The following is a 144,179-nucleotide window of genomic DNA, read 5'->3' on the forward strand; positions in this document are numbered from 1 at the left end:
AACTTCTGGAATAAACAAGAGGAGAAAAATTAATGTGATTTTGAGTTTGGCAATGGATTTTTAGATATAACACCAAAAGACATAATCAGTGAAAGAATAAAAATGTCAGTTTTATTAAAATTTAAAACTTCTCCACAAAAGACACTATCAAGAGAATGAAAAGACAAGCCACAGAATAGGAGAATATATTTGCAAAACAGATATTTGATAGAGGACTTATATTCAAAATCTACAAAGAACTCTAAGAAACTCTTAAAACTCAACAGTAAGAAAACAACACAATTCAAAACTGGGCAAAAGAACTGGAAAAAGACCAGGCTGTCAAAGATACAGAGATAGCAAACAAGCATGTGAGGAGATGCTCAGTGTCGCGTGTCATCAGGGAAATTTGATTGAGAACAGCATGCTGATACCATTATACACTCATTAGAATGGTTAAAATCAAAGAAACTCACATTATCAAATTCCTATGAGGATACAAACCAACAGGAACTCTCATTTTTGGTGGGAATGAAAAATGGTATAGCAGCTTTAGAAGACAACTTGGCAAACTCTTACAAAACTAAACATAATCTTACTATACAATCCAGTAATCTCATCCATATTTGATTTGAAAACTTATATCTACACAAAAACATGTATGAATGTTTAAGCAGCTTTATATATAATTGCCAAAATTGAAAGGAACCAAGAAGTCCTTCTATAGGTGAATGCATAAGCTAGTAGATCCATATAATGGAATATTATTCAGTGGTTAAAAAAAAGTGCAATCAAGTCACAAAGACAAGGAGGAAACTGAAATGCACGTTGGTAAGTGAAAAAAGCCAGTGTGAGAGGCTACATATGATATGATCCAATTATATGACTTGTAAAATGAAAACCTGCCATCTATGAAAACACAAATCCTGATTGCTAGGAAGGGAAGTCAGAGGGGATCAAGCACTGGGCTTGGGGCGATGGTGAAACCATCCTGTGTGATGCTGTAATGGTGGATGCATGACATTATGCATCTCTGAAAACTCATCAAACTTCACTGCATCAAGAGTGAGCCTTAATATATGCACAATTTAAAAAATAGGAGGCTGGGAATCCCAGAAAGATATGCAGAATATGACAGAGGAATGCAACTGTATCATAAATATATCAAATTACCTCACTGAATAGGGTCAGGAGAAAGGGGCTGACCTAAATAACTTTGGAATTGAGCAAAGTTTCTAAAAATTAAAGAACAGCAACTGCACGTAAGCACTGTACTGTAGCTGGCAAAGTTGTCTCCCATGGGAATACAGCTTCACGATTCTTAGCCCTCCCCTTACTTCTCTGTAAATTCTCAGTCTAACTGTAAGAACCTGGCTTCTCTCACCCACCATCGTTTATGTAGCTGTTCAGTGATATGACACCTTTATACAACTATTTGAATGGCTGAAATATAAGCAACTCACATGACCAATGCTTATGAGGATACATAGCAAAGGGAGCTCTCATTCATTTTTGGTGGGAACAAAAAAGATACAGCCACTTTAGAGTTTGGCAAACTCATACAAAGCTAAACATGAATAGGTATATAAATGAAGGTGGCTTGGAAAAGCCAGGTTATTTTTTGGTTAGAATTTACAGATAAGAGAAGGAGGCTAGAATGATGCCTTCGTTAGCATATTTGAATTGGAGACATCAGTATAAACTCACGTTTAGCTTAATATAGATACAGATGGCCACCTATGGGAATATTTATAGATGTATGTATATACATGGGTTAGGATACACACATCTATTTCTTTGCTCTATCAGCTGAGAAGATCTAAAACAAATGGCACCCTCGTATCAATGAACACACCTAGATCTTGCATTGACTACCTCCTCCAATAAAACAAACCAAGTCTTCCTGTAGAGAGGGCTGATACTAACACCAAGGCCAAGTGTATACGGGATGAGCCTGGAGCATCCAGTAGTCACAGAAAGCAGGGCATGTACCCTCCTCCCCACAGAAAACCTCACATCATGAGGGTGTGTGAAAGGGGCACAAAGCCAACTGAAAGCGCTCCCAATGGCCAAAGCTGGAACGATTTGAGCCACAAAATAAGTCGTGTTGGATTATAATCCAAACTATAAAAGAAATATCCATGGCCTGGTGCAGTGGCTCACGCCTGTAATCCCACCACTTTGGAAGGCCAAGATGGGTGGATTACAAGGTCAGGAGATCAACACCATCTTGGCCAACATGGTGAAACCCCGTTTCTACTAAAATACAAAAATAAGCTGGGCGTGGCGGCGCGTGCCTGTAATCCCAGCTACTCAGGGGGCTGAGGCAGGAGAATCGCTTGAACCCAAGAGACAGAAGTTGCAGTGAGCCCAGATAGCACCACTGCACTCCAGCCTGGCAACAGAGCAAGACCCTGTCTCAAAAAGAAAAAAAAAAAAAATCCACGAGTCTACACTGATTTAAAGAAATGATTGACTAAATGAATAAATCAGGGAGTCAAATCAAATCCCCTGCCGAATCATTTCTAATAACTTATGCCACTGTTTTGCCTTTAAGGAAGCTACTCCGGCCTTGAGGGATTGGAGCATAACTCCTAATCCCTAAGTGTGAGCTACACATACAGACTCCCTTCCAAGGGGTAGATTCTGGAAAGTGCAGAGCGAGGCAGCGGAGGAGCCACTTTACAGGGAAGAAAACACGACCTCAGCCAGGTGATTCAAGTCAAAGTCAGAACCAACAGTCACAAATCATGCTGACAGTGCTTGCCCACGATATGATGCAATGAAAATGGCGCCTTAGCTTTGTGATTTTCCTCTACAAAAGACACAAACCTAGTCTAATCATGAGGGAAAAAAAAGTCAGAAAATTTCCAACAGAGGGCAACCTACAAAAGAGGACTTCTCAAAATTGTTGGGGTCATCAAAAACACAGGAAGTCTGAGAAACTATGACAGCCAAGGGGAGCCTGAGGAGTCACAGCCACTAAATGTAACATGGTGTCCCATAGGATTCCAGAACCTAAAACTGATGTTGGGTAGAAACTAAGGAAGTCTGGGCCAGGCCCGGTGGCTCACTCCTGTAATCCCAGCACTGTGGGAGGCCAAGGCTGGTGGATCACCTGAGGTCAGGAGTTCGAGACCAGCCTGGCCAACATGGTGAAACCCCGTCTCTGCTAAAAATACAAAAAATTAGCCAGGTGTAGTGGTGCATGCCTGTAATCCTCAGGAGGCTGAGGCAGGAGAATCTCTTGAACCTGGGAGGTGGAGGTTGCAGTGAGCCAAGATCATGCCACTGCACTCCAGCCTGGGGAACTGAGTGCGACTAAGTTAAAAACAAAAAAAAACCTAAGGAAGTCTGAATAAGCTATGGGCTTCGGTTCATAAGATATTTATAATATTAGTTCATTAATTATGCAAAGGTACCATGCTAATATAAGCTGTTAATGATAGTGGGAACTGGCTTGGGTGTATGGGAACTATCTGTACCATCTTCCTAATTTTTTTATGAACCTAAAACTGTTCTAAAAACTAAAGTCAGAGTCGATGTTTCTATCAGTATCCCCACTCTCCAGCCATGTCTTTGCGTTCCTCTTCCTCGCAGTGCATGTGAGGATTTGCTCCTTGGCCTGGAACACTGTTTCTCTTGCTGTGGATCAACATAAGCCTAATCCATTTAATCATGGCGATCTCATCATCAGGTCCCACCTAAACTGCTCCTCTTCACAGAATAGTTTTGCTGCCTTCAATCTACTCCATTGCACTCTCTCTACTCCCTCGAGTTTTTCTTCACAGGACAAGCCATATTGTATTGTTTGAGTGTTATTAATTAGTTAAAGTCTATCACCTCCAGAGACTATAAGCTCCATGAAAGCAAGGACTACATTTGCTCCCAATTTCAATACTGAGAGTAACATTGAATATTCGATCATTTTAATGAATGAATACACGACAGAAAAAATGAATCCTGACCTCTCAAAGATTATGTACTTATTTTTACTTCCTTCTTGGCAGCATGTAAGATTACATATATTCTAAATTATTGATAGTGAACTTCTATCTAACCCACGTGGTATTCTAAAAGACATTTTAACTATTCAGATACGGCTGAATATTTGTATCAGGGTAATACAGGCATAAATATCCAGTGGTTAAACCTCCATGAATGTACAATATTTTAGTCCATATTTTACATAGTCATTAAATGCCTTATTGAAGCAGAGTAAAGTCTGAAAACTAAAGCCAAATCCTTTGACACTAAAAATAAAAAAAAGAGGGTGTCCAAGCAACAAAACGGTCAGTGATTTGCTACTTAACAAATGAAAAACAAAGAAACAAAATCCAAATCAATGTAAACAATATATACCTCTCTGTTGACAATGACAACAGGTGCTATCAACACAGAAGATGATATAAATGTAAGTACTTTAGTCAACATTACAGCCAGATAATAACAAGAACATTTCACTCTGCATTTATAGGACCCGGTAGCAGTCGGCTGTTAAAGAAAAGTAACAATAATCAAACTGGGCTAAGTATTTTCTATGTGAAGGTATCATGAAATTTATGAAGTCTGTGTAAGAAAGATAAAGGCATTCACTTTTGAAAGAATAAGACAGTTTAAACCTCAACATTCTCTATGCTTAAAATTGAGCTAATTTGAATAAACAGTCCATGACATGGAACTGTCACTTTACAAGTTCCTGCTTTAGTCTTTAACTCTCAAACTAGCATTCTTTAAACTGTCTAACACTGTGAACTAGTTTTAATGCCTCCAGCTTTGTCTCCTATTATTATGAGCACATTATATGGAGTGAAAAAAGAGGAATATTGTTGGACTTAATAGTAAATATAATATGGAAAATAATGCAATGAGCACTTAAACAAGGTTATAACCATGGTTAAACAAAAGAAAGATTGTATGTATCAGCTGCTGAAAGACATTCTAAGTTATTTGTGTGCAATATACTGTTGTTTGACAGAACTGACACCTAAATGTGAATGATGGTTTGCTTTCGCTAATATTAGGGCATGAATCTAGGTTTAATCCAGTCCAGTCAAATCTGGACTATGCCTCACTTTTTCTTCATAGATTTGACAATGGGTCTTCATTTTAAAATCACTTACAACCACGAAGAGAAAAAAAAAATCTCTTCACTGGTCCGTTTGGCAAATGACAGTTTGCTTGAGATTTCCTTCTGAGATCAAAGAAGAGGAAATAATGTCACGCTGCAGGAATTTCTAATGATTAATGTTATTACCATGAACACCAAAGGAAGTGATAATAATTTGCCAAGTGTGCTGCCCGGTTTTCCGGTATTAACTCATCACTATTTGCTTCCTCAGAGTAAGGATTTCTCACAAATAAGGAAAAGGGATGAGGAGATATGTATTGCTTTTGTTTTCCGAGAATGCCACGCACCCACACTGAGCACACCCTAGCGAGATTTTAGCCTATGCATGTGCGTCTTTCCTGCCTTTGCCTGTTTCTGCCTCTTGACCAGCGTCTATCAACTATGGAGCTCGACTCCCTGCCATTAAGGAGACAGACTTCCTGGGGTGCTCTGCTCCCACCTGCTCCCTTTTGGACTAAACAATGTGTGTGCTCTTCTGTTACAGAGTCAGTTCCTTCCACAAAATTACCATCTTGCTGTCATTGGTATGGCTGCCAGCAAACCATGCCAAGGTCTTCTGGTGTGCCTACAGCTAAATACTTGAGAAAGAGGGGAACTTTGAAGCTCTTGATGCCACACTCAGCATGGAACAATTTTGGCAAAGCAACCATTTGAAATTTGCTTACTCTTCAATTTAGGGACGGCTCTGATGATTTATGAGTTCAGTGAGTTGAATTCAAAGATAGAAAAGAGCATGTTTCTCCTGGACAATTATGGAGAAAGGGAGCATTAGCTGTTCCTTATTCTTCTTGTTAGTTAAGTCCTATTTGAACTGTTCTTGCCTCATGTGATGGGAATGTCTAAAAATGCCAAAGGAGCCATCCATTTATTTCCAGAATTAGCGAAAACCACAAACTTCGCTGCTGAAGAGCGGGCTCCCACAGGAACTCATATAATTCTGCAGCGTGCCATTGACTTTAAATGGCCCCAAATACTTTCTTAAAACTCTCTGATGTGATCTATCTTTGTGGTAACCTTCCACACAAAGTGCTGGAACAGTGAGAAATAGAAATATACATGCTTCATAATGACTTGCTAGTTTAAAATGAGTGCTTTGCACATGGCATTGGGCATATCCAGGCCCTCTCTTGCTTGGGCATAAAGCCAGTCTGAAAAGTGAATGTATAAATCATTCGGCTAGATATGTCAGCTTTCAGATGTATACGCTTCAGCTTAGAGGCCTAAAATATATCACACTGTTTTCAGAGTTTTGTAGCTTATTATCGGAGCAATAGAGAAAAGATTTTGATTGTAGAATCAGTGTGTCTAAGTGCATAGTATGGGGCAAATGTGGGTATCTAATGAGTTAATTCAAAATCATAAGCAGAGGCGCTATTCTTGCTTCTTAGTAATAAAGTGTTCCTATTGGAGTCATCAATGATAATACAACTTTAGTCTAAAGCAAGGATGGAATCAAGGAATTTTATTTATAGTACTGTAACCTCTTAATTTGATGGGCAAAGACTGACAAATTCAGGAATGAAAAGAATGTGCTTTTCTTTCCCTTTCCTCTCCTCCCCTCCCCTCTCCTCTCCTCCCCTCCCCTCTCCTCTCCTCCCCTCCCCTCTCCTCTCCTCCCCTCCCCTCTCCTCTCCTCCCCTCCCCTCTCCTCTCCTCCCCTCCCCTTTCCTCTCCTCCCCTCCCCTCTCCCCCCCACCCTCCCCTCCCTTCTCCTCTCCTCCCCTCCCCTCTCCTCTCCTCCCCTCTCCTCTCCTCCCCTCCCCTCTCCTCTCCTCCCCTCTCCTCCCCTCCTCTCCTCTGCCCTCCCCTACCCTTCTCTCCCTTCCTTCTCTTCTTCCTCCCTTCCTTCCTTTATCCCTCTCTCCTTCCCACCCTCTTCTCTTCCTCCCTTCCTTCCTTCTGTATAAAGTAAGATAGAGATAATAAACTCAGTAGATTCAGTATACTGATAGCACATAACACTGACAAATCAGCTACCAGAGGCAAGTTCTGCAGTAGGATCTACAAGTGAAACTTCTAGAATTGTATTATTAAACCATAAAACATGCATCCCTCCCACCCTAAAGCTATTTTTTCTTACCACTTAGATGTAAATCATCTGAAAAAAAGTTACAGATTTTGAGTAACAATATTAGTATGTGAATATGTGTTGCTGCTTCTCTAAGAACCTCCTAGTATACCTAGTACACCTGTTGGTAAGCCCCTGTCAACAGACAGAGCTGGTCATCCCCACCCACTTCACAGGAGTTCCTGCCGTTTTTCACAGTATTTCTTCAGAAGAAGTTACGTTCAACAATTCTGCTGCTTATGGTTTTCTTTTTCTGTAAATTTACTAGGCAAGTCATCTCTGTCTGACTTGCAAATTCAATGCTTGACTCTCAGATTACTACTGCTCTCATATAGATGTGGATCCTCCTTTGCAATGTTTTTTTTTTTTTTTGAGGCTGGAATTCAAATGTATTATTGAACCTCTAGAATAAATTAATATTTCTTTTCAGGGTTACTATCGATGAGACTATATCTAACATGTCTGCCTGAGTAGTTTGTTTTCTATAATTATGGATTACTAAAGGGTAGAATCAAAATATTTCTGAGGTTCTCATACAGTAAAATGTCTAGAATTCAAAACTTTTTTGTTAAGTGAAAAGCCAGACTGTCTTATTCAAAAGGTGCACATTCGCTTTAATAAATGTTGACAAAGATTCTGTCTTGGAAATTTAGCCAGGCTTCTCTGAGCCCATTCTTACCCTGGCCTTGGCCTCGGTCTACACAGACATGTTTGTAGTGGTCTCCAAACACTAAGTTCGTTTCTCACAGTTGAAAGCTGCATCCCCAGGGACGACCCCGGCTCGGCTTCGGTGCCTGCCTGAGGACACTGCAGGCTGCCCAAGGAGTCTACTGTTTGCTCCAGCCAACCCCTGGAGAGAGGGCTCCCATCTCCTAGCCTCTGTGGGAGGGTAAGGGCCTCATCTTGACAAGCTCCAGTTAACAAAACAATGTGGGTTTCACACGGACCAATCCCCGATTTCCTGCTTTTTGTAATTTTCCACTTCTCTGACCAGACTGATCCCCCGTCACCCATGCTCTCTTCTCTCACTCTTGCTTTAAAATGCCCAGTCTCCTCTGCACAAATAAAACTTGAGTTCAGTTCACGCTGGACCTTTTTCCTACTACGATGGTACGTTATGGATTAAAACCTGTCCTTCCCGCTTTACCTAATGGCAGGCTTTGTTTCTCTTTGGACCATGTGCATGGTGTATCTTTCTTCTCTGCTCTCAGTGTGTCAGAAGTAAAATTAAGGGATTGAACCAATGGCTAGAACATCTCCAAAATTCTTACTCACTCTCGGTATGGTCTGCTATTTTTGCATTAAAAAAAAATAACTTTTATTTTAGACACAGGGAATACATGTGCAGATTTGTTACATGAGTATATTACACCCAGGTGGTGAGCATAGTACCCAATAGGCGGTTTTTCAGCCCTTGCCTGCTCTCTCCCTACCCCCTCTAGTAGTCTGCAGTGTCTCCATTTTTCCCACATTTATGTCCATATGTGGTTAATGTTTAGTTCCCACTGGTGAGAACATGATGTATTTGGTTTTCTGTTTCTGCATTAATTCAATTAGGATTATGGATTCCAGCTGCATCCATGTTGCTGTGAAGGACATAATTTTACTCTTTTTATGGCTGCATAGTGTTCCATAGTGTATATGTACCACATTTGCTTTAACCAGTCCACCACTGATGGTCACCTTAGGTTGATTTCATGTCTTTGCTATTGTGAACAGTGCTGCAATGAACATACACGTGCACATATCTTTTTGGTACAATAATCTATTTTCCTTTGGATATACACACAGTAATGGGTTTGCTGGGTCAGATGCTAATTCTGTTTTAAGTTTTTTGAGAAATCTTCAAACTGCTTTCCACAATGGCTGAGCTAATTTACATTCCCACCAACAGTGTATAAGCGTCCCCTTTTCTCCGTAGCCTGACCAGCATCTGTTGTTTTTTTACCTTCTAATAATAGCCATTCCACTGATATGATATGGTATCTCACTGAGGTTTTGATTTGCATTTCTCTGATGATAATGATGTTGAGCATTTTTTCATGTTTGTTGCCCACGTGTATATCTTCTTTCGAGAAATGTCTGCTCATGTCCTTGGCCCATTTTTAATGGGGTTGTTCACCCTTTGCTTGTTGATTTGTTTGAGTTTCTTATAATTCTGGATATTAGACCTTTGTTGGATGCAGAGTTTGCAAATATTTTGTAATTCCCAGGCTAATCATATTATACAACCCCAGGTCTGTTAGCCTGAGCTGCAGTTTGAGATAAATACCAGTAGGTGGCAGTGCAGGTCACATGGTGGCTTATTCTGCACAAAGCTGCTTTCCCATGGGGTATGCCCTTGAGAAGAGAGGACTCAGGCACCAGTCTGGACAAGCACCCTTTTGTTAACGCAAAGGAAATAAATCAATCAAATCAACACCAGTAAAGAAAAGTATACTTAGAAATACCAAACAACAATATTAAAAGAAAAACATCCTTAAGAGTACTGTTTTCTTTTCTCCTCATACTATTTTTGAGTTTACATTGCTGCTGCATTTTATGAACTCTTTTTGCATTGCAGCCCCAGGTTCAAGGCTTGGTGGAGTCCTGTAGTAGCCACCCAAGATTTCACTGGTCTTCAGAAACTTGGAAATAATCTCTCACAATTCGTCTTAAAACCACTGAATGTATGGTTCCTATGGAGGAGAGGCTGGCTAAAGGCAAAGTAAATGTAGATTTCGTGTCTCATCACAGAGGTTCAGCAATCACTCGCCCTGTCCTCAGTAGTTCTCCAATAGTCCCCTCCCAGGTCCCCACTCACTGCCTCTGGGATGCATCCCCCACTCCCTCCCCACTCCCCTGGGGTCTGAACAATAAACGGAAAGCAACTTGGCCTCTTCCCTTTCAAGGTGGATACCGCCACTCTAGTTCAGTGAAAAATCTTTCCCTAAAATGGTCAGATTGATAAAAGGTAGGCAACGGTTCAGGAATATTCGTGCTTCCATTAATGAGATTTATGAACTTACTCCAACATTCTGAAACAATGGGGGTTGATGATACAGTTCCCTAAGGTTCTTTTTATAAATTTAGCTCCAAGATCTTTATTTATCTGTAACTTCTGTGCTTCTCCTGAGCCTGTGGTAACACATACCTCTTAAGCAAGGGCTGCTCAATTAAGAACACCCTAGGAGGCTTGCACCTGAAGGTTTGGCTTTATGCCAGATGCCATATCTGCACTAAAGAGCTTGTCTTACTAAAGGGGCTCACTCCCATTCTTTTCCATTTTAACAAAGTTTAACTTAAGCATAAAATATTTGAAATAATTCTATAGTGACTGTCCCATAGAGAGAGAGGAAATGTATTCACATTAGGAGCGCTATGGAAATTTCATAAAGTGAATAGTTCTAAAATGAAAAGACAGAAATCACTAGCATAGGTTATATGTTCCAGTTTATGAATGAAGTCTCAAAGAAATTAAGTTCTTCAAAAAAGTTCCTGTTATAATGACACATGCTGAACTCGTTGTGTGTGTGTGTGTGTGTGTGTGTGTGTGTGTGTGTGTGTGTGTTTGTGGGGCCTCTAATACCCTCATGTTTTCAGCTTATATTTTATAGTATCCCCATTTTTCAGTTGAAGAATCATAAGGAGATGTTTTAAATAGTTTGCCCAAGAACATCAAGTGAGTAATTTGACCAAGCCAGAAAAATTGCAACAAAAGCTGGGTCTCTGCATTGCATCAGCCAGAACCGTGCTTTCTCAGAACTCTAATTCAGTATTATAATATTTCTGCTCTAACAGCTTGCAGTGGGGAAAAAATTAAAATCTGATATTATACACACACTTTGGAATCCTTTAAAGTAAATGAAATATTTATGATTCAACCTGGGTTCAAATGAAGGAAGTGTAGGCATATCAGTTACAGTAAACCAATTGATGACTCAAGATGGCCAATGATGATAAAGTTGAGAGTCAGCTGGATTTTCACTGGGGCTGGCAGCAAGACAGGCCTGATGTTGAAAAAAGCAGACACAACAGGTGGAAGAACGGGAGAGTGGCTCTTGCTTTTGGTCTGAACACTCCCATTGGCTGCAGCACTGAGTTCTATAGAAGCATCTGCTCACCTTTCCTCTTGGCTGGAAAGACTTACATCAAATGATTACAGGTTTAATGAGGGAGAAGTGTCAAGATTAGAAAGACTAAGCAGTAGGTTTCATCTGGTAAACAAGACGGGAAGGAGGCTGGGCACACTGGCTCACGCTTATAATCCCAGCACTTTGGGAGGCCAGGGTAGGTGGGACACCTGAGGCCAGGAGTTCAAGACTAGCCTGGGCAACACAGAAAGACCCTCATCTTGACCAAAAAAAAAAAAAAAACACAGCTGGACATGGTGGCATGCACCTCTATTCCCAGCTACTTGAGAGGCTGAGGCAGGAGGATCACTTGATCCCAGGAGTTTGAGGCTACAGTGAGCCATGAGTGCACTACTGCACTCCAGCCTGGGTGGCAGACTGAGACACTGTATAGAAAAAAAAAAGAAAAAAAGAAAAAAGAAAAGAAAAAGAAAGATATTTACTCTTGCAAAGAATATGGGAATAAAGGCTATTTTTAAAGATACGTGTGTATTCTTACTTTATCTTAAACAAAGCTCTCTTTTTACAGACCTATTCAAAAACACTGTATTATCTACATTTAAGGTTTCTGAATTGTTCTTGAAAAAGGTAAGCTTAGGCTGGTAATTGTGGCTCATGACTGTAATCCTAGCACTTTGGGAGGCCCAGGTGAGAGGACTGCTTGAGGCCAGGAGTTCAAGACCAGCCTGGACAACATAGTGAGATCCCACCTCTACAAAAAAATTTTAAAAATGAGCCGGGCATGGTGGCACATACCTGTAGTCCCAGCTACAGAAGAGGTTGAGGCGAGAGGATAACTTGAGTCCAAGAGCTCGTAGCTGCAGTGAGCTATGATCATGCCATTGCCCTCCAGCCTGAGTGACAGAGCAAGACTCTATCTCTAATGCAAATCAAAGCCACAATGAGATACCATCTCACACCAGTTAGAATGGCGATCATTAAAAAGTCAGGAAACAACCGATGCTGGAGAGGATGTGGAAAAATAGGAATGCTTTTACACGGTTGGTGGGAGTGTAAATTAGTTCAACCATTGTGGAAGACAGTGTGGTGATTCCTCAAGGATCTAAAACCAGAAATACCATTTGACACAGCCATCCCATTACTGGGTATATACCCAAAGGATTATAAATCATTCTACTGGCCGGGGGCGGTGGTTCACGCCTGTAATCCCAGCACTTTGGGAGGCTCAGGTGGGCGGATCACGAGGTCAGAAGATCAAGACCAGCCTGGTTAACATGGTGAAACCCCGTCTCTACTAAAAATACAAAAAGTTAGCCAGGTGTGGTGGCTGGCACCTGTAGTCCCAGCTACTCTGGAGGCTGAGGCAGGAGAATGGCATGAACACAGGAGGCAGAGCTCGCAGTGAGCTGAGATCGTGCCACTGCACTCCATCCAGCCTGGGTGACAGAGCAAGACTCTGTCTCAAAAATAAATAAATAAATAAATCATTCTACTATAAAGACACATGAACACATACGTTTACTGCAGCACTATTCACAATAGCAAAGACTTGGAACCAACCCAAATGCCCGTCAATGATAGACTGGATAAAGAAAATGTGGCACGTATACACCATGGAATACTATGCAGCTATAAAAAAGGATGAGTTCATGTCCTTTGCAGGGACATGGATGAAGCTGGAAACCAACATTCTCAGCAAACTAACACAGGAACAGAAAATCAAACACCGCATGTTCACACTCATAAGTGGGAGCTGAACAATGAGAACACGTGGACACAGGGAGGGGAACATCATACACTGGGGCCTATTGGGGGTTGGGGGGTTAGGGGAGGGAGAGCATTAGGAGAAATACCTAATGTAGATGACGGGTTGATGGGTGTATCAAACCACCATGGCACGTGTATGTATCTATGTAACAAACCTGCACCTTCCACATGTATCCCAGAACTTAAAGTATAATAATAATTTTAAAAAGACTCTATCTGTAAAGAAAAAAAAGAAAGAAAAAGAAAAAGGTAACCTTGTCTGAAAATCTTATTTATTTGTATGAGATTTTCATACTATACTCAAATATTCATCCAAACATTTGATTTAAAAAAACCCTCTTTCTCAGTTTTCAGTTACGTTTAAACAAGTTAGGCAAAGTTACCAAATCATGATACAATGAAGATCGTATTACATTTTAAAATTGCTAAAATATAAAAAAGAACACTATATATCTTATTTTTGTTACAAACTCATAATAGATCAAACTCTATAATATTTAGATTTGTGACTTCTTTGCATTTAAGTTTGCAAAATTCCATAAAAATACATCCCACAATTTTGTTTCTAGTCTTATTTCACTAAAACAAATTTAAACGATTTTTATGTAGATTAGCAAAATAAATGCGATTTTTATTTCAGCTGGAAGTTGGGATTATTTTTTGTGAGCTGGAAGAAGTGATAATTTACTAATCACTATACTAAGGGGTCACTTTTGCAAAGAAAATACTTCTTTTACACCCCATTTTAAAAATATTATTGTTTTGTTGTATATGTAAGTTTTCTTTGGTTATTATATGTCTACTCACCTTAACAGTTTTTGCTTTACTTATGAATAAGAATGATAAAGATCACCGTATGCGTAACAGCTGAACTGTTGCTCATTTTCCTATTGAATATAACACGAAGGAAGAGTTTCTAAAGCATTGGAGGAAGTAGGAAGGAGTTGTTCTAACAAAGTGATCATATTCACAACGAGGAACTGTTAAAACTACTGCCAAAGTTCCTAATTGACATGAAAATCTGATTGAGTCCTGGGGGTAGTAATTTTCCATGTGAGCTCTCTTCAAGAAGTCCCTAAGGAAAGAATATTGCAAAATCAGAAGTTGAAGAGAAACATACAGAAATATTCAGGTTGTGTCTTCCGTGCAGAACATATCAAATAGCTAAGAGTCTGCTTAATAAAAGAGAATCAGAACAGGTAGATTGGAAGAAAATCTAACAAAAGTCGATTTGACTTTTTGTTTGTTTGTTTGTTTGTTTGTTTTGAGACGGAGTCTTGCTCTGTTGCCCAGGCTGGAGTGCAGTGGCACAATCTCAGCTCACTGCAATCTCCGCCTCCCGGGTTCACGCCATTCTCCTGCCTCAGCCTCACGAGTAGCTGGGACTACAGGCACCTGCCACCACACCCAGCTAATATTTTATATTTTTAGTAGAGTCGGGGTTTCACCGTGTTAGCAGGATGGTCTCGATCTCCTGACTTCCGCCTGCCTCGGCCTCCCAAAGTGAAGCCCCTTGGCACTGCGCCCGACCATTTGACTTTTTAAAGTGTTTTAATTTAACAACAATGTGTAGCTGGCTATATATTGGTAAGGGAAATTAGTGAAGTCAAATTTGTAGTTGAGGAGATCTTTTCTTCTGCATTTCCACACCACATTGCTGTGTAAACATGAGTGCAGGTGACCGCTGGTAATTCTGTATTGGAAACTTGGTGTCTTCATTCTCCATCCTCCACGTGGCTCCGAAGCCCTGCTCTGCCTCAGGTCCCTGTGTGTCCAGGCCCTCTATGGTCACATTCTCTCACCTACACTTGGGCCAATGACATGAACAGAATTTTGACAGTTTCACAAAGCACTTTCACCTTGTGGGTGGGTTCAGTTTATTTCCTTACAGGAGGATATTAATATTGCAGGTTCTAAGGCGAGAGGACCTTTGTGATAAGTTAAGAAATAAGGAATGAAGAGAGGCAGGGGAAAAGACTTCTGTGTGAAAATAGAAGAGGCCCATTTTAAGCACATAATTTTCCTTATTTCAAAGGGAATACGCAGGCAGGTTACTGTAGCAGAGTCACAAACAAGCCAATGTGACTTAAAAGTATGAGTCATGGGGAAATGGAGTGACACGAGATCAGCTCCAGGGATCACGCCTTCACTTTGCCTGCCTTGGGGACTCAGAGATCTGCTTGCGGGTTTCCTGACTCCTACGTGAGGTGTCAGTGAAAGCAGCAGTGATGTTAACTTTGAGGAAATTTAGTTATTGTGACAGGATAGATAAATGAACCGTATCGGGGTTTCTTCATTTTCGTAACTGTGGTGCTAATGAGGTATTCAGTATCTGTGGTTGACTGATTTATTCCCCACCAGAAAAGATGCTTGGGCTGCAGATTTCACATTTAGAAAAAAACATGATCCTTTGGAAAAGTTGCCACCAATTACTCAGTCTCCAGTTTCAGTCCATCCACGGAATGATCTGTCTATACCTCTGTAATGTACTGCGGCCCCAGTCAGCCACTTGGCAGCTTTGCAATCCCATGACCTTTTTAAATCCTGAAAATAAATAAAATTGTAACATTCTTGCCTTGTTAGCTCTTAAATTTTCAAATTTCTATATGCCAAGTTGTTCTGCTTAATAAATCACCAAGGAGGTATTGTCATGATGGATTCGTATTTTATTTTTATTTTCAGTATTGTATGCAGTTTACTTAAAAAAGATTTGTGAAAAAAAGAGATAGCACTTTTAGCTATTGCTAAATGAGATCAGGAAATTGTCTTCCAAATATGCAAGCACAAAGCTGAAAAAAAATGAACAAAATCATCCATTTCCATACTGTAGAAATTGAGCAAAGGCTTAACACAAATTTGAGAGGCACGGATGCTTAAAAACTGTTGAACTTCTGGGAAAAACGTGGGAACTATGTCACTCTGGCCTGGGCTGCCCACCTTGTCCAGGGTGGGACGAACTGTAGAGGGTTTTCTGCTGCTGGAAGGGCCTCTGTGGCTTTGGGGAGGCGGCAGCGCCAGGTCCCGCGGGGCGGCAGGAGGGACTGGGAGGCCCACAGCTGTCCCGTGGGAAAGCTCTGTAGGGACGGGCAGGAGTGAACATGTTGTGTTTTGTGGTCTACAAACAGGCTCTATTTCCTCTCTGCCTCTTCCTCCTGCTTTTTCTTCCACTTCTTTTTTAACATTTGTTTTTAAATGTAAAGTAGTTTTTAGCTCACAGGTCATACAAAAGCTGGCAAACGGCTGGCTTCGAACCGTGGCTGGCTTCGAACCATCCTGGCTTCGAACCGTGGCTGCCATGTGCCTTCCGCTGCTCTACTCGCCTGAGGTTGACCCTGGTAAGCGGTTGCCGCCTGCAGACACAGCGCATGCGAGGGAGGGTGCAGGCCGAGACTCCGCCCCGAAGGGCGCAGGCGTGCCCGAGAGATGAGAGCGTTGAGGAAACGGAAATCCAGGGCACACGTGAAAACGCCCCGGACTGTGGCTGCGCCGCCTACCCACACACAGACGGGCGGCAGAGGAAGAAAGCCTTGTCACACTGAAGGAGAGACAGCGGATGTTCTGAACAGTCCTGTCATGAAACGTTAGACAACGTGGACCAAACAGGCACATTCCTAAGAATCACACATTACTGAAACTCAGTCAAGAAGAAATAGAAAATCTGAATACATCCATGGCAAGCACAGAAACTGAACTAGGGAATTCGAAATCTTCCCACAAAGAAAAGCCTAGGCCCAACTGGCCTCTATGGTAAGTTCTATCAAATAGTCACAGAAGAAATCATGGCAGTTCATCACTTACTGTTGATGTTTAGAAGATAGTGGACTAAGGAACAATCCCAAATCATTTTACAAGGCTAGTAGTACCCTGATAGCAAAGCCAAAGACATCACAAGAGGAAAAAATCACAGACCAGTATCTCTCATTAACATGGTTGCAAAATTCCTTAACAAAGTGTTAAAAAAGTGAATCCAGCAAAATATAAAAATGATTATATACTATGACCCGATGGGGTTTATCCAAGAATGCTGGGTTCATTTGATATCCAAAAACCAATTTAATGTAATATACCAATCACATTCAATTTATAAAGGACTAAAATACTCCGTGATTATCTCAACAGATGTAGGAAAATAATTGGACGGCATGTAAGACCTATTTATGATTTAAAAAAAAAATCTTAAAAAACTGGAAATAGAACAAACCCTTTTTAAATTGACAAAAAGAATTTAGGAAAACACTACAGGTAACATCATATCTAATGGCAAAAGATGAAAATCCCCCCTTAAGAACAGTAGAAAGATGTCTACTTTTATTATTTGTATTCACAATTATACTGGATTTTCTAGCTATTCCAAGAAAACAACCAACCAATCAACTAATTAAATGTATCCAAAGTGTAAATAAAGGAGTAAAACTGTCTTTATTTAAAAAGAAAATGATTCTATATGGAAAGAATCCCAAAAAATCCATTTAAAAAAATCTAGAACTCATCAATGAGTTTAGGAAGGCCTTGGGATACAAGATCAATATATAAAAATCAATTGCATTTTTATATACTAGAAATACAAAAACACAAAAATTAAATGAAAATTTCATTCACACATATGAAAATGTAAACTTTTTGGAAATTAACAAAAGCAGATGACATCTATTGAAAACTCCAAAATGTTGCTGAGAGAAATTAAATATGTACATAAATAGACATTTCATATTGATGGATTAGAAGACTCAAGATGGAAATTCTCTCCAAATTAGTTTAGAAATTCAACACAATTCAAAAGCCCAGCAGGCTTTTTTTTGCAAAAATTCATAAGCTGATGCTAAAACTTATCTGCATATTCCGACAACCTGTTAAAAACAAAATACTGTTAAAAACAAAGAACTACTTGATTTCAAAAATTATATTAAAGCCACAGTAATCAAGACAACGTGGTGCTGGCACAAGCTTAGATGCAGGTACATCAGTGGAAAATAATTGAGTCCAGAAACAAATTCCTGCCTTTATGGAAAATTTACTTTTCACAAATGTTCTAAAACAACTCAATGAGGAAACTATAGGGCTTTCAATAAAAGCCTGCACACACACACACACACACACACACACACACACAACGTCTACCCCTAACCCACCAAACCTGTGACTATGTTACCTTAAACATGGCAAAGGAGTTTGCAGTATAGATCTAGAGATGGGGGGGATCATCCTGGATTATCTGGGGGCAGAGGGTCCAGTCTAGTGACTTGAGTCCTCAAGAGAGGAAGGGAAAGGCAGAAGGGTGGGTTAAAAAGACTCACTATGAGAAGTACTTCATCCTTCATTTCTAGCTTTGAAGATGGAAGTGGGGACCATGAGCCAAGCAATGTGACAGGCTCTAAGAAGCTGGGAATGTCTGTCAGCTGACAGTCAATAAGAATTTGAGGACCTTCTTCTTGCACCCACAGTAAATTCATTTCTGCCAACAAACTGAATGAGATTGTCCCCTAGAGCCTCCAGAAAGGAACACAGCTTACTGTCATGTTTATTTTAGTTTGGTGAAACCCAACCCACACTTTCCATCTATGGACCTATAATTAAAATAGTTTAGGGGCATTCTTAGTCCACAAATTTAGTCCAAATTTAATAACAAATTTGTGTTACTTTAAGCCCCTGAGTTTATGATTAATTCATTAAGATAGCAATAGAAATCTAATACACAATGGGATGAAAAAGAAATTAAAGAATGATAAAAGCATTTATGTGAACCATGTTCAGGAAGATTATTTAAAACTAGGAAAAAAGGCAAAAAAAGATGAGTACTATGTCCTTTCAATGTCATATTGGAACACTGTTTATCAATTTCAAACAAGGATTATTTAATTTCCTATAATAATGCATTTTTACATTTTGCTAATTTGATTTGATTGACAGCTCAAGTTTTATGAAGTAACATGTTAACTTGACAGGTTTCATTTCAGTAGAAAAGATATTTCCAAAAGTTATGGTTTCATTGCCCTGTAGGGTATTAGCCAGTTTTGTACTAACCTAGCAACCCTATGACAAAAGTCTATTTTTAAAATACCTATAAAGACTGTGTACTTCACAGACTCTTGGAAATGCTTTATATTCTACCTAGTTTGCTCACTCTTGAGGTAACAAGTCTTTGGTGTATATTAATTTTATGAATCATACTTTTAACTTTTTTAAAGCATTATAGCTGGACAACCATAATGTATTACTTTTAGGAATTCTGGATAATTTTGAGACATGCCAAATTAGACCCATCAGTAAAAAACAAGATTTAATAAATAGAAAAATAATGAATGACCATATGAATAAATAGATACAGAATAAACAAATGGTACATAAAGGTTGACAAGAAAAAGCCTTGATGATTCTGGAATGTTACATAATAATATAGGAATCAACTTAGGCTGTCATTTTCAATATCTTCATTGCTATCGATTTATGAGGGATTTTGTTAGCATTAATGTGATATACAATGGAAATTTGAGGGAAAAAATGACATTGTTTTAGGTGAAAATGGAAAATTTAACAGGAATATAAGGAAAAAAAATACTCCTGGGAAACAGTATTTCCCATACTTAAAGCAAGAAGACATTCTGGTGACCAATAGGCTCACATGCTAGTTTTGAGAGAATTTGTGTGGAAATTGATCAGTAAATTTTTTCTAAATGTCCTAGAGACTTTAGGTGATACTTTGGATGATGATGGGATTTTTAAATTATAATATTTCTGTAGCTACTTCTCTTTTTAAAGAAAAAGATAGCAATTTTTTTCTATCTCCTGGGTAGAATTTTGTAGTTTAACACATCTCTATAGCCAAGAGTTCATTTTTTTCCCTCAGATCAGATCCTTATGCCTGTATCTCTAGCTCTGATAGAACTTATGTTTCATTTTAATTATATATTATTACATTGTCCCTCAAATGATGGACAATGCATTTTCCTGTTAAATTTTAAAATTGCCTTAATTATGTAGTTGAGGGCCAAGGTACTTTACATACATCACAATTATACCAGAGAGAACCATGATGCAATAGAGTGCAATTGTGAGAGCTAGAGTATTGCCTCATTCTGCTACTAAATTTGAAATAGTCTGGGGGCACTCAGTCCAAAAATTTGGCTCCCGTTTCCCACTGTTCCTAACTCAGTTTCTTGTCTCATTTTGTATTCTCTGACCAAAGTTATTCAGGCTAAATCAGTATTAGGAAACAAAGATTAGCAAGTGAATTGTACTTTTAATTATTCAATATGCTTATCTGTAAAATAAAGCTGAACAATGGCCGACTTCAATTCGTGGTTTTAAAATAAGTGGCTAAGGAAAAGCCAAACTGCTATGTGGATTTTTTTTTCCTCTACCCAAGTTTGTATCAATCCCAGGCACTATCGTAGCTACCAATCTGGCACACGTGACACACTTTGGGGCTGAGATCAGCATTTTACATAAATTTTCAACCCAGCCATCCAACTTGAAAGACAGAAACTTCCATCTCCAGAGTGGTTTTATCACCCATGAGGAAAGCTGGCCCCAGAGAAGTTAGGCCCCTTGGGTCTATGGTCACACAAGCTGACATTCAGACCCAGTTCTGCCTGAACCCGCCGGCTCTGTCCTTCCCATTAAAATGAGGGAATCGGGAAACCTGAGTTCTGGAGCTGCTTTGTGACTTATAGTCAATCATGTTACCTCTCTAGATCTTTGTTTCTCCAACAATAAGAGAATATGACAAGGCTAAGTCAGGTTGAACATCTCTTCCAAACTTAAACGCAGATATGACGCATAGTGCTGTGTTTACTATATAACCATGTTGTGCTTATCCTTTGAGGAAAAATAATAGAAATTCTAGGGCCAAACTTTTCAACTTTTTGGCCTGGGTGACTTGTTTTCCTCCTTAAAAAATCCATATCACAGAGCCACCTGCTTCCACAGTTACCATATTAAAATCATCCTAGGATTTTACCACTGATCTTCATACATGTGTATTTGGACTGAGTCACATTTTGTTGTAAAAATAAATGGTGTCAGATAAAACATTGTGTTTAAAATAAGTGGTATTAATAATCTCTTTAAAATGCATGCCCATGAAACATAAGTAAGTTGTTTGAAAGAAATATAATCTGCTTTCAATATATTTTCTCATTTAAGTTGAGCGTTCATGTGTTCAATTCACCCTAAATACAAAATAATTCTTACTTTCCTAAGAATTTTTCATGAAAGCATGTTAGGTAACTGGTAATGCCAAAATGAAACTAAGGCACTAAGTAATAGATTGTGATAAAAAAGAAAGAATTCATGCTGAGGGAAAAAAAAGAAAAAGATGAGATTGGACTTAAAATAAGTTACATGGACCCATTTGGAGCTGAGTCTAACAAAATATGATTTATGTGCAAAGCATTTTTTGTTACATAATTTATGAAGCAAAAACGTGGAACATAGTCAGCATATGGTGAGTTGATTTGGAAGAGGGGATTTAAGCATAATCATTCAGCCTGGGGTTTATGCCATGTTTGAATATCTGTCATCCCTCTGCTGGCTCCCATCCCCACATGTGACCTCCTGCATGGTGAGACTTATATCACATCCCACACACTTTCTGGACTGTTTTGATTATTCACTGTTAACCTTAAAAAGTATGGCTTCCTGTTAGGCACTTTTATTTCATGCAACATAAGTTGTATGCAGTGTGCTTCAAATAAGTAAACAACCGGCAGGTCAGAATAGCTTTTATTTATTTGTTTTGTAAATCCCAGCTTTCTCTGGGTCCTCATAAAGAGGAGTAATAGAGAAATAGTTTCTGGCCACTCTGCTTTATTATTTCAGACATGCATGGCCTCCTATATAATTTGCTTATTGATTTCAATAATAAAGACCAGGAAATTACATCCTCTCTTGTCTGTGGAGCTATGAATCACAGATTGCTTAACCACTGTCAAATTAAACAACTTGCCTGTGACTGAGAAAGGATTCATGTAAAGACTAAAATGATCATCAGCCTCCCACTAATCCAGTGTGTCCCCCATGTTAAATGAAGTCAGCATCACTCTGGGCAGCTGTGCTGCCTCCTTTGAGGAAATCAGCCTCCTTCTCAATCATTTGTACTGCCACACAGTTTGAATCCCGGATTCTGGAAGATTATGCCAGATACCTTTCTCTCCTGGGAGATAACTGCTCAAAAACAAAGACACAATTAAAATAAAAATTAGACATTAGCACAGTGGCTCATGCCTATAATCCCAGTGCTTTGGGAGACGGAGTCAGGAGAATCGCTTGAGGCCAAGAGTGTGAGACAAGCCTGGGCAACATAGAGGATCCCAATCTGTACAAAATAAAAAAATTAAAAGAATAAGCCAGGCGTGGAGGCTCATGTTTGTAGTCCCAGCTACCTGGGAGGCTGAAGCAGGAGGATCACTTGAGTCCAAAAGCTTGAGGCAGTGAGCTATGTTCATGCCACTGCACTCTAGTTTGGGCCACAGAGTGAGATTCTGTTTCTACAATAAAAATAAAAATAAAAATAAAATAATAATAATAATAATAACATCAAACAAAACATTGAAAGAACTCTGGTTTCTGATTATCTAAAAGCCCCCAACTGATACCGGAAATACTGTTTTCTAATGCTAACATTTGAATACCCAAGGTCTCTCATAGATTTATTGCATCAAATCTCTGGGTTAAATTTAGAATGAGGTTGATCTTCAGGAGCAGATTCTCATTCTAAATCACACAGTTGTATCTAGAGGCTGAGTGTTTAAAGGGACAAGACCAACAGTGGGCTCTGGGTGCCCAGCCGAGCAACCTCTAGAAGTGTTTTGCTTTTTCAGAAAGCAATGAAGGGGCTTAAAATCATTTGTGAAAATGATTTAAATGATTTAAGGGTTGAAAGCAAAAAACAAACAAACAAACAAAAAAACCTCATCTGGGCCCAGTATTCTCATTATAGGTAGAATAATGATAGAAATTGCAATGCACAATTTTACTGCAAATTTTGCTTGAAAGCAGATAAATCATCTTGGAAAAGTAGATTTGACTCCCTGCACTTTAGTTTCCTTATCTAAGCCTGAGGGTTTGATGATGTCTTCGATGTTTTTAGGAGTTCTAACTGTATATATTTTAATGCCAAAATAATCTTTGTGGCCAATCTTAATTCTACAATTTGAAAACAGTTTTAAGTTAAAGATTTTAATGTGCTTGGATAACCTGCAAATTTACATTTAAACCTGTTTATGTAATTATTCACTCACATTTAAATGTGGTAACTTCTGCCCATGTGATCTTAAATTAAAACATTCATTGAAGCTAGATGAATACTTAGCATGTTAATAACATCTGATGAGACCCAGATGAAATCTGGTATGAAGTACTTCTTGGTCAAGAAGTTCTCTCTCTTTGTTAATGTAAATTTTATAAGTTTCCATTACCCAATGAACAAGGTATATAAATTGGATGAGTTCTTCTTTTTTGAATTATTGTCAGGTTATACAAAGAGGAAAGGTGGAACATTAAAAAGAATGAAAATTCAAAGGACTTGAATCATTGGTCTGTTAGTAAATTTGCAATTTTATAAACCACAATGATTTATAAACTATTCAAAACATTAATATTTACAAGCAAAATTATGCAAAGCATACACAACTTTTGCTGTCTTGATTAGACTGCATCTTTTGTCTCCAGGTAAAAATAACTTTTAAAGTTATTTTCAAAAAATATTTATTTTTTGATGCTTAATTTTTAGTTGCCTAGTGATATGATTGCTATTCATATCTAAAAGGAAAACGAACCTCAGGTGGTATGTCACAGTGAGATGTCATTAAGTTATTATTAAAAATGGCTTATATGCAATTTAAAGCCAGCTTCCATGAATGACTCTTGTGGTGAACAAGAAACCAATATAGATTATTTGTAGAAATAAATATTCCTTGATTCCTAGACTCCTATAAAACCACCTGAATAATATTGTGCACTGACTGTGGAAAGATTTTGATAAAATGTATGTTTTTCATGTCAGAATGAATGAATTATGTGCATGATATAAAGCAATAGCTCCCAAATTTCCCACAAAGGACATCTTTTGTTATCACTGTTTTTTTTTCATCAGTATCAGTGGTTTAAAAGATATTTTTCTATTACCACGAGATAGCCAGCAGTACCATTATTGGCTTTCTACAAGGCATTTTTAGGTTGTGAGGTGCTTCTGAGGCTAAAGATATATTATATTTGGCTTTTTGAAATAGTGAAATATAAATCTCTAATAGTCTGAGAAGTTGAAATTGGGAATTACCAGTGTAAAGAAAATAACTTATAAACAAGGCCCTTGATTCAAGTCTTTTCCATGACTTTGGTTAACTTTATCTATTAAAAAAAAAAACTAGGCAATTTTTAAGTTTCCCTTTTAATGCTAACATTTCATATTGTGTTTTCAGCATCCCACTTGATGAAAATTCCTGTTATAATAAATTAGCCCCTTGAGGTTCCTGGAAAAGCATGAAGACTTGATATCACCTCCTTCCTCCCACTCTCCATGTACACAAACACTCCAATTGATACTTTCTATTATTATTTAAACTATTTTCTTTGTGACTCTGCGTTCTATCTTCTGTCTTGACTTTATTCACCCAAGATGACCAAAAAGACAAAGATTTGAGCTATGAGGTAGGTGTATGATACATAGGGGAAAAACACATACATATATAGGTTATATGTATATATGTATATCTCCATATATATGTTATATACCCATAAAATATGTACCAAATTGCTCCTTCAAGCTATATATTAGACCATAAACACAATTAAAATATAAAACAAAATGAAAATATAATAAATGTTTTTAATATCAATGACTGGTATAAAGGCATTCATAAATAGCATTTTAAAGAAAAATACATTTAAAATAATTAAAATATAAAATAAAAAAGTATTTTGAAACATTATCTTTAATGTTTATAGCCTAAAATATATTTTTTAAATAAATAAATTACCTACATTAAAAGGTCTAAGTTTTTTTTAACAAAATAAACACAGGTCTAAAGAAAAAAGGAAAACATAAATGTATAAAAGAGAATGTAGCAAAATAGGAAATAACAAAGAGGATCAGTAAATATAAAAGTTATTTACCTTCCCCCCCAAAAAATGAATAAAATATACAAGTCTTTAAGCCAACTTTTACAGGGAGGTGCTGTGGTTTGAGTATATGTGTCCTCCCAAAATTCATCTGTTAAAACTTAATCCCCAATGTGATAATATCAAGAGCTGTGGCCTTTGGGAGGTAATTACGTCATGAGGGCTCCATGTTTATGAATGGAATAACACTTTTAATAAGTATCCTTACTTATTAAAGAAACCTAAGAGGAACTCTTTGCCCTTCTACCATGTACAGATACAGCAAGAAGGTGCCATCTATGAAGGAGAAGACAAGCCCTCACCAGACACCAAATCTGCTGATGCTTTGATCTTGGACTTCCCAGCCTCCAGAACTGTGAGCAAGAAATTTCTATTTCTATTTCACCCAGTCCAAGGTATTTTGTAATAGTAGCCTGAGCAAACTAAGACAGGAAGAAAAAAAGTATATATAGCTGTATCAGAAATTAAAAGGGGACATAACTACAGTAGAATATATACTTATATATATATATATTGACAATATATCAAAAATTTAAGTTAATGCATTTGAAGAAGATAAAATTAATACCTTTCTGAAAATATAATTTTAAAGTATTTCTTAAATTACAAAATTTAAATACAATTATAGAAATTGAATCAGTAATTTAAATTGCCACACCCCAAGTTACCACAGATGTAATTTTGCAGATGCATTTTAGAAAACTTTAAGATATAAACTTTTCATTTTCCCTTTTTTATTTCAAAGAATAGAAAAGTGTTCCTCTTCCATTCGTGGCTAAGCAAATTCTTATTGAACCAACCCTTCCACAGATAGCAACTCTAAACAAAATGTTGAAAAAGCAACTACCTGCAGGCTCTGGAGAGTGAAAATAATGTGGTAGATGCTGGAGGGAAGTTATGAATAAGATAACAATAGGGTGTGACTCTCCACTTGTTAACTGCTTTTAGAATGAGAGCAGTCTGCAGGTGTTGCCACACAAAGCAGCTAAAATTCATATGGACACCCATGGACTTACTGACTTGAAAGGCCAGGGGCAAAGACTCGGGCAACTGCAGCTGTTGGTAAGTGAAGGAGCATATTACAAAGAAGAAAGGACAATCACAGGGAAACAATTTTGCATAAAAAGCAGTCTGAATCTCTAGACTTCAAAAGGCCAACTAAGGTTTTACCCACACAGGGGAGATAGAATCAGAAGTTCAAGTTCAGCTACTGCTTAACATTTTTTCAATAAGAAGAATGAAAATCCTTCAGAGTAACATAATTTAGAATTTAGAGTCTCTACAATGTATCACAATGTTCAACAATCTTATATTACTTGGTATACAACAGAACAGAAAATAATAAACGTTCTCAAGAAGAAAGAATGTCAGAGACTAACCCTGAGACCATCCAGTTAAAGATTTTGAGGTAGCCATTATAACTGTGCGCAAGGATAGCAAGGAATAGATTGTTAAAACAAATATAAGATGGAAAATCTCAGCAGAGAAGTTAAAACGATTACAAATGAAAATTAGAAAACTAAAATATATCTGAAATAAAAATTTTGCTGGATGAGTTTATCAGCAAAATAGAGAAGACAGAAGAATTAGTGAACTTGATGACTCCTCAATATAAAATATCCAACCTGAATAAGAAGGAAGACGGTTCAGAAAAATAAATAATAGAACCTCAGAGAACTGTGGGACAATATCAAAATGTCAAGTGTGTGTGTGTGTGTGTGTGTGTGTGTGTGTGTCTCAGAGGAGAAAAAAGAGACAATAAAGCAGAAAAAAATTTTGAAGAAATAATGTCTGAAATTATACAATTTTGATGGAAGACATAATTTACAGATTCAAGAAACTCAGTGAACCCTAACAGGATAAAGTTATACATATGTACATACTCATGCACACACACAGAGGCCTTAATACATCATAGACAGACTACTAAAAACCAAAGATTAAAGAGAACATCTAGAAAAAAGACAGAGGAAAATGATAAATTCCATGTAAGTGAATAATGATTTGAATAACCTCAGGCTTCTCATCAGAAATAGTAAGAGCCAGAAAAAAATAAATAAAACAACTTTTTAAAAATACTAGAAGAAAAAAATATCAACCAAGAATTCTATATTCAATGAAAATATCCTTTAAGAATGTAGATAAAATGAAGACATTTTCAGAAAAATGAAATAAACTAATCTCTGCTATAAGAAATGCTAGAGGGAGTTCTTCAGGCTAAGATAAAACTATAAAGAAACATGAATCTACTGGAAGAAATAAGATGTATTGCATTTACATGTGTTACAATCCCTGTAATATTTTAAAATTAGTATTATAGGGATTATAGCACATGCAAATACAGTACATATAACAACTAGAGAATCAAAACCAAGGGTGTGGTAAAGTGATCATGCACTTGCAGGATTTGTATACTGTATACAAAGTGGTTTAATATTAACTGTGTAAACTGCGAGGAGGTAAAGTTTCATTGTAATTATAGGAACAACCACTAAGAAAGAAAATAGCTACAAAAATAAAAAAATTAAGTAAAAGAAAATAAAATTCCTAAAAAATTTATATATTCCAAAAGAATGCCAAAAAGGAGAAAGAGAAGTACAAAAACAAAGAGACAAATGGAACTCATAATAGGAAAATGATAGACATAAATCCAACTGTATCAAGAATTACATTAGATCATCAATCACCCCAATTATAAGGCAGAAATTTTTGTAAGAAATAAAAAAGCAAGATTCAATTATATGCTATCTACAAGAGAAACATATTAAAAATAAAGAAATAGAAAGGTTTTGGTTGACAGAAAATATACCTACCATGCAAATAGTACACATAAGAAGGTTGGAGTGTTTATGGTAAAATCATATAGATTTCAAGATAACGAATATTAACAGATAAAAATGATGAAAGTTTTGTCAGGAAGACAAAACAATCATTAAAGTATATTTATCAAAGGATAGAAGAGAATGAAAAACTACTCATATCCTTAAAAAGATTATAAACTATACTGAACCTAGTCAATTTTAAGATAAGAAATAAGATGACAATCTCACATAGTATATACACAAAAATTTTCAATAAGCTATCAGCAAATTAAAATTGTCATTATAATAAAAATTATAGCAAGAAGTGTTCATCTCAGAAATATAAAGATAATACATCACAAAACATAATACAACACATTTACATATTCTTTTTTTTTTTTTTTTTTTTTTTGGGACAGAGTCTCACTCTGTCGCCCAGGTTGGAGTGTAGTGGCGTGATCTCGGCTTACTGCAAGTTTCACCTCCGAGGTTCACGCCATTCTCCAGCCTCAGCCTCCTGAGTAGCTGGGACTACAGGCACCTGCCACCACGCCCCACTAATTTTTTGTATTTTTAGTAGAGACGAGGTTTCACCATGTTAGCCAGCAAGGTCTCAATCTAAACAAAATAGTATGTTTATAAAGGCAAAATTAATTTTAAAAAGTTAATACTGACTCATCAAGAAAAATAACAACAAAAGAGGCCATTTTCAAAGCAGGAAGACAAAGGATTTTTTTCCCCCTGAGTGAGAGTTTCTAGTAAAAACTTTAACATACATCAGACTTAATGGTGACAGGTTAGAAAAAGTATTTCCATTAAACATATGAATAAGAACCAAGATATCTGCAATGTTCCCTTACGTTAAACATTACACTGGAGGTATGTGTAAAGCTAAAGATTTTATGAGGAGATATTCCAAAGACAGATTTGTGATTCTTTGGATGTGACACTGTTGAAGGTGAATCTAAAAGCTTTTATGGAGCAATGTCAAATTTGTGAGCCACACGGAGATGGAGGTGAGATTATAATACACTTTTATATGTACTATCATAGATGTAAAACTCTCTATCTTAATATTAACTTTGAAAATGTTAAATTGAGAATCCTGTTAACTTACATTTTATGAATTGGCATATTGTATTACTGCAAGATATATTTGATTTTCAGCATAATGCCAAAACAAAAGATTTTTAAAAAACTATAAAAATGCATGTATTTTTCTAAATTTATTTTGTCTTAAAGCACATTTCAAATGTCATTTCTTATTGAGCAAAATTGTCAAATTTCTATGGAAAATTTTAAGATAAAAAGAAATAGGCAAAGAATTGGAAAGAGACAAAATTGACAATATTTATATCCAATTTAATATTCTAAGTATATAATCCAAGAAACCATAAAGATAAGTTACTAAAACTTGTAAGAAGATTGATATAGTTGCCAGATTACTATATAATTGAATAATTATATAGAAAATAAGTAGCATTCTAAGTGCCTTTAATAATTTAAGAAGGACTTCTGCTTATAGCCACAACAAAATAGCCAGAACTGGATTAACCGTCCCAGCTAAAATCACTAAAAAATAATCAAAATATATGTTTTTAAACACAGTTTCAGACTTTGGACAACATGTAGCCCAGGACAGTGATCCCTGAGAAAAGGAAGACAAATGAGGTGACACTGTGATAGACCCAGATCAACGCCTGGAAAAAGTTTCAAAGCTACAGTGTGAGGAGTGGGGACAAAACAGTCTAGTGGCTTTGCTGAGTCGAGGAGGCAAGTACTGGAGTCCAGGCAAAGTATTGGTGAAGGGGGAACCCTGGAGAAAAAGAACTCTGGAGATCTGTAAGAGGCTCTCCTTGAAACTTCTACTGAGCACAGTTCTGCACATGCATGTATAGAATTTACTCAAGATGAAGAAAGAACCAACCAAAAAAAGCATAGTATAATGCTGAGAACTCATAAAATCGAGCAGGAAATCTTGCCTATTGAAAGAGCATTGAGACAGAGTCCTCAGAAGGAATTTTCTCAGTAGTGGGAACAAATTAGCTATAAACCCAAGTTTGCTCTGATATTGCTATAACAAAGCTTAAAAGCAACTCTCAAAAGGCTCAAACTGAGTACAAAACATCTAATTGTAACCCAGGGTACTTCCCAACTGTATTCAAGGAAATAAAATATTTTGTGTATATTTTGTATTACAGGAATATATTGTATTCCTTTATATAGCATATTGTATTTCTTTATATATGAAATGATATATCATCCTAATTTAGAGCATGAAGTTACAGATGTATATTATAAACTCTAGAAAAACCACTAACACTATTTTAGAAAGCTATAAATGATAAGCAAATGGAGATAAAATAGAATGATAAAATATAATCAATCCAGAATATGGGAAGAAAAAGAAAAAGGGAGCAAAAAAAAAACTGAAAAAAATGAAACAAATTGCAAGATGACAGATTTAAACCTAATCATATTATAACCACATTATATATAAATAGGCTAAATACTCCAATTACAAAACAAAGACTGTTGAATAAAAAAGTAAGACCCAACTACATACTTTCAGCAAGAAACCCACTTCAGATATAAAGACATAAATTCAGTAAAACTCGTAAGTCAATGTCATAAATACATATATATAATATGCTCACACTAATTAAAAGAAAGTTGGAATGACTGCATTAATATCAGAAAATGTAGATTTCAGAGCAAAGAATAGTACTAGGGATAAAGAGGTTGAATTCACAATATTATAGGGGTAAAATATTTGAGAGAACATAAGATTAGTCTATGTGTATATCTGATAGCCCAGCTTCAATATATATGAAAGAAAAATTAGTGGAACTGAGTGGCTAGATATACATATCTACAATTGTATTTGCAAAGTTCAACAACTTAATCATTAATAGATCAAGTAGAGAAAGTAAGGATTTACAAGAATTGAAAACATCACCAACCATCTTGACATTTATCGAGCAACTGCACCCAACAAGAGCAGGAGGTATATTCTTTTCAATTTCCCATGGAACATTGAATAAGATAGATCATAAAACAGGTCTCAGTAAATGCAAAAACATTAAAACCACACAAAAGAATGGTCCATGTCCACAAATGAATTAAATTAGAAATCAATAGCAGAATATTTTAAATATTCATCCATATTTTCAAACCAAACAATATACTTCTAAATAACTCATGGGTCAAAAAAGAAATGACTAGGCAAGTCAGAAAGTATTTTGAACTGAGTGGTAATGAAGCACTACGCATCAAAAGCTGAGGAACAGAGATATGTAATGTTTAGAGAAAAAATCATAAAATTAAATGCTCATATTAGAATAAAAAGTTTGTCAAATCAATCATTTTGAAGCCTGCATCTTAAGAAATGTTCAGTCTTCAAGATGGTGGAAGAGAACCTTTCAGCAGTTGTCATCAATGTGAACAACTATCCACACTTGAAGACACCTTTGCAAGAATGAAGGAATCCAGGTGAGAGACTATGACACCTGAGTGTAGTATGGAACTAAGAAATGCACTGAAGAGAGTGGAAGGACAGTTTCACATGACCCATGTCACCCTTTCCCAAGCCCAGGCAGCACAGCACAGAGATGCCCTCTGGGTGGGAAAGTAGAGTGAAGTCACCACCTGACTTTGTGTGGAGCCCAGCACCAGGTACACCCCAGAGAAACCCAGTGCTGGGCTGATTCCAGCAGCCCCAGGATCCAGATTAGCCTCTGTAGATATAGGCTGCAGGCTTGCCTGGCATCAAGCTGGCCCCTGCTGCCCTAGACTCTCAGCTGGTTGCAATGGCCACATGTTCCCAGCTGACCCAGTCCCCAAGCCCATGTCAGTGCCAGAGACCTAGCCACTGCGGACCTAGCCTTCAGGCCAGCACCCACAGATGCAGTCTCTTGGCCAGCCTCCATGTACCCAGGCTCTATGCTAGCCCCATAGTCTCATGTACTAGGCCAGCACTCATGGACACAGGCTTGAGACTGGCCCCTGCAGACCCAGGTTCCCAGGCCTGTCCCAGCACCAAGACAGCCCAAGCTCCACGTCAGTCCCCACATCCACAGGCTTCAGTGGACCCAAGGTCCAGGCTTGCTCCAGTAGATTCAGAGTGCAGGCTCACCTCAAAGTCAGCAGAAGGAAGGAAATAATAAATATCAGAGCAGAAATAAATGAAATAGTTTAAAAATCAGTGTAAATATCAATGAAACTAAGAGATGGTTTTTTGAAAAGATAACTAAAATTGGCAAGTCCTTAGCTAAAGAAAGAGAAAAGACTCAAACAACTAAAACAAGAAATGAAAGAGGAAGTATTACAACTGACACCACAGAAATACAAAGGATTATAAGAGAATACATTAGCCATTAGCCATATAACAGCCTGAGCCATTATACATTGCCAACAAATTGGATAACACAAAAGAAATGGATAAATTCCTAGAATCATACAACCCACCAAGGATGATTCATGAAGAAATAGAGAATCTAAATAGAGCAATAATGAGTAAAGAGATTGAATCAGTGATCAAAATATCTCTCACCAACAACAAAAAGCTCAGGTCCTGATTACTTCACTGGTAAATTCTAGCAAACATTTAAGGAAGAATTAATATCAATTCTTCTCAAACTCTCCCAAAAACTTGAGGGGAAAGAAATGCTATCAAATTCAATTTACAAAATCAGCCAGACAGGGACACTGCAGGAAAAGAAAATTACAGACCAATATCCCTAATGAACATAGATGCAAAAATCCTTAACAAATACTAGAAATCCAAATTCAGCAGCACATTACAAAGACCATTCATTTAGGTGAGATTTACCCTTGGATGCAAAGATGGATCACCATATATGATCAATAAATGTGATATACTGCATTAACCATATGAAAGATAAAAATCATATGGTCATCTTAATATATGCAGAAAAATCTTTTGAAAAACATCAGCATCTTTTCATCATAAAAACTCTTAACAAATTAGGTATACAAAGATTATACTTTAACATTATAGAGATCATGTATGACAAGCCCACAGCTAACATACTCAACAGTGAAAAAGGTGAAAAACTAAAAATTTTTCCCCCAAGATAGGGAACAGAACAAGGGTACATACTCTCACTACATCTATTCAGTATAGTACAGGAAGTCCTAGCCAGAGTAATTAGGCAAGAAAAAGAAATAAAAGGCATCTAAATTGAAAAGCAGGAATTATAACTGTCTGTTTCTGCAGATGACATTTTTTATATAGAGAAAATCCCTGAAGACTCCCCCCAAAAACTGTTAGAACTAATAAAGAAATTCAGTAAAGTTGCAGGATATAAAATGGACATAAAAAATCAGTAGTAATTTTTATACTAATAACAAACTATCTGAAAAAGAAATTTTAAAAAAGATCTCATTTACAATAGCATCAAAAAGAATAAAATACTTAGGCATACATTTAACCAAGGAGGTGAAAGATCTGTATGCTGAAAACTATAAAACTTTGATTCAAGAGGCTGAAGAAAACACAGATAAATGGGAAGATATCCCATGTTTATGGATTAGAATTGATAGTGTTAAAATGTCCATACCAACTAAAGCAATCTACATATTCAATGCAACCCCTATCAAAATTCCAGTGGCATTTTCCTCAGAAATAGAAAAAAAATTCTAAAATTTGTGTGAAACCACAAAAAAAAGTCAAAGCAACATTGACCAAGAAGAACAAAGCTGGAGGCATCACAATACCTGATTTCAAAAGATACTACAAAGCTATAGTAACTCAAACATCATGGTACTGGATAAAAACAGACATGTAGAACAATGAAACAAAATATAGAGTCCAGAAATAAATCCATGCATTTTGGTCAATTAATCTTCAACAAAGATGCCAAAAGCATGCAATAGGAAAAGGACAGTCTCTTTGATGAATGGTGATGGGAAACCGGATATCATACGCAGAAGAATAAAATTGGACTCATCTTACACCATATACAAAGTCAACTCACAATAGATTAAACCTTAAACTTAAGACCTGAATCTTTAAATTTATTAGAAGAAACAATAGGAAAAAAGCTTCTTGACATAGAACTGGCCAAAGATTTTTTTTATATGACCTCAAAACACAGGCAATAAAAGCAAACCTAAACAAACGGGATTACATCATACTGAAGAGCTTCTGCACAGCTAGGGCAACAGTCAACAGAGTGAAGAGACAGCCTATAGAACAGGAGACAATATTTGCAAACATACATCTGATAAAGGATTAATATCCAAAACATACAAGGAACTCAAATAACTCAATAGCAAGAAAACAAATCACTGGATTAAAAAAAAATGAGCAAAATATTTGAACTGACATTTCTCAAAAAAAGACAAAGGGCCAATAACAATGTGAAAAAAAATGTTTATTATCACTAATCATCAGGCAAATGCAAATTAAAATCACAATGAGATAATAACAGCTTATATTTGTATTCTGTATATATAGGCCAAACATTGTTTCAAAAGCTTTATGTAAATTAAGCCATGTAATCCCTACAACATTCCAGTGAGGTAAGTGATATTACTACCATTTTATAGAGAAGTTAAATAATTTGCTGAAATTCAAACAGCAAATCAGTTGACAGTCAGGATTTTATTCTAGGAAGATTGGTAGTCATTTCACAAAAGAGAAAACAGAAATGGCCAGTAAACTTAAATATATACTGTCTCAAAAATAACACGAGAAATACAAAAAGTGCTGTTACACCATGTGCTAGCAATGATACTAAGAAATGAAAATGCTTACACATGGCTGGTGTGAAAATACATTAAGATGACAAGAAACATAGCAAAATGCAATAAATTTGAACATGATATATTTTCATCCAAGCAATTTTACTCCAAGAAGACAAGAATAAAAACATATTGTAGCATTTTTAACTTGTAACAAAATACTGGAAATAATCTAAGCACCCTGGACTGGACAAGTAAATGGACAAAAAAAAAAAAAAAAAAAAAAAAAAAAACAACTCATGGCATATTCATAAAATGGAGTAATGTGCTAATAGAGATAATATATGAACTTGCAGTACCTGTACCATTTCAGATATGCTCAACAATATACTCAAGTTAAAAACACATAGGGTTGCAGAATGATGCTAATTTTGTAAAACTAGGAAATCTCAAAGCTTATTCTACTGATTGATTCTGAAACAGGAAGTAAAAGTATAAGAAACATTCGTGAGAATAACAGACATCAAACCAAGGAATGTGTCTCCCTCTGAACACGGCAGATGGGAATCTCTATTAGAGAAAAGTCACAGTACACTTCTTCTTCATGCACTAATGGGTTGGGATTTGAGGTTTTAAGATAATAGGACTTGATTCTACTTGAAGGATGAAAATTTTCTTCCAGTAACATGACTTTACCCTATTTCTTGTGAAGTGATCTTTCTTGATCTGCTTTGTATTTTAAACCAGGCTCACACCCCTTTATTAACTGAAGCTGACTTAACCCGAACTATCTGAAGCTGACTCAACCCAAACTTTCTGAGATCACACGAAAATGTTTTCCTTCTGATCTCAACTTTTCTCCTTATCGTGGGGCATGGAAAGGAGGAGATCGCAGCAGGGAAGTTTTTGTTCTTGTTCACATGCTAACAATGGTAAGCTTCTTAAAAGTGAATCACAGTAGCATCACAGAGTTAGGACAGGTGATGTAACTAGGAGCTACGAAAATTGAGTGCCATAAAAGAATCATCTTTAAATACTGAATGCTGCTGTATGCTTGAATTATACAGCATTTCCTGTTTCAAAGCAGTTTCACATAATCTCATTTAACACTGTTAAAGTCATAGTAGTTGAACCGAGTATATCACACCCCTGTTATGGCTTTTTCTTGATTATAGGACAAAATGAAAAGAACTTTTATGATCTGGCTCCAATTATACTTTCAAGGTTCAAGTCTTCCCATCCGGTAAGATTTTTCTTCTTTACAAAATGCCCCAACTAAGGCACTCATGTACTAGGCACAGGAGACTACCTGTTTGAAATATCCCTTGCTTCTGCTGGAAATGCTGTTCCCACACTGAACTCATGTGCCAACTCTCAGCTCAAAAGCACATGTTTGTCTCTACCAGTGGACTAAGGACCAGCTCCTAGGATGGGAGCAGTTTCTTACTCATGTTTATAAAGTGCTATGCAGAAAATAGCAGGGCTATGGGAAAGAAAGAGACCAGGTTAGAAAAGTCATTTGAATCGGATCTGCATGAACAAAGGCACTTTAGATAAGACCTGATAGCAAAGGGCTGTAAGAGGAGAAAAGGGCAAATCAAAGGTACCGACAGAACATATTAAGCATGGCCTAGGCTGAGCAAAGCCAAATTTAAACATAATTTTGTGTGTTGAAGCACATTATTTTCCAATATGTTAATGTGTGGCCATTCTCACATACATAATAAAGCTAATGGATTATTTATTCAATTGTATGTTTTGTTATAGGAGCCTCTGTCATTAAAAAGAAAATTTATTTTCGTATCTGGGAAAAGTTGCCAAGGCAAAAAACACACACCTGGCCATGCATCTTTAGTTTGTTATTGTTTTTAGGTTTATTTGAAACTTACAAAGGGAAAAAAATCAATGACTTCTCAGAAAAAGGAAAAAAATAGATGTAGGTGGAAGAGAAAGAATACATAGGATTATAATAGGTTTGGCGAGGATCTCATGTTGCTGAAGAAAAGGAGTCTTGGGATTCTTTGTAGTGGGTCTTCAGAACAGACAAAGAAATGGTTACGGAACACACTGCTGAATGGAGCAGTGAGTGAGGATACCAGAAGGAGAAGAAAACTAGAAATTTGAATAGAAAGTTGAACAAAATGAACTTTGGATACCAATAATCTTCAGTGAATGGGTAAAGAAGAAAAAACCTTTCTCTAGTTCTGTTTCAAAGGCAGTAATGGATAGAATAGCAAAAGTTAAGCATGAATGAAATCCATATTTATCTATTTTTTGAAAGGTAATGCATGTCTTATTTTCACTGCATTATTTCCAGAGCGTAATAATTTCAGCCTAAGTTAACTTTCAATGGTCAGTCTTTGCTGTCCAGCACTGCATTGCTCAGGAGATTCATTAATCAATCAATCGATCAATCAATCAGTTCCTTCTGTTTCTTTCCCACCTGGAGCTCTGCTGTCAGAGTTGCACATGTGAGTGAGATGTAGCTCACTTAGGAATCCATGCCTGCAGCTACCCTGGGAGCTGACTGCCAGTCTCTGCTCAGAGGCCCTTGTTCCCACAGGCATTTGCTCTCTGCTGTGTAATTTATAGTTTAAGTCAAATGATTCCAAACACAGTCTCTAACATTTGGGTAAAATCTGTCTAGTACTTTCTTGTGACACAGAAACATAGAGGGAAAATATTGCTATATTTATGCAAATATAGAATCTTTACTCTGAGGCTTTTCTTAAATTCACAGTCACCCATATGCCAAGTGGATTTACTGTTCATTACTCAGTGTCTCTACTGTTTGTAACTCAGATCACGTTTTCCTTCACAAAGCCTGCTTACTGAATATTTGTGTGATGATTTGAACTCAATTAGCTACTTATTGCTAGGTTATATTTTCCCCTTTGCAGCAAGCATGTCAAAGATTATACATTTTTTTAACAGATTGCTTTTAATTGTATTAGTTGAAGAGCAGTCTTTATATGTAAAATAGTGAATTATAGTTAAGGGACCAAGGGCCATTGTGTCTTAAGTTTTAATTGTTCAATAGATCACCTAATAGTTTTTTAAATTTTTATAGGGATGTCTGATCTTATCCACAAACTTTAACAAATGGGCATAAAAATATTCCTCCCTTAATTTTTCTGACCTGCACTTTTTCTGTTTTGTTTTTGTATTTTTTATTTTGTTGGTTACTCCATGTCATTGGTTACTTCATGTCAGGATTATTTGCAGCAATCTTCTGTCCTTAATATATTGATGTTTTGGGGGCTTCTAACCTAAGCTCTATTCTTTTTCCATTCTTTAAATTCTCCGAGTAATCATACATTCAGTTGGCTTTGATTACTATGTATATTAATAATTCCGGCCAGGCGTGTTGGCTCACACCTGTAATCCCAGCACTTTGGGAGGCTGAGGTGGGTGGATCACGAGGTCAGGAGTTCGAGACCAGCCTGGCCAAAATGGTGAAACCCTGTCTCTACTAAAAAATACAAAAATTAGCTGGGCACGATGGCAGGCACCTGTAATCCCAGCTACTAAGGAGGCAGAGGCAGGAGAATCACTTCAACCCGGGAGGCGGAGGATGCAGTGAACCGAGATCACACCACTGCACTCCAGCCTGGGCGACAGAGCAAGACTCCATCTCAAAAAAACAATAATAATAATAATAATAATTCCAACACCCCATCTCTATGTCCACCCATTTCTTTTCTAAACTTCAGGCTCAACTGCTTGTTCAAGCTCTCCATTGTTTACCTCACAGGAATCTCAAGGCAACTTGTTCAACTTGAGTGTCTCTGGACTTCCCCTCTCTACTGGCTTCTCTGCAAATGTTTTTCTTGGTGGGTGCATCTGCTTTCCCAGCTGCTCAAACCAGATTTCTAGGGCTCTCCCTTTGCTGTTTCCCATCCGACACTCCCCATCCTGGAAATCACATAGCTTTGTCAATTTCATCACTAGAAACACCAGCCCCTGCCCTTCTCTCCTACTGGCATCACTGTACAGCATGCTACTCTCATCTCTTGTAGCCTCATTGCAGTTTACCTCCCTGTTTCTAACTGGGCCCTGCTCCAATCCACTTTCCACACTGTATCCAAGGGATCTTTGTAAAATTCTAATCTGATTGTGCCATTCCCTTGTTAATACCAATCAATAAATTCCCAAAGTTCTTAAGTAAATCTAGGTAAGTTGTTTATAAATTCCTTCATGTTATCATCTCCATTTACTTTTTTATCCTCGTTTCTACCCAACCAAAACACCTTTAAGTGCAACAGTCCCACAGTTCTAAATTACATTCATTTTTTATGGTATGCTATTTCTCACTTTCAGCATTTCTATTTGCTGTTGATTCTGCCCAGAATGCTGTGGACAGTCCCCTCTCCTTGCCTCTCATGCTCATTTTTAACCAACTTCTACTCATCTTTATTTTTCATATATCGTCTCAGATATCACTTCTTCTGAGACGCAATCTTTAGGGCCTCAAAGCTGATCTAGGTGTCCCTCTTATGTACTTTAATTTCTTGATCATATCAAATATAGTACTGAAATATTATTTTTCAGTGATGCTTAACACTGGTTCTATTTTTCTTTTTCTTTTTTAATACTTGGAAAACTTTCACTAACTAACTTACTATCATTGAGTTTCTTGACTGGGGTCCCATACTTTTTTTAAAGGTGGATATTAGATTTGGAATAACCTCATGGGTGATTCCAATACATCTTTGGGGCAACATCTCTGACTATACATTGAGAAACACTACTTATTGCAATTCTTGTTTATTTATTTATATTCTACATTAGCCTGTAAGCTAGCTCTATCAGGGTTGTGCCTCTATTTAAAAATCTTACTGCTGTATCCCCCGTACTTATCAGGCACTTTGCAAGTAACAGGAATTCAACAGATGATGGAATCATTGAATGAACAGCTTTTGTCAATGAATGAAATGTTCAGGAGCACTTTCTTTCTTTCTTTCTTTCTTTCTTTGATGGAGTCTTGCTCTGTTGCTAGGCTGGAGTGCAGTGGCACAATCTCGGCTCACTGCAATTTCCACCTCCCAGGTTCAAACTATTCTCCTGCCTCAGCCTCCTGAGTAGTTGGGACTACAGGTGCACGCCACCACACCCAGCTAATTTTTGTATTTTTAGTAGATATGGGGTTTCACCATGTTGGCCAGGATGGTCTTGATCTCTTGACCTCATGATCCGCCTGCTTTGGCCCCCCAAAGTGCTGGGATTACAGACGTGAGCCACAGCGCTCGGCTGAGAAGGAGCACTTTCAAGGGAAGGAAAATAACCCTAGAAATGTCAGATTTGTGTCTACATAATTAATTTCTACTGTTATACCAGGAATGTGACCAAAATTTATTAGATCTGTGCTTAAGAACAGTAAAGAACTTAAAAATTATCAAAAGCCTTAAAACGTGCATACAGCATTTCTAATTCTGGGAATTTATACTGGCAAAACATAAAAATTAGCATTAGTATTTAATTACCTTGAGTTTTTATAATGGTAAAAATTGTGAATGACCTAAATGATCAATAATAGAGGATTGATTTATGAACTTATGGTATATTTATACAATAAACTATAATTTAGACATTAAATCATATTTTTAAATGTTATATGTATTTTTTTAAAAACAAATTTTAAGTATATTGAAGGTTTATTACATAGGTAAACTCACGACACAGGGGTTTGGTATACAGATAATTTAATCGCCCAGGTACTAAGCCTAGTACCCAATAGTTACTTTTCTTAATCCCCTCCCTCCTCCCTCTCTTCACCCTCAAGTAGGCCCCAGTGTATGTTGTTCCCCTCTTCTTGTCTATGTATTCTCATCATCTAGTGCCCACTTGTAAGTGAGAACATGTGGCATTTGGTTTTCTGTTTCTGTGTTAGTTTGCTAGGGATAGTGGCCTCCAGCTCCATCCATGTTTCAGCAAAGGACATGATTGTGCTCCCTTTTGTGATTGCATAGTATTCCATCGTGTATATGTACCACTTTTTTAATTCAATCTGCCATTGATTCCACATCTTTGCTATTGTGAATAGTGCTGCAATGAACAAACACATCCATGTATCTTTATGGTAGGATAATTTATATTCCTTTGGGTATATACCCAATAATGATATTGCTGGGTCAAATGGTTGTTCTCTTTTTAGCTCTTTGAGGAAGTGCCACACTGCTTTCCGCAATGGTTGAACTAATTTACATTCCCACCAATGGTATAAAAGTGTTCCTTTTTCTCCAGAACCTCAACAGCATCTGTTATTTTTTGACTTTTAGCAATAGCCATTCTGACTGGTGTGAGATGGTATCACATTGTTGTTTGAATTTGTACTTCTCTAATGATCAGTGATACTGAGCTTTTTTTCATATGCTTTTTGGCTGCATGTATGTCTTCTTTTGAAAAGTGTCTGTTCATGTCCTTTGCTCACTTTTGATGGGATTGTTTTCTTTCTTGTAAATTTGTTTAGGTGTCTTATAGATTATGAATATTAGGCCTTTAACAGGTGCATACTTTGCAAATATTTTCTCCCATCCTGCAGGCTGTTTACTCTATTGATAGTTTTTCTGTGCAGAAGATCTTAAGTTTAATTAGATCCCATTTGTCAATTTTTTCTTTTGCTGTAATTGCTTTTGGTGTCTTCATCATGAAACTTTTGCCATCTCCTACAACCAGAATGGTTTTGCCTAGGTTGTCTTTCAGAGTTTTGACAGTTTTGGGTTTTACATTTAAGTCTTCAATCATCTTAAGTTGACTTTTGTATATGGTATAAGGAAGGGGTCCAATTTCAATCTTCTGCATATTGCTAGCCAGTTATCACAGCACCATTTATTAAATAGGGAATCCTCTCCCCATTGCTTGTTTTTTTCAGCTTTGTCAAAGATCAGATAGTTGTAGGTGTGTGGCCTTATTTCTGGGTTCTCTATTCTGTTCCATTGGTTTATGTGTCTGTTTTTGTACTAGTACCATACTATTTGGGTTACTGTAGCTCTGTAGTCTAGTTTAAAGTGGGGTAACATGATTCCTACAGCTTTGTTCTTTTTGCTTAGGATTGCCTTGGCTATTCAAGCTGTATTTTGGTCCCATATTAATTTTAAAATAAATTTTTCTAGTTCTGTGAAGTTTCTAGTTCATTGGTAGTTTGACAGGAATAGCATTTAATCTGTAAATTGCTTTGGATACTGTGACCATGTTAATATTTATTCTGCTCATGAGCATAGCGTGTTTTTCCATTTATTTGTGTCATCTCTGATTTCTTTTGAGTGGTGTTTTGTAATTCTTCTTGTAGAGATCTTTCACTTCCCAGGTTAGCTGCATTCCTAGGTATTTTATTATTTTTGTGGCAATTGTAAATGGAACTGCATTCCTGATTTGGCTCTCAGCTTGGCTGTTGTGTACAGAAATGCTAGTGAGTTTTGTACATTGATTTTTTATGCTAAAACTTTACTGAAGTTGCTTATAAGCTGAAGGAGCATTTGGGCTGAGACTATGGGGATTTCTAGATATAGAATCATGTCATCTGCAGACAGGGATAGTTTTGCTTCCTCTCTTCCTATGCGGATGACCTTTATTTCCTTCCCTTGCCTGATTGCTCCGGCCAGGACTTCCAATACTATGTTGAATAGGAGTGGTAAGAGAGGATATCTTTGTCTTGTGCTGGTTTTTAAGGGTAATGCCTCCAGCTTCTACCCATTCAGTGTGATGTTGGCTGTGGCTCTTATTATTTTGAGGTATGTTCCTTTAATGCCTAGTTTATTGAGTTTTTAATATGAATGGATGTCAAATTTTATCAAAAGACTTTGCTGTGCTTACTGAAATAATCAGGTGGGTTTTGTCTTTAGTTCTGTTTATGTGATGAATCACATTTATTGATTTGCGTATGTTGAACAAATCTTGCATACCAGGGATAACACCTACTTGATTGTGATGAATTAGCTTTTTGATGTGCTGTTGGATTTGGTTTGCAAGTATTTTGTTGAGACTTTCTACATCAACATTCATCGAGAATATTGGACTAAAGTTTTCTTTTTTTGATTTGTCTCTGCCAGGCTTTGCTATCAGGATGCTAGCCTCATAGAATAAGTTGGGGAGGAGTCTTTCCTCAGTTTTTTGTAATAGTTTTAGCAGGAATAGTACCAGTTCTTGTTTGTACATCTGGTAGAATTCAGCTGTGAATCCATCTGGTCCTGGGCTTTTTTTGGTTGGTAGGCTATTTATTATTGTAAAATCATATTTTAGAAGTGTATCTACTGATATGCATTTAATAATATATAATAGACAAAAAAGATTACCAAAAACTACACACATAATTTCAGTTGTTAAATTTATATTTTATACATTTAATATATTATATAAGAAACAGTGTTCACTGATATGTACAATCATATTCATAATTTTTATCACCCTAGCATAAGATAATTTTGTATATTCTCTCTGTTTTTTGGTTTTAGTAATTATTATCTTTTTACTCTGAAAGTGTGTTTCACAAATTACAAAATGTTCCTAAATATTAAAGTATGTGGAAACTAAAGAGAAGTATTTGCTCAAATTTTTACTGAAATCTTCTTCATCCATCACTTCCCACTAACCCAGTGTTTTTCTCAGGAGGCCCACACAATTGCCTATTATCAAGAAAAGATACTTTCAAAAAAACTGAAGGGAGCAGTTATATGCTGTGTCACAGCAATTTCAATATAAGTTGTGGATATTTCCCGAAGGACAGTGTCTTGTTAATGGAAATGCACTCTTGCTTAATCAGATGATGACCTGGGATATGGTGTTAACTAGATTTAAAAAAAGGCCATCTGTGCCTGAGGCTCTTCTGGTAGGAAAAACTTGGAGCTTAAATTGTTTTCATTACTAGAATTTGCATGACAGTGGTTTTTAGTAACATACAAAGAAAAACATGGTACTTAAAAATACTATTAAAATACTTTTCTTACTTTAAAAGAAAAAAGTACTTTTTTTTTTTTTTTTTTGAGACGGAGTCTCTCTTTATAGCCCAGGCTGGAGTGCAGTGGCGCGATCTCAGCTCACTGCAAGCTCTGCCTCCCGGGTTCATGCCATTCTCCTGCCTCAGCCTCCCGAGTAGCTGGGACTACAGGCACCCGCCACTGCCCCCGGCTAATTTTTTGTATTTTTAGTAGAGACAGTGTTTCACCGTGGTCTCGATCTCCTGACCTCGTGATCCGCCCACCTCAGCCTCCCAAAGTGTTGGGATTACAGGCGTGAGCCACTGCACCCGGCCAAAAAGTACTATTAGATAGTGTTACTAAATATTAAAAGGAACATTGTAAGAATTCTTACACATCTTATAGTGTGAGGAAAATATCCTCTTATTCTTAATTGCGTTATTTTAGACTTACTGCCTTTACATTTTAAACCTTTCCTGACACTTTTTTTATTATAAATACATTAGTGTTATGTACTTTACCAAAATTATTGCTTTAGGGTAAAAACACTATTGAATAGTTTAGACTAAGGAATTTTGAAGGCTCATTAGTTTTGTTCATATAAATTGCCTATGAAATTAGGGATTCCTGAAAGGAGAGTGGTATCTTTTGAGTCAATTGTGTTGTCAAGAAAAATAATAATAATAACTCCACAAGCCCATGCTTTGGATCCTAGCTCTGCAGCCATTCTGTGACCTCACAGGCATTGGACCCTACAGTCACTGCTATGGAAGTCACATCTGCATCGCAGACCTTCGAGCAATGGTTGCTCCACACAAACCCACATTCTGGACCCCGGTTCCATACCAGCTCTACATGTGCCAGTGCCTACAACACAAGAGCCACTACTGCTTTAGAAGCACCCATGCCCTGGACCGTACAGAAACTATAGGTATCCACATGCCTTTGTTTCAGACCCTGGCTTTCCAGCTGTTCCATAAGCATCTGTTCATTGCACATTGAGACCAACACTGGAGGCGGGGTGCCTGCATCTCAAGCACCAGTGCCACTGCCACCATGAACATAACCATGAACCAAACCCAACACCAAGAGGGATCCCCTTGGCCATGACTTCCCACATGGGAGAACAAGAAATCAGGAGGGCTCCTAGCACCTTCACCAACTCTTAACCCAACAGCCCTCACCACCACTGTGGACATCTGCAGCCTTGGCCACTGAGGACCCTTGCAATCTTCAACTGATAGAAATGCACAGAGACTCTGCTTTTGTATCTTCACTGGAGCTGGAATTGCTGCATCCCACCCATCAGTACCCTCATACCACCTACAGGTGAAGGACTTTCCTCACAGAAAGTAGCCTGTAAATTCTGGAATAGGTGACTGCCCCAGCAAATATGCAGACACCAATGCAAGACAAGAAAAGCAGAAAACATCAAGAAAACATGACACTACCAAAGGAAAACCATAATTTCCAGTAGCCAGTCTTCCATAATGGAGATCTACAAATTGTCACAGAAAGATTTCAAAATAAATGCCTTAAGAAAGTTCAAGCTACAAGCAGACTCAATGATATCAAGAAAACAATACATGAACAAAACGGGGTAAATAAAGAGATATAAATAATTTTCAAAAACAATAAAACAAATTCTGAAGCTGATGAATACAATGAATGAAATGAAAAAAAATACAACAGTGACAAAGCAGACTTGATCAAGCAGAAAAAAAATTTGCAAGCTCAAAGACAGGTAATTTGAAATTACCCAGTTAAAGGAAGAAAAAGAAAAAAAGAGTGAAAATGAGTGCAGAAAGCCTATAGGATTTATGAGATACCATCGAGCAGCCCAATTTACACATTATGATAATCTAAGGAGAAGAGAGAGAAAAAGAAATAATATTTAAAGAAATAGTGGCTGAAAATTCCTGAAATCTGAGGAAATATATATACAATCAGGATACATTAAGCTCAAAATTTCCCAAGCAAATTTAACTCAAAGAGGTCTCCACTGAGGCACATTATAATAAAATTTTTAAATATCAAAGAAAGAGAGATTTTGAAAGCATCAAGAGAAAAGAGACTCTTCACATAAAGGGGAAATTTCATTAGGCCACAGATGATTTCTTAGCAGAAACTTTTCAGGCCAGAAGAATAGGCTGATAAATCCTAAGTGCTACAATAAGAAGAGAAAAACTACCAAACAAGAATACTTTACTGAGCCAATCTGTCCTTAAGAAATGAAGAAGAGATAAAGACTTTCCCAGACCAAAAAACAAACAAACAAACAAAAAACAAATGAGGGAGTTTGTTACCACAAGACCTGCCTTACAAGAAAGTTCTCCATGCTGAAATGAAAAGACTTTAGTAAGATGAAAATATAAGAAAATATAAAAATCATTAGTAAAAATAAATACATAGTCAAATTCAAAATATTCAAATACTGTAATAGTGATAGGTAAATCACTCAACTCTGGCATAATGGTTAAAAGACAAAAGTATTTTTTAATATTATAGTTAAAGTAATGTTTCAGTAAACATACATAATAAAAGTATGTAAACTGTGAGATCAAGAAACATAAAATATGTTTAGGGGGAGTGGAGGAAAGGGCAGAGTTTTTGTATGTGATTAAGGTTAACTTGTTATTAGTATAAAATAGACTGTTATAAATCTAATGTGTTTTGTGTTAGCCTCATGGAAATTGCACAGGAAAAACCTATAGTAGATACAGATAAGATAAAGAGTAAAGAATCATCACATATCACTACAGAAAATCAATGACAAAGGAAGTGTACAAGAGAGGAAGAAAGAAGCGAAAGAACTACAAAAGAAACAGACACAATTGAAAAAAGGCAATAGTAAGTCCATGCCTATCAATACTTACTTTAAATATAAATGGATTATTCAATCAGAAGACATAGAGTGGATAAAAATAAACAAATGTGCACACATGCACACACACACACCCACACAAACCAAACTATATGCTGCCTATAAGAGACTCACCTCAGCTTTAATGACATTTATAGGTCAAAAGTGAAGGGATGGAAATGGAAATGGAAACCAAAACAGTGGAGAGGTTGCTATACTTACATCAGACAATACAGACTATAAGTCCAAAACTGCCACAAGAGACAAAGAAGGTCATTATAGACAGACAAAAGAATCAACAAATCCAGAGTATATAACAATTGTAAATACATACGCACACAACATTGAGGCACCTACATATATAAAATAAATATTACCAGAACTAAATGGAGAAATACACAACACTACAACAAATAGTAGGTAAATTCAATACCTTCACTTTCAACAATGAACATACTTTCCAGAAACAAAACTAATAAACAAACATTGGATTTGAACTACACTCAGACCAACTGTCCCAACAGACATATGCAGAACACTCCATCCAACAGTAACTAAATACACATTTTTTTCAAGTGCACATTAAACATCCTCCAGGACAGATCATAGTTGAGGCAAAAAAAAAAAAAAAAAAAAAAAAAATAGGCCATAGCACAGGTAAAAACATTGAAATCATATCAAGTATTTTTCCAACCACATGATATGAGACTAGAAATCAACAATAAGAGAAAAACAAAATTTACAAATATGTGAAAATTAAACAACACACTCCTAAACAACAAATGAGTCAAAGAAGACATCAAAAGGGAAATAAAAAGATTGTAAAACAAATAAAAGTAAAACATACCAAAACTTATGGGATGCAGCATAAGCAGTACAGGAAGTTTACAGTAATAAACACCTATATTAAGAAAAAAGAAACATCTCAAATAAATAACCCAACTTTACACCTTAAGAAATTAGAAAGAACAATCTATACTTAAAATCAGCAGAAGAAAAGAAATAATAAAGATCAGAGCAGAAATAAATAGATACTTAAAAAACAATGTAAAGGATCATGGCTGGGCGCACTGACTCATGCCTGTAATCCCAGCACTTTGGGAGGCTGAGGTGGGCAGATAACCTGAGGTCAGGAGTTCGTGACCAATCTGACTAACATGGAGAAACCCCATTTCTACTAAAAATACAAAATTAGCCAGGCGTGTGGCGCATGCCTGTAATCCCAGCTACTTGGGAGGTTGAGGTAGGAGAATCGCTTGAACCTGGAAGGCAGAGGTTGTGTTGAGCCGAGTTTGCACCATTGCATTCCAGCTTGGGCAACAAGAGAGAAACTCTGCTCAAAAAAAGAAAAAAAAATGTAAAGGATCAAGAAAACTAATACATGTTTTTTGAAAAATTTAAAAAATTAACAAACTTTCATTTAAATTAACTGAGAAAGAAAGAGAGAAGACCCAAATAAATAAAAGTACACATTAAAGAGGAGGCCTTTAAATGATATCACAAAGACACAAATTACTGAAAGAGACTATTATGAACAATAATATGCCAACAAATTTGATAAGCTAGATGAATTTGGGTAAATTTCTAGAAACACAAAACCTACCAAAACTGAATCATGAAGAAATAGAAAACTTGGACAGACTAATAATGACTAAGGAAATTTAACCAATAATAAAAAATCTCTCACCAAAGAAAAACCCAGGACCTGATAAAATTTACTGTTTGGTAGACCTCACTGTTGAGTTCAACAGTGAATTCTACTGAACATTTAAGGAGAATTAATGTCAGTCATTTTCAAATTCATCCAAAAAATTGAAAGATAAAGAAAATTTTTAACTAAGGCTAATATTAAGGTATTAAGGCTAATATTACCTTAATACCAAAGCCAGATAAAGACACGAAAATATAAAATTACAGGCCAATATCCCTGAGGAACATAGAGGCAAAAATTCTTAACAAAATATTAGCAACCTGAATTTAACAGCATTAAAAGGATCATATACCTTTATCAAGTGGTATTTATCTCTGAGATGCAAGGATGGTTCAACATACCAAAATCAATAAATGTGATACACATTAATCATATGAAAAGTAGAAATCATATGATTATCTTACAGATGCAGAAAAAGTATTTAACACAATTCAACACTGTTTCATGATAAAAGCTCTCAACGAATTGGATATAGAAGAAATGTATCTCAACATAACAAAGGTCATATGTAACAAGCTCCAAAATAACCATATACTCAGGAGTGAAAAGGTGGAAGTTTTTCCTCTATGATCAAGAACAAGGTTGCCCACTCTCACCACTTCAACTTAACATAGTACTAGAAGGCTTAGTTAGGGCAATGAGGCAAGAAAACGAAAAAAAGGCATCTAAATTAGAAAGGAAGATGTAAAATAGTCTCCTGTTGCAAATGATATGATCTATATATAGATAATCCTAAAGACTCCACCAAAAACACTGTTAGGACTAAGAAACAATTTCATTAAGGTTTCAGGATACAAAAGCAACATAAAAGAGGTAGTAATATTTCTATACACTAACTGAAACTGCTTGAAAAATAATTTTTTTAATCCCACTTAAAACAGCATCAAAAATAAAATATTTGGAAATAAATTTAAACAAGAAGGTGAAAGATCTGTACACTGACAACTATAAAACTTTGATAAAGGAAATTGAAGAAGATGCAAATAAATAAAAAGATATTCCATGTTCATGATTTGGAAAAATTGATGTTGTTAAAATATCTACACTATCCAAAGCAATCTATAGACTCATTGCATTCCATACCAGAATTTCAATGACATTTTTCACAGAAATAGAAAAAAGATTCTAAAATTTTTATGGAACCACAAAAGACCCCTAATAGCTAAAGCAATCTTGAGCAAGAACAAAGCTGAGGTATTACACGTCCTGATTTCCAATTATGTTACAAAGATATATTAATCAAAACAGTATGGTACTGGGATAAAAATTAGACATATAGATCAATGGAGCAGAATAGAGAGCTTAGAAATAAACCCACACATATGTGGTCAACCAATTTTCCACAAAGGTGTCCAGAAAAAACAATGAAGAAAATACAGTGTTTTCAATAAATGGTGTTAGGAAAACTGGACATCCACATGCAAAAGAATGAAATTAGGCACTTATCCTACACCATATAGAAAAATCAACTCAAAATGGAGTAAATAATTAAACTTAAGACCCAAACCCTTCAACTTCTAATAGAAAATACAAGGGAAAAACTCCTTGATATTGGTTCTGGCTATATATATATTTTTTTGGTTACAACCCAAAAGTTTCAGGCAACAAAAGCAAATATATTAAGTGGTACTACAAAACACTAAAACATGTTTACACAGCAAAGAAAACAATCCAGAAAATGAAAAGGTGACCTACAGAATGGGGGAAAATAGTTACAAACCAATTATCTAATAAGGGTTCATATTCAACATATGCGATAGCCCCTCAACCCCCATCCATAGTTTCACTTTCCATGGTTTCAGTTACCCATGGTTAACTGCAGTCTGAAAATATTAAATGGAAAATTCTCAAAATAAACAGTTTACAAGTTTTAAATTAGCATGATGAAATCTCACTCTGACCTGCTCCATTCTGTCTGGGATGTGAATCATCTTTTTGTCCAACATATCCATGCTGTATATGATATTCATCTTTTAATCATCCACATGGCCTGCTCCTGACATCTGACCAGTAACATCATCATGGCTCAAAAAACAGGAACACCCACAGCAGATGATCCTCCTTCTGACATATGATCAGAAGATCAATAGTAGCCTAATGCTACATCACAATGCCTGCGTTATTTACTTCACTTCATCTCATTAGGTAGGCATTTTATCATCTCACATCATCATAAGAGTGAATGCAGTGCAATAAAATATGGGCCAGGCATGGTGGCTCACATTTGTAATCCCAGTACTTTGGGAGGCTGAGATTGGTGGATCACTTGAGCCCAGGAGTACACCACCAGCCTGGCCAACATGCCAAAACCCTGTCTCTACAGAAAATACAAAAATTAGCCAGGCAAGGAGGCACATGCCTGTAATGCTAGCTACCTAGGAGGCAAAGGTGGGAGGATCGCTTGAACCCAGAAGGCAGAGGTTTCATTGAGCCCAGATCATGCCACTGCCCTCCAGCCTGAGTGACAGAGTGAGACTCTGTCTAAAAAGAAAAAAAAAAAATTTAGAGACCATATTCCATATTCACATAATTTTAATTACAGTATATTGTTATAACTGTTCTACTTTACTGTTAGCTATTGTTCATCTCTTACTGTCCCTAATATATAAATCAAATTGTATGGTAAGTATGTATGTATAGAAAAAAAAGCATAGTGTATATAGAGTTTGGTACTATCTGCTGTTTCATGTATCCACTATAGGTACTGGAAGATATACCCCCAGAAAAGTAGAGACTACTCTATAAAGAACATATATAACCCAATAGCAAATAAAGCAAATAGCCCAATAAAAATATAGGCAAAGGAGCTCAAAAGACATTTTTCCAAAGAAAGCCATGCAGATGGCCAACAGGAATATAAAAATGTGCTCGGTGTTACTAATCCTCAGGAAAATGCAAATTAAAACAACAATGAGATATCTCATAGCATTCAATAAGGCAGTTATTATCAAAAGTCAAAAGATCACAAGTGTTGTTGAGGGTATGGAGAAAACGGACCCCTTGTACACTGCTGGTGGGTATTTAAATTGAAAACAGTATGGAAGTTTTTCAAAAAATTAAAAATGCAGTTACCATATGATTCAGCAACCCCACTTCTGGGTATATACCCAAAGGAAATAAAACGACTATCTCAAACAGATCTATGCACTCTCATAGTCATAGCAGCATTATTCATGGTCACTAAGATACAGAAACAATCTGACTGTCCATCCACGAATGAAGAAAATGTAGCATATATATGTAATGAAATATTATTTAGTCTTACAAAGAGGGAAATCTTTACAACACAATGGATGAACCAGGACATCCTGCTCATTTAAATAAGCCAGGCATACAAAGACAAATAAAGATTGCATGATAACTTGTGAAATATAAAAATGAATAATTAAACATCACCTCACTTCATTCCTATTTTTGTATATGTGGTAAAAACACTTCAGATCTATTCTTTTAGCAAATTTCAAGTATACAACACCTTATTATTAATTTATAGTCGTCATGCTGTGTCCGGAATTGGTGGGTTCTTGGTCTCACTGACTTCAAGAAAGAAGAGGGAACGCGGACCCTCGCGATGAGTGTTACAGCTCTTAAGGTGGCGCGTCTGGAGTCTGTCCCTTCTGATGTTCAGATGTGTTCACAGTTTCTTCCTTCTGGTGGGTTCGTGGTCTCGCTGGCTCAGGAGTGAAGCTGCAGACCTTCGCGGTGAGTGTTACAGCTCTTAAGGCGGCGCGTCTGGAGTCGTTCGTTCCTCCTGGTGGGCTCGTGGTCTTGTTGGCTTCAGGACAGAAGCTGCAGATCTTCACAGTGAGTGTTACAGCTCATAAAAGCAGTGTGGACCCAAAGAGTGAGCAGTAGCAAGATTTATTGCAAAGAGTAAAAGAACAAAGCTTCCACACTGTGGAAAGGGACCCGAGCGGGTTGCCACTGTTGGCTCCGCAGCCTGCTTTTATTCTCTTATCTGGCCCCACCCACATCCTGCTGATTGGTAGAGCCGAGTGGCCTGTTTTGTCAGGGCGCTGATTGGTGCGTTTACAATCCCTGAGCTAGATACAAAGGTTCTCCAAGTCCCCATCAGATTAGTTAGATACAGAGTTCCGACACACAGGTTCTCCAAGGCCCCACCAGAGCAGCTAGATACAGAGTGTCGATTGGTGCATTCACCAACCTTGAGCTAGACACAGGGTGCTGATTGGTGTATTTACAATCCCTGAGCTAGACATAAAGACCTTCCACGTCCCTACCAGACTCAGGAGCCCAGCTGGCTTCACCTAGTGGATGCCGCACCGGGGCTGCAGGTGGAGCTGCCTGCCAGTCCCGCACCGTGCGCTTGCACTCCTCAGCCCTTGGGTGGTCGATGGGACTGGGCGCCGTGGAGCAGGGGGTGGTGCTCCTTGGGGAGGCTCAGGCCGCACAGGAGCCCATGGAGTGGGTGGGAGGCTCAGGCATGGCGGGCTGCAGGTCCCGAGCCCTGCCCCGTGGGAAGGCAGCTAAGGCTCGGCGAGAAATCCAGTGCAGCGCCGGTGGGCTGGCACTGCTGTGGGACCCAGTACACCCTCCGTAGCCACTGGCCCGGGTGCTAAGTCCCTCATTGCCCGGGGCCAGCAGGGCTGGCCGGCTGCTCCGAGTGCGGGGCCTGCCAAGCCCACCCCCACCCGGAACTCCAGCTGGCCCGCAAGCGCCGCGCGCAGCCCCGGTTCCGGCTTGCGCCTCTCCCTCCACACCTCCCTGCAAGCTGAGGGAGCGGGCTCCCGCCTTGGCCAGCCCAGAAAGGGGCTCCCACAGTGCAGCGGTGGGCCGAAGGGCTCCTCAAGTGCCGCCAAAGTGGGAGCCTAGGCAGAGGAGGCGCCGAGAGCGAGTGAGGGCTGTGAGGACGGCCAGCACGCTGTCGCCTCTCAATGCCATACATTGGTATGCAAAACTTATTTACCTTAAAGCTTGCATCTTTTGACCACCATCTCACGCCACACACAGAAAAAGTGGGTATGAGGTGAGGTGATGGATGTGATAGTTTTATTGTGGTAAGAATTTCACAATACATAAGTATATCAAAGCATTATATTGTATACTTCAAATATATACAATTTTGTCAATTATACCTCAATAAAGCTGGAAAAAAAGAAATCTAATAGCTCCACTTAAATGATGTTCAGCTTCAACGACTTTGTTTGCCAAAAAATTTTGTTAAAAGGTGTTACAGTAATAATCATCTTCTTTAAAATGAGCACTAAAACTCAGAAAATTAATATAGATGTACATAAAATAATGTCAATTTCTTAAATCCTAGAGCATTTGGTTTTTAAAACAAGAGCTGTGATTTCTATGTCGATTGGGGCTCTGATAAAAGTCAGCCAGATTCATTTGCTGCATAAATTACTCACAGATTGTTAACAGAAGTTTTTTCTGCAGCTGCAATAACTCATCCAGGCTGTTACAGAACTATGTAACTCACTGCAGGCAGAACTTCCTAAATGTCAACTTAGGAACCAAAGAGGTTTCATGGATCTATATGAAGCTTTAGTACCATCCTGGGTTTTGAACACAGATGCTCCACAGACCTGTGACTGTATTTACAGTAGCATAATGATTCAGTTGCTAACATCTAATCTCCAGCCTCTAAATATGCCACAAATGCCACTGTTCACTGCTTATGTGCTAGACTTGCCCACCTTGTCTCATACCTACTTTTAACTACTCTTCTTTATGCTTCTCCCCATAATTTTCTGCTAGGCAGTCACCTCCATTGGAAATATTTAGAAAGAGCCAAAAATATATTTAAATGTAAGAAACTCAAGGAGGAATGCACAATCAAGGAGGAATGATGAGGAAATGAGTAGGGATGCAAATAATTCACAGGGTACTAAATATTCTTCCATCTTCTAATTTCCCTCTATGGTAGTTTTCTGTATTCGTCCTCAACTTGAGCTTCTAAGATAATAATGCAATAGCAATTCATATCCCTAGATTATCCACAGATAAAATAGACTGTAGCAGCTGCTGTCCTCTGCCCAGGTCCCCCTTCAGTCTTCAAGGATGTAGTCCCTCAGCTGCATAGAGTGCTATGGCTGACAGTCCTCAATGGTCACCTCTCTCTTGGAATTGCCTGTTGGTGGAGAGAGCTGCCTCTCTTGATGTCACAATCCTTTCCTAAGGGAAATCTGTTTCCAATGCCCGTTGAGGAAGCTTGGCCCCTCACTCACTCAGGTGTGGCTTTCAAAGACAGCTATGAGGGGGAATTCTCTTAGTGGGCAGGGCTTCACGCACTACACTTGGTCATCTAATTCATGTAGAAAGAGATGCAGCCTCAGCCTCAGTTTGGAATATACACAGATGGGTGGGTGCTGAAGGGCACAGACAGATCATCAGAGGCCTAGTGGGAAAGAAATTAGGAGATCATAGACAAGGATATCTGGAGTAGTGTTGTGTAGATGACACTATGGGAGAAGACACAATGTGGGAAGATCTTTCAGTTGCAGGTTAACACCCACCAGAAATCATCTATTTTGGAAGAGGCACTAGACAGCCAAGTAGATGGACTGACTCAGCTACTTGATGCCAGCCAGCTTCTGTCATTGGCCATTCCAGTGCTGCTGAAATGAACACATGAAAAGAGTAGCTTTAGTGTCAGAGATGTTAGGTTATGCTCGGGCCCAACAGCATGGGCTCCCACTCATCAAAGCTGGTCTAGCTCCAGATGCTGCCAAACAGCAAACTTGCCAACAACAAAGATGACATCTTCATCCCCAATATTGCATCATTTCTTGAGGAGATCATCCCATCACTAAGTGGCAAGTTCACCACAGTCTACTTCTTTCATCTTGCCAGGGTCAGTGGTTCATTTTTGACAGTAACAAACAAATTCTGAACATGAATTTGCTTTTTCTGTCCCCATGGTTTCAGCCAACACCGTTATCTGAATGCTTACAGAGTGTCAGATCCAACAACAGCAATTTCACTTATAATTATGTCAGACAGAGGGACAAACCTTAAAACCAAGCAGGTCCATCAGTGGGTCCATAATGACAGGATCTGCTGGTCATATCACAAGCCACACCACTCTATTGCATCAACCTGATAGAGTGCTGAAACAGCCTGTTGAAACACAACGGAGGTGTAGGCCCAGACATGCTTCCCTGTGAGAATGAGACAGCACTCTCCAGGACATAGCATCTATCCTGAATCAATGAGCATTCGCGGGCTCTGGGTTCCCGATAAACAGAATACATAGATGAGAAACCAAAGTCTAGAAGCAAGAGTGGCCTCTGTTACCAACATTCCCAGTGACCCACTGGAGGATTTGTGCTTCGTGTTCCTGCAACTCTGGGGTCTGTGGGTTTAAAGATCTTGGTTCCTGAAGGAAGAACATTTCTGCCATGAACACATCATCATTTCCCTTGAATCTAAGCTGTGGTAGCTTCCTGGACACATTAAATTTCTCATGGCAAAGGACAAAAGGACAAGAAAAGGAGTCACCATCCTAACAGAGGTAATGGATTCTGGCCCTCCTTTATCCCCCACCTCAGGAGGAGGAGCTGCTGCTACAGGGAGGAATATGCTGGCAATCTACCTTGGGAAAGTCCTTGACCAATTGTTTCGGTAAATGGACAAGTGTAGCAGCCCCAGCCTGAGGCAGGTATAGTGCCCAGGGTTTCATGCCAGTAGATGACCCATCTAGAAGAGCAGAGGTGATGTCTGAGGGTGAGTGGAATCTAGGATGGACAGTAGAAGAGGGAGACTGTGTACTAATTGTGGGTCTTGAGACAAAATGCAGTGGTCAGGCCTGTAATTTTCCTTCAGGATGCTCACTGGAATCCTTGGAGAGGCTACCCCAACATTATGTAAAGAAGCAGAACAAGTACAGCAGGGAATGAACTATAGTAGACATAGCTGAGCTGCCCAGATTCTCCCGCAGGATTGAAGGGCCTGTTCCTCCCCTTTCTCCTCCTGGCACTGGTAGATATCAGCCCAGAGATGTGCAGTGTACTCTGAGCACCTCAAGTTTGGGGCTCGACTTAAAGTGCCATGGTGCTTAACACACTTGAAGAGAGGGTGAACGACTGTGTGATAGAATGACTGTTTTAATTACAGCATAGCAGGGTGTTGACTCTTCTTTTTGGCTTTGAGACAATGTACTTGTTCAAGTCATGAAGTCACCTGTCTTTAGAATCACTAAGAGTTGGTCCAAGATAACTTAGTTGACTCAAACACTACATTAATCATGTTATGTGACCTATGAAATAGTCTGCTGGAAAGCAAATTATGTCATTTCATTAAATCATCTTATCAGGGATGACTACAAAACCCATGAAATAAGCCACTTTTTCTTAATTTCTTTCATAGATTTCATATTATTCATAAACAAATTTTTAAGAAAGTAATTTAATTTGGGTACAAAAATAATTATATATTAAGATACACTGGATTTTATGTTATGATTGGAAAGTCATATTCATCTGGACGCATTTAGGTAGCAGCTGTAGGATCTTACGTAAGTTTCTGAACTTTTCTGTATTTTAATTTCTGTGCCTTGGTTAAATATACCTTCCTTTTAAGGTTGATGTGAAAATTATATGAGTCAGGCACTTAAAATGTGCTTGACACAGAGTAAGCCGTCAAGTTATTATTATTTTTGAATGCATATCGTATGTCAAAGACAATAAGAAGGTTTCTCTTGGATAATTGCTTGTACACACATCATCTCATTTAATCCACACAATAACCCTAATGTATAGCTGTTCTTCATGTTACTTATGAGGAAAATGAGGGCCAGAAAAATGAAGCAATCGGCTCAAGGTCACACAGCTAGATAGTGGCCATGCTAAGGCAGCAAAGGTCAAAGCTAGAAGAAACAATCCTGTAGGTACCTTAGCAATTCTTCACAGTCTTTCTTTTCTTGGCTTTATTATGACTCTTTCCATCTGGCCATGTCATCTGTTTGGCCTATTCTCCAGAAGTCAAGAGATTAGATCTGAATCTCAGCAGTCTTGTCCTTGATGCAATAGAGAGCTGAAATCCTCTCTTAGAATACATATCAATATAGGCCAGGCACGGTGGCTCAAGCCTGTAATCCCAGCACTTTGGGAGGCCGAGGGGGGAGGATCACGAGGTCAGGAGATCAAGACCATCCTGGCTAACACAGTGAAACCCGGTCTCTACTAAAAATACAAAGAATTAGCTGGGCGTGGTTGTGGGCGCCTGTAGTCCCAGCTACTCGGGAGGCTGAGGCAGGAGAATGGCTTGAACCCAGGAGGTGGAGCTTGCAGTGAGCTGAGATCGCGCCACTGCACTCCAGCCTGGGCGACAGAGCGAGGCTCCATCTCAAAAAAAAAAAGAAAAAAGAGAAAGAATACATAACAATATAAAGCTTGATTCTTCCAGCAACCCTGGGAGCCAACTCTAAGTTTGCTGATGAAATACCTGTTCCAGCTTACCTCTCAAATATTGCTCTCTGAATATTTTTTGTTGGATTCAAAGAAGTTTGCATGCTTTTATCCATTCGAGAACAAAATTTTATGCAAATCCACCTGAGACATACAATATATGCATGTGGATTTTTTATTGAAAGCAAGTTTACCGCTCTATCCTTCCGTTTTTCTTCAAAGTATCAAGTTGTATTGAAGTTTGTTACCTCACTGCTGAATGCCATTTTTTTTTTTTTTTTTTTTTTTGAGATGGAGCCTCGCTCTGTCATCCAGGCTGGAGTGTAGTGGCGCGATCTCAGCTCACTGCAACCTCCACCTCTTGGGTTCAAGCTAGTCTCCTGCTTCACCCTCCCAAGTAGCTGGGACTACAGGCGCTCACTGTCATACCCAGCTAATTTTTGTATTTTTAGTAGAGACGGGGTTTCACCATATTGGCCAGGCTGGTCTTGAACTCCTGACATGAACTGATCCACCCACCTCGGCCTCCCAAAGTGCTGGGATTACAGGCGTAAGCCCCTGTGCTGGGCACATTTTCATATCATAAAATAAAGCTACATATTTATTTACCTATACTTTTCAAAGTATTGTCACAGAGTTATTCTATCTAAAGCAAGACTTAACTTTCAATGTTCGATTAAATCATTCACTGCATTGTATTTATTTAACATTATATCACCATTGGTTCACATTGTATGTCCTCCTTTGAAAATATTAACAGTAAAAAGTTATCTTTTTGATAAAAGTTTTAAGCACACTAAATAGGAAATTTATAATGAATCTCAGTTATAGAACTGTTAAAATATGTTTTTAAAGGTATATTTCAAGTTTTCTATCAGAGAATATAGCAATCTGATGAGAGATATCTAGTGCCTCTTTATTAACAGAAAATGACTGAAGCTTAGTCGTCGCTCTTGATAAAATCATAAATAATTTTTTGAAAACCACATACAGATAATAATGAATGTCTACATTTATAAGAAGTAGAATAATGTTTTGTTATATCATCATCTATTAGAAACATAAAATTTTTTAAACTACAATAACTGTAGGTCCACGGACTGAGTTGAATTATTTCATTAGAAAATAATTTTAAAAGAAAGCCAATTCACTTATCAACATAAAATATTGTGAAATGGAGTTAGTATCTTACTTGTAATATTTCCAGACTTTTTAAAAGGGCTAATATTAAAAGAGAAAGAGAGAGAGAGAGAGAAGCTTGATTAGCCATCAGGGAAATGCAAATACAAACCAAAATTAGATACCACTTCACACCAAGTGTGAAGTGAATAGCTACAGTAGAAAAGACAGACAATCACAAGTACTGGTGAGGAAGTGGTGAGATCGGACCCCTCATGTTCTGCTGGTGTGTATACAAAATGTGCAACTTCTTTGGAAAACAGTCTGGCAGTTCCCCACACAGTTAAACAGAGTTACCATATGATCAAGCAATTTCACTCCTAGGTAAACACCCAAGAAAAATGAAACCATGTGTCCACATAAAAGTCTGTACACAAATGTATACAGCAGCATTATTCATATAGCCCCAAAGTGGAATCAACCCAAATGTCTGTCTGATGAAGGGACAAACAAATGCCCTCATTCACACAATGGAATACTATTCAGCAATAAAAAGGAATTCAGTACAGATACTTGTTACAACGTGAATGAATCTTGAAATCATGTTAAGTGAAATAAGATAGTCACCAAGGATGGCTGTATGATTCCACTTATAACAAATGTACAGAATAGGCAATTTATAAAGACAGAAGCTAGATAGGTGATTACCCAAGGCTGGGGAAATGGGGAGATTTAGGAGCCCTGACTGAGTGCAGAATTTATTTTAGAGATCATAAAGAGTGCTTTAAAATTGATTGTGATGATGGCTGTACAACTCTGTAAATATGCTAAAAATAATTAAATTGTATTTTATAAGTGGGTAAATTTTGTGGTGTGAAGATTATATCTTAACAAAGTTGTTAAAAAAAGAGAAACCGTGAAGTGTGTCACACTTAAATGAAAAAATCTTTATTTCCCTCCAAATTTATTTAAAAATCTTGCCAAAGTGTAGTATATGTAATAAATTGAACGATGAATATCACTGGATTTTAATCATACTTTGTTAATTCTTAATCAAAATATATGCTAGATGAATACTGTTCAATTTATAATTACTCTGCATAGGCTTCTAAATAGTACTAAATTACTCTAGGTATGAAAAGTCTTTGAAATGAATATTCCACTTATAGAAATATAACCTTTGGAAATAATTAACCACATGTATAATTATTTCACTTCAAGAATGTTCACTAATGTTTCTGATAATAAAAATTTAAGACAATCAAAATGCCCAACATTAAGCATTAGTTTAGATAATTTCACATTACTTAAAGATTCAATATTCTCCCCTTTTAAAAAAGCTGTGAACTTCCCTATTGAAATGAAAATGCTTATAATATGGAGTTTAATGACTAAAACAGTTTTAAATGAGCAGGTACCGTGTGATCATTTTTCTTAAAGATATGCATGGAAAGTTATCTATTAATAGTAATGGTTGTCTCTGGGCAGTGTGAGCATATGATTACAGTGTGTCTCCTTTTATTCATCTATACTTACAAGTCTTTCCTATAATGAATATCTATTGATTTGGTAACATGTAAGATATTTTTAATTTTAAAAAATAACCAAATCGCATTTTAGTGTTAACAGCAAGCAGCACAAAGTACTGTGTCGCTCCCTGAATATTTCACCAGAAGGGTTAACTCACATTACCCTGGAAGGAAGACAATAAGAAATGGTGAGCCTGATGGAATAGAGAGAGAGGCTGAGGAGTAGTTCTACCTGCCTGTTTTTCCATGGTGACAGTGGAATATTAATCACAGATGGATGAGACTTAACATTGCTCAGACTATCATTAGCTGTTTTCATCAATCACTGTCCAGTTATTGCTAATCCTCTACCATTCTCATCCTGTGGGGGGAAAAAAATGACAGACTGCGTGTATCAAGCAAGGTTCCCAGGTACAAGCAACAAGAAAAAAAAATGAAGTTGGCTATGTTAAGATAAATGAATCAACTGGAAGTATGTAGAGGGCTCAGAAAACAAAGGTGAAGTAGGGGAACCTGCTTAAACAACCAGTAAGAACAAAAGAAGTTCTAGAAGCCAAGTTGCAACAAATTCCTAGATGGAATGCCAATACCCAGGACCACTCTTAGGCCCAGGCAAGAAGGGCCATTGCCCCAGCTCTGGGTTTTAAAGAAACTCTGGCCCTGTGGCCTTGTCCCTGAGGCAAGAGTCTATGAAGTTGAGGATACATGTTACCCAGAGCCCAAGCCCTGCCTTGAGACCATGTTGGGACACGTATGACCCCACGATTGTTTGCACAAGTAGTCCTTAACTCACTCAAAGCCTATGCAGTCCTCTTCACAGGCTCCACCCACTCGAACAGAAACTGCATACAGGTGGACCTAGGAGTAGCCAACATGCAGCTTTCTGTTGGGGGTTATGGATGAAGCTTAGATCTATAGGTCAGGCTGTCCACTTGTGTAGGCACAAATTTCTTACAGAGCAAAACACAGCCAAGAGCAAGAATCTAGGGGAAGAGGGCTCGCATACTAAGACCAAACACTGGAGGCCAGTATTCCCAAGCTTCCGGAATCCAGCATGCAAGCCCCAGGGAGCTAAGAATTCTAAACTCAAACCTGGCCACTTGGGTTTTTATGAAGGCACATTTTTCCAGGGAGTAGAATAGATATATATATTATGTATATGATTAAGCAGTTTTTAAGATTAACCTACAACTTTTAAATATTTAGTTTTATGGCATGTGGACTTCCATGTATACGGTTGGGTCTTGCAAATGTCATCATTGCCAGACAAACCTAACAAATTCTAAGTATATGCTGGTCACTCCTTTATCTTTGCATTTCTTTTCCCTCAAGATACAAAGACCCAGATAACAAATATATTCATCCCAGGTCATAAGTCACACCCTTGCTGCCAGGTCTTGAGAGAGGGGGATATGGCCTTTGGCAGCCTCTCCAGTGGGAGGCAGGGCCCTATTGACCCACAGGAACACACATAATGGCGATGACCTGCTCTTCTTCTATTAATAAGGAGAGAGAAGTGCATGCTGGACAGCCAAACAAGGCATAACCCAAAGAAATATGCATTGTATTGGGAGGAAGAAGGCCATCCTTACTCAACTAGCTATATGAGGTCAATGACATTAAGCCTCTTTTTCTCCCATATAAAATAACCATAAAAATGCCTACTTCATTGGATTGTTAAGAGCATTAAAAAGATAATACGTGTGAAAAAATGCTCTGCAAACTGCAAAGTGCTATACAAATTAGCATATTAGTGTTATACTCTTGGGAGAGCTCTGGCAGTTGCTAATCAAGAATTAAGAGAAATATGCTAATTAGAGGAGACACCTGACAATGATGAAGAGAGGTGGCAGGTAAGACCCCACCTGCTTCAATGCAGCCCTATTCAAATCTTTACATTTTGTATGCTGCTACTCAGCCCCACATTACAATAAATATCTCCCACATAATCTGCACAATTTCCCTACAATAAATTGTCAAGCTTCATTTGGTCATCCCTATAAACTCAATATACTCTAAGCAGATTGTTAAGTACATTCAAGGATTTCACAATGAACAGCTGAGATCCAGTTATCATTAAAATGAAGTGCTGACACTGGAATAAAGCCACAAGAAAGTGTTTACTGCTACTGCTGCTCTGGAATTATAATTGTTTCTTTGCTTGGCCTTTAGAGGACTGAATCATCTGATGCATATCTATCTTGTTTAGTAATAAGATTTGAAACCTAATGTTGAAATGTCCATATCTATGTTTATTAGAACTAGAAACCAGGTCCACATTAAGCTCACAAAACCATAGCTTCTTTATTAATTGCCTACATTTATTATCTATGCTGGCTGCATACAATTTTATGAAGTGATAACTATTTTCCAGTTTAACAGAGTATGAGCTGCAAAGTGGAGAGTTTGGGAAGAAGCTTGACATTTAGTAGGAAGCAAAAGATAAGAGTGAAGTGTTTTGATTTAGGAGATGTACATCCAAAGAGACTTCTGTCTTAGGAAACATGAGAATTTTGCTGTAAAGCTCAACCTAGATGCGAAGGAGACTAAAGACAAGCATCCTAGACAATTATAGACCAAGCATTGGGAAAGGAATAAGTTGGGATTGACTCATAAGACACTTAGATGAAGCTAGGACAATGGACATTACGTTAGCTAACCCTGAATTTGGTGCTGGAAAGATTTGACAAAACCTAAACCTTATCTATTTCTTATAAGTGCAGAGAATAAATAGTTCAAAACACAGTATCTATAGATAACTCTGTAAAACAAAACAAATTTGTTGTTTGGTTAATTCTCCTCAAGACATAGTTTGCAACTGATATTAAATTTCTTCTCATAGACTATCGATTTACGGCAATGGATTGGTCAAGGAAGGATAAAGAAACTTGGAAAGAACTATCATGATACCTGCCCTGAGAAGCTGAAATTTGGTTTAACTTTGTGTTGTTTACTGTTTGGTTCTATAAAAGCTAAGTTTATAAAATATTGTATGACAGGTGAATTTAAATGTTACTAACCATCTTGGATGTCCTGCTCTTCTGCTGTACAGCAATAAAGTCTCTCTAAATGCAATGTTTGGGACAGAGTTGCTCTGGGAAATATAGTGGTTTGAAAGGTGGCTATTGTACCCAAGATGAATATGTTATTATCTCATTGGACATAGCATCAAATGTTATTTATGAAAATGCTTATCACTGCCACAGGCTTCTGGTCTATACCCATGAAGACATCGCTCAAGCATAGCACCTCAACAGAGTGAAAAGTGCAACCCAATGCTATAGTAAAGGCATCACCTAAAACTTCCTTGCCTCAGACACCTGAATGGCAGTGTCTTCACTCAGGTCCCCACTCAAATGTCACCCCATCAGCAATGTCTTCACCAATAGCACTGTATAAAATGGCAAGTCCACTCTCCAAACAAGTACTTCTTCTCCTTTCTCCACATTATTTATCTCCACCCCACTATGGCCATCTAATGAAGTCTGCATGTATTTGATTCTACATTAGTTTTCCCTCTCTCCCTATATTTTTGCATGTCCAGCTCCATGGACCCAAAAGTACAGTCTGAGCAAGATGTTTGAAACCACCTTTGCAAAAATTATGACATTGAAAGTAATCGGACATAGCTGAATCCATCTTGCTTCTAACCTCACATGCTGCCCTTGTTCACTCCTAGGCATAGGCCAAGCTAACTATGGGAGGAATTTGGTTTATAGTTTAACTTTAAACAAAGACAACCGCCCTTTCCTGAAACTAACTCCCTTCCCAATGGCTCCTATAGATACTACTATTGTAAAGCCTAACATTGGTGTTTGAGCTATTTTTTGGACCCTACATTCTGATGGATCAGCTGGCACCACCTGGCCTGATAACACATACCAAGAAACTGGTTTATCTGGTCTTGTGACCCTCACCCAGGAACTGACTCAGCATAAGAAGACAGCTTCCAACTCCAATGATTTCATCCCTGACCCAACCAATCAGCATCCCCATTCCCTATGCCTCTGCCCACCAAACTACACTTGAAAAAACCTAGCCTCTGAATTCTTGGGAAGGCAGATTTGAGAATTATCTCCCATCCTTCTGCTTCGTTGGCCCTGTGATTATCAAACTCTTTCTTTGCTGCAAAACCTACTGTTCTCAGTGAATTGGCTTTTCTGGGCAGTGGGCAAGAAGAAGTGGTCAGGCTGTTACACCTTCACAGCACTCAGTGATGGTTCTTAGAGGAAAGTAACAACTTATAAGCAAGTGGATCTGGATGAGTCCAGCATGTCCCGAGATGTGTAGCATGTTTGCGCGTAGAACAAAGGCTTCAGGGATGTCTGGTTCACATGTGGCAGTCAAAAAAGTCACAATATTAAATTATAAACCTTCTTCCTTCCCCTTCCTTTTTTTCCTTTAGATTCTCAATAAGATTCTATTTTGAAATAAAATAGAACAAAGGCTGATGTGCTACTAACAAAACCTTCTGAAGCAAATTTCAAAACAAGAGCAAGTTAAGGCATGCCAATTTATTATCATACTCTTGGATTAAATTCCCACTTTTTGCCTGTATTTTCACATCTGTAATTTGGAGGAGTAACTTCATGGGTTGTTAAAACAGCAATTAATAACTGTGTGTTTTAAGTGTTAGTTTTAAATATTACTTTCTATGTAGCAAAAAGATTTCTGATAGTGCTATAATTCTCCAAAGAGTAGGGTCCTGAGTAAAACAGAATGTCACTCTTACTACTTGACGATTGTCTTCTGAAATAACATATTCAAACCCATGTACTTTACTTACTAGGAAGCATTTTATGGCTTTGATGAAACCATTTCAACCCCATTCTTTCCCATGTTTTAAGGGTTTTTTTAGGTAGCTCAAACTCAGCACATCCACAGAATATCTCATCATCTTTCCCCCCACACTCTGTGTCTATACCTGAATTCTCTTTGATGAATAGCAAAATTTCCTTCAAGTTACTCTTACCAATAACTTTGGAAATATAGATTTGTGAAAGGAAAAGAAAATCTCAGGACCCCAAACTCTCTGTCAAAGGGAAAGCAAGTCACACAAAAAAACTGCCTTCCTCTTGTTCCCAAGCAGACAACTGTAATTTCACATGTGAAATGCAGATTTGCCAAGCCAGGAAAAGACATACTTGACCTTTTCCACCACTCCTCTCTTTTCACATGTCAAACAAAGATTTTTGTGAGTGCTAATCAAAGCCTCGCAAGAATGTAATGACCACACTGCCTAAGTTCTACCTCTCCCCCACCTTTTTTTCTTTCCTCCTTCCCCTCCTGCCTGCTCTTTCCCCCTGTAGTATTGAAGTTCTCAAAACCTTCTTTGGAAAAAGTGCAGTCCACATTCCAGGCACATCCTCAACCATGGCAATATACACCTCTAAATCTGTCGCAGACACTTTTGGTTTACAGCATGATGCATCCTGATGGATGCATTCTGAAGTCAGACTGAGCTGCATCTAAACTCTGCTTTACCAACACCTGTGCAATCTCAGCCAAGAGATCGAAACTCTCAGAGCCTCCAGTTCCTTCGTCATTGAAGTGAGTACAGAGTACCCACTCATAGGTTCCTTGTGAAGAGTAAACGAGATAATGTTCACAAAATACTTAGCATGCTACTGGCTTATAATATCTATTGAATTAAAATTGATGATGATGATTCAGGCTTTAATCATTTCTTGCACTGATGGCTTTCTTGTCAGTTTTTCTTTCAGGAACATGCAATTCTTCCTGCTCTGGTTTTGTTTCTCCGCATGTCTACAGAGCTGCCAGAGGGTTACATTTAAAGTACATGACTGTTCATGCCAATCTCCTACTGTCCTTCAATGGCTCCCCAAAGCTTCTTTGTAAAGTAAAAACTCCTTTCATTAGCACGCAAGTCCCTTCATGGATTGAGCACCCTCTGTTCCTCTAACCTCATCTCTAATGCTCTCAAGACTTGCCATTTCTGCAACAGACAGATCCAACTGCTTTGAGCACTTCCAATGAGTCATGCAGATCATGTGTCTGTACATCCCACCCAGATATACGAGGCACTAGCCACTGTTCCAATTTATCAAGCAAATGCTTACTCACACTTTAGGGAAACTTCTTTAATAATTTAGATTCTCCTGTATCTTTTCTCCCCCAGCATATACATACTCCCCCAGTGTATGTATATTTGTTGCAAAGCTTATTACATTTTGGTGTGGATGTGATTTACTTGTTTATTTCTTTCCAAGTAATCAAACCAATTCATCTTTCCATCTCACAATGTTAGACACCGTGCTTGGCACATACAGATATATAATGGATATATATTAACTAAGCAGATACGTATGTTAAAATGAGATCTGAGTCATGAAGATAATGAGCTTCTCTTTCCCAGCTCACTGCAGTACTCTTCTTACTGTGCCTGACTCTGATGGGCTCCATTTTAGAATTTTAAGGTTGTGAGGTTGTGTTACCAGAAAGGGGTCATGATCCAGACCCCACAAGAGTGTCCTTGGATCTCTCCCACGAAAGAATCAGGGTGAGTCCCCAGTGCAAAGTAAAAGCAAATTTATTAAGAAAGTAGTGAAAGTAGAGCTACTCCATAGACTGAGTAGGGCGTTTCCAAAAGTAAGAGGAGGAACATGTCCACCCTAGGTACAATGCTTGTATACACGGCAGATGTGCTCTGCCACGAGGGTTTGTGATAAAGGATTAATTTTCTTAATTACTGTATTTTGCAAGAATCAATATTATTATCTTTAAAGCAAAATTAGGAGTGCCTTTGTTCTCCAGATATCGGGATATCTGGACACCCCCAGGTCAGGTTTGTTTAATAAACATTATTAATCTGTTCCCTTAACTGTAAACATCTAGAGGCGAGAAATGCGTGACTTTCTGGGAATGCGGCCCGGCAAGTCCCAGCATCATTTTCCTGCCCCTCACTCAAGACGGAGTCATTCTGGTTTCAACACCTCTGACAGTTGACAGGGCATTATAGGTAAAGTAGTAGATCTCTCATCAGAAACAAGAATCCCCACTACAACCGGGCCCCAACTCACCTTATTTCAGAAATGAGTGAAAAAGAAAACATCTTCAAAGAGGTTATCTGTGCTCCTGTCCCTTACGAGCAAGATAAAATCCACTGTACTTCACTTAGTACTATAATGTTAAGTGTCCGCTTCAAGGTGAAAGATTTAACTGCTATTTTTTACACATGGCACTGATAAAACTCAAAATGGGTCACAAGGCAGAATAGCATGACAATGACATCAGATTTAGGGAGGCCCAAGTACTTCTATCTTTACAGGATTATTTCTTAGAAGTTAACTGGGCTCAGAGAGAGTATATTCAAGGTCTTTTTTTTCCTTTTCTTTTTAATTAGTGTGGGTCAGAGGAATTTTGGGAGTGGATCAATAGATTGCCAACCTCTCACTACATCAATGTACCTTCCAAAGGAAAATAGACAATTTAGTTAAGCTCTGCATTTCCTGAACAACTTCTGGATCAATAGTTCATTATCTGCTATATTTGCCAATATGTAAAGCCTTCAGGATAGTTGCCATAATTAAACAAACAAAACCCTGTATTTGCAGACATATGATTTGAGATTCAAAAGGATTTCTTCTTTTATTTTTGGTGTTAGCTTTGACCCTTATTCTGCTTGTCACTTTTTCTTTAGGGAGTGTGCAATTCTAAATGCTTCTTGTTTAGACAGTAGCTTTGACATCCAGTACAAGTGGACCCCTCACCTTTTACAAAACAGTTAAGCTACTTATCAGATTTCCTGGTTTCTCAAACCACTCTTTTCTATCAGGTGGAAAGGACTATTCTCTTGGGAGATCGAGGGCCATGAGATATAATTAACTTTCCCCATCCCTTCCCTCTTAGGAAATGGCTTTTAAACAACTTCTATGCATCCCACCATGGTTTATGACTACATTATATTAAACGTGATGAAGCATTTCAGAGAGGAGGGCCATCATTATGAAGTGAGTTTAAAAACAAATTCCTATGAGATCTGATAATTATCTCATGGAGTACAGATTATCTGCCTACTGTAAGAGGCTTTATTTTGTTCACTGCTGTACTCATAATAATAGCTTGCAGTGTGATATAAAAAGGATGGAGTGAAGCATACAATCTCAGGAGACCAGAGACACCACTTCAGTTCTATAAAGGAAATCAGACATAAGAAGACAAAAACAGTGCAAATAACAATCATATTCTGAAAAAGAATTTGATCAACTCTCAGTCATCTTTCTTGGTTCACATTGACGCAGTTTAGCAGAAACATTTATTGTTCGTATTATTCCATGTCTCTGGCTTTCATTCCCACATGCAGTCTACAAATCAGGTGGAGATATTTAAACCAAAGTACTTCATTCCCTTCTCCAAATGAGGAAGTAGTGATGAGGAAGTAGTGATGAGAAAAACCGCAGGGAAAGAGAGAGCAAGAGCGCAAGAGAAGGAGAGTAAAGATAAGAAGGCTAGCTTACTCTGACACTTGTCACCAGCAGGAGAAGTGGTCCAGCCATTCCTCACAGAGCAGGAAACCAGGGGCTGTTGCATTCAGCTGTGAGCAGAAGACAGAGAGGGAGCCTGAAGGTGGGACTCATTATATTATTTAAAGCAAATTTACAAAATATCCTATTCATGCATAAGTTAAAGTACAGAATCACATTTCCAGGCCAAGTATAAATGCAATATTGTACTTAGTACCAATTCAAATAAAGACGAATGGATAATTGAGACCTGTGAGCAACACACTCCTTGGTACCAATTCAAATAAAGACGAATGGATAATTGAAACCCGTGAGCAACACACTCACAGGTGTCAGGATTGGAGTACCACAGAAACTGATCATCGCTGCAGCCCTACGAGAGCATTTGGTTCCATCCTCCCACTTTGCAGATGAAGAATATAAGCCAGACAGATGAATCACCACACTGAGACCCAGACTGGGTGGTCTTTCTCCACCGAGTTATGCAAAGATTATGTTTATGTTACATACAAGTAAGTTGTGTGTTTGTGTGTGTGTGTCTTTTTGGCCATTTTAAGAGTATAGTATTTCCAGGGGGCTGTTGTAAGTATTATGTGTCTCAAAACATCAAAAGAGTGTAGAATCCTAGTGGATGGAAATAATATAATAATATTTATTGCACGCCTGCTAGGTATGCAATGAGGTATGTTACCTATATTGTCACATTAATTCTCAAACAGCCCTATGAGAAACACCTCATCTTCCAGGTGAGGGTGCTGACACTCTGAGCAGTTAAGTGCCTCTTGCTATGTTGACAAAGAAATGGAGAATGAGTTTAAACCTGGTCACTGGTGTCCCAAATCCCAGTCTTTCTGCCTCATTAGACTGCCTTCGGCACGTCCACTAGCATGGTCTCAGGAAATTCTGTTTGTGAAGTTCCTGCTTGTGTTTTAGCAAGCGAACGAGTCGTTGGAAATAAATAACTGTCCCGTGACTCCCACTCATGACTTTTCTTGACAACCTGATGGCAGCATTCCACAAGATGGAAAATGCTGTGAGATGTCTAAGGAGGGCTGGAGCAGGCTCAGCTGCAACATGAAACATCCATCTTCCTTTAGCGTCTCCTCTGCACATCATTCACACTTACAGTGCAGCCCAACTTTTCTCAAGAAAAGCCATCATGTCCCGTGAGGCTTTCTGGGCTTTGCTCCTAAAAGGACAGTGCATTTGGAAGCTGCCTTTGAAGCCTGTTCACACATGTCTGCTGCTGAAGTTGAGTTTCCAGTGTGTGAGGACTCTCAGCATAGGGGTCGGATAAAGTAGTTGATGAGGATTCACGTGTAAATAATGAAAGAAGCAAGTCGATCTTTGTTGCTATTATTCTGAGGGAGAAAATAGACGGGCTGGCCTGCCACTCAGAGGCTGCAAGGAATAATTTATCAGGTGATGTTATGTTTGAAACACAAAAATAAGAGTTAGGAACTTTGAAAGTTGGTCAGCATTAATTTTCTGCTAGCAAACAACTAGAGATGTTGTCAAAAATGCCAGCTAAGGCATTTAATGAGGGGGTGTACCATGAAAACAAGTAGCAGACACAAGCTCATTCATTATCTTTATTCCTTACCTGTGAATACTGAACAATTTGTCTTTCTAAATCAGTTATATTATAATCGTTCAACACAGAAAGAATTATCCAATCTAAAATCACCTAATTTATCTAGATCAGGGTTTGGCGAATATTTTCTATAAAAACCCAGATAGTATTTCTGGCCAAATTAGACAAATCCTGGCCTATTTTTTTTCGTAATTGTTGGCAGTAGCATGTTTAATATGAGAAAGTCTTGTTTGTTTATGTTCAAGGACAAGGAGAAAGAGAATTTGGGAGAGATGATCTGAGTAGGCCAGACTGGAAGCGGCAGTAGGAGATTACAGTACGGCTGCTTCCTTGCTGTGGGGGATTTATCTTTGTACTCTCTGCTTGGGAGAGATAGTTAATGAGTCTTAACATCAACTCACGACACAGGTGATTTGCCAGAAAAGAGTCCTCAAGGGCGAATTAAGGAACAGCCCAGAACAGGATCCCAAGTTACTCTATCACGGTAACTTCTGTCTGTTCAAGACCACACAGCCTCATCTCTCAATAGCACTTTTTTCCCCAAAAGAAATGCTATTTTCAACATCTGACTGAATTTCACACTGAGTTCCTTTGTTTTTAATTTTTAATTTAATTATTATAGGATGTGATTATTTTGTATTCAACGGGGCTTACTTTGCTTTGGATATTATTATACTTTATCTTAGCCTTTCATCAAATAACAGTATCCTACGGTGTAATCAGGCATCAAGAGATAGAGAAAGATCATGCATGGTTTTAGGGTCCAGGCACTTCCACATGCAAAGCATCTAACTATAGTTTCTCTCTGAACCCCAGGTGGCTCATGTATGAAATGAGGCTGGGTGCGGTGGCTCATGCCTATAATCCCAGCACTTCGGGAGGCTGAGGTGGGTGGATCACCTGAATTCAGGAGTTGGAGATCAGCCAGCCAACATGGTGAAACCCTATCTTCACTAAAAATACAAAAAATTGGCTGGGCATGGTGGCAGGTGCTTGTAATCCCAGGTACTAGGGAAGCTGAGGCAGGAGAATCACCTGAACCCGGGAAGTGGAGGTTGCAGTGAGCCAAGATAGTGCCATTGCACTCCAGCCTAGGTGACAAGAGTAAGACTCTATCAAAAAAAAAAAAAAAAGAAAGAGAAAGAAAGAAGGAAAGAAAGAGAGAGAGGGAAGGAAGGAAGGAAGGAAAGGAAAGGAAAGGAATAATTTCTCACTTCTAAGGTCATTGTGAGAACTGGAGATGACACAGGCCCAGTGCTTGTTATAATGTCTAGCCCATCCTAGATACTCAGTGCTGGCTGTTCGTAGCCTAATATAGCAAAGTGCTGCTTTCAAAGCCATGTCACTTTGTTTCTCTCATTTTGTTAAGCAGCTGAATATAATGTCTATTACGTGTGGGAGTCTCCTTTTTCTCTGAAGTAATTTATGTCTAAACAATTTATATTATGAATCATTGGGATGGGTGTTTCACTGTCTAGAACTCATATTTTCCTATAACTTCCCTTTCGACTCATTATACTTAGTGAACTAAGTTTCTAGTAACAGTCCAGGAGGCAGGGGCCTGTTTCATGACTGACAGTGGTTTTGTGCTGTGAAGACATCAAAAGGCTTGATTTTACATTGTCATACTTTATTTTTCCTGGACTTTGCTTATGCTCTGTTGATGGTGATAGCACAAGGATTCCTATAAGTCTGTATATAATAATGTAGTTATTTGTAGAATTTGGAGCTTAGAATAAGTTTTTTTTTTTCTTTAAAACAGAAAATTGTAATAGTTTCCCTTAAAGGGCTGTCCTCTCACACAGTTAAAATTAGCTGTCTTACTAGGTAAAACTATATTATTTTGTAATGATTAAACTAGTATGTCCATTCACCTCATGTCTCTCAACAGTTTCTTGTCAAATTTGGGAGAAAAAAAAAAAGTGACTTTATAAGATTACTGCATTCCAAATGCTAGAGTGCATTATGCCTAGGACCAAATGGGACAGGATATATGCTCGCCTCTACTTGGCTGTGTAAAATTTACTTGGAAAGAGACATTCTATCTTTTGAAGGAGAGCATGACTTTCCCTTGCATTGTGATCTATGAGCTGTAGCTAAGAGCACCCTCGGCAGTGCAGGCCTTGAGGCAAACCTACCACATGTGTCTCTCCTTCTCCCAAGGATGTTTTCTACAGGCAAAACCAGAATAGTAGAGTGAGCATAAAGGCTGTCTTGAGAGAGAGAGAGGATCCAGAAATTTGTAAAGAATTGCTTAATTGACTTGTTTCATGCTCTTTCTATTCCCCCTCCCCCTCCCACACAGAATAGATAGTGCATCATCTCCTTTTATCTCTTATCTAGTTTCTGTGGGTTTTTTTTAACGTCATTCATGCTGTAAATCACTTTTTTGTTTGTTTGTACTTTGCTTCTTTATTTTTAATTTTTCCATAAGTTATTGGAGCACAGGTGGTATTTGGTTATATGAGCAAGTTCTTTAGTGGTGATTGGTGAGACACTGGTGCACTCATCACCCAAGCAGTATGCACTGCACCATATTTGTAGGCTTTTATCCCTCGCCCCCTCCCACTCTGCCCCCCAAGTCCCCAAAGTCCATTGCATCATTCTTATGACTTTGTGTTCTCAGAGCTTAGCTCCCACATATCAGTGAGAACCATACAATGGTTTGGTTTTCCATTTCTGAATTACTTCACTTAGAATAATAGTCTCCAATCTCATCCAGGTCACTGCAAATGCTGTTAATTCATTTCTTTTTATGGCTGCATAGTATTCCATCATATACATATACCACAGTTTCTTTATCCACTTGTTGATTGATGGGCATTTGGGTTGGTTCCATGATTTTGCAATTATGAATTATGCTGCTGTAAGCATGAGTGTGCAAGTATCTTTTTCAAATAGTGACTTCTTTTCCTCTGAGTAGATATCCAGTAGTGGGATTGTTGGATCCAATGGTAGTTCTGCTTTTAGTTCTTTAAGGAATCTCCACACTGTTTTCCACAGTGGCTGTACTAGTTTACATTCCCATCAACAGTGTAGAAGTGTTCCCTGATCACTGCATCCACACCAACATCTACCGTTTTTTTAATTTTTTGATTATGGCCATTCTTGCAGGAGTAAGGTGGTATGGCATGGTGGTTTTGATTTGCATTTCCCTGATCATTAGTGATGTTGAGCATTTTTTCATGTTTGCTGGTCATTTGTATGTCTTCTTTTGAGAATTGTCTATTCATGTCCTTAGCCCACTTTTTGATGAGATTGTTTGTTTTTTTTCTTACTGATTTGCTTGAGTTTGTTGTAGATTCTGGGTATTAGTCCTTTGTCAGATGTATAGATTGTGAAGATTTTCTCCCACTCTGTGGGTTGTCTGTTTACTCTGCTGACAGTTCCTTTTGCCTTGCGAAAGCTCTTTAGTTTAATTAAGTCTCAGCTATTTATCTTTGTTTTTATTGCATTTGCTTTTGGGTTCTTGGTCATGAAATCCTTGCCTAAGCCAACGTCTAGAAGGATTTTTCTGATGTTTGCTTCTAGAATTGTTATAGTTTCAGGTCTTAGGTTTAAGTCCTTAATCCATTTTGAGTTGATTTTTGCATAAGGGGGGAGATGAGGATCCAGTTTCATTCTCCTACATGTGGCTAGCCAATTATCCCAGCACCATTTGTTGAAAAGGGTGTCCTTTCCCCGCTTTATGTTTTTGTTTGCTTTGTCAAAGATCAGTTGACTGTAAATATTTGGGATTATTTCTGGGTTCTCTATTCTGTTCTATTGGTCTATGTGCTGATTAGCTTAATAACTAACCTCCTGAATTCTTTTTCAGGTAAATCAGGGATTTCTTCTTGGTTTGGATCCAGTGCTGGTGAATCAGTGTGATTTTGGGGGGGTGTTGAAGAGCCTCATTTTGTCATATTACCAGGGTTGGTTTTCTGGTTCCTTCTCATTTGGGTAGGCTCTCTGAGAGAAGGTCTAGGGCTGAAGGCTGTTGTTCACATTCTTTCGTCCCCCAGGTTGTTCCCTTGATGTAGTACTCTCTTCCTTTTCCTACGGATGTGGCTTCCTGAGAGCCAAACTGCAGTGATTGTTGTCTCTCTTCTGGGTCTAGCCACCCAGTGGGTCTACCCTGCTCCGGGCTGGTACTGGGGTTTGTCTGCAACGTCCTGTGATGTGACCTATGGGTCTCTCAGCCATGGATACCAGTGCCTGTTCTGGTGGAGGTGGCAATGAGGGGGGTGCAATGGACTCCGTGAGGGTTCTTAGCTTTGGTGGTTTAATGCTCTATTTTTGTGCTGTTTGGCCTCCTGCCTGGAGGGGGCGCTTTCCGGAGAGCATCAGCTGTGGTAGTGTGGAGCGGAACCAGCGGTGGGCGGGGCCCTAGAACTCCAAGATGATATGCCCTTTGTCTTCTGCTACCAGGGTGGGTAGGGAAGGACCCTCAGGTGAGGGTGGGGTAGGCACGTCTGAGCTCAGGCTCTCCTTGGGCGGTCCTTGCTGCGGCTGCTGTGGGGGCTGGGGGTGAGATTCCCAGGTCACTGGAGTTGTGTACCTCGGAGGATTATGTCTGCCTCTGCTGAGTCATGCAGGTTGTCAGGGAAGTGGGGGAAAGCCGGCAGTCACAGGGCTCACCCAGCTCCCACCCAAACCAAAGGGCCGGTCTCACTCCCACCGTGCACCCCCCAACAGCCCCCAGTCCGTTTCCAGGCGGAGACGATACGGGCTTGAAAACCTGCCCCAGGCTACCCGCCTCCCAGCTGCGAGAGAAAAAGGCTTGGTTCTTCCCCCGCCTGTGGAGTCAGCACCCCGGATTCGTGCCCTCCCCTAGTTCTGGCCAGGAGGATTCTCACCCAGTTCAAATTGTTACAACGCTCGGCTAGAGATTTCCTTCTCCCTGTGGAGTTTTACCCCCCTCCTCTCCCGATGGAGCCCTGTGGTGCCAGGCAGGAGTGGGCTGCTCGGGAACCCAGCGAGCTCCGCGGGCCTTTCCGCTGCTTCCTCTACCCCTGTACTTCACTGGGCTCTCCAGACGGACTCAGCTCCAGGTAAAGTTGGAAATTCTCCCGCAAACAGACCTCCAGCTTCCCCAGTGGGGGTGTGTGTTTGGGAGAGGAGGGTCCCCTCTCCCACTTCTGCAGTTGGGGCACTCACACTTTTGCGGGGGTCTCCCGGGTCCTGCAGGAGCAGTCCACTTCCTCCAGAGGGTCTGCGGGTCCTCTCAGGACTGCTGGTTTCTTCCTGCAGTCCATCTGGAGCTCAAATTCACAACGCGAGCCCCGCACGCTGCCCTGTCGGGAGCTGCAATCTAGTCCCGCCTCCCGTCCGCCATGATGATCTGTTCTCCTGCTGTAAATTCATTCCAGATCCAGATTCTTTCTCAGCGGCCCTTGGTGTGTGTCAGAAGCCATAATCGGTGTGTGCTACCCACCCCTACTATGCAGGGCAGCTTCATTTCCATGGGTTGCATTGATAATTATTGGCTTATTATTATATTTTTCTATGTCACTTTACATTTCTTAGTGTTTCTTACATGCTTAGCATATTTCTACACATTTTTTTCTAATTCCCAAATGAGAAGAAAGCAAATACCAACAGTATTTTCTTTCTTTGATCGTATATCCCTCTGTTCCTGTGTCAGGAAAATGTGAAGATTCAAAAGATAACTGAAAGATGATTTTAAAAAGTATTTAACATTTATTTTAAAAGCACTAAATTTTGTTAGCAAAAAGGCCTCTGTTAAATGTTGGGAGAAAAGAAAGACTTTCTTGTGTCGGGAAAATGTGAAGATTCAAAAGATAATTGAAAGATGATTTTAAAACGTATTTAACATTTATTTAAAAAGCACTAAAGTTTGTTAGCAAAAGGCTTCTGTTAAATGTTGGGAGAAAAGAAAGACTTTTGGAATTTCATAGAAATATTATTCATGTGTATTTACCAATTGGTTATATGAGACATGAAGTTTTTTCCTAAGAGACAAATTCTGATCTTATACAAACCTGAGAATCTATAGGGTAAGAGGTGGAGAGGAGAGACGAACATCACATACACATCTAGCAATAATATGATAATATAAATTAGTAAAACATTCTTGAGTACAGTTAGCAATCTGTATTGAAAGTCTTAAAATACAAATGTAAAGGTGGGCGATAGACACCTTCTCTTTACTAATCAGAAAAATTAAGGCAAAGTTGCCATCAGTTGAGATACCCGGTAATTTTTTACTTGCATGTTCCTCCTGGCTTTGTATATAATTATTGCAAATATAGCTCATAGCCTAATTCCTTTCCTTTATGTTTTAAAACTCCTAGTGTTTCTTTCATGCTGCAGTGCCTTCCTTCAGTTCAACTAATGTTCACAGAAAATCTGTAGAATGAGCAGGTAAATCCTGGAACCTCAGAATGTCAGGAAGTAGAGCAGAGAAGGAGGGGTACGGGCAGGTGCGCAGCCCGGCCTCTCTCAGTGCTCGGGTGCGTGGTACAGGTGAGTGAACACCTGAGCTTGCTTGTGCCCATAGACACATTAAATACCAGACAATTAAAATAGGACAAAATCAACACTTTCCTGGAACACCGGGGGCAAGATCAATCCCAGGCAAACAGCTGCCTTCGTGGCTGCCCTTTTGATATTCTACTTTCTCAAATTATTCTTACATTCTTTCATTTATTCATCAAATATGTTTTGCTCCCTACAACATGCCATGTACTTTGCTAAGATTAGGGTATATAGATAAATAAGCCATGACTGCTTCTAGCACAAAAATATGTATAAAGAAAGTTGTAGATCTATATAGAAGAATAGAAGCAAAGGGGCAGAGTGGCACAGTGACCAAGTGCGGACTTGTAGGTGAGTTAGAGTTTCAGAACTCCTATGTGTCATTTACGTGACTTGGGTAACTTATTTAACTTCCATGAGCTTCAGTTTCATTATCGTAAAAGGGGATAAAATGCCTATGTTAGGAAGTTATAGTGGAAGTGAAGTCAAAGGAAAGAGTGTGGTAAAACAGCGAGCATGTATTTGGGACACGATAGCAGCCAAAATATTGCTTAAGCATTACACATATGTAACGTATCTCCTGCTTACCTAGTTGTTTTGTTTTTGTTTTTGTTTTTTTTTTGAGACGGAGTCTTGCTCTGTCACCAGGCTGGAGTGCGGTGGTGCGATCTTGGCTCACTGCAAGCTCCGCCTCCCGGGTTCAAGCGACTTTTCTGCCTCAGCCTCCGACTAGCTGTGACTACAGGCGCGCGCCACCACGCCTGGCTAATTTTTGTATTTTTAGTAGAGATGGGATTTCACCATGTTGGCCAGGATCATCTCAATCTCTTGACCTTGTCATCCACCCACCTCAGCCTCCCAAAGTGCTGGGATTACAGACATGAGCCACCGTGCCCCGCCGCTGCTCACCTTGTTTGACGAAAAGTTTCAAGTGGCTCAGGTCCTGGGTGGTCGGCGGGGACAGATGGGGAGAGGTCTACCCTCATTCCTGGGCCACTACACAAGCTGTAAAGGTTCTGTAAGCTCTGCTACCTCACCTTTGGACGAGTCATTCTTCCTCCGCAGTGTGCAGACACACCTACAGGTTTTGGGGAGCAGAAAAATCTCATTCCACAAGTCTTAACACAAATCCTTTTCCCTGTCACTTAGGCCAGCTTCTCAGAGTCTCTGTCTTAGCTTTGCAGCGGCTGCCATGCTCAGGAATGTGATCTCTAGAGTATCAGGTGTGAACAGATGTGGGAAATATACCAAGAACACATAGATCAAAGTTGCATGGTACAACCACAGAGGTGATAGAACAGAGGAGTCCCCAAATCCACCCCCATGAGGTCAAGAAAAATTTCTCAGAGAAAGCATCCTTTGAAACGGGCTATTGTAAGAAAATAAGGAATTGCATGGGTGGGACAGATATGGGAGGGTATTCCATGCAGATGAAATAAATTATGAAGTACTGAATCCCAAATTATATATTTGTGTATACCCCATTTGTTCCCTGCTAGTGAGTGCAAATAAGGGCATTTTAATGCCCCATCACCATGGCTCTTACTAGCCAAACTGAAGGGCATTAGCCAGCCCTGTCTTCAAACATGCTCCATCCACTGTTCTCTATCCCAGAACCTGTAGGAAAATATCAGAGATGTTGAGAGAGAAGCCCACTCATGTTCTGGTGCTCCACTTTCCCCATGGAAAGCTGCTCACTGGTAAGTGGCGTGACCCATGAAGGTCAGTGTCAATGCCAGGGGCAGACAGTATATCCTGCTGGATGGAGATGCCGGGGGGAGACAGTATCTCCTGCTGGATGGAGGGCGTGCAGTTCCTCCATCACAGCTTGACACTCCCAAAAAATAGCGGCAACTTTGTTCAAGTGCAAAAAGAACAATCGGATTTGTATTGGAGAAACTTTACTCTGGCTGCTGGATGGGGACCGGATTTAGGGAGAACCATCAGGAGCCTGTCCTCATTATTCAGGTACAAAATGATCATGGCATGAGTTGGCAGTGGCAGTTGTGATGAAGGGAAGTGGATAAACTTGAGAGATATTTAGAAGGAGAATCAATAGCACTTCGTGATCACCTGGAGACCCCGAGCAACAACAGGGCAAAGTCATGAGTAATTTAGCAGATTCTGGATTGGAAATGGGATGCGGAGTGCTGCTGGGCCCTCTGTGAGGCTGGGAGAACTGAGTGTGTGTGTGTGTGTGTGTGTGTGTAGAGCTGGGTAAGTATTTGGGACAGGGAAGTTGGGACAATAACAAGGTTGAAACTCAACTTAGAGTTGGAGGTGCCTGTGGGATATTCAAGTAGAGGGTTTCCACCAAATGTCACAAGCTTGTCCTATTTCTTTTCTTTTTTTTTTATACTTGAAGTTTTAGGGTACATGTGCTGAACGTGCAGGTTTGTTACATATGTGTACATGTGCCACGTTGGTGTGCTGCAACCATTAACTCGTCATTTAGCATTAGGTATATCTCCTAATCCTATCCCTCCCCGCTCCCCCCACCCCACGACAGTCCCTGGTGTGTGATGTTCCCCTTCCTGTGTCCATGTGTTCTCATTGTTCAATTCCCGCCTGTGAGTGAGAACATGCAGTGTTTGGATTTTTGTCCTTGTGATAGTTTGCTGAGAATGACGGTTTCCAGCTTCATCTATGTCCCTACAAAGGACATGAACTCATCATTTTTTATGGCTGTGTAGTATTCCATGGTGTATATGTGCCACCTTTTCTTAATCCAGTCTATCATTGTGGACATTTGGGTTGGTTCCAAGTCTTTGCTATTGTGAATAGTGCCGCAGTAAACATACGGGTGCATGTGTCTTTATAGCAGCATGATTTATAATCCTTTGGGTATATACCCTATTTCTTCTTTGTGCATTTCCATGGGACTAGAATGAGCCCCTGCCCTCCGTGAGCCAACGCCAACTCTTTGTCCACATCCTCCACACCATCCTTCCCGGTGGCCCCAGGCCACACTGAGCCCCTAGCACCGGAATGCCTGGAGTCCCACTGTCTGTGCAGTTCACGAGCTGCTCAGAAGATGCTGCCTCCCCTAGTAAATCACAGCCTCCCCTAACCGAGAAGAGGGCTGCAAACAGTGGGAAGTTAAATATATATATATTTTGTTTAGGTTGTTGGAAAAAGCCAGGAAATGCAAAGGTTCTAAATGATGAGAAACCAGATGAGATGAGGGTGATCTTTCTTTATGAAGGACAGGAGAAATTGACTCTGTGTTCACAACATGAACAGCTAACCATTAGGGAATGCTGGTTGTAAGTTCGGCATTGCTCTACACACTTTACATACCTTATTACTATATTCATCACACTAACCCTATGAAGTAGAAACTATTGTTATCGTTATTTCTACAGATGATAAAACTGAAGCTCAGAGAGTTTAAGTCACTTTCCCCAAAGTCACACAGCTAGGAAGTGCTAATCAAGTCAGGAAGTCTACATTTTTGAGACAGAGTCTGGCTCTGTCACCTGGGCTGAGTGCAATGGCACGATCTTGGCTCACTGCAGCCTTTGCCTCTCGGGTTCAAGTGATTCTCCTGCCTCAGCCCCCCAAGGAGCTGGGATTAGAGGCATACACCACCACGCCCAGGTAATTTTTGTATTTTTAGTAAAGACGGTGTTTTGCCATGTTGGCCAGGCTGGTCTTGAACTCCTGACTTCAAGCAATCCGCCCGCCTTGGCCTCCCAAAGTGCTGGGATTACAGACATGAGTCACTGCACCCAGCCAGGAAGCCCATTCTAAATCAGAATTCTAACTTGGTAGTTTAGGCTCTGAACCATTCAAAGAATCTTAATTTTTAAAGGAATAAACACATATAAAGGAAGACTCATTCTTAAAGAAGGGAGTTGCCTTTAGAGGTGTAAGTATTTTGAGTCTTTGTACATATACGCTTTCTGTGTACTCTGTTCCCAAAAGAAGTAAAAGTTCTACCACCTAAAATTTTTTTATTGGAATTTACATCTTTATTGCTAGGTAAACATAAGTTACAACTGAACGACTTAGTCTCCTTTGATCATATTTTACTGTCAGATACCATTTTTTTTTTTGTTTTTCCTAAGTAAATAATTGTCTTGTTTGTTTGCCTAGTTTTCCATGTAACTATTAGTAACTCATCTTCAAGCTTCTTTTTTTTATTTTATTTTTTTTTTGAGGCAGGATCTCACTCTGTCACCCAAGCTGGAGTGCAGTGGTGCAGTCATGGCTCACAGCAGCCTACGGCCTTGACCTTCCCCAGGCTCAAGCCATCCTCCTGCCTCAGCCTCTCCAGTAGCTGGGACTACAGGGCATGCACCACCACACCCGGCTAAATTTTGTATTTTTGGAGAGATGGTGTTTCACCATGTTGGCCAGGTTGGTCTCGAGCTCCTGAGCTCAAGCAATCCACCCTCCTTGGCTTCCCAAAGTGCTGAGATTACAGGTGCAAGTTGCCACACCTCACCAATATCCTCAAATTTTCTGATAAAAAATATGATACTCTTCTCAGCCTGTCTACCACCTAAAATTTAGCATAAATTTATTTTTTAAAAGTAGCCCCAATTTATTAAATACATGCTGTGTACTAGGCATAGTGCTAAGTAGCTTCCACTATTTGTAATTTTCACAGGAGTTCTATTCACTAATTATGAGTCCCATATTCCACCTAGACACATTGAGTTTTGAAGGAGTTAAGCCATTTCCACTTAGCAAGTGGAAGGGTAGAATGGGACTCGAATCTGTGACTGACCAATCTCAGAATCCAAACTACTTTCTCTACCCCTTCTTAAAACAAACCTTGGCAACTCAGGGCTTACGAAATTGGCAAGTCCTTGGGAACACAACCAGTGGCCGTGGTAAACTACGGAAGCTCTTCAAGCTGCGTTCAGGCTGCACACTGGAATCCCATCTGAGTTTCGGAGGAGGGGGAAGCTTCCTTTCTCCAAGAGTTGTCAGGAGTAACTCACTGTTCTGGGCAATGGTGGCCACAGTGCTAAATACAGACGGTAAACTACACTCCTTCTGGAAAGAATAAAATCCAGCACATACACGTGAAAGATGATAGCTGCTGTGTGGGAGAATAGAGTGAACACATGAGTTTTAATATTCTGAATGTGTAAAAAAGGCAGTTTCTTATTATAAGGGCGTTCTGTACATTCTGTCAGTACAGAAGAGACAAAAGGGACTAAAACTTTTAAAATTGAATGTCATCTACATTTTTAGCTTGGATGGATGGTAGAAAATTGCTTCATGAATCATGTGGAATAGATGGAAAGGGAAAGTGGAAAAAATGGAACAAGTCCCAGCTGTGAAACAAAAGGATTTTGAGTCCATTTCCTGAGTTCAATAAAAAGCTGTGTGATATTTGGACGAGTCTCCTAACTTCTTAGCACTTCAACTTACTTGACCATAAATTATAGATTATAATACCTACTTTATAAGACAAACAAATACATGTGTGCAAGGCTAATGTGGAAATGCATTCACTCCACAATTACTGTTCTTAACTCCTACTTTTCATAGTGCTATACCTCTAAAATGTTTTTATATGCATTATTTCATCTAACCACACAATACTATAAGATGTTTAAAGATGTGGTGCTAGAATATAAAATTCCCAATTTTAACATTTGAAAACAGGAACTATAATTTTAAAGCATGTATTATAAGAATAATATTTCTTTAAGACTATTCTTACTATTTTATATTTAAACACATTCTTTTACTGTTAACTTCAAATTCACTGCATTGTATTGTGAAAGAACAATTTTAATGATCTTTCTGACTGTCAGAAGTTCTCTTGCTCATTCTTCATAGGAAATAGGTGCTGTTACGTTCTTGTTTATTTTTTCTACACATAATTATCTTATTGTGAAAGGCTGTTTTGCAAGAAATAGGAAAGTAACTATCCCACTGCTTACCACAAATTCTAATAATTAGATGGTGAAATGAGACCCACCTAAGATGATTAAAGAGTTAGAAAATATGGCCTAAGTAGAAGCATTAACACAGTTATGCTGTATAATTTTTAATCCTTTTTTTAAAGAATGGGTTGATTTAGTAACAAACTGTTTCAGGTAGCTGCCAATAATATTTCTATCTTAATTTTTTTTTTTTTTTTTAAGACAGAGTCTCAGTCTGTCACCCAGGCTGGAGTACAGTGGCGCTATTTTGGCTCGCAGCAGCTTCTGCCTCCTGGGTTCAAGCGACTCTCTTGCCTCAGCCTCCTGAGTAGCTGGGATTACAGGCACGTGCCACCATGCCTGGCTAATTTTTGTATTTTTAGTAAAGACAGGGTTTCACCATGTTGCTCAGGCTGGTCTCGATCTCCTGACCTCGTGATCCCCCCGCCTCGGCCTCCTAAAGTGCTGGGATTACAGGCGTGAGCCACTGTGCTCAGCCCTTCATTTCTCATAGATCAAGAAAAACTGAGTTTTTATTGCTGCATGAGATCAATAGTTTAGGAATAAAGGGTAATTTTTGATAGGATTTATGTAGTGGCAACATGACTAAGCTGAAAGAGCTAGGAATTGGAAGACCTGTATGAATGACCCAGCTCTTCTCCTTAATTGGTGGCTTGATCTTGGCCACGTTTTCAGATGAGCCTCCCTTGCTTGTTTGTAATGGGAAGAAGCTGTGCGTGCCTCCCACCTCACCTGTTGTGAAGGTCCAAATAAGAAAATGCATAAAAAGCACTTTGTAAACTGTAAGGGCCAAACAGATAAAGCTGTTTTTGAGTGAGGGAATTGGAGACAGAAATCTTTTTTTGCTAAAAGTCTTCAAAAGTAAGTCAGAATCTCATTTTTCTGGGGGTAGTTCTAGCCAGTCTTTTCCACAAGTAGCAAGAAAGACTAGGGGAGCACTGTCAACATTTGTCATGAGGTGGTCGGGGGTTTTGTTCTGCTTGCATATATAGCTGAAAACTTCAAGACTCTTTATGAACTGACTTGACAAGATACTCCATCACCAGCTGTGATTATCTGGTATAAAAGCCTTATGGGGATGTTGCTCTTTGTCCTGAACTCTCTCTTTTTTCCGACTCCTGTGTCTGGCGGGTACATACTCCCTTCTTTGTACTATGCTGGAACACCTTGCTGTGCTGCAGTCATCATTGTTGAATCCGACGTGGCTTCCCTCATTCATGCAATAGGAAATTCACTAATTAATGACTGTATGCCAGCTGTGCCTCCCAGCCGCTTTTCACCCTGCCCTGTTGTACTTGCCCATCCCCATTCCTTCCCTCTCCACTGCCTATCTCCACAGCGGAAGCTGGACACCCTGGAACACCTACATTCTAAAACTGATTTTAAGTCTAACAGGATGAGAATGTCCTACTAGGCTACCTGAGAACTTGATCCATAAACTGTACCGGTCACATACCCCCACTCTTTCAGAAATTGCTTGTATTTTATTGTAAAAATTATTGTTACAGGGTTAAGTGCTGCTAGGAAAGTCATGCCGCAAGGAGAGCAAACAGCCCTCCTGTCCTGGGCACGTCCTGATTTCTTCCGCTTCAATCGGTGCCACTATTCTTTTTATCAAGACCTGAAATTATTCTATAATTTCCTTCCAGCACCAAAGATGCTATATTTTGAAATATTTTTATCTATTAAATTGCTTTTCATTCAGTAATATTTTTGTCTTTATTAATCAGAGCTATCAATCAAAATTCATGATCAGGGTGAGACAACTATTTGTTACCACACATGGCTGATAAACTCGCAGCCAGAAGCAAACGATTTTGCGGTTTTTCTTAGCCTGGGCTGCTTTAAGGAGTGTAAATTTATGAATCTCAATTTCACTGTTTGGAAGTGTCTATAAGAGCTCTGTTATGGACCGCAGGTTTTGGTTCCCCCATCCTGCCCCTCTTCCACATGTCAAAGACCTGACCCTCCAGTGAGATGGTGTTTGGAGCTAGGGCCCTTGGGAGGTAATTAAGTTTAGATGAGATCATGAGGGTGGACCTCTCGTGATGGGATTAGTGGCCTTCTAAAAATAGGAAGAGAGAGAAATCTCTCTGCAAACACACGCATCAAGGAAAAGCCACGTAAGAACATAGCAGCAAGAAGGCAGCATTCTGCAAATTAGGAAGAGGGCCCATACCACAACCCAACAGTGCTGGCAGCCTGATCTCAGCCCTCCAGACTGCAGAACTGTGAGAAATAAGTATCTGTTCTTTAGGCCACCCAGTCTATGGTATTTTGTTATAGCAGCCCTGGCTCATTAAGAGGAGCGCTCTCAATCCTCTTGCTATCTCCTTGCACCCTTAGGATTGAGAACTTTTTTTTTTTTTTTTTTTTTTGACGGAGTCTCGCTCTGTCGCCCAGGCTGGAGTGCAGTGGCGCGATCTCGGTTCACTGCAAGCTCCGCCTCCCGGGTTCCCGCCATTCTCCTGCCTCAGCCTCCCGAGTAGCTGGGACTACAGGCACCCGCCACCTTGCTCGGCTAATTGTTTGTATTTTTAGTAGAGGCGGGGTTTCACCATGTTAGCCAGGATGGTCTCGATCTCCTGACCTCGTGATCCTCCCGCCTCAGCCTCCCAAAGTGCTGGGATTACAGGCGTGAGTCACCGCACCCGGCCAGGATTGAGAACTTCCAACATGGGAACCACTACAACAGAACAAGACCCTTGAAACAGGTTTGTGATTGTAATTCCTTAATGCTGACCATGATGTGTGAATTACAATATGTGGCTTTCATTAATTCAACATTAGTTTGAGCCATTCTATTCGATGATATTATCAGTCACCATATATTAGTTATTCTGTGGGCTCAGGAAAATATGCTAAGTATTTTATTTGTGTGGGAAATATGTTTTTTAAGACCAAGTATTTGTAAATGTTCTCCTCTTTTCTGTAGGATTTTTTTTCTTTTGGATACAAATATAGTTAAAGCTCATTGAGAACCTGCCTGATGGACGCTTCTATGCCTTGTTTCTAACAGTTCCCCAACACTTTAAGAAACTGAATATTAAAGAAGATATTTGTCCAGGGCCACTCAACTGGCTGGTGGTAGAGCTGAGATCTGCCTTCTAGGTTTTATGCCTCCAAAGCTCCTGAACTTCAAAGTAGATTTCACAGTTACTTTAGCAAATGGTCTGACCCACATTCTTCCCAAAATTAGATTTACTGCTCAAGTCAATTGGAGTCTTTAAAAAGTTACTTATATTTTCATGGCCTAGACTCAGACAAATGCATTCCTAGTGAAACTGAAGGCCTGGGTCACTGAGGTATTGGCCTTTGAGTCAGCCCACCATCGTGGTCACCGCCTAAGGTGAATGAGTTGTCATGCAAGGAGAATGAGGAGGGTGGGAAGGGTTCTTATGCTTACACGTGAAGAACTGGGGAGATTCTGTCTGGAGAGGAGAGAAAAGAACCCATGCCTTTCAACAGGAAGAGATACCTTGTCATCTGATATTTAAGTAACATTTCATGGCCGGGCACCATGGCTCAAGCCTGTAATCCCAGCACTTTGGGGGGCCGAGGTGGGCAGATCACGAGGTCAAGAAATCGAGACCAGCCTGGCCAACATGGTGAAACCCCGTCTCTACTAAAAATATATAAATTGGCTGGGCGTGGTGGCACGCACCTGTAATCCCAGCTACTTGGGAGGCTGAGGCAGGAGAATCGCTTGAACCCAGGAGGCAGAGGTTGCAGTGAGCCAAGATCAGGCCACTGCACTCCAGCCTGGCAACAGAGCAAGACCCCATCTTAAAAAAAAAACAAAAGTAACATTTCATTAAGGTTCAGCAGTGATTTTACTAACCATACCCTTTAACCACACACACACACCCACACACACACACACCCACACACACCACACACACATGTAAAAGAGACTTCTGGCTCTGCCACTTTCTAGCTGTCTGACGTCTGTTTCAGTTTTCCCATCTGTAAATTGGGGCTTAATAATTGTACCTAATTTTTAGAGTTCTTATAGAGATTAGATATCTTCATACAGATAAGTCCCTTAGAAAGATTCCTGACACAATGATGTTGGATATTATGACAGTGATTATTATTTTCAGACTGTATGCTCTGATGCCTATAAATAAATACGCCAATAGAAATACATCCTCCTGACTTTTATTTGACTTGGCCCATGCTGCAATATATAATGTCCATTTACTGCTCCGTTCCCTTTGTAATCACCACTTCCCAAAATAATTCTTTCTCATTTGAGGCGTCTCGCAGAAAACACTGGAATGAGATTTGAAATCACAACCAACACATCCCCAAAGACATAGGTTAAAAACTTATTGATCCAATCCAGTGAACAAAATAGAGACTACTCAAATCAAAGATGGTGCAAAGATAAATGTGAAGGTCATATTAACACAAGGAAGTGTTGCCAAGGTAGGAAATAAATATCAACCAAAAAATGACAACAGCCTGGAAAAATGCAAACTAGAAAATCTGGAGGGAAGGAAGTGCTGAAATATAAACCAGGAATATGCTTCAAAAAAGTCTGAGATAAAATACAAAATAAGCTTGAAATAAAGCAAAAAATGTATGATCTTAAGAACTACAGTTAAGGAGACGTGAATGCCTTATAAGCTTCTTAAAGGCATTGAATTTGCTTGGTCTTTAACAGATATATAAATGTCATATAATATCATACTTGTTTTTAACTATCTGGTTGAGGTATGACAGTAGGAATAAGTGTTAGAATCATTAATCTGTTTTTAATTCTGTTTTCAAATCTTGTGCATGAGTGTGCAGGTTAGTGAGCAGCTGGGTACTGGTGTACTGACCATACCACTTTTTCCTACACATTTTCATCCAGTTAAGCAATAGTTGGGGAATCTAGCAGAATTCAAATCATCAGCTTTATGACTTGTAAATTGAATTAGAGCATTCGATTTTGGTCTGCAGACTGCCCACTCCCCTTTTAAATTAGATTCACTCTCCTAGTCCCAGGCACAACTGTCCATGTACTGTCTTTGCAGGTGGCTTCCATTTCTTGGGCGAAGACTATTGCTCTAATCCTGGAGTATAAGAAACATAGTAAAACATGTCAATATAGGAAAACATAGTAAGCAGATCATGGATCTTGGAAGTCAGACAGACCAGAATTCATATCTGGCTTTGCCACTTATCAGTTTTGTCATCCTGAGGAAGTTATTTAAATTCTTCAGACATCCTATTACTCTTCTCTAATATGCTTGCTCCAGATGGAAATGTCAGAATCCAGAATCCACAATGTAAGCATATAAATTTGTTATTTAACTAGATCAATTTCTGATGTTAAACTTTTGTTTGGAGAATGCATCTTCACTTGAAACTGGAGGCAAACTATTCACTGGAATAGTCTCTTTCCTCCAAATTACTTTTCAGAGAACTTTTGTTCTTCCTCCCTTCCTTCCTTCCTTTCTTTCCTTCCTTCTTTTTCTTTCTTTATCATTTCCTTTTTTCCCTTCTTACTCTCTTTCTTTCTTTCCTTCCTCCCTCCCTCTCTCTTTCCTTCCTTTCTTCCTTTGGGAAAAAAAAAGAAAGAAAATTCTTGTTTTACAGTACTGGTAGAACACAGGCTTCGTCAGGTTGAGGGCTTCTACCCACCATGCAGTGGTGTTACAGACCGTTTCTACATCTTAAAGTTGTCAAGGGTGTCGGGGTGGAGAGGAGGGACGCTTGCCTGAGTCGTCAGTATCCATGTTATGGGTGAGTCAGGTGTCGACTCATCTCACACGGCCCCATCCTGGTCCACGGCTTCGGCGGATTCTCCGCTACAATGGGGACAAGATCTTTTTGAAATTGCCCCTACTTCCCTCTGCCAGCTGCTCTTTGAATCCACACTCACCTGGAGGCTCACAGCCTCCAGGAAGCAATGCCAGAAATCTGGGGCTGGGTTTCCCCTGATGCAGGACCTCAAAATATATATTCTTCTTTTCTGTTCCCCTTCAACCATTCAAGACTTTTTTTTTTTCTAATTTGTGGTGGGGAAACAGCTCCTTTCTCCTATTTGCAGCTCCAAGATGATACTCTTCTTTGGTGAGCTAATTCTCTTGTACATTTCTTCTGCTTCATCTGAAAAGTCTTTAATTTCTTCAAAGAACTTAGACTTTTCTTCCTGCTCCCTCCTAAGACATTGTGGTATCTTCTTGACTGAAAGAAACAGACAGGTTAAAATGTGTGCATGGGGGTAGGGGTTGGAGGAGGAGAACAAAACAAAGCAAAACTTACACACACAAGTTAATATCTGAGTACAGCACCCAGTTATAGCACCTGCGTGCTGTTGATTGGAGATAAATGTGCCCTGTCTATAGGACATTAATAACATAAGGTATATTCTATTAGAAATAATGCATGTAAGTGATGGATCATTTTTGTTGAATAATATGAAAATCATTATAGTGAAAAGAGAAGACTTCAGACCTACAACTGTGTTTGTGTATGTGTATCCCTCGTGTCTGTATATATATTTAGAATGCCTAAAACACATTCAATTTACTAATGGTTTATGCTTCCCATGCCCTGTTTGCTGTACAGCTAGTATTGTGCTAAATATAATAGTAGATATGAAGTAAGCTTCACACATGCAAAATTCTTTCGGAGTTACATGGAACGACTAGGAAATTATTTGTCAGAGCAGCTTTGACTTCACTCTTTAAAAAAGTCTCTCTGAAAAGTTGACACTTTTGTCAAAAAGATTCCCACATAATATGACAACGTAAGAGTAAACTTGCACTGATACAGAGTCAAAAATAAGAAGTCCTTCTACATGACTTCAAGCTCTCCCAGTCAGATTTCCTTGTAGATGACTCACTACTCCAGAAGAACTTTAAAGAATTCTAGCATGCCCAGTAATGAAGGGGACCCGTCCAGCACTGAAGGAACACGAGGATTTCTAAAAAGGGACACTTTTCTAATGCGATTCACTGATCTATTTCGAAACCATGGCACAAATGAAAACATCAAGTGTTTGTGTTAGAAAACGATGAACACTGATGAACACAAATAAGTGATGTTTTCATGTGTTTTTTTTTTTTGCTAAGAAAAAAGATTATAGAAAAATAGCAGGCAACCCTTATTTGCCAATTAGACACAAAATGAAATCAAAACCCAACATTTATAGAAAGAACAATTAAGAAACTTTTGGCCAACTACAAGTTCAAAGAAAATAACAATAGTAGGCGACAAAGTAGAAATAAGTCGTTTTGCTCTGAAAGGTTATAGTTGAAAGAAGGTGACTATCTAGCCTAGAGATTTCGTAGAAATTGTGGCATACTAAACTCACCTAAAAAGTGTTACAGTATTTCAAATTAGCTGCTCACAAAAACGAAAGCCAAGTCTCATTTTTATAAACTCCAGTCCTTCTGTCCAAGTTCTTTTGTGTTAACTGGATTCTACAGTCTTTTTTTAAAAGAAAACAACAACAACAACAAAACAAAAAAACACTTAATGGATTAAGGTTGTATCTTGGGATTTAGTCATTTTAATATGTGGAACTTCTCTCATAATTCTTGATGAATGTTCTTTCAAATTTTACCTGCGTCATATTTCACAAATATTGATTGCAGACAGCAAATGTTGCTCACTTCTTCACCAATTGTTTTCTCAGACTCAATCCTTGTTTTAGTTGCCACTGACAGACTTTGTACTCACCCAAGAACATTTTAGAGGAGAGCTAGAGCTTTTAGTTGGACATTTTCTTGGAAGCATCTATCTCTTATGTAATTCAAGCCTTGCTTGAAACTAAATGTGGAGAAAACAAATTACAAAAATTCAGAAAGCATTATAATTACAATGCTGGGGGCATTTTATTCCCATTAGGAGGACCATGGATCGCTCCTTCCTAACTATAACACCTGCAGATCATTTCTCTGTGTGGACTTACCAGAGTCCAGTTTCTAACCCGTAGGGTGGAGAAAAAGGTACTTCATTACAAACCTCAAATGCAGTGTCAACATGCTGAGACCATTTCCCTGAGCACTTGTTCCCTACAGCATGAGAGAAAATGACCGTTTAATGTGTATTCAGTCAAAAAATATATATTTGTATTAGGAATATTTCTCTGAGACTTCTGTGCTGGGAATTAAAGCTATATCTATATACGTAAAATAAACAAACTGCCCCATGGCTGGTCTGCTCATTTCAGCTGTCTTCATGATCAATGTGGATTGTTGCACAATCGATTCAACCGCAGCAATCAGTACTATTCATGCACTCTAGGAAACTTGGTGCAAGTAAAATGGCTGGGATGTTGGAAAGTGTACTCACTTGTTAGATATTTGATTTAAGGAATTTTGAAAAAATCGCATTTTATTTTTTTAAACTCTCAATTTAATCTTTTCTGAGTCAAAATGTTGGATCCCTAGAATAAAACCTGAAGTTTGAGATAATTTTTTAACATCTCATTAATGATAATTTCTGTAAAATCTTAATAATTTATCGTGAGTCTTCTAGTGCTAAATATACACTTAAAACTCAGAGAAAAATTGCCATCATAATTTCCAGGACAGTAAAGCTTGAATGTCTAGAAAAACAGTGTGTGGCTCACAGAAACTTAGATTAAAGTCCAGTTGGTTAAAAAAAATACTCTTTGCAAAATTTTCTCTAGCATGTGTCATACGCAAAAATGCCCAATTTGGCAGCTTTTCTAGGTAGCTTTCCAATCATCAGTCCGGCAGCAACCTACAAGGATTTAATAATTCTTATATCTAGGCTTTTCAAAGACTCTTTGTAAGAAATTTTGATTTTTTCTATATTGTAAATATCAAAGAGATTAACTTCCCAAGAAGTCACTTTGTTTAGTAAAAGCCAACTACAAACAAGAGGCCGCAAAGCAAAGTATGTTGTACAGACATCATTATTGGCCACATAGTGAAATTTTACAATATCAAATGCCCCAAAGTAAATTGGATTCCAGGTGAATTTCTGTGATAATATTGAATGCATCTGCCATTGAAAAGAGACATCTGTGGGTCTTCAGGTGAAATTGTTTACTAACTTAGGTCAATATAATTTGACTACCAATTGACAAAATTGTTCTATTGGGTATATAAAGGCTATCCTCCAGGAAAGTTAAATATCTGCTAAAATTGAGAAGATTCTGATATCCAAAAATACCATGAATACCATGTGAGAGGCAGAGTCTACTATGAAGACCACGGAATATCTGTATTGTCAGTTCATTTCGACTAGAAATCAGTTGTATTCTTCGTGGAATATAAGGAATATATTCCTTCAAGGCAGCAGTTGTTAAACTTCTTGGTCTCAGGATACCTTTTCACTTTAAAAATTATTGAGGGCTTCAGGAGTTTATATATATGTTGACTATCTCTGTCAATATATAGCATATTAAAATTTAAACAGAAATTTTTTAAACACAAGAATACACAGGCACACGTTCCATTGGCTGTCAGAGTGATCGCATAGTCACTCTTCGTGAAACCTCTGGAGAACACTGCGTGCCCACGGGAGAATGAGAGCAACAATGGCAAACAACGTCTCCTTATTAAAATGCTTTGACCTCACCAAGGCCTTGAAACAGTATTGGGGACCCCTAAACACGTCTCAGGGACCTGTTTCACACATCATGAGAAATGCTGTTCCAAAGACTTTTTCTCACTTGTAGAAGCTGGATAATAATAATCACAAAGATTTGTTTGTTATATATATGTTGTGTAAATATAAATGATCATTACTGAGCAAACTTCCTAAGCTCTCCAAGCATGAGTTCCATCAGCTGTTAAATGGATATAACAATACCAGTTTTGAGGGATAGCATTAGGAGATATACTTAATGTTAAATGACGAGTTAATGGGTGCAGCACACCAACATGGCACATGTATATATATGTAACAAACCTGCACATTGTGCACATGTACCCTAAAACTTAAAGTATAATAAAAAAAATAATAATAGTACCTCCAAAAAAAAAAAAAAAAACCAGTCTTCAGGGTTGTTGTGAAAATTAGCATTGATGTGTGTCTAACCCAAAGTAGGCACTTACACATTACAAAATTTATCTAATTTGTTTAACTTCTTTCTAATTATTAATTATGAAGCAAAGCTATGAAAAATGTATAATCTAGGAAAGATTTTTCTTCTTATGCAATGATGACCAAATGAAGGGAACACGTCAAGAACTATCCTCTGGCTATTGTTATTCTGATGCAAAATGTGCTGCTGAATGTTTCTTACTAGATACTTACAGAAGCATGAAGAACATTTTTCAAATTTAGTCCTGAAAAGGTATGGAATTTGTGGGGCATAATTAAACATGAATATAACATTTCACACAAAGTGATAATACTGGAATGAAAAAAGAACTGGGGCTTCATGGAGCATGGAGCATTTGTGATGTATTTGAAGGGAGAGGAGGTATTTGACGATATGACACTGGTAGGAGTTGAGTGAAGCACATTTTATTATTATTATTATACTTTAAGTTTTAGGGTACATGTGCACAATGTGCAGGTTGGTTACATATGTATACATGTGCCATGCTGGTGCGCTGCACCCACTAACTCATCATATAGCATTAGGTATATCTCCTAATGCTATCCCCTCCCCCCTCCCCCCACCCCACAACAGGCCCCGGTGTGTGATGTTCCCCTTCCTGTGTCCATGTGTTCTCATTGTTCAATTCCCACCTATGAGTGAGAACATGCGGTGTTTGGTTTTTTGTTCTTGCGATAGTTTACTGAGAATGATGATTTCCAATTTCATCCATGTCCCTACAAAGGACATGAACTCATCATTTTTATGGCTGCATAGTATTCCATGGTGTATATATGCCACATTTTCTTAATCCAGTCTATCATTGTTGGACATTTGGGTTGGTTCCAAGTCTTTGCTATTGTGAATAGTGCCACAATAAACATACGTGTGCATGTGTCTTTATGGCAGCATGATTTATAGTCCTTTGGAAGCACATTTTAAGAGAAAGAAATCTTCAAAGCTTGACTGTTGGTCACAAGTCAGGGTTGGAGGCACCTCCAAGCCCTCCAAATACTAGATAAGGATGAGCTGACAGCAATAGGATTGGATAGAAGTTGTGTTAGGCTCCCAAGTACTCTCCCTGATTCCATGCAGTCATGGGAAATTGCTTCTCCTCATCCTGGCAGAAGCAAGGTTTGCTTTCTGCAGACACTCATTCAGAGAAGCTGTGTGTAGGTGTAAGGCACTGCCCCAGGGGAGTGTCAGGTGCTGCTGAACACAGAGGGATGAAACTGGTGTCTCCATCCTGAAGAGTGACAGCCCTGTCCCTTGCACTTGAACCCTGAACACTGGCACCCTAGATAATATCATTCAGGCAAAAGAATAACTCAAAAGGAATGAAATTTGGATATTGATTTTGGGAATCTACCAAAAAAATGACTGGCTCCTTAATCAGTGTAGAGTGAGGCCCATCAGTCAACAAGCTCACCCAGGTACAGGGAGTTTCTGAGAAGTTGCCTGCATCTTGTTCTTAAATTTTACTAGTGACCTAAGAAATAAGGATTACTATACATTTGAGAATAGCTTGTCATATGGAAGATAGGGAGCAAACCTCCCCATACTCTGATAGACAGCTGGGTAGCTAGCTAGAAGATTGATGATAGGTAGGTAGGTAGATAGACAGATACATACATACATACAGATAGATACATACATAAGTAGATACATAGATTAGATGATAGATACATACATACGGATAGATATATACATACATAAAAAGATACATAGATTAGATGATAGAAGATAGATAGACAGATAGATAGATAGATAGATAGATAGATAGATAGATAGACCGACCAATAGATAAAAGAGCTCTGAAGTCAGACTGCTTGGGTTGAAACATTGTCCCTGCCCCCTTTGCTAATCGAATGACCTTGAATAAGTCACTTAAATCCTGAAGCCTCAATTTTCCTTATCTGTGACATGAGGATAATAATAGTTCCTACCTAATAAAGGTGAAGATTACATGAAATAAAGTATGACATGCAGACTAAGCATCTAATACATATTTTCAACATAATTGGCAAAAAAAAGTGCAGGGTATGCTTGAAAAACGGAGTTTTTCAGCTTAGTCGAATTACTCTGAACATAAAGTAGAAAGAGAAGATAGAGCCAGATGGTATTTTATTTTGACTATTACATACTAATATAACTTAGGCTATGTGAGAGAATTATTTACAGGGAAAAGTTTACTAACCTTTTCTTCACCTAAGAAAGTTCCCACGAGGCACTGCCTCACACCTTCTGCCCCCAACAAGAAACAGTGCGTGACTCTTGAGTACACAGGGTGTGAAAAGCTCATAATACCCTAATATGTCTCTCTAAGTACATTTGGTTGTTCATGTTAAATTGGAAACACTTAATAACTGCAAAGTTAATATGTGATTAAATAACAACAGCAAAAAACCTCTTCTCCCTCTTGCCCAAATAGGGGCTCATAGCTCTTTGAATGTACCCAGGGCCCCTTTCTCAGCTTCAGAAGGCTGGATATTGTGGCAATTAATTGTTTAAACACATTATGAAGGATTATGATGAGAGGAAAACATAAAACGTAATAAACACTTGGTAACCAGTTTATTTCAATAGCAGCTCCTCTGCCAAGCCAGCAGATTTTTCTAGGACAGAGCTCCCTTCCATAGGCAGCTAACCTAGGACAGAGCTCCCTTCCATAGGCAGCTAATCTAGGACAGAGCTCCCTTCCATAGGCAGCTAAGAAAGATCAGGGGAATGGCCTTCAATGGACGCCACTCATCATTCCCTACACAGTCGCAAAAGGCTCACTACCTCCTTCCCATGGCCCGGCTAAAAGAAAAGGTGTTAGGTTTCTTTAACTCTTTGGAGCATAAAGGAGCTGTTTTTTTTTTTTTTTTAGTAAGAATAACATTATAATCAGGTGTTGTTTAAAAATAGCAACAAGGCACAAAGAAAACAGGCATTGACACCAAGAAAAATTAGCTGACACCACGTAATAGGAGAGATTTATTCATGAATGACTGAAAGTTTTAGAACTTCTTTTCTTTCCTTAGCAGAATGTCATCATTGCAACAAAAATCATGGCAAGAGCACGTGCAACATTAGGTTCAATTGATCTCAGATCCTTCCTCACCAAAGTGTCGCAGCAAATTCATTCTTCACCAATAGCTTAAGTCTTTCTAGGTTCCTAGACTCCTATGTCTCAGGTGGGGTTTTTAAATTTATTTTTGTTTTTGTTTTACCCCCCAACATTAATGTTCCTGAGAGGTGTTTTTGTTTGTTTGTTTTGTTTTGTTTTGTTTTGAGACGGAGTCTCGCTCTGTCGCCCAGGCTGGAGTGCAGTGGCGCGATCTCGGCTCACTGCAAGCTCTGCCTCCTGGGTTCATGCCATTCTCCTGCCTCAGCCTCCCGAGTAGCTGGGACCACAGGCGCCCACCACCGCACCCGGCTGATTTTTTGTATTTTTAGTAGAGACAGGGTTTCACCATGTTAGCCAGGATGGTCTCGATATCCTGACCTTGTGATCCACCCGCCTCGGCCTCCCAAAGTGCTGGGATTACAGGCGTGAGCCACGGCGCCCGGCCGAGAGGTGGTTTTTTAATTGGTGAGAGGGCTGGGGGGATCAGGCAGGGGAGGTTGCAGTGGCATTGGAGAAGACAATGCCTAGGGGTTGATTAGTTACCACTACTAAGGGCCTACAGATTCGTTTGGGAAAAATTCTATGGAAAATCAACTGGAGGAAGGTTTCTTCCTTGGGGAGGGTAATGCAGGGTGCCCATGTGGACATGCATGTGAGCATGTGCGTGCTGTGTGTAGGCTCCAATTACCCTTCAAATGCTAATCTTCTATGATTTTACACATTGATACCGTGACCAAAACATGTTAATTACACATGTGCACAGATCACTAGAAAATGTATATCGCTGAAGACTTAGTTTCTTCCATGTCTAGAGCTCAGTTTATTAATATGTTGTTCCATATAACAAGTTCATTAATGTTGCTGATTTTTAACATTTAGAATATTAATAGTTCTGAGCATGATATTTTGATCTTTCTTCAGAGTGATTTTTGAAAATATGAAACATGAGAAGAGAAGTAGTTACCTATTAACTTGCTGAAGTCTGACAGGAACAGTTGACCAGAGTCCTCTGCAAGGGCTCTCGGGAGCACTGGGTACCGAGCAGAGCCTTCATCCTTGTTAATTAACCGTCCAACATTGAGACAGGACTTCTGCTTAGAATAAATGGCTTGTTAGAAAACAGAGCTACACACATACACAGAATCTTTTCATTCATGGATAACTGAGTGTTTTAGAAAATCCAGACTTTTCTAAGACTTTCCAAGTTTTAATTTCAAATATATTTTCCATGTTTACATTATAACTGACCATGTGTCTAAATATAGCTAGTCTATACTATATGTATTCTAATTGCTTGATATGGAGCCTGCAGCTGAGTACTTGAATCCAGCATTCACAGAGTGATACAGTGTATGAAAACCTTTTACAATATTTTCAAACAAATATAATGAATAATAATGATTTAAAGGTCATAACTCTTAGCTATTCTTATATTTTATGACATTCCTCTGCAAGGCAATATGCATTAAACAATGGCTAAACATTAAAAATATGTTTTAGAAGATTTTAAAAATAAGAGGCATTTCAGATCTACAGAAAATCCTCATGTGTCGTATTATTTTAAAGAAATGCTGGAATGCAAATATGAGTTGACCTATACTTGATGATCTGTTTTGATTTCATTATTCAATGTCTTCACATGGAAGATCTTGACAGTCCAACAATTCGTTTTCTGTTCTCTTTTCAGATTTTTTTTTTAATTTGGAAAAAGAAAATGGCATTTTATTTCCTGCTTTTATGGACTCCAAAGTCATAAAATCATAAAGAGGAGAGAAACTGTCAATTTTTTAAAGGTTAAATGCAAGAAAATTAGAGTGCCTAGAAGAGCAGACTCTGGATTCAGTGCTGAAAGGTAGATAGCGCTGGAAGGCAAACTCAAGGCTGAGTACTGAACAAAAAGATTAAGCAAGGGTAAATGTGTAGAAGCAGCCCCGGTGAACCATTCCAGTGATTTCCTTTGCCCATGTGGTTGCATTGAGTTGCAATGAATGTGTGCAGCCTTTTTACTGCATAGTAGAAGAATGGCAATTGTGTTTTTAAGCTGACCATTAACTTTAGAGGGAAAGCTGCCGAAAGGCAAAATTTTCCTTCCCTTCTGCCCTAAATTTTTCCTCTCAAGGTATAGGATGGAAGCTTTGTAGTTAAGAAAAATCTCAGTAGGCCTGTCAGAAAAACTAGATTCTAATTGCTGAGTGTAGCGGAGCTAGCACAGTTTTAATGTTTGCACAGTAGAATTAGTTAAAGCAAGCTCTGCAGATACAGGTTTCTATGTGGGGAACACATGATGTTCTGACCGACAAGTTGGGTGTTTTTAGTTCCAGACATTGCTTGAAACAATGGACACCATGGGTGAAAGAAAGAAAGGGGGACTTATCACTGCAGAACCTGGCACGTATGAAGAGGATTTCCCCTGGCCCAGTGAATACATGGGCCTATGAATATTTTCAAGAAAAGATTTTCACTTAACTCTCTCTGTAAAACACAGTTGTTGGGGTGTGGTATGGTTTGGCTGTGTCCCCACCCAAATCTCATCTTGAATTGTAGCTCCCATAATTCCCATGTGTCCTGGGAGGGACCCAGTGGGAGGTAATCGCATCATGGGGACAGGCCTTTCCTGTGCTGTTCTCATGATAGTGGATAAGTCTCATGAGACCTGATGGTTTTATAAAGGGCAGTTCCCTTGCACAAGCACTTTTTCCTGCTGCCAGTAAGACATGCCTTCGCGTCTCCTTTGCCTTCTGCCATGTGTGAGGCCTCCCCAGCCATGTGGAGTTGTGAGTCCATTAAACCTGTTTCCTTTATAAATTACCCAGACTCAGGTATGTCTTTATTAGCAGTGTGAGAATGGACTAATACAGAAAATTCATACTGGGTAGTGGGGTGCTGCTGTAAAGATACCCAAAAATGTGGAAGCAACTTTGGAACTGGGTAACAGGCAGAGGTTGGAACAGTTTGGAGGGATCAGAATACAGGAAGATGTGAGAAAGTTTGGAACTTCCTAGAGACTTGTTGAATGGCTTTGACCAAAATGCTGATAGTGATATGGACAATAAAGTCCTGAGGTGGTCTCAGATGGAGATGAGGAACTTCTTGGGAACTGGAGCAAAGGCAACTCTTGTTATGTTTTAGCAAAGAGACTGGCAGCATTTTCTCCCTGCCCTATAGATCTGTGGAACTTTGAACTTAGAGATGATTTATGGAATCTGGCAGAAGAATTTAAGCAGCAAAGCATTCAACAGGTGATTTGGGTGCTGGTAAAAGCATTCAATTTTATGTATTCACGAAGATATGGTTTAGAATTGGAACTTATGTTTAAAAGGGAAGCAGAGCATAAAAGTTTGAAAAATTTGCAGCTTAACAATGTGATAGAAAAGAAAAACCCAGGCCGGGCACAGTGGCTCATGCCTGTAATCTCAACACTTTGGGAGGCTGAGGTGGGCAGATCACGAGGTCAGGAGTTCGAGACCAGCCTGGCCAACATGGTGAAACCCAGTCTCTACTAAAAGTACAAAAAAACTAGCTGGGTGTGGTGGCGCACGCCTGTAGTCCCAGCTACTTGGGAGGCTGAGGCAGGAGAATTGTTTGAACCCAGGAGGCAGAGGTTGCAGTGAGCTGAGATTGTGCCACTGCACTCCAGCCTGGGCAATAGAGGGCGACTCCATCTCAAAAAACAACAAAAAAGAAAAACCCATTTTCTGAGGAGAAACTCAAGCCAGCTGCATAAATTTGCATAAGTAATGAGAAGCCAAATATTTATCGCCAAGACAATGGAGAAAATGTCTCCAAGACATGTTAGAGGTCTTCATGGCAGCCCCTCCCATCACAGGCCTGGAGGCCTAGGAGGAAAAAAAATGGTTTAACGGGCTGAGCTCAGGGCCTGGCTGCTTTGTGCAGTCTCAGGACTTGGTGGCCGGCATCCCAGCCATGGCCAAAAGGGGCCAACGTACAACTCAGACCATTGCTTCAGAGGGTGCAAGCCCTAAGCCTTGGCATCCTACCTGCAGTGTTGGGCCTTCAGGTGCACAGAAGTCAAGAACTGAGCTTTGGGAACCTCAGCCTAGATTTCAAAGGATGTACGGAAATTCCTCGATGTCCAGGCAGAGGTGCACTGCAGGAGCAGAGCCCTCATGGAGAACCACTGCTAGGGCAGCACAGAAGGAAAATGTAGTGTGGGAGGTCCCACACAGAGTCCCCACTGGGGCACTGCCTGGTGGAGCTGTGAGAAAAGGGCCACCATCCTCCAGACCCCAGAATGGTAGATCCACCAACAGCTTGCATGGTGCACATGGAAAAGCCACAGACACGCAATGCCAGCCTGGGAAAGCAGCCAGGAGTGGGGCTGTACCCTGTAAAGCCACAGAGGCAGAGATGTTCAAGGCTGTGGGAGCCCACCAGGTCATCAGCGTGACCTGGATGTGAGACATAGAGTCAAAAGAGATCATTTTAGAGCTTTAAGATTTGACTGCCCTGCTGGATTTCCAACTTGCATGGTACCTGTATTCTCTTTGTTTTGGCCAATTTCTCCCATTTGGAATGGCTGTATTTACCCAATGGCTGTACCCCCATTGTATCTAGGAAGTAACCAACGTATTTACCCAATGGCTGTACCCCCATTGTATCTAGGAAGTAACCAACTTGCTTTTGATTTTACAGGCTGATAGGCGGCAAGGACTAGCCTTGTTTCAGATGAGACCTTAGACTGTGGACTTTTGAGTTAATGCTGAAATGAGTTAAGACTTCAGGGGACTGTTGGGAAGGCATGATTGGTTTTGAAATGTAAGGACATGAGAATTGGGAGGGTTCAGGGACAGAATTATATAGTTTGGCTGTGTTCCCACCCATATCTCATCTTGAATTGTAGCTCTCACAGTGCCCACATATGTAGTGGGAAACACCCGGTGAGAGGTAATGGAATCATGGGGGCGGGTCTTTCCCATGCCGTTCTCATGATAGTGCATGAGTCTCACAAGATCTGATGGTTTTTTAAAGGGCAGCTGCCCTGCACATGCTCTCCTGCTTGCTGCCGTGTAAGACATGACTTTGCTTCTCATTTGCCTTCCACCATGATTGTGAGGCTTCTCCAGCCATGTGGAACTGTGTGTGCATTAAACCTCTTTCCTTTATAAATTACTCAGTTTGGGGTATATCTTTATTAGCAGCATGAGAATAGACAAATACAGGTTGTTTCAGAGCTTAGTATGTCCTGCTGATGCTTGCACAGTCCTTTGGAACCATCTGTGCCCTGCAGTGAGTCCTGTTCCTTTTTTCATATTAGCTCTGAAACCACCCTTTACAAGTATTTTCAAACTATCTGAAAAATAGCACTTGATTTTCCTCAGTGTTACAGATGCAGGAAGCCATCAAAGTATTATTTGGTTCAAGCTCTATGAATTTTTAGGCAAATGTCACTCTATGAATTTTTAGGCAAATTCAGGCAAAAAACAAGTAAATTCTCATTTAATATGCCAGATGTTTCTGGTGCCTAAACTCCTCTTGGAGAATAAAAGGAACCTTTAGAACACTGTGTGGCCTCCCACACTCTTCAAGGCACTTACCTTACTCTCAAGGAATAACAGAGACATCTAGGTAATCTTAATTAATTACTACTGACAGGATGCGAGAGAAGTGTGTCTAAGGCACTTAGTATCATCAACAGAAAATCTGCTCTGTATAGGAAATTGTGCTCCATAGTGCCCTGGGGAAAATAACAATAACATATGACACACTGCCTGCCTTCAAGGAAATTATTATCTAGGTGAAAATAAGATAGACACCTGTGAAGGTAAATAGCAAAACGGGTGGTATAAGTTACCTGCAAAATGAGAGGTACGAAGAAGTAATCCAGAAAATCAGAGTAGTATATCACCCCAGCATTGGAAAAGACATTAAAAGTCTTCTAGTTCAGTAATTTACTGATGCTTGAGTTCACTTGCAACATAAGAGTTCACATTTATTGAGTATTATTATTGCAGACATTGTTCAAAGTATTATGAAAATACATACTGAAAATATATGTTCATTGTTTCACATAACATTTTCATGAGCTGGGATTGTTTACAAAGTAGAGAATTAAAAATCAGAAAACGTGAATAATTTGTCCAAAGTCCCATAGTCACTAAATGACAGGGCAGTGGTTCAAACTCAGGTCTTCCCTACCTAGGGCCAGTGCCCTTCATCAGTGTAAGATAGTCATGCTGGCCTCTCCAGTCATGGAGGCCCAGACAATTCCCAGTGGCTCATTCCATCACTGGGAGATGGGGAGAATAGTAAGGGTTTCATAGACTTGAATGTTCCAGAAAGAAGGAAGTCAAAAAGTTAAAATTAAAGAAATACTAATTAATATTTTAAAAGGCAAATTCCAAACCACACATGTAATCTGTAGAATGCAGATTTGTACACCTTTGAAGGAACTCAACTTTCAACTATCAGAATCAGTCCTGGGTAGCTAGGATTATGGTTTGAGAATAGTGTTATTTTTCAAGATCTTTGCTGCTGTGAAATTTTAAAAGGTAATTGAAATATTGAAAAACCTATGAAGAGGTGAATTTAATATAATCCACAGAATGACAAATGTACATTTAGAGGATTTAAATTTAGGAATGACGGGCAAGTGATGCAATGGTTACTATTGGCCGTTTGATAAAAGTTCTTTAGTTTTGGAATTTATTTAGTATCCAACAACAACTTTTGCTAAATCTATAGCTCTCCCTTGAGTTTTATCTTTTCTCTTGTTCATTGGTTTATTTAATTTCAAAGACAATTACACACGCCAAAGTAATGATCCTACAGATGTATAAGTGTATCCTGAGATGAATAAATTATGGACATTTTGGTAATTAGCAAATGGAAGGGGAGCAGCTGGATGCCTAACACAGATGGGTTTATTGGTTAAAATAAACTTCAGTTTGCCTTTTTTTCAAATTAAGCAATATTAGCCCCTTTTGTTGCTTTGTGAATAATCAACCAAACAGCATAATTCTAGATGGATTGTTCTTTGATTGCCATTGCTAAATCTAATTCTAATGATTTAATTGTTTTTAATTTCTCTGTGGCCTATATGTGTGGGCTGTGTCCCTGTCTGTGAGGCTTAAAATCTGGGGAAAAACATGCTTCATATTCTTATGAGCAAAGTATTCATATGTGATCTGGATTGTAGCTTTGTGCCAAGCTTCTTCTACAAATGAGAATGAAAGGAAAATTTGTCGAATACAATCTTACCCTCTTAGGTTTATTTCTTTATAAGAAATAACAGTTCAGTGTGATTATGTAAAATCATTGGGAATGGGGTGATCCAGTGTTTTAAGAATATGTGTGTAAATATAAAAGATAGAATTATTGATGAAAATATCCTTACAAAATAATCATGTCACTTCACTGCACCAAATGGCGATGGATCACCCCCTTCTATAAAAGAAAAAACAAAACTTCCTTGACAGTGCATTAAATGTCTTGCATAATCCGACCACAGTCACACTGACTTGGACTAGATATTGGGGACCCCAAGTGATACAATGCATGCAAAGATTGTTGAAGGAGCCCTTTGGATCTGGGTTAAACTGTGACCCAGCACATGCTAGTTGAGCAGCCTCAAACACGTGAATTAAACTGTCTAAATGTGGTTTTCCTCACTGAGGGGGGATAATAATGCTACCTTTCCTACAAGGTCGTAAGACTAGATGAAATGATAAACTCAAGGGCTTAGCACAGTGCTTGGCTTTATGCTCCGTGCGTGATCTACTTACCTTTCGTTTCTGTATTGTTGTTGCTGTTGTAACTTTTATTATCTGACCTCTCATGTGTATTTGCACCTGAAGATCTGTCTAGAGTGCTCTTTTGTCATCTGAATGATCAAATTCCATAAATCTTTCAGGACTCAGCTCATCGGCCATCTCTTCCACTATATTTTGCCAGTCTTCCCTAGCTAAAAGCTAATTCTTCTTCTATAAAAGCATTGCAATTCTTATTGTCAGTGACAGTCATTTATACTTAATCCTTACAGGCTTCTTTAGGTATTTATCTCTTCATGTACTTCTTAGTGAGATAGCAGACTCCTTAAAAGCAGGAACTGAGGCAATTTCTACATATATTTTGCAGTTTCTGGCAGAATTGCAAGCAATGAATATTTGTTGTTTTATTATTTTTTATCCTTCATGGTTGGGAATTATATGTTGTTTTAATCAACACTCAACAAATCCAGAACGCCTCATCATTAGATGAAATGGCCAGAGTTAAATGGCAACCTAATCTGATAGCTCACATTTATTGAACATTACTGCTAATGTTTTTTATGTCCCAGACACTGGTTCTAAGCACTTCATAAGTTTTATTTTCTTTAATCCTCATGCAGACACTATGAGGTCTGTATTATTTTAATTATTTTAGATCAGAAGATAGTAAAGCACAGAAGGTTCAAAAAAATTTTTCCAAGGTTATATAGTCAGCTTGAGATTGAGCCAGGGTTTAAATCCAGGCCGACTAAGTCCAGACAGAGACCATGCTCTTAACCTCTATTCAATTCTATCTATCCATTAATATATTCGGTCATCTTCTTAGGTTCTTTTCAACTGGGCAAAACCCAGAAAGCTGAGAAATAACTATGGCAGATGTCATTTTTCATCCTTTTAGGGGGCAAGAAACATCTCCCTATTTACATAATAAAAAATCAAGTCTATAGATAACGAGACAAAATATTTTAAATTAAGACTGCCTTGGCAAAAATCTGGGTACAAGATGAAAATAAAAATAGGTAACACATTTTGAGGTATCAGGTATTAGGCTGATAAAGTGAATTTTCATATTTTGGTTATTACTGCTGAGAAAGAGAAAAACAGCCTCTGGCAGCTGGGAGCTAGCTTGGCATTATGAGCTGGGCCTTGATGTTCTCCTGTGCACATAAACTATTTCACAGAGCATCAGCGTCAGCATCAGCTAGGACCACTCTCTGACCAGGATGGATCCAGGCAAAAACATCACCACTCCAGAGGCATGTCTGAACCCAGACAGAAACAAGAACATTTTCCAAACCACAAAATTCACCAAACATCCTCTTATCCTGGCTAAAGTGAGAGGCTGCTGCTGCTTTACCAGTGACAGCTTTAGCCTTCTCTGTTCCTCCTGTCTTCTGGATGAGAATTATTAAGATACTGAGTCACAAAAATACCACTGCTCCTGAAAAGCATCCCATCCAGAACAAAGCTTTCCTTCTTTGAGCCTTTTCCAAAATCACTTAGGATAAACCCCAATTCTGCCAGTTCTTTCTAATATTCTCTTACTGATGTGGCCCCCAGATCCCCATGATGTGAGTTGCCCCGCACTGGAACATTTCAATAAACCAGTTCTCCAACTACAAGTTTCCTGGTGCTGTGAAGCTGGAGAGCATTAACACTATTATTATCCTTATCTCATCAATGAAGGAACACTGAGTAAGGTCAAAACTACTGTTTGATTCTATATTTAAACCCAGTTTGTCTCTATTGCTGTCATTATTTTTGTTTTTGTTTGTTTTTATTATGTAGGCTCCGGAAACTGCTCTCTTAACCACTACGTTATACAGCTCCCTTATGGTTACTGCAAACACAGATAAATAATAAGATGAGAGGAAGCGACCGTCTGCTGCATTACTATCACGTGCTACCTAAATTGATATGTTTTTCTAATTTAAATCTCACAACCCTTTCAAGCCACGATCCTTCTTTTACAGAAGCTCATTTCAGCTATTAAAGAAGTCCATATTTTAAAATATGAAGTAATTTCCCTTTATAACAGAAGTCTCATGACTAGCAAGTTTTGAATTTTAATTCCACTGTCTCAGGTAACATACTCACATGCTTACACCACATTGGAATAGTTGTTATCTGGAAAGGAGCTGAAGCAAGCACTGTCTTAGAGCATCATCTGGTCTGGTATTGCTCCTTATTTCTTGGTAAGGTCCAGCAAGAAACACATGATCAGAATGCACCTTCTTTATATTTCCAACTGCTGTTTGTTCCTTATCACAAATATTAGAACTGGGGATGCCTTATCTCCTTCTTTATTATCTATTGAGATTGACTCGATTTTGAGAGTAGGTCGATTATCACGATAGAACTTTTAATCTTATACATATAATGGCTCTGACTTTAAAGTTTCTAAAAGAAAATTGAGAAAATGTAATTAAATGTATGTTTCAGGGAATGAGGCCTGTCTAACTTATGATATCAATAAATGCTATAATAAATTATCCTTATTCTAAACAATTGCTGCCAGTCCTCTGAACTATGGCATGACGATAACTGGAGTATCTTGGGATCCTGGGGTGCTTCTATCCCAAGAGTATGTGAAGTCCTGTTTCATTTATTTTATATTTTTCTATACCAAAATCATTTTCTGAAAGACTACAAGAAGAAGGAAGGAAAACAGGAAGACCTACCATCTCAGACTCCTCATTTTTATGTGATACCAACTTTCAAAATAAGTTCTATTTAGGTGATAGATTGTTTGGTGAAAAACTACTTAAAACTGTATTTGAGCAGGAATTCTTTGTGATAGCAAGGAGGACTAGATAGATATCAAGTAAACTCCTGATTTAGAGATGAGAACTAGATAGATATTATTAAGTCAACTCCTGATTTCAGAGATGAGAACTCCATAGATATCATTAAGTCAACTCCTGATTTCAGAGATGAGAACTCAATAGATATCATTAAGTCAACTCCTGATTTCAGAGATGAGAACTCGATAGATAGCGTTAAGTCAACTCCTGATTTCTTACAGTCTCTGCTAATCTGCTCACTAGCATGGCTAAAGGAAATGTTGAAATTTTAACTAGAAAGAAAGTATTTGACTATTTGAATTTTCATACTCTTGTTTAAAATGAAATAGTAGTAAAACATTTGGGAAATGTAATTAAAATTCTGGTTCTAAACATCTTCATGAAGATGACATCATTAGTTATGCCAGAATTCCTGGACTGATTTTTCAGATTAACTGTTGTCATTAATGGGCATCAATCTGTATTGAGGAGGTTTTTTTTCCTGAAAATATAAACATTACGTACATTATGAGTGACAACAAATCTTCATGTCATATAGAGAACCATTTACACTTCATATCTGTGAACATTCATGTATATATTGAACAATGTAATTCTTAATGAAATATTGATTTCTAAGTGCCATTTACTTATAAAACTTGAGTCATGATTTCAGTTTAAGTTGGACAACAAACTCCAAAAGAAACCCTGCAGCCAGTGTGTCTCACGTTTTAGGAAGTGCCCAGGCAGCTATGTGGCATTTCTTCCAACACAGAGCACTCAAGATCCAGGTCCTGCAGATGAAATTTGTAGCCTTAATAAACATATAGGGTTGTTGAATAGTAAAGGGGTTTATTTGTACTTTTATGAGTACATTTTTCACTTTTGTTTACTAATGAACTAAAATTTTTCTGCATGAAAAAGCTCAATATAGATGTAGAAATCTTTTAGAGACATGACAAAATGTACTACGTCAGAGCCACCAGTACTCACGTTAAGTAGACAGATCACACAGACAGCGATCAGATTTCACGTTCAAGAGTTCATCTTGAGTTACCGTTCTATAGACTCAGAATGAAGATCACCTCGCTTATTAAAGGCAATAAAAGATAAAGAAAATAGGAAATAAGAAAGACTTGATTAAATGGCCATTTCACTGAATTCAGCATGAGTCCTGCACAAATTAGACATTTAGATTAACAGCTTCTTTGATTATTAGAAAGCCGGGAAAATGGGGTCTGACAGGATTATAGCATAAGCTTATTTATAATGATTCATTTTTTGGAATGTAGCTTTTTCATAAGCCAAATAGAAATTACACATACAAATTCATATTTGGAATTTTGTTCTTATTTTTGAATTTTTCCTATCTTTTCAGGTGTCTGTGAACTCAAGAGAAGCCTTTCATCCTAGACATAGTGGTTATTTTCTAAATCATCTTTAAACTTATTTGCTGGAATATTGTGGGGGTAAAGTGCAAACTTCCCCTTCACCATCTGAAGGTTTGCTAAAAATCAACAGGCAGAAGGCAAATTAACAGGAGAAATGGCATGCCAATTTGTTTGATCACAGTTTTACATGAAGAATGAAGACCCAAAGACACATGAGAAATTGTCCATTTTTATGCAACACCAGACCAGGCAATGCTCTAAGACAGGTACAACAAAGTATGGACATGCGTGTAGAAATACGAGTCAACTAAAGGGTGTGATCTACTGCTAATAGGCTGAGTGGGGACACCCAGACTCTTCCTGGCCCCTCTGAGCAGCTTCCTTTCCTTCTGGTGTGGGGCAGGACCTTCTCTGGAATGGGGATCTTCTGACCCACAGTCAAACAAGGTAGGTCACAGTTTCTTTATGGCCAGTTCTTACACAGAATGGTGGGGGAAAGTTAGAATAATATTCTTAAGTTTTATGGCTGTCTTTGGGAGAAGGGGTTTTGGTTTCTCTGACCCACCTTAGGGAAAGAAAATTTCTAGTTTCTCTGTCTAGCCTCAAGAGAGAATGAGGCTCAGAGACATAAGGGCAGAAGAAAGTCAGGGAGGGTTTTTTGCCACAGAGCTTGCTTCTGAGGCCATCTCTGAGGCCTTCACTTTGGGGTGTCATTTTATGAGCCCCAGCAATATCTTTCTAAAAAATATGGAAAAGGCTTAAAAGACTCAGGCCATTTTAGAGCTATATAAACTTGTATAACTAAGAATGGAGAATTGTTACTGAAAGATACTAGGTCTCTTTTTATACTAAATTTATAATACAGTATAGCTCCCTCAGAAAGAAAAAGTGAGGTTCATTCATTCATTTATTCACTTACTCATTCACAAATGTTTGTTAATCACACTAGTCTCCTCTCAAGTAAGTGAAAGATAACATATAATATACATAACAGGCCGGGCGCGGTGGCTCACACCTGTAATCCCACCACTTTGGGAGGCCAAGGCGGGCGGATTACCTGAGGTCAGGAGTCTGAGACCAGCCTGCCCAACAAGGCGAAACCCCGTCTCGACAAAAAATACAAAAAATTAGCCGGGCGTGGTTGTGGCGGGTGCCTGTAGTCCCAGCTACTCGGAAAGCTGAGGCAGGAGAATTGCTTGAACCTGAAAGATTGCAGTGAGCGGAGATCGTGCCACTGCACTCCAGCCTGGGAGACAAGAGTGAAACTCCGTCTCAAAATAACAACAACAACAACAACAACAACAATCATAATAATATACACAACAAAAATATTTTAAAGGTGATAAGTGCAACAAGAGAAAAGAATCAAACAAGGGGAATGGAGACTGCAGGGAGTAGGGGAGGGATAGTATGAGTAGAAGTTCATTGGTGTAGACAGGATAAGCCTCCTTGAGAAGGCAACACTAAAACACTTTTTTTTTTAAAAAAAAAAGAGAAATTTCTATGGGGACATGAAAGATATTAAACTTGTACATAGAGGCAGCAGCCAGTGCAAAAACTCTGTAGAAGGAATGTGATCACTCCAGGAAAAAGAGGGGTCCATGCTCTGTGACAGGACAAGAAGAGGGCGGGAAGAAATTAACTGGAGTGATAGAGCAAGGCTGACCGTGCAGGATCTTGCAAACCACTGTGATGTGAAGTCTTGAGCTTTCAATTGAAGAGAAATAGGAACCCACTGAAAGTTTAAGCTGAGAAGTGACGTGATCGCTGCTGAATTTTTGGAGGATTATTCTGGTTTTGTGTTGAAACTTCAGTAGATCAAGGCTGGAAGTACTGGAGAACTGTTGAGAGGCCACTGAAATAATCCAGGTGAGATACAAGGGTGGCTGCACCAAGGTTGTAACTGTGGAGAGACTGATATGTACAAGGTCTTGGATACATTTAAAAGGTAAAAGCATATAGGTTTTCCTAAAAAACTGGATATAGAAGAGGTAAGAAAGATGGAGGAGTCCATCATTTGGCTTCAGGAACAGGAAGAATGGATTTGCCATTAACTGCGATGGGTAAAACTGTGAAGGAAAGCAAAATATTTCACCCAAAATATATTTCTTTGGCATGCTTCAAGATGGCTATTCAGAGAAGCTGCAAACCACAGGAACAGATTTGGAAAGTTGTCTTTTTTATGGAACATTTGCACATGTAGAGAAAATCTACAGCAAAGTAAATAGCAGATACAAAAAGTCTTTTTCTAAGCCCACCCTTGTCCAAATGTAGGAAAAATACACAGGAGAGACCAAAAGTCTAATATTTTTAAGAGTCTGATGACAGGCCCCCAGCTATTCTTTTTTTTTTTTTTCCCCCGAAAGATTGCATTTTGCTATGTTGCCCAGGCTTGTCTCAAACTCTTGGGCCTCCAGTGATCCTCCCACCCCAGCCTCCTGAGTATCTGAGACTATAGCCTTGCATCTGTTCTTTTTGAGAGCTAGTGCTTCATTTGCATAACAAGATCAGCTCTAATTGACAACTTTCCTCCCCTCATTCTCCCATAGCCTGTGAGGCTACCTCCCTGGAGCTCACAGAAACTTTGTCCTAGGCCATTGTTCTTTGGGCTCATTCATTTCCCCTGAAAATTATTTACTTCTGCATTCCCCATCTCTGTTCTCCCCAGTGAAGAGGGCATTTAAGCCAGACAAGGACAAAATAAAAAAATAATAATAATGGCCAGTCACAGTGGCTCACACCTGTAATCCCAGCACTTTGGGAGGCCAAGGTGGGCAGATCACGAGGTCAGGAGTTTGAGACCATACTGGCCAACATGGTGAAACCCCGTCTCTACTAAAAATACAAAAAATTAGCCAGGCATGGTGGCAGGTATCTGTAGTCTCAGCTACTCAGGAGGTTGAGGCAGGAGAATTGTTTGAAACCAGAAGCTGGAGGTTGCAAAAATTTGCAAACTACCCATGTGACAATATTAATAACTAGAATATATAAGTAACTCAAACAACTCAACAGCAAAAAAAAAAAAAAACCACAATAATCCAATTTAAAAATGGGCAAAACATCTTATCAGTTAGTTCTTAAGAGAAAACAGATAAACGGCCAACAGGTATATGAAAAAAATGTTCAGCATCACTGATCATCAGAGAAATGTGATCTAAAACTGAGACATACTCTCACCCCAGTTAAAATGGCTTTTATCAAAAAGACAGGCAATAATGCATAGTGGTAACGATTTAGAGAAAAGGGAAACCTTCGTACATTGTTGGTGGGAATATCAACTAGTACAGCCACTACAGACAACAGTATGGAGGTTCCTCATTAAAAACCTAAAAACTGAGCTACCATATGATCCAGCTCCATTGTACTGCTGGGTATCTATCCAAAAGAAAGGAAATTAGTATATTGATGAGATCTGCATGCCCATCTTGATTACAACACTATTCACAAAGCCAATCAACCTATGTGTCTATCAATAGATGAATGGATAACAAAAATATAGTACATATACATAATTAAATACCATTCAGTCATAAAAGAGAATTCTGTCATTTGCAGCAACATGGATGAAACTGGAGGTCATTATATCAAATGAAATAAGCCAGGCATAGAAAGACAAATATCTCATGTTCTCATGCATCTGTGGGGGTTCAAAAGGCAAATCTCATGAAGATAAAGAGTGTATTGGTGGTTAGCAGGGGCCAGGAAAGGTAGTGGGGAGGGAAGTATGAAGAGAGGTTGATAAATGGATACAAATATACATTCTGATAGAAGACATAAGACCTAGTATTTGACAGAGCAGTAGGGTGACTATAGTTTACAATAATCTAATGTATACTTCAAAATAGAAGAAAATAATTTGAATATTTCTAAAATAAAGACAAATATTTAAGGTGATGGATAGTTCAATTATACTGAGTTGATCTTTACAAATTTTATCAATGTATTAAATTATCACATGTGTCCTGAAAATATGTACATCTATTATGTATCAATACAAACATTTTTTTAAAACTATTCTGTACAGGACAATGGTCTAAACACTTGGAATACAGGATTGACAAAGGCTTCTGAAATTTACTTCAGAGGAGGAAATATATAGTAAACAAATAAACAGCAAAATGAAAACCTAGAGACCATGTGATAAACAGTATAAGGAAAATAAAACTGAGTCTTATGATAGTTTCTAATGGAGCGTCATTGAGTGGGGTGTTATTTTAGGTTGAGTGATGAGCAAAGGCCCTCAAAAGATCACATTGAGCCGAAACAACATTGTCCTAAAAAAGAGTAAGCCATGGCAAATTCTAGAGAAAAAGATTTCCAAGCAGAGAAAATAGCTAGTGCAATGGTCTGGAGGAAGCAAGAAACTCAGTATATTTGAGAAAAGGGGAGGCCAACTAAGCTCTGGCACAGAGAATGGAGGAGGGTGATAGGAGATGAATTTAGGGAGGCAAGAAAGCGCCCAACTCTGCAGCGGCCTGTGGGCTGTACAAGCATTTTAGATGCCAGTCCTTGGAGGAGTTTCCAGGCTGTGATAAGACCTTATTTGTGTTTTTGACAGAATTTGGACAGGAGAAGTCACATCAGGGAGACCAGAGACTAGAGTATTGCATCATAGAGGAAAGACACTGATGACAAGAACTCAGGGGAGCAGTGGAACTGGAGGCCTGGGAGCTTGGGACGTGTTCTCTGGGTGAAGTTGGCCGGCCAGCTGATGACCTACACCAGTGGCATTCACTCCTCATGTGTCCCCCAGGAATTCATAGTGTGTGTCATCAGGTAAAAGCAACACTACTTTCAGATATTTTCTGATCTCTTTGAGATCTGGACAGCACTACTGTGTACATATGGCCAGCAACAAATTACACTCAATGAATATTTTAGAGAGCAGCAAAGTAATCACTTAAAATGTGGGTAAACAAAAATCACTGTGATCACAGCTCTGTCTACATGGTTCTTCAGTAAAAAATTAGAATCCTGGGGATTAGTCTGAGGATAAATATTATTTAAAAAGCATTTTGGTTAAATAGTAATTAGTAAATTTTGCTCTGCTGAAAAATCATATATATTGACAATAAATTTTGTCAAATTTATTAATAACCAGTCTGAAACTCTATAAAGATGAATCCTCAAAATATGGATATAAAAGAAGGGTTTAGTTTTGTTTTGTTTTCAGACAGCTATTTTAAAAAAATAGTAAAAATGTCAAAACAATCTGGTTTTATTTTATTATAAATTACAAAGAAAAAAATTCTTCCCTTTTTGTTGTTGAGCTTATCTGTTCACAAACACAGAAAGTAGCAAAAGAGGTTTTTGATAGCACGCCATCCCCCATTTAAAATACATTTAAAGACATCCAATAATCATCATCATTTAGAAGGAATCCATCAAAACATTTCCTATTAATACTCATTTTATTAGTTCAGCTGAACGGAAACAGTAGCATGCTTACATTTAAGAAAGTTCATTATGGGTTCGTTTTCTTTTTAACAAGAAAGGGGAAACAAAATAATGCCCAAACACATAGTGTTGCTGGAGTCAAAACAAAGAAAATTCATCAAAGCATCTACCAGAGCTACCCTGGGATAATCTATTCTGGAGAAGACAATACAAATTGGCTGCAATTGACAGGTCGTAAGTTCCTGGGGGAGAGTCATTATAAGCACACCATAGCACATTTGGCCGATTGCTCAGTGTTCCACACACTGACATCAAGAACACATTTCCAACCCATATTCTGATTGGTTAAATGTGGTTTAGGCAGCCTTTCAGCTTTCAGAGAAATGGTCAAATTCTTTCTTTTCAAAAGTTCCCAGGCCAAGTCATAATAATGTACTGATCTCATGGAAGTATTCCTGCAATAATCACTTCGAGTTCCTTCTTTCTGCCTCCACTGCTCTTTCATTCAACAATTGCCGTTTTGTGTGTTATCATAGAAGAATAACAAAGAATTAGACTCATGACTCTGAACAGAGGCTTGCTTTTTACATGAGTATTATTATTTCATCCTTGGAAATCCTGGAAAACTTCTTACTATTTTGGATACTAGGTCCAGAGTCTGTGTGTTTACAGCATGGTTGCTGACTGGTTGCAGTCGGAGGGTGATATGCCAGTGCGTGAAGGAAATAGGGCAAAATGTAAACATTGTACGTTTAGTAGTGCTCTTTCTGCAGGCAAGGAGAGATTGATTTCTCAAGTGCAACTTGTCTGGGGGAACATGGGATTTTATTTTATTTCATTTCATTTCATTTCATTTCATTTATGTTTGAGACAGACTCTTGCTGTGTCCCCCAGGCTGGAGTACAATGGCGTAATGTCGGCCGCTGCAACCTCCGCCTCCCGGGTTCAAGCAATTCTCCTGCCTCAGCCTCCTGGGTAGCTGGGATTATAGGCGCACACCATCATGCCTAGCTAATTTTTGTATTTTTGTAGAGACGAGGTTTCTCCATATTGGTCAGGCTGGTCTTGAACTCCTGACCTCAGGTGATCTGCCCGCCTCGGCCTCGCAAAGTGCTGGGATTACAGATATAAACCTCTGTGCCCGGCCAAGCATGGGATTTTACAATAGCATCGTAAGAAATTCTGTCTTTTCCCCTGAGTATTCAATTTACACCCATGTTTCGAATGAGCAGTGAGCACCAGCACGGAGATCGGAGCCCCGTGTTACTTGTACGTGAAGGTGTCAGTGCCTGAGTGTGCTAGTGCTGCTGATACTCACACCAAATAGCAAACAAGAGCCGGCAATCTAACCTGTTAAAAATAATAGGCAAATGGGAAGAGAGGACTGAGGAATCTCCTTGAAGTTTCCCTTCACTGATGGGTGCTAAAGATGTATGCCTTGGGGTTTTTTAGATGACATCGATGTAATCCCCTTCAAAAATAGTGACAGAAGAGCAGACTTCTTCACCTTATTAATTTCCTGCGGCATCAAAGTCCCTTTGAGAGTCTTTCTGTTCCAATTATTCCTCAAGTTCACAAAGTGTTGGCTGTCAGCGTTATTGTGGGTTAAGACAGAAGGTCCTCATTTCCTGACCCCAGAGATCCCAGATCATCCCAGTATTTGTTTATTTTCTAAAATGTCCATTTTGCTTAGAAATAAACACAAATTGGTGACATTTATTCCTTGCACTATCTTCTAACAATTTATTCTAGGTTTACTAATTCTCATGATGTTCTGCTAGAGAAATATGAAGAGGCAATTTACTTGTGTAGAAATGTGAGTCAAATCAAGTGAATTTTATCATTGTCAGATTCAGCATTTATCAGTCTTCCCTCACAAGATTCAGAGAGTTCTTTTTCTGTGCAGTTTGGTAATAAGAGAAGTTATAATCAATTTGGTCATAAAAATTGTGCAAAATTAGATTTTTTAAATTCCACTTTCTGCTATGAAATATTGTTTTGTTTGTTAGTTTGCTTGAGACCGTGTCTAATTCTGTCACCCAGGCTGGAGTGCAGTAATGTGATCTCAGCTCAGTGCAACCTCCGCCTCCCGGGCTCAAGTGATTCTCCCACCTTGGCCTCCCGAGTAGCTGGGGCTACAGGTGTGCACCATACGCCCGGCTAATTTTTGTATTTTTTTTTTTTTTTAGAGACAGACTTTAACCATGTTGCACAGGCTGGTCTCAATTTCCTGGGCTCAAGTGATCCTCCTGCCTTGGCCTCCCAAAGTGCTGGGATTATAGGCGTGAGCCACCACGCCCAGCCTAAATATTCTTTAAATATGTGTGACTTTGGAGGAAAGGGAATCGGATGGGTTAAAATATGTGAAGTTCATTGTCAACTGTTATCCTTGAGAAATATTTAAGCTTCCCTTAATGTTGTGTCTTAAATGACACATAATAATCCAGCAAGGGATTTTTATGACCATAATGGGTTTTTAGCTTAATTTTAGGTAGCAAAGAGAAACATCTGCTATGGAAAAAGCTTAATTGATTTTTATCTGATGTCACGAAGCTGCTACGAGGCACCATCACCAGCAGGTGGGTGCTGATGACGCCCTGTGCCGAGGACTCCGTTTTATGAAAAACATCAATCCTGCCATCTAAGAGGAGAAGACATGCTCAATTAGTTTATCTCTGCCTCCCTACCCATGTTCAACAAGGTATCCCAGAAGAACTTAAAAGCTATTTACTCTGGATTATAATAGATCCTCTTGACGTTCTGTAACTGGTGAAGCCATGGGAGAGTCCTGGCTTAATTATAAACAACCACAAAGTTATCATCAGTGCTACCTGGCTACAAATTGTTTCTTGCAGAGAAAATTTTTAGCTATTTAAGTCCCACGAAAGTAAATTTGGGGGCTGAAAATTTTTAATAAGTATTTAAACAGCAGACCTTCAATTTCTCTAGACCCAGTGAAAACAGAAAACAAGATGGAGTATTTGCTTGCCATGAACCTTTCCTCCCACAACAACTGTGCATTTTAGAAAGTCAGTAGTAACTAGCTTATAAAATACAGAGCTCTGGAAATCATATGCCTCATCAGACTGTAGCTAACGGGGAAGACACACTACTTCCTGTATTTCAAACAATAAAAACCATGATGTAATAAAGAGCAAGTTTATCCTGAGGATAGAAAGTAGCCCTTACATAAATAAGTAAATCAGTAAAATAAAACAAAAAGTACCCCTCAACAAATAAAATACTTTTCTTTAAACTTATAATTTGGGAAATTATCTTAATGTTAATCAGTGCCTAATAATTTTTAAGACTTAGCATCTGCAAAAATGTAATTTAATTTTAAGATAGAGATTTCTTGGTACTTTAAAACGAATTAAATATTTAATTATGTTGTTTGATACCCACATATTACATAAGAAATATCAGTTTATTTGTTAAATGTCTCACACTGAAAATCTCGGTTAGCACATTCTTTTGAGTTTTATGTTTTTAAAGCAATATTTGCAAAAGAATTTCTCAAAAAAAGTCAGTACTGTTTCTGGACAGTTCATGAATCATCTAATGGAAGATCTTAGAGCTGATATTTGTACCAGAAAAGATGTTACACCTAAAGGTGCTCATTACTTTATTCAATGGACAAGAGAAATAAATATTATCTTACAGGTATTATAGAAATCTTTATCTATTTCACTTTCTCTCCCTGTCCTAGATAAACCCACACACACACACTAGCAATGTAAAATCCAAATATATTTTTATTCAAACACGTTAAATCAAGCAACAGAATTCTAGTACAGTTTTGCTGTATTGGTCATGTCTGGCATACAAAAAATATTTAAGTCTTCAAAATTATTCTGGTATCATATCTGTGATCCCAATGCTCAACTGGGTTTCTATAGATACACCAGTAAATATTCGTTGGCTACTAACTAGGTGCCTTTTTTTGTGCTATGATTTGTGAAGGATGAGAAAGTATTCTGGAGAGGCATACTAAACATTATAAACACTTCCTAATAATAATTTCTAAAGCACGATCAGAGCTGTCCATCATCATATAAAGATGGTTAAAAAAAAAAAAATCCGCCAGGCACGGTGGCTTACTCCTGTAATCCCAGCCCTTTAGGAGGCCGAGGCGGGCGGATCACGAGGTCAGAAGATCAAGACCATCCTGGCTAACATGCTGAAACCCCGTCTCTACTAAAATATAAAAAATTAGCCGGGAGTGGTGGCAGGCACCTGTAGTCCCAGCTACTCGGGAGGCTGACGCGGGAGAATGGCGTGAACCCGGGAGGTGGAGCTTGCAGTGAGCCGAGATCGCACCACTGCACTCCAGCCTGGGCGACAGAGCGAGACTCCGTCTCGGGGGGAAAAAAAAAAAACAAAACAGCAGCAACAACAACAACAACAAAAATCACCCCATAACAATATGCTACACCATATCCAAGTGAGAAAAATCAACAATGAAACTGATTTTGCAAAATTCCACTGTGCCTTCTATAGTCATCTTCAAGGTCTGGGGTTATTGACATGCTGGGAGAATGAACCTGATATTCTGTTTAATGACTCAGATATTGTAGACATATTTCAGACACAGAAAAACTACTATACGAATACATTTTTAAAAAAATAAACTGTCTTCAGGATTTGTGATTTTTTAAGGCCCATCAAGAGCAAATTATAAATTTGTTTCAATAAGGATTGCATGAACTTTGTGGTTTTAAAATTAAGCTTTTATAGACCTGCTTATTAAGATAAGCCTATTCGTCCACGATTAAACATAGTATTTCCAGTAGAATCTTTGCTCCATCTGAATAATGAGTTAAACTCAGAATTATAGCAACTTTCTGTAGCATTTCTGATCTTAATGCATGCAAGTAGATATCTCTAAAATATATTTGAAATGGGTTAGGGACCTTTCATTATAGAATGGCTAGGCAGAAAAGGACTATTTTTGTTACATACCATTTCCTCCCTAACATAATGGTGAAATACAAACTTTACCAGGTCGATTTTTGTTATGCGGGAAACCAGTGTTTCTGCAAGATAAAAATGAGGAACTAATTGTTTATATTAGAGCCTTAAGACTGATGCTATTTTATATGCAAATTTACTACAGCAATTTGTTTTACATGTGTATTAAGTCAAATGAATCAAATTGTCTGAATGGGTGAAACTACGAAGATAGACCATTTCATTCTATTTGAAAATAATTTGCAATTCAGCATTTTATACAAATCTAATTGAAATATAATCATGCCTCTGTAAAACAGTGATAAACTTAATATATGAGAACAGTTATTATGTGCCAATAAAATATCAAAACCAAGCAAATTATAGAATAGTTATCAGGATGACTGTAAAATAACATAACTAGCTCTAAAGCTGAGTCAAAAATAATTATTTCCGCTGTAAGAAGGGCCATCTAGTAGAACAAACTACATTTTCTGACTGCAGATTGTTTCTTTATAAAATGACAATAGTAGATTCTGTCGAATTGGACCGTGCATTTAGAGTTCAGAAGGCTCATGATTACCTGAGCCAGTGCCAGCCTCAATTCTCAGGCCCGCGTGCAGGACTAAATGGTTTATGGCCTGCAACAAAAAGGCCTATGGCCATTTAGGAAGTGAGGTGTTCGGTTATCGTTGCAGTAAAAGAGGTAAAATAATCTTTTTGGATGATAAAGTCACAAGTCATTGAAAACTGTGTGCCTAGTTATTATCAGCTGTTTTTCTTTCCTCCTTTGACTCTTTGTGGTCAGTGCTAATGTAAGTCTTTGCTTGAACAAGCCTGCAGTGCAAAAATGGTTTCCAGCAGTGACTGGCAGAACCAGGACCCTAGACAGTTGCATTGCAGGAGGAATGAGAAGGCATCACAAAATAGAAAGTTCTAACACCCTAGATGGCATTTTGTGTCATCGTTTTCTGTAAGTGCCTCTTAATACTCTTGGTTTTGTTTTGTGTTTTTTTTTTTCACAATAATCTGTTTTCTTTTTCCTTTTTTTTTTTTTCAATTGAATCTAACCTAAATATCTCTATGAGAAACTTTTGACTCATTAACAAGATAATTAAATGATGGAGCAGAGTGAATACTTTTCACTGGGTGTCCTATAGTTTGTAAATGCTTGCCCTTTCAGTGAGCTTTGAAATATTTTTAAGTGTAACAGTCCTTGGTAATAGCTTTACAATGGGGTGCAAATACAGAAGTCAGTTTACAAGAAATTTCTGTTCTCTTTATATTCACGCATCTGAGTCCAGAATTCTAAAAGACTGCTCATCATCCTACCTATAATACAAACAAGGTGCCCTCCATGTTAACTGCAGAATCCTGCAGTTACAGTCTAGACACACGAACCTTGCAGAAGGGTGCATCGGTTACTTTACATACTTTGCATAAATGAGGTACTAAAATCCTCATAATTATCCACCTTTCAGAACATATCTGACTCAAAATATTGGAAGAACATTTGAGAAGAATCTACAGGCTAGAATCTTTTTGAATCTTTTCTTTTGCTTGTTTGTTGTTTGTTTGTTTTTAGTTATTTGGGACTTCAATGTTCCTGAGACAAGAAAAGGAAACATGGAAGCGTGCACACTTAGAAATGAGTCTCAGAAACGGAAAATCCAACCAGCTAAATCATCACAGCCCTCCTGGCAAAATTCTCTAATGATAAAAGTTGTTTGTTTTGTTTTTTTTTTCTGATTTTTCTTTTCAGACACATTAATAATCTCTCGACTAGGAAAGGGGAACCCACAAAATAAGTCCTTCTTCATTCTTGTGTGCAGTTAATTTTGTTTCTACATGTGTCTGCAAAAGGCAAAGATGACCTCCAAAGCAGATTCTAGCTCTATTTGGATGAGTCTGTGAGTTTTGGTCAATGAAAATGGGCAGAAATCCTGTCACAGGAGAGAGCTAAGTAGGCAACCTCATTGGAAGTTAAAAATGTATATTGTCATGTCAACGCAAGGAAGCAATTATAGGCCTCATGCCAACTGCACATCGTCTGTGTGAGTCCACGTCTCCAGGATTCCGAGCCTGTGTGAAGTGCTGTTCCCACTTCAGGAGGAGCAGTGGAGACAATTAGTAGGAATGAAGTCTCCTTGGTGTCAGTAATATGAAAAAATATACCATGCTCAAATAAGCATGTAGGAAAACACCTACATTTTCAAATTCAAACACTATTGGAAAACATTAAACTGAGCTTTATGTCTTTACAATTTCTTTTCATAGCAATGCCCAGTTAATGCGCCATTCCACACTTTCTGATTTATCTTTAGATAAATGAGCTTCTTCAGCCGTTTGCCTCATGTGTCCTCCTTGCCCTTAGTAGAGAGCAGCACATAGGATGTTTTGATAGACTTTGTTTATGGACAAATACAAGCAAAGCAGCAAGCTGAGGAAAGCCATCATTGCTTTTAATATTTTGTAAACAATAGGACTTGCTTTTATAGTCATATTAATAAAAGCAAACTATTCTTACAGTTCAGTTAGGCTAGGATTAGACCAAAACACCAAACAAAACGGCTGACCTTGCAATGAAAATGTAGGCGAAAATCACGAATTTGAGAAGAGATGTTTAAGAAATATTTTTAAAATAAAATTGAAAAAATGGAAGAGTAACTTGTAGCAGGTGCTCTAGTAAAAACTTCCTCTGTATACATGTTTGAAGTATACAGATGAACCCAGTAGAAAGAGAGCTTGGAGATGACAGGAGAAACCTGATTATTACGATAATAATAAGGTCCTAATGAGACAGGAAGGGAAAGATCGAGGGGCTGATTGAGCAGGCTGTTGGTTTAATTCTTGCTTCTGCAGCCATTCCCATCTTCTGGAAGGAGGCAAAAAGGTTGGTTATACATATTACAGTCCATAAACCAGAATCTATCTGAGAGCTGTCAGCCAATAGCCCATTGGAACCCTAAAGACCCCTAAGTCCTCGAGCTAGATATAAATCCTTTAGAACTATATCAGAAAAAAAAAACTTTCTTATACATTTTCTCCATGTGAGAAAAACATTATTATGTTTGTGCTTTTAGCATTGGTTTCACATCTCAAAACTTTTTGCTAACGTATGGAGTTTGCTTTAGTTAATAAAATTAAGTGGTTTTTTTTTTACATTACCAGATGATATAAAATTCAGCAAATACTTTTTTATATAGAAATGGAAATTATGCTGTGTTACTCTGTGAAATATTAACTGCTCCTTTAGCTATTCATCTACTGGCTCGGGATGACTTTTATTTTAAATGCTAATTTTTCAGAATCTTTTTGAAGGGTGTTATATATGTTATTTTATCACATGGTCCTGTGAGATTTGTATAGTGTCCATAAAATTGTGAAGTGGGCATAGGTGTTTTTAAGTATGACATATAATTAGGATTAAATATTCACATGATTATAGGGCTATTCTTGCAGATATAAAGCCAGGCAAATTCCCAATGGATAATACTTCAAGAAATATTTGCATCCTTAACATTAAATCTGTCTTACTAAGTTAACTTTAAAATTGCTCTCATGACCAATTTTGCATCCTAAAGGTAAATAAATAAATAAATCAAAACATGACCTAAAACATAACTAATTGAACAAGAGAAAAAAGTATAGAACACAAATTATTGATTTCATTTTCATATTTTAACTAGTTGTTCTTTCATTAATAAGTATAATGTATATACAATTTTCCCACTGTTTAATTATTCAAAGATTTTAAAACTGAATTGAATACTTAATGAACTAAAAATTATAAAATCTTTATTCCTGAATAGCTGGAAAACAAAACAAGGAACTTTGTCTTTTTTAATGGCATACTTCTGTATTACCTTGGTGACTCTAAACTCTGTGCTTTATTCAATTTTTTTAATTGTTGGAGACAAGGAGAATCATAATCTCAACCTGCATTTACATAGTGCTGGAAGAAAAGACCGACCGGAATGTGTGATCTGTCACTTAGCTTTGGAAACACTTGAAGAAGTTGCACTAATGTAAAAAGAAGTTGCACTAATGTAAAAAAGAAACAGAAAGATTTAAATCTATAGAATATACTCATTGCATAAAGATGAATTCAGCAAATATATTGTTGTGAGCATCTTCTATGGTGCAGCACCAGGTCCTTTATTTATTTATTTATTTTATTTATTTATTTTTTTGAGACGGAGTCTCACTCTGTCGCCCAGGCTGGAGTGCAATGGCGTGATCTCGGCTCACTGCAAGCTCCACCTCCCGGGTTCATGCCATTCTCCTGCCTCAGCCTCCCGAGTAGCTGGGACTACAGGTGCCCACCACCATGCCCAGCTAATTTTTTTGTATTTTTAGTAAAGACAGGGATTCACCGTGTTAGCCAGGATGGTCTCGATCTCCTGACCTCGTGATCCGCCCTCCTCGGCTTCCCAAAGTGCTGGGATTACAGGCGTGAGCCACTGCGCCCGGCCTATTTATTTATTTTCAAGACAAAGTCTCCCTTTGTTGCCCAGGCCGGAGTGCAGTGGCTCGATCTTGGCTCACTGCAACCTTTGCCTCCTGAGTTCCAAGAATTCTTGTGCCTCAGCCTCTCGAGTAGCTGGGATTACAAGTGTGCACCACCATGTCTGGCTAATTTTTTGTATTTTTAGTGGATACAGCGTTTCGCCATGTTGGTCAGGCTGGTCTCAAACTCCTGGCCTCAAGTGACCCGCCTGCCTCAGCCTCCCAAAGTGCTGGGATTACAGGCGTGAGCCACCATCCCAGGCCTAACACCAGCTCCTTCAGAAGATGGAACTCCAGTGGAGCTCTTACTAGCCAGGAGCTTAGAGCATGCAGGCACTTTAGAAAGGAGGTGTCTATGTTTCTTTCAAAATTGTTTTCCCTCAGACAATTTTATATCAGAGTGCTTAAGATTTTATGTAAACTCCATGAGTGTAATGTCTTTTCTTTTTAAGAATAGTAGGAATAACAAAGATATAGAATCAACCCAAATGCCCATCAATGATAGACTGGATAAAGAAAATATGCTACATATACACCATGGTATATATACACCATGGAATACTACGCAGGGACAAGGATGAAGCTGGAAGCCATCATCCTCAGCAAACTAACATACGAACAGAAAAACAAACATCACATGTTCTCGCTTATAAACGAGAGCTGGACAATGAAAACACACGGACACAGGGAAGGGAATGACACACACTTGGGGCTGTTCCTCATCTAGCACATCCAGTACAAAGTATGGAACACATTTGCAATATACGTTTTTTGGTTTTTTGTTTTTATTTTCATTTCTGAGATGGAGTCTTGCTCTGTCGCCCAGGCTGGAGTACAGTGGCGTGATCTCAGCTCACTGCAACCTCCGCCTCCTGGATTCAAGCAATTCTCCTGCCTCAGCCTCCCGAGTAGCTGGGATTACAGGTGCACACCACCACACTTGGCTAATTTTTTGTATTTTTAGTAGAGATGCCGTTTCACCGTGTTACCCAGGATGGTCTCGATCTCCTGACCTCATGATCCGCCTACCTCAGCCTCCCAAAGTGCCAGGATTACAGGTGTGAGCCACCACACCCAGCCCAATAAATATTTTTTGTAATGAAAACATAGATAAGTAAATGAGAAGTGAGATAAAAATGAAATGAAATGAGGCATAAATGCATATGGAGTGGGGAGGGAAAAAGCTCAGGTAGCAGAGGGCCAGAGATGAGAGGCTTAGGACCACCAGAATTGTATATGGATACAACTGGGGTTCAGCCAGCTCCTGGGTCAGGTGACTGTGCAGGGCACTGCCTGTAAAAGAGGAGGCAATAGTTCTGTTGCTTTTCCTCATCTCAGAAGAACAGTCTTGATACTTAGGTATGTTTTTGGTAGAATTGTTGTGTTAATAACTCTTCTTTAAGGGAAAAGTATCTTTAAATTATTGCCACATTGCCACGTGATTGTGATTAGGAGTTTTAGCAATTTCCTAAAAAGGTCTACTTTCAAATGAAACATTTGGAGAAGTTTTTGTTTTCTTTTGTTTCTATTGAAGGAAATAAAGCGTTGACTAGTTATTTTCAAGTTTGGGGAACCATAAGTGCATATATTTCCTAAATGACGTAAGATCTCATTTACTGAAAGAATTAACCAAATAAATAACATTAATAATCCAAAGAATTGTCACTTAATGTCTATAATATCCTGATACAACTACCTTGCAAAATTCAAAGCCTATTTTTTACAACTACTTTAGTGAGATTCTACTTTCTGAATAAGTTAAATTAATGAATATAATCTTATAATTTAGAAAACAAAACAAAAATGTTCTCTTTTCCCAAGAAATATACCTGATTTAATATTTTGCCTCTGTGGTACAAAAAGTACAAATGTAGTTTTGTACCATCTTTACTCTTAAGGGATATCTGGAAAAATATTTTAACAATCCCAAGAGAAGGCTGATTGCAAAAACACAACTTATTTCTGCAAATTCTAAGGTCCTCTCTGTGTGAATTAGAAGTCCTGCAGCCAGCCAAAGCAATTCCTTATAATCTACATTTTCTGTTCACAGATTTCATTTCCCACGTTTCCTGTCTTCAAATGAAGCAATACAGAACAGGGGTAATTGAACAGGCTTTAGGATCTTCCAATTTGAGTTTAGACCCTGTCTCATTGCTTACCGGGGTATGGGAACTTGGCACCTCACTGGACTTCAGGAAGCCTCAGCTTTCCTATCTGGTGTGTGGCAAATGTCCAACCACGAAGGCAGCACTTCACTCAGCATCCAGTACAGAGGAAGGCTGTCAACAGTGCTGTAGATTGTCATTACATGTTTGCTCAACCAAGAATGTTCCCACTGAGTGAGGCTGATTGGGAAAAAATATTATAGGGCGGTTCACTCAACATAACTTCTCAAATCTTTCTGCTCATTGAATTATATTAAAAATTCATTTTCACTAGTAATTTGAGTCTCAAAATCTGAAGGGCTGGGTGCAGTGGCTCACGCCTGTAATCCCAGCACTTTGGGAAGCTGAGGCTGGCAGATCATGGGGTCAGGAGTTTGAGAACAGCCTGGCCAATATGATAAAACCCCGTCTCTACTAAAAATACAAAAATTAGCCAGGCGTGGTGACGTGCACCTGTAGTCCCAGCTACTCGGGAGGCTGAGGCAGAAGAATCGCTTGAACCCAGGAGGCGGAGGTTGCAGTGAGCTGAGATCACGCCACTGCACTCCAGCCTGGGCGACAGAGCGAGACTCCATCAAAAAACAAAACAAAACAAAACAAAACAAAACAAAACAAAACAAAACAAAATCTGAGTCTTCTATGCCTCTCAAAGAAATAGCATTCAAGCTTAACATAGAAAACAAACTCATTGAGGGTGCATAAGCAGACCTGTATACTCAGGTCTGAAAAAGTCATCTTTCTCTTAAGATGCTTGCACTTTCTTGCCTGATTTAAGTTATGCTGAATAATCTCATATAATATAAGAAAAATAACTATTTAAAAAGTAGAGTTATGAGCAGTGGGGTACAGGAGCAGGAATCGGCTTGGTGCTTAAAGAAATATATAATCTAATTCCTTAACTCCTGTAAAATAAAACCAAAATGTACGTACTAAGTTCAGTTATATTTCGGAGGCTAACATTAGCCTAATGTACTGTGCTGTAAGACCTGGTTCCTACCACCACAGAACAACGTGCAGTTAGAATCCAGCCTCGTTTTCCCTCTCTCTGCCCCATGAGCTCCACCTGACTTTTTGAAAGGCCCCCTCCCTTTGAGCAGAACTTGGTTCCTCATTCAATCAAATTCCCATTTCTTTATCCTTCCTCCTGAGCTCCGTTTTCGAAATCCGTTTTTCCACCCTCCCTTGTAGGTCTAATGCCTGTTCCTGTCTCTCTACATGGCTTCCATTATGGTAACCTGCACAGTCTTAACTTGAATTTCTTTCAGAAATATAATAATTCTGCCACCGCATCACTTCTGTTTGTTTGCCCTAATCAAGGTTAGGCATTTGGGGACACCTAGATTCAAGGGATGCTGGGAAATACGCATAATTGAAAGACGCCCAGCACCGTCTTGAGAGGATTTGTTCTTAAAGGAAAAGGCACACATGTAACCTGTTAGATAAAGAGCTGCCTCCAACAAAGCAGGGAAGAAGAGAAGACACCGTGAGGCCATCTTGCTGTGGCCTAGGATCGGGGTCCCCAGGCTGGGTGTGAGTCTTCCTTCCAGGCCTGAGGACTCACCTTGGTTCTCAGGGCCAGCCTCTGCGGAGGCACAAGTCCTGATAGATCTCCTTTTGCTTCTGGCACGGATTTCTCTGCAGGCCCCTTGCCTGCGTCCCTGGTCCCTCCTTTCCAGTCTCCTTCCTTGCTCCCTCCCATCCTATGGGAAGTCGGTATCTTAGCAGATGCCACATACTTGCCTCCTAACACATCTGTGATACCAAATGCCAACTTTCTGGAGCTCCTATCTTAAAAAAAAAGTTCAATTTTTATTAATTTGTAGGTTTTTTTCATACGGTAAAGTTACTTCTCTTCCGTGTGCAGTTCTATGAGCTACAGAACAGCTCCTGGGCAATCCCTCATACTGTCCCTCATGCTCTCCCTGACATCACCTCCTGGTGACATTGATGTTCTCCACCCCTATCGGTTTGCCTTTTCTAGAATCTCATATGAATGGGATCGTCCAGCGTGTACTTTCTCTGTGCATCAGTACAGCAGGAGTTGGCTCCTCTCCCTGAGTGCACGTCAGTTTCACTTCTGCTGTTGCACCTGTCAATTGTTCGTCTTACTCATGCCACTGCGGGGCTGCACCATGGCTTATTTATTCATTCACCAGCTAAAGGGCATTTGGGTTTCCAGTGTTTGGTAATTACAAATAAAGCTATTACAAACATTCATGGATAGTTTTTTGTGGGAATGTAGGTTATTTCACTGGGGTCAATGCCCAGGAGTAGGACTTCTAGGTTTTTTGGTACGTACGTATTTAACTTTGCAGTAAACTGCCAAGTTGTTTTTCAAAGTAACTGTACCATTTTGCATGTCCACCATTAGTGTATGACATGCAAAATGCTGTGGCTGGAGAACCTTTGCATCTACATTTTCTCCTCTCTCAATGGTCCATCTTGCCCTATCAGCCTGTCTGTTAACACTACACTCACATCTCTGGTTTGAAACTTCATATCTATTATTTAAGTTAGCAAACATTATTCAGGGCCAGCTATGTGTTAGGTTACTCTTCCTGGTGTTATAATTCAGTGATGAATTTGACATTTAAATTCCATAAACTTTATAGATTGACATTCTGGTAACACATGCATGCATAATTAAATGGATAGACAGATCTATAAATTTAAAAATAAATTTATTTTAGAATCTGCAGCATCCAACATAGTAGCCCTCAGCCACATGTGGCCATTGCTCCGTGAACTGTGGCCAGTATGGACGCAATGAACTGTAAGTGTAAAATGCTCATGAACTGCTGAAGACTTAATATAAAATGACTTATGATTTTTACATTGATTGCATGTTGAAATGACAATAGTTTAGGCATACAGAGTTAAATAACAGTAAAATTAATTTTACTGTTTCTTTTTTAAAAATATAACTATGAAAACATTTAACATATATGGTTTGTATTTTATCCATATTTCTATCGCTATGCACCATTTTTCATAGTGAGGTGTAATACCAAAAACTCAAAAAAGCATGCTATTACAGAGCGGCTGATGTTACAGCCAGATAATACTTTTAATACAAGAGTCAGGAAAAGTTTTCCGAGACCCTGGCATGTGCAGTCCAATCTGGATGATGGGAAAGAGGCAGGCATGTGACGGTCCGAGGGAAACGTGTCCAGCTGAAGAAACAGGACAAGCTTGGTCTTGAAAGAGCAATGAACTCTGGGTGTTTGAAGAGTCAAAGAAGCCAGTGGGGTTGGAGTGGAGTGGTGAAGAGAAGACCAGTGGGAGGGAGCGCAGAGTGGTCTGCAGAATTCAGAGCCTCAGAAAACGTGGTAGGAAACATGGATTGGTACCGAGCCACCACTCTTCCCAGGGAACTCTTGCAATGTCTCCTAATCCAACACTCCCTTTATTCATTGCCGCCCTCAAATATGAAGCATGACTACCATTTACTAAGCTCCTACTAAGTGCCAGGTGCTGACCACACTCAGCACTCTGTGGCTTGCTCCAGCTGGAATTCAGGCTTCCTTTGCCATCGGCAGAGGTTCTCTCCTGTTAGCATCGTTTCTTCACTTGCCCTCTGGGATCTGCATTCTCCTGGCCCTGTGTCATCCATTATCTCCCTGTCTAGCAAGTTAGGGCCAGGTCAAGAAAACCTGTATCTCTCACCTTCGTAGATTTTTGCCTTCACCTTTACCCTGGTTGATATACGAGATGGATGCACTTTAGATTTTTAATCTAATCTATTGATGTTGGAGCTGTCAAAAGACCCAAGTTTCATGTTTTTAGATACACATATTTTTCCCAGTAGAACCTCTTTGTAATCAAGATGCTTCTTAAAATCAGCAGCTGTCAAGAGAAAGTTGTGAAACCGTTGCCTTTGTCAGCACTTGAGCAAGTGTGATCACAGGTTCATTTCTCAGCACATGAGCAAGTGTGATCCCAGGGGTTCATTTCTCAGCACGTGAGCAAGTGTGATCATGGTTCGTTTCTCAGCATGTGAGCAAGTGTGATCACGGGTTCATTTTCTCAGTACGTGAGCAAGTGTGATCCCAGGGGTTCATTTCTCAGCACGTGAGCAAGTGTGATCACAGGTTCATTTCTCAGCACGTGAGCAAGTGTGATCCCAGGGGTTCATTTCTCAGCATGTGAGCAAGTGTGATCATGGTTCGTTTCTCAGCACGTGAGCAAGTGTGATCACGGGTTCATTTCTCAGCACGTGAGCAAGTGTGATCCCAGGGGTTCATTTCTCAGCACGTGAGCAAGTGTGATCATGGTTCGTTTCTCAGCACGTGAGCAAGTGTGATCACGGGTTCATTTTCTCAGTACGTGAGCACGTGTGATCCCAGGGGTTCATTTCTCAGCACGTGAGCAAGTGTGATCACAGGTTCATTTCTCAGCACGTGAGCAAGTGTGATCCCAGGGGTTCATTTCTCAGCACGTGAGCAAGTGTGATCCCAGGGGTTCATTTCTCAGCACGTGAGCAAGTGTGATCATGGTTCGTTTCTCAGCACGTGAGCAAGTGTGATCACAGGTTCATTTTCTCAGTACGTGAGCAAGTGTGATCCCAGGGGTTCATTTCTCAGCACGTGAGCAAGTGTGATCCCAGGGGTTCATTTCTCAGCACGTGAGCAAGTGTGATCACGGGTTCATTTCTCAGCACGTGAGCAAGTGTGATCCCAGGGGTTCATTTGTCATGACTTCAAGTGAGTTGTGCATGTTGCATGTTGTGATCCATATGTGGAGTTTTGATACTTAACATATCTGCAAATAGATTGCACTATAATTTGTCTTTGAAATAAGTTATTGTGTTTACAGAAAGACAGGGACATAAAACTATAATCCATAAAGCACACAGCAATTTTATATTATATAAAATATAACAGTTGATATTAGTAAAAAAGACACTAGCCATTAGAGAAATAACCATAATTTGATATTTTCTTATAAATCATCAACAGAGAGTTTTATATAAGACATCTACAAGTAAATGAAGATATGCTGCATTTGACTACTGCTATGCAGGTAAAACTACTACCTATAGTGTGCCAAAAAAAAATGGAACTGAAGGCAGGGAATATTGCTCAGTCCCAAGAGAGCACCCTCTTGATGGCATATACTAAGCAAAAGACACAGCCACCAAGTCACAATGTTTTCTTATAAAATTCACAATCAATGAAGATTTAGGCATACATTTCCAGTGTTTTTGGCTTATAGCATTGTTTATATTCCACAAAAATACCATATGATTTTAAAAATCCTTATCTAAGTTTAGAGGAACTCTTTCATAAGTATAAAATTTTAAAACTGGAAGTGATTTAAAAAAAGCATGTATAAATGAATTAGCAGCATTATCTCTGCTAGTAGTACAGAAATAAGGGTGTGCCTTTCACTATACAGTTGATCCTTGAACAACACAGGTTTCAACTGCATGGTTCCACTTATAGGCAGATTTTAAAAAATAAATGTATTGGAAATATTTTTAGATATTTGTGACAATTTGCAAAAAACTTGAAGATGAGCTATGTATCTTAGAATTATCAAAAAATGTAAGAAACGATATGTCATGAATGCCTAAAATATATGTAGATACTAGTCTATTTTATAATTTGCCACCATAAAATATATATGAATCTATTATTAAAAAGTTAACACTTAGAGACCATACACAAAGCCATTCACATTTGAGAGAAATGTAAACAAATAGGAAGATGCAGCATTAGATTATAACTTACTATATTCGTTACTGAATTCGTCTGTTTTCATTGCTATAAGGAAGTACCTGAGATTGGGTAATTAACTAAAAGAGGTTTATTTTGGCTCACAAGTGTCAGCATCTGCTCCTGATGAGGCCCCAGGAAGCTTCCAATCATGGTGGAAGGTGCAGGGGGAGCAGGCGTGTCACACAGCGAGAGAGGGAGCAAGAGAGAGAGTGGGGAGGTGCCAGGCTCCCTTCAAAATAACCAGAGCTCACATGAACTCACAGAGTGAGAGAATAACTCATCAACATGAGGGCAGCACCAAGCCATTCACGAGATCATCCCCACCACCTCCCACTGAGGGCTCACCTCCAGTATTTGGGCATCCGGAACCTCTGGTGAGGCCCGCAGGAAGTTTCCAATCATGGTGGAAGGTGAAGGGGGAGCAGGCATGTCACATGCAGAAAGAGGGAGCAAGAGAGAGAAGGAGAGGTGATACGGGTTGCATGTTTGTTCTCTCCAAATCTCATGGTGACATGTGATTCTCAATATAGAAGGTGAGGCCTGGAGGGTGGTGACTAGATCACGAGAGAAGATGCCTCATAAACAGTTTAGTTCCATCCCCTCGGTGGTAAGAGAGTTCTCGCTCAGTTAATTCGTGTGATATTTGGCTGTTTAAAAGGGTCTGGGGCCTCCCCCTTCTCCGTGTCACTCCTTCTCTCGCCACACCTCATGCCTGCCCCTGCTTCACCTTCTGCCATGATTGGAAGCCTCCTGAGGCCTCACCAGAAGCCAAGCAGAAGCCAGCATCATGCTTCCTGTACAGCCTGCAGAACCATGAGCCAATTCAACCTCTTTTCTTTATAAATTACCCAGCCTCAGGTATTTCTTTATAGCAACACAAGAACAGCCTAACACAGGAGGCGCTAGGCTCCTTTTTAAAACAACCAGATTACACATGAACTCAGAGACAGAGAACTTCCCTATTTACAGTGAGGACAGCACCAAGCCAGGCATGAGGGATCTGTCCCTGTCACCCAAACACCTCCCACGAGGCCCGCCTCCAACATCGGAGGTCACATTTCAACATGAGATTTGGAAGGGGCAAGCCATTCAAACCATATCAGATACCTACTGTACTGCTGCAATAATATTATTGTCATCTCCCATTGCTACTACAATGAGCTCAAATATCCACCTACAACACTGCGTGATGCTAATCATCTCTGCATGAGGAATTTGTCTTTCCAGTAAATTCTGTGGTGTAGTGAAAAGTGATTTCTCAAGGTTCTTGTGTATTTTTCATCATGTTTAGTGCAATATCATAAACCTTGAATAACACCATGTGGCCCTTATGAAGTGCCACTTGTAACGCTGGAAGTGGTCCCAAGAAGCAGAGAAAACTCATGACATTACAATAAAAAGTTGAATTGCTTGATATGCACCATCGATTGCGCTCTGCAGCTGTGGTGACACCATTTTAAGATGAATGAATCTGGTGTTAGGGCTCCTGTAAGTAAAGAAAAGGAAATTTGTGAAGCTGTCACTGCAGCTAACCAGGAGGTGTGAAAATCTTGCACAAAAGGTATTTTGTAAAATACCTTTTTAATCTCACTTTGAAATACAGCATTTATGAGGGTGCAGAATGGCTATACAAAAGGCATGTCTATAGATTCTAATATGATTTGAGAAAAAGCAAAGTCATTGTGTGACAACTTAAAGCAAAAAGAAGGTGAAGGATCTAAAACTGGAGATTTTAACGCTAGCAAAGGATGGTTTGATAATTCTAGAAAAAAAGGTTGGCTTTCAAAAATGTCCAGATAACAAGAGAAGCAGTTTCTGCCGACCAAGAGCCAGCAGATAAGTTCCCAGATGCCATTAAGAAAATCATTGAGGAGAAAGGACATCTGCCTGAACAGGCTTTTAATGCAGACGAAAGTGCCCTATTCTGGGAAAGAATGCCGCAAAGGAAATTTATTAGTAAGGACGAGATGAGTGGTGCTGAGCCAGTGCCAGATGATGAGGAAGGAGATGTAGGAAAAGCAGTCCTGGAAAACAAATTGGCATCAGACGGTCTGGCAGAGGGTTCTGATGATTCGAAAGAGCTTTTGTCTTCTTTCACTCTATGGGCACTCCTATGATATGGGCTCTGAAACTACAAAAATCAGTGGAAGAAGGATTGATACAATAAAGACACTTTTTTAGAGAAATGAAGAAGAAAAGAGTCAGGCAGAAATTACAACATAGCTCCATAAAGTTACATGGAGTGTGCCTGCCTCTCCTGTCTCCCCTCCCACCTCCTCCACTTCTTCCACCTCTGCCACCCCGAGACAGAAAGACCAGCCCCTCCCCGTCCTCCTCCCCCCCGTCATCCTACTCAATGTGAAGATGAGGATGAAGGTGATTATGATGATCCACTTCCACTTAATAAATATTAAATGTATTTTCTCTTCCTTATGATTAATAATATTTTCTTTAGCTTAATTCATTGTAAGAATACAGTATAACATACATAAAACATAAAAAATACGGTTAATCGACTGTTCATGTTATTGGTAAGGCTTCCTAGCAACAGCAGGCTAATAGTAGTTAAGTTTTGGGGAGTCAAAAGTTATACATGGATTTTTGACTACATGGGCGTTGGCACCCTTCACCCTCATGTTGTTCAAGTATTAGACTCCTTGATGCCAAGATGTCAAATGAGTCTAGAGCCATATGGAAATTTTCTGTGATCAAGAGTGAACACTTGTGTCTCTCACCTTAAACATTCTCTGGCCAGGAGGCCAATAAGGCAGTGGAAAGATCAAAAGGAGGATTTCCCATTGGCACCCGCTCACCTTACACTCTCATCCTAAGGTCAAAAATCATCCAGTGATTTTCAACAGCAGTAATCATGCCCTCATGCCCAGGAGCCACGGAAATAGGGGAAGGAAGGAAGTTGGGGTCACAAGGACTTGGGCAGCAGAAGATATTTGCTGATAAAGCTGATAAATGTTTTGAAATCCCAAGGACAGTTCTGCATAATGAAGAATTGTCCCAGCCAAAATGTGAGTAATGTCCTGTTGAGAAACCTGGATATTATGTGTGGCTTGAGCTTACTTTATAGATGTAGTCCTCTTACTTATCAGGAAATGCTCAAGATGCCTGTGCTAGGCCTGACCTAGCTGAGCTGTTGACTTGAATGTGCAGAAGGAAGTCCTAATGGTACATGAGCACCTCTCACACCATTCAGAGATTTCCTCAGATTGGATCACTCTGTCTAGTTTCTGTCATTTCTAAATACTTCAAAAAGTTACAAGTACCAAAGGCAGGGGAGCATCGGCAGAGATGGGGTCACAGTGGGTATTCTTTATACAAATTTTGTCTAATCTGTACCACAGACTTGGAAGAAAGGCTTTGTTGGACATTAAGGTGAGCAGGGCTCATGCCCATACAGGTGGCTAGCTAAGGAAAATGATGGTTCACAGTGTCCTGCCTGTGAGTCAGCAGGGCTGGACTCTACACAGCAATGTACACTCGGATCCCTGACTTTGTTAGCACATTGAAAATAATTTAGTCTCTCAGGAGTGGATCACACAAATCATGATCACTGACACTCATTGCACTTCACTTTCAGATTGTCCTTGCCAACAGAGAACTGCATTCCCTTCATGGAGGCAACCTAAGTGTAAAGTCACCTTATTAGAATTAACTTGACATCCTTCACCCCACTTCGAACATTCGGAGATCAATATAATTTCGTAGGATAATCCCACTCCTAGGAATGCATTTCTCTTTATTTTGCCTTATGAAAATCCCATGCAATACTTCCTTCAAAGCAAAATGCAAAGGCTATTCTTTTGAAGTTCATTTTATTACTTGATTTGCTTCACCCTGAACACCTAATGCTCGTCAATAGTTCCATTCCTGTGTCACTTAGCATGGACTATATTCCATTCTAGTCATTTAAGAATATCTCATTTTCTCTACTCAATTGTAATCTTTTTGAAGGCAACAGCCATAATCATAAATTAATTTTTACAAAGAACCTAGGGTAGCAGGTATCAAAAAATGGCTATCAAATTATGAGAATCTTTGCCTTAGAAGATGAAAAATACTTGGGAGATAAAATAATAAGTTTGAGTCAAATTAGGTGGACTATTAAATGGTAACATTAAAAGTGAAGTCTGACTTGGACTCTCAGTCTTAACTCTAGATTAGTGGTTCTCCACCAGGGCTGTTTTGCTACTCAGGGGACATTTGGTAATGTCTGGAGATATTTTCGTTTGTGGTAGAGAGATCAAGAGTACTTCTAAATAGCTGATAATGCAGAGGACAGCCCATTACATACACACACACACACACACACACACACACACACACACACTTCTGACCCAAAATGTTAATAGCATCAAGATGGAAAATATCTGTTCTAAATCTACCAAATTAATTTCTTTTTTCTTGTTTTCATGGGCTAGCTAAGTTTAAGGACCTATGGAGTCCACTGAGGATATTCTTTTTAGGTAATCTCAATGTTGCAGAAAGCATCATTATTATCTTTACCATCATTATCAGCATAACCATCGTCAGCTTCAACAGCAGCAACACTTTATCAAAATTAAATATTGTGATAGTTTGAGAAATTTTAGGGAAACTAGAGCATAATCTTCACAATTCTGAAACTCAGGGATGAAAACTCTGTGTGCAGTAATCTTAGAACTATTGAATACTAGATTAGGGGGAAACTGAGAGGGCAGCTGTCATTATTTCTGTCATTTCAAACATTGCCATCACTAGTACATCTAGCACCTTCCATTCAAAGATGAGATTAGAGGAAAAACTATTTTAGAGTCAAAGATTTTTCCTTGTAGGTACATATTTTGTAGAGAACAAAGTTCTCTATCTTTCCTGTATCATGACCTATGCATCTTAAAAAGTGTCAAGAAATTTCTTTCTATTTAATTCAGTTTTTTTTCTGGTTGGGTCCCAAAGCATTTTTTTTTTGGTTTGCTCCTCTATGAAGCTTTTCTCTGCCTATTCTATATAACAACTGTTTACAGGTTTAGAAATGCATGAGCAAATTTTTTTTGCAACCTTCTCTTCCTGAGGAAAAATAATCAAGTGACCTTATCACAGCCTCCTGGTATCCATCCTTATTTTGTCCCTTTCAGTTTATTCATTTGTCCCCTCTCTTAATTTCTTGGTTCCTTTAACCTATATATCTGTAGTCTGCAACACACACAGATACACACACACACACACACACACACACACACACACATCCTTCTACAGGACAGTTATACAAAAATGCAAAATGAAAGAAGTGGAGAATAGAGTATTTACACAATGAAAAAAAGCTGAATTCTAGAATAATGAATAAAGAGAATCGTGGGTTCAGATTTTCAAAGTATCCTTAGCTTAGTGACAGTGAATGGAAACAACTGATATGTTGAATGACAGAATGATGCAATGAACTTGAGTTCTTTCACTCTGGGCCGCCTCAATTTCTGCCTCTGTTTCTGTCTCTTGAGCAAGAATGGTGTAGGTTTCATAATAAGCGTGGATTACTAAATAGACATCAGGAAGAGAATATTTGTCCTCTAAATCAAGTATTCAATTGACTTTCTATAGATCTGGCATGAACTACGATGTAGTCCAAGAATTAAAAACTTTTAAAGTAGTTGTAGAAAATGGTTTCTCAGTCGTCCAGTTTTTCAGGTTTGCCAGTCCCAAGTGTATTAGCAAAATTCTGTAAATGCGAATTATAGAGTTAAAAACACTAGAAGAGGAGGAAAAAATAGGTAGTGGTGGATGAAAATTTTGTGCAATTGATAAGAAAAATTTTTATCTAGGCTCTCCAGGAACCAGCTAACTGACTTGGGCTGCTCACTAGCCCTGTCTGGGTCTTAATGTCTTTGTCCTTAAAAGGGAATATATGGTGTTCATCTGCTGCCAGTAGTATCATATGACATTAATCTTTTGGGTTCCCATATGGCTCTAGATATGATGCATTTTGATGTCCTATAAAATGGGACGTGTTAAAAGTTATATATGAAAGCACAGATTATTAACATCAACAACGAAAGAGGGACCATTACTACAAACCCCATGGACACTAAAAGGATAGTAAAGGGATATTGTAAAAAATTCTATGCCCACAAATTTGATAACTTAGATGAAATGGACCTATTCTTTGAAAAATACAATCTACCGAAACTCACACAAGAAGAAATAAACAAGCTGAATAAGTTCAGAAATTGAATTAAATTACAAAAGAAATTGAATCAATAATTAATCATCTAAAACAGAAAACACCAGGTCCAGATGGATTTACTGGACAATTCTGCTAAACACTTAAGAAAGAAATTATACCAATTCTCTACAGTCTCTTCTAGATGCCAAAAGCAGATGGAATACTTTCTCGCTTACTCTATAAAGCCAGCATTACTCTAATACCGTACCAGACAGACCTTTGGAAATGTAAGAAAAGAAAGTGTAAGAAAGTGCCAATATCTGTCATGAGCACAGCTGCTAAGGTCCTCAGTAAAATACTAGAAAATTTCATCCAGCAATGTATAAAAAGAATCATACACCACAGAAAATGGATTTATCCCAGGTACTCAAGGCGGGCTTAACATTTGCAAACCAATCAGTGTATTCCATCACAATCAACAGGCCAAAGAAATAAAAATCACATGAACATATCAATAGATACAGAAAACACATTTGACAAGGTCCAACACAAATTTATAATGAAAATCTCTCAGTAAACTAGAATAGATAAAGAATTTCTTCAACTTTATAAAGAATATCTACAAAAAAAACTACAGCTAACAACACTTAATGGTGAGAAACCCAAAGCTTTTCTGAAAATATTGAAAATAAGGAAACAAGGCAAGGATGTATGCTCTTACTACTGCTTTTCAATATTTTACTAGAAGTCTTTGCTCATGTAATAAGGCAAAAAAAAAAAAAAGAAAAAAAGAAAATGTGTACAGATTGGGAAAGAAGAAATAAAACTGCCTTTGCAGATGATATGATTGTCTATGAAGAAAATCCAAAAAAATGGACAAAAAAAATTCCTGGAACTAATAAGCAATTACAGCAATGTTGCAGAATACATGGTTAATATGCAAAAGTCAATGAACAAGTGGAATATAAAATTTAAAACAATAACATTTACATTAGCATACTCAAGAAAGAAATACTTAGGCGTAAGTCTAACAATTTATATACAAGATCAATATGAGGAAAACTACAAAACTCTGATAAATGAAGTTAAAGAATAAATAAATACATACATCAATAAATAATTAGGGAAATATTCCATTTTCATAAATAGCCCCAATATTGTCAAGATGCCAGCTTATCTCAACTTGACCTATAGATTTAATATAATCCCAATCTAAATCCCAAGTAGTTTGGATATATCTATAAACTGATTCTAAAGGTTATATGGAGAGAGAAAAGAGCCAGAATAGTTAACAGATTATTGAAGGAGAAGAACAAGGTTGGACAGGCACTAGCCGACTACAACCTACTATAAATCTGCAGTAATCAATACAGTGTGATATTGGTGAAGGAGTAGTCAACTAGATCAGTGGAACAGAACAGAGAGACCAGAAATAGATTCACATAAATATAGTCAAGTAATCTTTGACAAAGGAAACAGGCAATACAATGAAGAAAATATAGTCTTTTCAATAAATGGTGCTGGAACAACTCATCATCCATGTGCAAACAAATAAATAAATAAATCATGACACAGGCCATACACACTTCACAAAAATTAACGCAGTGTGGATTATAGACATGAATGTAAACTGCAAAATTATAAAACTCCTATATATAACATAGAAAACAATCTAGATGATCCTGGGTTTGGTAATGACTTTTTAGATGTAACACTAAGGGTGCAATACATGAAAAAAAGAATTGATGAAGTGTCCCTTTCAGAAAGATATTGTTTTTTTGTGTGCTTCAGCCATTTGAAAATAGCAAGATAGTGCATACAGATCAACTCTGTGAGCTTTAGTTAAAGAAGAAAAATGAGAATCCACTGGAATAATGAAAGACACTTCAGATCCCAGGGAGAAGAACATTGGCAAACAGCCCCCTTGATGGTGTCCAGCTGATAAAAATGAGTGAAACCCCAGTATATGAGAGAGGTAGAGAGCCTCCCCCTGGCTCACCTTTCCACTGGGGAGCTGAGCAACCCAGGCCAAGGGAGGCCACATTATTTCTCTGAAGCCCTGGAGCTAACTTGAGGAGAGGCTTAGAGATGCTGTGAGGGAAAGACACTGAGGAAAGCTTCAGACATTTTCCCAAACCCAGGACTGAGAACAAGATACCATTTTTAATCCAGGAGCATACATGGTCAGCTATTCTTAGGTGATCTGGCAGCATGGTCATGCAGGCATTTAAGTTTCTGGCCAGATACTGGAACATTTGCTCTGGAGTAGGGTAGGGACTTCCACAACCAGAACTGTGGAAAGTTTGTCAGCAGTAGGCACTGGAATTATGCTTTCTCTCATCTCAACCTTGGGGTAGGAAAACAGCTGCCACAGCTGCAATATCTCTTGGGCACCAAGACCAGGGCCAGCTTGGTGACCAGAAACTGGTCTCTGTGTGTGTCATTTCTGGATGCCCCAGACTGCTCTCCTGAGATCATGGTGTAGTGAGGCCCTCACTGCTCCATGCCCAGGCAGATTGCCAGGCATTTGGAGCACCCACTCACCTGGTTCAGCAACCTGAGCCCCCCACCCATAGTGTGCACCTTTCCTCTGCTACATGCCCAAACACATCTCCAGGTATCTGGAGCATCCACTCTTCTGGATTAGGAGTTTAAGCTGATTCTCACCCCTGTGCAGAGAACTTGAGGCCAAGGAGCTTTATTAGCTCCACACCTAGGCATATCTCTGGGTACTTGGTGGCCGCCCACTGGATTCTCCCTCAGTGTTGGTGCTTTTGTGTGCCGTTTGGGAATGTGCAGATAGGGCCTGCCTGGTCTGGCGCCACCTATCTGGCCACTAGCCCCCAGGGATGAGCAGGGAGCTCAAACCACTGTGCATTCCATGAATCAGTTCATTGTCTGAGGTGCCAGAGAGTTTCTGCAAGTAAACAAGGATCAAGTATATGCCCAGCCTCATTGGCCACAGCCTGCTCTTACCTACAAGTACCGTCTACTGGCTTGTAGGTTGAGCTACACAGTGGAACATAAAACCTGATTAAAGAACTGCATAGGGCTATAGAAGCAAAGCCAAAAGCATTCTTTAGCATCATACCCCTAGGAAGGCTGGGAAAAAGAAAGAGAATAAAATAATAAATTATTGTTATATAAAAAAAATAAAAAGTAAAAATTCTACCCACACAAAAATAATTACAAAAAATTATAAGTGCCAGTGTCTTCAAATAAGAAGAAAGAGAACAAAAATTGTGACGCCATAAAAAATCTGAATGTAGTGATACCACCAAAGGATCACATTAGCTCTTCAGCAATGCTCCCTAACTAAAATAGAAACTCAGAAATGACAGATAAAGAATTCAAAGCATGGATTGCAAAGGATCTCAACAAGATCCAAGACAAGGTTGAAAATTAACACAAAGAAACTTCTAAAACAATCCAGGAAATAAAAAAGATAAACATCTTAAAAAAAAAAAAAACAGAGCTGCTGGAATTTTTTAAAAAATCACTTAAATTTCAAAATATAATTGAAAGCTTTATCAATAAGTTGGACCAAGCAGCAGAAAAAAAATTCAGAGCTTAAGACCAGTCTTTCTAACTAACCTAGTCAGACAAAAATAAAGTAATTTTTAATAAAGTCTTTGAGAAATATGGGATTATGTAATGCAACAAAACCTATGAATTATTGGCATGTCTGAGAGGGAAGGAGAAAAAGCAAATAACCTGGAAAACATATTTGAGGGAATAATCCAAGAAAATACCTCTAATCTTGCTAGAGAGGTCGATATCCTGATATGAGAAATCCAAGGAACACCTGCAAGATACTACATGAAACCAACATCACCAAGGCATATAGTCACCAGACTATCCAAAGTCAATGCGAAAGAAAAAATCTTAAAGACAGTTACAGAAAAAACTCAGATCACATACAAAGACAATGTCTTAAGGCTAAGAGGGGACTTCTTAGCAGAAACCTTACAAGTCAGGAGAGATTACAGGCCTATTTTCAGCATCCTTGAAGAAAATAAATTCCAACCAAGAATTTCATATGCTGCCAAACTAAACTTTATAAGCAAAGGAAGAATAAAATATTTTCCAGACAAGCAAGCACTAAGGGAATTTGTTACCACTGGACCAGCCTTACAAGAGATTCTTAAGGGAGTTCTAAACATGGGAACAAAATAATAATACTTGCTACCACAAAACACACAGCACATAGCTCACAGACCCTATAAGTCAACCACACAATATAAACTACAAAGCAACCAATTAACAACTTCATAATAAAATCAAAACTTCACATATCACTCTTAACCTCAAATATGGATGGCCTAAATGCCCTACCTAAAAAGCACAGAGCAGCAAGTTGGATTTTAAATAAGACCCATAAGCCTTCTGTTTTCAACAGACCCACATCACATGTAATGACACCAATAGTTTCAAAGTAAAGGGCTGAAGAAAGACCAAATAAGCAAATGGAAGACAAAACAAAAAAAAGAGCAGGGAGCGTTATTCTTATATCAGATAAAACAGACTTTAAACCAACAACAGTAAAATAGGGCAAACAAGGGCATTACATCATGATAAAGGATTCAATTCAACAAGAGGAGTTTAACAATCCTGCCCCCAGTATTGCAGCACCCAGAATTATGAAACAGGTACTTCTAGACACATAAAAGGACTTAGAAAGCCACACAATTGTAGTAGGGGACCTCAACACCCCACTGTCAGCATTAGACATATCATCAAGGCAGAAAACTAACAAAGAAATTCTGAACTTAAACTAAACACTTGATCAATTGTACCTAATAAACATCTACAGAAGATTCTACTCACCAATCACAGAATATATGATACATTCTTTTCACTTGCACATGAAACATACCCTTTTTTCACCACTGAGTATGATGTTAGCTATTGGCTTGTCATATAAGGCCTTTATTATGTTGAGATACATTCCATCTATACTTAATTTGTTAAGAGTTTTTATTATAAAAGGATGTTGAGTTTTGTCAAATGTCTTGTCTGCATCCATTGAGATAATCATATGATTTTTATCCTTCATCCTGTTTATATGTTGTATCTACCTTTTTGATTTGCATATTTTGAATCATATTTGCATCCCAGGGAAAAATTACACTTGATCATGGTGTATGATCCTTTTAACACACTATTAAATTTGTTTTGTTAGTATTTTGTTAAGGATTTTTCACCTACATTTATCAGAGATATTGGCTTGTAATTTTTTTTTCTTGTAGTATCCTTTTCTGGCTTTGGTGTCAGACCAATGCTGATTGTAAAATGGGTTTGAAATTATTTTTTACTCTTCAATTTTTTAAAAAGAGTTTGAGAAGAATTGTTATTAATTTTACTTAAGTGTTTGATAGAGTTACCAGCAAAGCCATTGGATCCTGAGATTTTTGTGTTATTTTGGGGAGTTTTTCTATTACTGATTCAATCTCCTTACCTGTTATTGGGCTATTTAGGTTTTCTATTTCTATGTGTTTATCCTTTTCTTTACAGTTATCAATTTTTTGGTGTATAAATGCTCATAGAGGCCAGTTTTGATTCTTTGTATTTATCTGGAATCAATCGTAAAATCTCCTCTTTCACTTTGAATCAAAATTCACAAATATGTATAAATTAAACAATAAACTTTGGAACAACCACTAGGTCAAAGAAGAAGTAAAAGAAAATTAGGAAGTATATTAAGACAAACCAAAATAAAAACAGCATACCTCAAACTTATGGGATGTGGCAAAAGGCATACAAAGCAGGGCATTCATAGCATTAAACATCTACATTAAAAAAAAAGAAAGATCCCCAAAAAACTCTAAATTTCCACCTTAAGGAACTAGAAAGACAAGAATAATTTAATCCGAAATTTAGCCAAAGGAAGGAAATAACAAAGGCTAGATGAGCCAAATATATAGAAAATTTTTTAAAATAGAAAAAAAGTAATAAAATGAAGCATTGTTTTTTGAAAAGATAAAGAATATTTAAAAACTCTTAGTTAAACTAAGAAAAAAGTGAGAGAGATCTAAAATAAATAAAGCCAGAAATAGAGAAGAAGGCATTATATCAGCTGTTGATGATAAAAAAAAATTATAAGGGACTATTATAAATAATTGTACACAAATAAATTAGATATTAGAATAAATGGATAACTTGAAAGACACAACCTGCTAAGACTGAATCAAGAAAAATTGGAAACTCTGAATATATCAATAACAAATAAGGAGACTTAATGAATAATCAAAAATCTTACATCAAAGAAAGGCCTAGGACCAATTAGCTTCACTGGTGAATTCTACCAAACACTTAATAATGAACACCAGTACTTCTCAAATGAAATACTTCCAAACTGACTTTATGAGGCCAGCATCACCCCGATACCAAAGCTACACAAAGCTACCACAAGGAAAGAGAACTATAGGCCAATATCTTTGATGAACTTAGGTGCCAAATCCTCAATAAAATACTAGCAATTTGAATTCATCAGTATATTAAAAGGGTCATACACCCTGACAAAGTGTGAATTCTCCCTGAGATTCAGGGATGGTTCAACAGATGCAAATCAATCAACATTTACACCACATTAACAGAATAAAAGATAAAATTTGCATGATCATCTTCAAAGATACAGAAAATGACATCTGACAAAATTCAAGAGTATTTCGTGATAAAAAGTCTCAACATAATAAAAGTCATGTATGATAAGCTCACAGTTAACATTCTCGGTGATAGCAAATTGAAACTTTTTTCTCTAAGATCAGGAACAAGGCAAGGAGGTCCACCGTCATCACTACTATTCAATATAGTACTGGAAGTCCTAGCCAGAGCAATAAGATAAAAAGAAATGAAGGCCATTCAAACTGGAAAGCAAAAAGTCAAATTAACGCTTTTTCTTCAGAAGACATAACTATATGATCTACAGATATATGTGAAAAATCCTAACAATGCCACGAAAGTGTTAAAACTAAGAAGTGAATTTCTCACTGACTCAAGGGGACTAAGCACAATTTCTGAACAAATATAAGTTATGTAAAAGCAATGCTGAATATATAGAAAGAGATGGAAATTATATCAAATAACCAAATGGAAATTTCTGAAGTGAAAAGTATAATTATCAAGATGAAACATTTCACAGAGAGGATAATAAAAAGATTTGAACTGGCAGAAGAAAGAATAAGCAAATTTAAGGCAGATTATTAAGAAAGATAGAATCTGAAGACGAGAAAGAAAGAAAAGAAAAATTAAAGGTGCCTCTGGGAAATATGTGACCCACTCTGAACCAGTTGTTAAATCTTTCCTTCCTTTTAAAGCAACTGACAACAAACAGCTCGGACTATTCCTGCTGTTCAAGTGTCATTTATTTTCTCCAGGACTCCCATATTAGGGATGTTAGACTTCTTATACTGTTCAGACACCTCATCCCTAAGTTTTAAGTTTGTCTTCTGTGTGCTTCAGTGTAGGAATCTTGCCCTTGACCTATTTTCCAGTTAAGCAATTCTGTAATCTGAACTGTCCAATCTACTGTTAAATGCATCTACTGAATTCTTAAATCATATTTGTTCTGAAATATCCGTTTGAAAATTTCCAGCTTACGGAGGATATTCTACATCGTTTGATATACTGTGTGCA

General features: G+C 38.6%; 2 long non-coding RNA genes across 3 annotated transcripts; both read left to right on the forward strand.

Moving 5' to 3' along the window:
- The first annotated feature begins 16,051 nt into the window (after window positions 1-16,051).
- LOC134809944 (uncharacterized) lies at window positions 16,052-63,230 on the forward strand. Of its 2 annotated transcripts, XR_010156782.1 has the most exons (5): window positions 16,052-16,765; window positions 25,392-25,490; window positions 35,392-35,576; window positions 35,820-35,887; window positions 62,998-63,230. It is a non-coding gene; the product is annotated as an uncharacterized LOC134809944 (long non-coding RNA). The 2 variants fall into 2 exon arrangements; XR_010156783.1 differs by lacking the exon at window positions 35,820-35,887.
- Window positions 63,231-74,602: 11,372 nt separating this feature from the next.
- Window positions 74,603-114,769, forward strand: LOC129143802 (uncharacterized). The gene is made up of 3 exons (XR_008547694.1): window positions 74,603-75,265; window positions 107,643-108,102; window positions 112,214-114,769. It is a non-coding gene; the product is annotated as an uncharacterized LOC129143802 (long non-coding RNA).
- The last annotated feature ends 29,410 nt before the right edge of the window (window positions 114,770-144,179 follow it).

The sequence above is a fragment of the Pan troglodytes genome, chromosome 3, assembly GCF_028858775.2.
Source record: "Pan troglodytes isolate AG18354 chromosome 3, NHGRI_mPanTro3-v2.0_pri, whole genome shotgun sequence".
Taxonomy (NCBI): domain Eukaryota; kingdom Metazoa; phylum Chordata; class Mammalia; order Primates; family Hominidae; genus Pan; species Pan troglodytes.